The sequence below is a fragment of the Betta splendens genome, chromosome 24, assembly GCF_900634795.4.
Source record: "Betta splendens chromosome 24, fBetSpl5.4, whole genome shotgun sequence".
In the NCBI taxonomy this organism is placed as follows: domain Eukaryota; kingdom Metazoa; phylum Chordata; class Actinopteri; order Anabantiformes; family Osphronemidae; genus Betta; species Betta splendens.
Window position 1 is genome coordinate 8368536 of NC_040901.2, and position 110674 is coordinate 8479209.

Sequence of the window (110674 nt, forward strand, 5' to 3'; positions counted from 1 at the left end):
TTGCAGTAAAGCTCTTCACTTAAGTTAGTTTGACTTTTAACCAGCATTAGTAATATATCTAACTCCATGTACTATAATTTTTACCCTAATATATTTTAAGGTTGAGCCAGGCCCTAAACGTCACAGCCCAGTTTATTCCTGCTGTTTTATTAAACCCGTGTTCATGCTTACTTAGTTGCATGCTGGAGTTTCTTCACTGTCATCCACCCTGCGGTTCCCTGAGACCCCCTGACCTGAAAACAACTATAAATATTTATTTGCGTCGACTTGTCTAAAAATAACTATATTACAATAGAGTGGCCTGGATCGGGTCCAGGAGAGTTGTGCAGCGAGCAGCAGTCAGCATTCAGAGCTCGGCCCGTGTGCGTCCAGAGAGAGAGCGGGCTTATTGATAGCGCTGTGGTCAACAGGAGGAAAAGTCACTGAGCCTGCAAGGCCTCCTTTGGGTCCAAAGGTGTATTTTTGGAATACACAGGTGGAAACAGGGAGCAGTGTGGACCGAGAGTCCAGCGACATCTATAAACATTATGTCCAAGGTTTAATTCTGAAAATAGTAACATTATAAACGGTGTAAGAAAGCAGATCTGCACCAAATTGACTCAGGATGGGGATTTACACCAGCTTTTAACCTTTTACCACTTTTTCTTTAACTATTTGCTGTCACAATAATTATTGTACTGGACAAATAATATCAGACCTCCTTCAACCAGTCAAATACTGAAGCTCTAACCTGCGACTGAACCTCTGTCAGCACTGGTGCTTTAACAGATTTTGTTGGGCTATAAACCTATAAACCTGAAGCATTAATTATCCTGGGACACAACCTTTTCCACATTAAAGCAAATAATTAATCCACTGCATGAAAACATGCCTGATTGTTTTTCCATAAATAAAAAAATCTACATAATGTAATCTACATTAGTTCACCGATGCATTGCACCACATCCTGTAGTGCTTAGCTAAACAGGTGTAACATGCTGTAACATGCAGCTGTGGCAGCATGTGCACATTCGCGTGGTCACCTAGCTCGTGGTCGGCCCGTTCTGAGGCTGGAGCGCCGTCTCCCAGCGAAGCCTGATCTGCCCAGAGACAAACGGCTGCAAGCGCAGTCCCGTGTTCATTCATTGTGCCAACGGTGAGTGCCCCTCAGTATCAAACTGTCTGCCACGCCGACTCAGTATGAGACACCAGCCTCACTCCACAACTTGTGCCTCTCCACCCCAATCCCTCCTTCACCCCCAGAATGCAATAAATGTCCAGCCATCATTTATTTTAATTCACTCCCCTCTTGCACAGATGAAATGGATTCGTAACCTTGTAGGACAAGGACGTGCATGCCGTCTGCCGTCAGTTGCTGAGTTATTCTCCATTCTTCTAGCATAGGGAAAGAGAGAGGGAGCGAGGGAGAACGACGGCAAGAAAGAGGCCCAATGATGAAGAGAAATAGTCTGGCATGCAAATTGCCAGCTGCCATGTCCAATGAGGAGGCCTGGTGGAGACTGTCACCGTAGAAACTCCGGACAGGCTTAACGAGGCTGAGGCTGAGGCAGGGACGGCTTGAAAGGACAGCAGCCGGGGAAGGCTGGAAGGAGAGTCAGAAAAAGAGCCCAACTGTGTGATTTATTTGGTAAATCAAGGCTGGATGAGGGGATCATGGGCAGCGTAATGAGAAAGAGTGTTTAGAAGGTGGCTAATTGGACGTGACTGAGGAGGAGAGATGTGGGAATCGGGCAGCGCGTGCCACTCAGATCGCAGTGGTTGTGTGTCATTAGCACACGATTAGAAGACGACTATAGTGTTAAAACTCAGACTGTTTGATTGTTGACTTACTGATTCTAGTCTAATTGTTCCACTTCTAAAGCTCCAACACACATTCTTAAATCTACTTAAATGTAATAAAGTTGATACATGAATATTTTTCACATTTTAAATTTTTCAATTGTTTACTTGTTTGTCCATTGATTTTTTTGTCTTTGTTCAGAGAGTAAAATAAAAAGGGTTTGTAAATCTCTTTACAGCTGCTCTTGTGTTTTGTTAATAACAGCCAGCTGTGTTTTATGACCAGACATGGCGTTGCCCCCACTAGAGGGTAGTATTTAACTACAAGCAGCATTAACATGTACAGTATTCACGCTGTCTGATACTTCTCCAGTATCTGTTGCCTTTTTGTCCTGAAACGTCAATTAAATCTTTCACACTTTGACTTAACGGGGTTTTGTGAGGCTGCTTTGTTTAGACTTTGTTGTGTCGTAAACAGAACATGTCTCTATTTTCCAACGTTTACACTCACAGTCATGTCCAAACTGTAGCTCCAGGTTTTGGAGGGTTCATATCCACTTTTAAAGATTTTTTTGCTGGTCTCTGAATCTTGCTAATAAACTAAAGTAGTTTTATTTTAATTTAGACTTGACTTGATGAATGTGCTGTGGTATCTCAGTATTTCACTGTTCTTTTAAGTAAATTGTAGGTATTTGGAGATAGTACTGTAATAAGCCTGATGCTTCACCTGCTGCTCATACTATTTACTGGATTTTTTTTTACATGATGTTTTATTATCATAAACAAATCAGCTTTTAGGCTCTGCTTCTTTTTGTATGTATAAAAATGTTGCATACATATTAATATCATAGATATTGTGTCCGCTCGTTTCCCAAATTACACATCAGCCTTTTGAATTTCAATCAGCATTCAATTTCCAAGTACATATTTATTAAATCAGCCTCTCATTGCTCAACATTTTAAAGCCATTAGTTTCTGTTCCTTTCATTGAACGCAGATCCTCTTAGTGATGACATCTCCTTTGTGTCTGCGCCCAAGTCCTTGTGAATGTTTGTGCTGCATCCATTTGATCCCCGCGTCGTCTCTCTCATCTCATGAGTGCAGCCGAATGCACATTTGAAATGGGTTAGGACACAAATGGGATTAATGTTTGCAGGAGTCCCTCCTAAAGCGTTTCCACCTGTAATGTTGTTTGCAGATGCACTAAATGAGATGCCTCGGCGGCGGCGTGTGCGGCGTGTGCGGCGTGTGCGGCGCTGGCGGAGGGGAGCCCTGCGCCGGGCTGCACCGTGACCCTGCAGCTCCCGTTCCACGGCACCGCTCGGCACGAGGCGCGGCGTGTGGGGAAAGAGACAACACGGGAAATGTGATTACACGCCTGCCTAATGTAAGGGAATCTCATTTGTTTGTCGGCTGTTTGATTGTGCCTTTCTGCGCCGGCGAACCCGGGAGGAACGCGGCGCGCGAGGCCGAGCGGACGCTGTTGACACCCAATCGGAGGACGTGCGTTTTGACTTTGAAAACACACAAAAAGTTGTGTCGTGGCTGGGATAAAATCATTTTGATTAACTAGAAATTGACAAAATGACAAAGTGCATACTTTAAATACAGCACAGTCCAGTCAGGCATGTGCAGAAATACACTGTAAATAAATCTGTCAGTAAAAATAAAAGCTGAGACTTGGTCTTGGACAGAACAGACTGTGGCCACAGTGCAGGATTATGACGTAAGCCATCTATTAAAGGGGAAGACTTCCCTAACCAAGATGAATGAGCGATATCGAACTCTGGCATGACAAACGAGGGCTGAAGTGTGGCAAGTGTTTTATGATGGTCTCCAGGGTCCTTATCTCCCATAACCCCTGACCCCCTGACCTCTTAAACCACAAGGGTGATTACAAGTGACCAGCCAGTGGAATAACTGCTGCACCGTGGCCATTACAGTTCTGTTTAACACATCTGGGATCTGCTTCACGCAGAGTTGTGCTGTGTCTTTCATCGATGTTCATGTAAGAGCAAATTGATAAGATAGGCCTAAAATAGTCAAACATACTGTAACAGGAAGTGACTTCTGCTAAGAGTGGACCTGCCGTCAGTCGGTCAGCAGAGCGATGAGCGGAGGTCTCACTCACTGCTCGTCTGCCGCACCTGTCATGTAACCAACTATGATATCTGTTCCCCGTGGGACACATAACTGTGTGACACAGGCATTTTTCAACACAGACTCTTGACAGCGCCGGTAAAACCCCGGGGCAGGCAGCAGCTTATCGAACGCCATAGCTGAGGTGGGAAAGAACCGAGAGCTCGGTGCGTCCTTAGGGTATCATTTTAGAATGGGTTTAACAGATCTACACATCTGGGAAAAGGGCAGCTGTGTCAGATGTCTGCAGTCTTTGATTCCTAGTTTGTTTACAGACAGGATGAATTCGGGGTGAGGGCCGCTAACTGATGTAGACGCGTAGTCCCTCGGACGCTACTGTAACCGGCTACTGGAGATGCGCATCATTTTCCGTAACGCTGCAGCCTGAGATTAGTGCTGGGTCCCAGGGGTCCCGCTCGTCACTCCATTTCCTAAATTGACAGCTGGAGAAACTCTATTCCACCGGACATGATAAACGACGCGGGCGTCGGAGGAGTGCGTCGCCGAAGAGAGAAAGGAGTGATAAATGGGGGAGGTTGGGAGGAATCAGGGCAGATGAAAGTTGTTGGGCACTAAGAAATGACTGACAGCTCATTATGAAAATCTGAGGAGGGAGCCTGTGTTCAGCAGAACCTTCTCTTTTCAACCTCCAGTTGTGCTCATATACTGCATGCAGATATTATTTCAACACCTAAATCATTAAGACTGGACACCGGTTACTGTTTTCCTTGTCCGTACTCACTATAGCCTGTTTGTGACTCGCATGTAGAGTGTGTCCACAGCTAGTAAAGTCACCCATCAGGATATTCTAAGCTCAAAGGAACCCTGGAGATCTCCAGCTTTGCTTTATTGGGTATTTTCCCCCAGTACTTTTACTGGCTTCTTGCAACCTCACTCAATTTAGTTGTTTTAGCCCCCTATGGCCGTGTTGCTGATTTTGAATAAGTGCTCAGGGCAAGAGGGGTCAGCTGCAATTTCAGCCGTAGCTAAACTGGTCTATTCTAATGTGAGATCTGAGGTGACTTTGACTTTTGATTAATGACAGTTCTCCAAAGGACATATCACTAGGAAAACTTTCCACGGCATGGAAATCACTTCCAGTAAAAGTAGAAAGCATCTATATCTTTATGCATACCCACCTCAGCCGTGACTGGCTGCAGTCAATGTGAAATGATACCTAGGTGCGGTTACAGGAGGCAAACACTGAAAGTGTTTGTTATTAAAATATTTGTACTTCTTGGGCCCCAAAGGCCCACTCTGCCTTTTCTCACTTATGCATATTTCCATTATAGTGACATCAAGCAAACAGAGGAATGCTGCTGCTGCCTCTTTCTCTCTCTCTCTCTCGAGTGTTCCTCTCACAGGCTGTGAGAACGGCAGCCCCAGGGAGTATTCGTATCCCATGAGCCCTTGGGGCAGAAGGCCCGAGGACACACTATGAGGATGTATTGAGAGGTGTTCCGGGCGGGGGAAAGAATAATATAGATAAATGTAAAGCAGATTGAACAGAATTGGCCCATTTGGGATTTTAGCGTAGAGATAATGAGAAAAAAGTGGGAGCCGTAACGGAGAAGCTCCGACTGTAAACAGAAGAGCGAGGAGAGCTACACATTGAAAACTGTTTACATGGAATGGATTTTTTATGCACAGGCATTTTCCACCTCAAACCAGCACCAAAATAACATGTGCTTTTAATTTTAATGGCTCGACCCACTACTAGCGCCATTATCCATATAGAAGTAGGGATGAGTGGGCTGTTTTACACATTCGATTACAGCCCTGTAGTTAAATTGTCATTTAAACTAATAAAAGGAAATAAATGAAAATGGTAAACTGTTGCTGCTGTACGTTCTGTGTAGTGTTTGTGATGCAAAACAGAGACTTTAGCAGAAGTAAGACTGTTGGATTGTGGGACAAAGGTCTCTGTGTCTGTACTCTCCTGTATGATCTTATTATCTGTCAGCCAATTTAACAGAGAGGCCTTTGGGGAGTGACAATGGGGCTGTAGGGGAGGAGGAGGGGAGACACACACACACACACACACACACACACACACACACACACACACACACACACACACACACACACACACACCTCTGCTCTAATTCACACTGACCTCTGCGGCCTCTCCACAATGCCTGTTTTCGTATTTGATAGAAAAATCGATAGGCTTGCTGCCAGAGAACAACCTCCACGAAGAATTAAAACAAGGAAAGTGTAGGTAGCGGTCAATCATTTTTCTGTCCACTAAACCACACACACTGATGCAGACATGACTAAATGTCAGTCGCCTTCCACAAACATGCTGTAATCCTAAAATGCGAGAATGAAAAGAAGCATTTGAGAAATTGGCTTTGAAATCAGTCATAGTACTCATCTATTAACTGTAAAAAGCACAAGTGATTAATTTTTAGTCACCTTTTCATATATGCAGTGCTGAAATTTTCAATATATCTGTATCTTTTTTCTGCATCTTTGTGGTGTTTGGCTCATCGGGCTTAAACATCCTTCTAGACAAGCGTGTACTTATTCAAAAATGATTCTGGACACACACACACACACACACACACACACACACACACACACACACACACACACACACACACACACAGAAACGAACACTTCACACACAAACAAAAAAGTGGCCACATAAGTGACTGTGTGGTAACAGTCATTTCTCCAAATGTGGCCGTTGATCCAAGGTCAAGCAGTGTAGACAGACCTGTCTCATGCCAGTCTTGAGGCCATTCTGAACAGATGTTGGCACAGCCAGCTGGACATGGCGACCTTGAGCGAATCGCAAGGGGGTCTTCTTTGGCAGCGTGGGCACCCGACTCTCCCCCTGGCAATGAAGACCCAGTGCAGCAGCATATAGGCAAGTGGTGTGTGTGTGTGTGTGTGTGTGTGTGTGTGTGTGTGTGTGTGTGTGTGTGTGTGTGTGTGTGTGTGTGTGTGTGTGTGTGTGTGTGTGTGTGTGTGTGTGTGTGGTGTGTGTGCACGCGCAGCTACTAAACCAGCATTGTGTGTCATTCAAGCTTCAGTGAAAAGGTACCAGTGAATCAATCACATGCCCTGAGTAACACCGCACTAAATGAAATTCAATGGACTGATTGAGTGAGTGATGGATGATTCACATACATACAGCTAGAATTAAGTGATGGAGAAACACTCAGATGGAGAGTGGAGGAGGTGAGGGTTGGTTAGACCTCTGAGGTCTGGTGTGTGTGTGTGTGTGGGGGGGGGGGAAGAAAACTGTAGACGTAGAGTGAAAAGACTCTGAAAGCTGAGCGCCCAGAGGAGCGGCTGTGTTCAAACTCCACATCTGCCCTCCCAGGATGCAACAGAATTTGTGCGTGTGTGTTTACTGTGTGTGTGTGTGTGTGTGTGTGTGTGTGTGTGTGTGTGTTACCATCTGGGCAGAACATCAGGGGCACGCCTGGACTGCACGGTGAGCCAGTCCACTTTTAATCTGCCCAGCGCCCTCTCCCCACCAAGGAAGGTCACCGCCTCGGCAAGGACAGCACTGTCACCCCTGTAACACCAACAGTGGGGGTCGGGCCTGGCTATCCATAATAGATGGCAGCTGGCTTTAGTGTACGTCTTCACTTTGCCTGGGGCAGCGGTGTTAGCCCATCCTTCATTCCCACTACTCGGCTGAGCTAATGTGCTGTGTTAATGCTTGTGTGAATCAGGAGGAGTGTTCAGCCGTGTGTCTCCCCCGTAGCTACCGTGCGCTTGTGTCATTGCCAAAATAGGACAGAAGGTGCTTCAACAAAGGAAACATCCATCTGAAGGTATCACAGCACGACAACAAGATCAGCCCTCGTGCATTAAGACTCGACTCTGCTACGCAACAGCTTTGGCAGATTTGGGTATTTAAATTAAATCAATCTTTTCTCTGTATAAAGTTTAGTACAAAACACATTAACCACAGGTTTGCAGGCTTCTGTGATAAGTGTCTGGATCAAGCATGATTCTAAGAGCCTGTGTCTTTTTTTTTTTTTTTTTTTTTCAACTTGCCGGGGAGGCCAAAACCATTTTAAATGCAAATGACCTAAATAAGATTAGCGAGGTAGGCAGTCCGCTCCCTGTTAATTATCACATGCACTAGTCAATTAACAACGCTAACGATGGGACACTTAGTGAGCGTTAACCCAATTTGCTGCGGCGACGAGCTGGGTGGACACAGTTGAAAGGGCTAACTTAAGGTGGGATCTGGGGGAGGGCGGCTCCCCCTTTACAGAAGCTTAAAAGTTGGAGCCCTGCAGAAAAACGCGTGTGTGTGTGTGTGTGTGTGTGTGTGTGTGTGTGTGTGTGTGTGTGTGTGTGTGTGTGTGTGTGTGTGGTCTCAGGCTCCATGTGGTCCAAGCGGGACTCATCTGGGCGCAATTAGCCAAGACGTTGCTCTACAGTTAACAGAATTAGCCATGGCAGGTGCTCTGATTTAACACTTGTCACTAGACCTTGGCTGTGAGAGGCATGGGTGAGTGACAGGTTGAAGCGGGGCCTCCATCCTGTGTGGAGGAGTTCTATCAAGTAGTTACTGCTGCTTCCGTCATGATCTGTCACTGTAACTTTGTAAACAGTCTGACCTACTGTAGGGGCAGCACCGGCGTACTGCAGGACTTGACCCAGCGCATGAATCATCATCGCGTCCCTGCCCTGCCCACCCTTTTTCATCTGTGTAACCCGAGCTAGTAGCTCCGGCTGGAAGTGCATCTGTGTGAGCGGCCTATTGATCACTGATCCGGCGCCATCGATCCAAACCTCACCTATTTCCCTCCCGGCTCAAAAGCGCCGTCCCTCTGTGATCTGCTCAGATTCATGGGGGAAAGCCCCTGTTCGCATTCTGACTCCAATATACACATAAGGTAATGAGAATAAATGACTGGCTGCTGGTATTTCTCTTCTTCATGATTGATTTATCCCCTTTGATCAATAATTTTGACTTTAGGTGGGACTCACCTTCTGGCGCTGCAGATAGTGCACTTCTTTGTGTCAATATTAATAATACAAGAATCCTGGCACGATAGCACCTGCATGTTCATCCTGTCAGTTAGTCATAATTTGTCAGCCTGTTAGAAATACGCAACATTATTTTATATTTTAATAAGACGTTCAGCCTTTCTGCCTTTTTCAGTGTAAGAAATGTCTGACAGTAAAAGCCACAACAATATGATGAGCGGATCAATATACACGTAATTTACAAACTGTGGAGCAGATAATCAATGGATGTAAAAGTGTATGAAATATACATTAGAGGGATTCTGCTATAGTGTTGACCTCGGACTTTGACAAATAGTCGGGCCATTCGTTTTTGTCAGTATTGATTATTCAATCCGGAGAGTTCACCAAAATCGTCCGTCTTCCCTCGTCCTTTTCACTCGATCTTCTTCTGAAAGCTGATTTATGATCCGTCGGCGAGATGAGCAGCTGTTGGTTAAAACACCTCGCAGATGAATAAAAATGATTGGAAGTAAAGAGCCTTTAATGTGATCTTTATAAATGACTCGCCCCGACTGAAATGCGCTCCTCTCGGGGTTTTATTCCCGATTTTAGCACTCAGAGAGATTGACTCCCGGAGCGTCTGTGCGTTCGTTTTGCCGCATACGAGCCTTTATCTGACATCCGTTGCATTTTTTAGCTGATTGTGTCTCCACGTAAAGTAAAAAGCTGCCTCTTAAACACGTCAGCGTCCTTATGGTAATAACTAAAATGGTTAATAAACTTTTGTTACTCTTTGTTTCCTTCTTCAAGTCAATTCTCTTTAAGGCCTTTCCCAGGTTTCGTTTCTCGCCTGGTTTAGGATCTCCACTCTGCCTGAACACAGTTATTGCTTGTCATTACAATAACAAATGCACTGGGGCTCCTGATTTAGTGTGGCTCTCTGGCCCCTGATGTATATTAATACCACAACACTGCACCTCTTACCCAGAGTTCATCATTCATCCGGGCAAAAGAGGTGGAATTGAAAAGCAGCCCTTGTTTTTGCTGGAACGTGGATCACAGTCATTTATTGTGTCATGAGACAGGGCGGCCCCCCCGCTCGTCCTTCACCCCCGCTCGCAATGCCAGCTCGTATTAGAACCAAATTCTGTTTATGTGTTATTTGGTGATCCTCGCGGGCGTTAACGCCGGACACAAAAGACAGAGTGGGAGTCCGACCTAGCGTTTCTCCAACATTCATTGTCGTTACTGTCCTTTTTTCTCCACGCTGTTTGCCGTCTTCCATCCAGATTTCGGCGCTCGGTACCAAAATAAAAGAGTCGGATTTGCATTTCATTTCGTTTCATGCATATTTTTAATCACGTCTGTTTCTGGCTCTGCCCAGCGTTCCCATTTAAGTCTGGTGAGATTCTCATTGAGTGAGTGGTGCAGCTCTGGGCTCGGTTAAGTGATGACTGCTGGTGACAGATTGTCCTGGACCACATTGCTAGCACTTCTCCCAGACAGACCGTCCATCCCTTTTTCATCTCTTCCTGAGTGGACGTGAGGGCCGACCCAGAGATACAAGACAAATAACGCTTCTGCCAGGCCATCAGTCTTTGCAGCAACGAGGCAGCTTAGCTTTCAGTTGACTGTAGCCCGTGTAGGACCAGACTCAGCTTCCTCTTTGTGTAACCTGACCCATCCCCACTGTGCTACCAGCAGTCTGGCCAAAATGGTTGCTGAGTGAAGTAAGTACGTTGTCAGTTGCTGTTAAGATGTTAAATGAAATTATAAACAGTTGTAGTGAAAAAATGTTGTAAGCAATAAGTGAAATGAAATATTCAATAAAAGGGTCGTTTCACCTGAGAAGCAGAAAGCGGTAAATGGGTTGTGGGTGTAACGGCGTACGACTACTCCACCTGCCTTTCACTCAGGAGGATGTTGGTGTGAATGTGCTCGTATGAAAGAGGAGCTTCAGTTGAGCGTCGGCTCGTGATTCGTTAACTTCACAGGCGCTCTCGGGGAATCCTGAGGCCACACTCCCCCTGCCGCCGCCCCGGGCAATTATGCTCTTTTGAAATGCAAATGAGCGGCATGTACACGTGTTGGTGTGTGTGTGTGTGCGTGCGTGCGCATCCATGCACGCCTGCGTGTGTGCGTGTCCCCTTAACTTATCTTAAAAGGACCTAAATCCGCTGGCGCCCCGGTGCAGCGGCAGTCAAATACAATAACATCTGAAAGCTCTGCTACCTTGTGCTCGCCGGGTCCATAGAAGGGACCCTCCAAAATGCAGAGCCGACAAAGAACATACCTTCAATTAGCCGAACCATTAACATTTTAGAGGAAGCCTGTGTTGGGGTCCCTTGGGCTCCCTGCACTCCCCTCCAGTCTCCTTTTCATATTCAAATCCATGACATAAAAGTTTCGCTGTATCTAATCCTAAAAATGGGTCTTTTACTATTTTGTGAGGAGATAATGCCTGAAGTTTTTTTCGCAGGTGGAATAATTGCCGGGTTATGGAAGACGGTGTAGTATTGTGTTTAACAATCACCACGGGCCACGGGTGCTGCTGCGAGTGAGAGCAGACAGAGCTCTCAGAAGCGGCACCGAGCCGTATGATATTGTCTTTTCTAATTTAGTGGGCGATTAGTCAATCATACCAAGCCGCATTCATTTAAAGGCGCCCCTCTCTGGGGGTAGCCTCAACGCTTGAGTGGATTTGTGGTCATTATCATGTTGTGCTGCGGTTCGGTCTTCTCCATAAGAGACGCCACTATTGATTTGTTTCATTTTTGCGTCTGGCTGCTGTCACTTAACCGTGGCACGCTGGTGCTGAGCAGGCAGGGGTTGCCCGTCTGCCCGCCTCCTTAGCGCTGCGCGCTACTGTGCGCTAGCGCTAAACTTTGAGTGAACTTAGACGGTCGGGACTCCGTGAAATTCCTCGCAAACACTTGACCCGGGGTCAAGGGAAGTGAGTTCCTCCCAAATTTGCCGCTCATAGGATGCAGACAGGTGTTTGTGGACATTTGAATCTACGTTTTAAGGATAGAAATACATGGGATGAAGTCTTATTGATGCTTCATCTCACACTCACTACAACAGAAAAATTGTCATCATGTCAAATATGAAATACAAAAGGAGTTTTCCTGAATCTAGTGAATTGAGTCATTGGCTCTGAAATGCAAAATTTATGTATTGATTTTCCTCTTGTCTTCCGCCCTGATGCCTTTGAGTAATTGGCTCTTTGCTGCTGAAGTGAACCATCGGGTGTCTCCATCCGTGTCTCTGGCTTGTTGTGTGGACTGAACCGATGGACACCATCGGCTGCTGGAGGAGATGGTGACCGGATGGTGACATATCGGCCTTCCAATGACGAGCTCTGCTTTTTGATGCGCGGGACGTTATGTTTTGAGCTTGACTCATCCGGGCACAGTGCTTTAATTCTGTCACAATGCCCGACTGCCCTCGGAACTCGGAAGACAGCGAGCGCTCTGTATAAAATGTCTGTTTTTAGGACAACGGGCCTTGTGGGCTTTTCGAGACAGATGAAGACAAGCCATTGACTTCGCCCCCCCCAATTCCCAAGATCCAGAATAAATGTTGTCTTCTTTTTTTGGTCCAGAAAAGGACTCGATCCATCACAAAGTTTTTAGGAGCGCTCTGTGCTGCAGTAGATTATCAGCGAAGGTGTTGGATGGAGCGCTGGCTCTGGCGCTCATAATGTTCCTGACACGCATCCTGGCAAAATCGAAGAGCATAGCGAACATCAGACACCAAACGGGTAGAAATTGATTCACATTCCTTTGATGTGGCTTTGTCTCACCCTGCAGACAGAGCTGTGGCAAATTGCTCTGTAAATGTGGCTGCTGAAACCAATACTGTTTTCTTTGCTTTGCTAATTATTAATTACCCATCTCCATGCATATGTGTTTATTCCTAATTGTATTTGATGGATGAGTGGCAGCTTTGACACCTCATTAGACCAGATTAATTGAACGACACAATATTTATGTCTTGGCAATGACCAGTTATCCTACCATCTATCATTGAGATGATCTCTCTGATTGAAAACCACTGGTCCGTGTAATCCTAATTATTTGGAATTAGAAAAGAATTTATAGCTTCTTGTGGCGTTTTTCTGTGATGACGGCAAATTAGAAACATTAAATGCATAACGAGGGAGAAAATTAGAGGAAGATACAATCATAGAATTAATGTGGGTGAATGTCGGAGAAGGGGGAAGGGCGCGTGAAGTGAAGGAGGCGCGTGCCTCGTAGACTTCCTCTCCGCGCTGCCATGTTTTCCTGAGATTTTGGAATAACATTTGTCTCCTTCTCATAATTCTGAAAGGGAATGCCCATAGGATGCGCATTTAGAAGAAGGGTTACTTTTTTCACGTTTAACCAAACCTGTATATTCTCCAACTCCCCAACCGCTCACTTCCAAACATGCTTCCGCAGAACATCCCGATCCATATTCTTGTCTTTTATTAAAAAGTTGGCTGAGTATTCGAAAAGCATTTCCACTGAACTTCATATAACCCTCTTCTAACTTCTGCAAAGCTTCGCCCCTCATGGGAGGAGCACAAACTAAAATCCGGCATTTGAGCTCACAGAGAAGCAACAAGGCCCCGAAGAGTGGAGCTTTTACTATCATATAGTGTAGGAAAGCCTCAAGGAGCAGACTTCTTTCCCAGGTAGTGGGAACTTCCTCCAGCTTATTTTTTCTACTTTTTCAAGTTCCTAACACCATTAGCTGGTTCCCTCGTGGTCTTGAAAGCAGCAGCGCTGATTGAATTAAGCTGTTTTCGTCTTTGAGACCTTTTGACGAGCTTTCTTACACGGAAGTCAGTCACTCCTGTAACCAGCGAGACGCCGCGCGCACGTTTCCTCGTGCCCGTGTGCACGTATTCAAGTGCCCACATGCAATAACAGTGCGCACGACTGCATGCACACCACAAATAAAAACTGACAAACCCCACTATGAAAATCTGCTGACCAGAATGGTTTAATGGGATATAGAGCAAAGGCATCTCTATAATGCCATTTACACATCTTAATCAATTTAACTGGACTTTTTTGATATACTTGGCTCAAAATGCTCTTTCTAGTTTTAAAAATAGGACAAATGGTCTTTTGGAAGCAACTGGGGAGAAGTTTAATCTCATTGAACGGAGCCAAAGCCAGACGTTTAGCTCCACACAGTGTAGAATACAAGATTATACCAGCCTGATATAGCCCTTCCACCAGCCGTTTATTTTTATCCTCTATTAAGGCAGCGATATCCTTAAAGGCTGCCAAAATTATCCTGTAAAAATGCTGACTGGGAAATATGAAAGGTTCCAGGCGGTTCTAGTAAGCAATCTGCGCGCATGGCGGAGCAATGTGACTGCTGTGCTTGCTATACCAACAGGGGTGACCCCGGTTGGATGCAGAGGTGAGACTAAATGAAAGTCATCCCTGGACCTTAGGGGAGCCAAGTCTGGAATAACCAGGCCTCTCTTCGAAATGAGACCCACTGCCAACGGAGGCTGCTTTTACATGAATGTTTGCAGGCAGCGTTCTACTCCTCAGCACGCTGTAAACCGGCTGTACTTCCTCATGCACGCGTGTGACCACTGATACCTAAATTACGCCTTGAAACAATCAGATGAGTGCCGAGCAATTCGTCGGTACTGTCACAGTTGTCGTGCCCACGGTGGTTTATACAGTACCACCCTCTTTGTGTGTTCGATTGGGATGAGCTAAGAGTATAATTTCCTTATCAAACGCACTCCAAGTCAGTTTAACCTGAAAGTTTTGTTCTTGAGTTAAGTGTTCTTAACAGTGTTCAGAGTGAAGCTGGTAATTGAAGAGTTACTAGTGCCCTGTGGGTGTTCTGAGACGTTGAAGTCGGTATGAGCCCAAATCACATCTCCGTGACTTGAATTTCATGAATTTATTTCTAGTTTATTGTTCCAGACATTTTTGGCTTGTGAGAGCATTTATTTTCTGAATAAATGTACCTACATAGACGTTATTATTCTAGTGTTATTATTCAGTGTGTTTGTCCAGCATGCGCTCAAAGCGACCACGTTGGCCAACTTCAGTCGGCGCTAGCTGTTTTAGAAACAGCGGCTCAAACGCTGCGAGCATCTTAACGCTTTAAAGAGCTGATGTCACGAGGACGCTTCTCGCCAGGTGCCTTATTGGAATGAACTTGAGATGAACGTATTGATCCCGTTGTGGATGGCAATGAGACACCCTGGCTTCGGTTTAGAGGTGACTCCACACGGAGCCCTGTGTGTTATGCAAGTGACGCACGCGAGCCATCGAGGATTCGACTGGTGTCAAGGAGCTATTTAAAATTAGAGCGTGGGCACAGAATTGATTTTGTTTATATCTGATGCGATTAAACCCAGTGGGGACCATTTGCCGTGGCTGGGATCACAATAATGGCTTTTACTGGAGAGCAACCCTCCTTGGAAAGAGTTCCTCAAGATAAGTATGTGCCATTTGGCGATTGGCTTGAGCCGAAATGTCTTTTAAATGATAGATGGCGCAATGAGAATAACAATGGAAGAATTGGTGCCATAAGACAAACAGGAATGCAATTAGACCAGTCAAACAGTCTGATCAGCTGATGTCGGTATCGTCTCTTTGTCCAGATATAAAAATATAAACAGCCTCATGTCCTGCAACTGGCAGCACTCAGTTGGGTCCTCATGCGTCCGCTATGAGTACTGTACAATACCTGATTAACACCGCCACTCTTGTAGTTTTGTTTTAGCTGTCCTCGGTTAAATGAGAAATTAAGAGGCACGAGATAGAGGCTAATAGCATTTATTAACCCAGCGTGAACGGGCAGCGGGGCGGCCGCGGCCCTCCTGCCAGCGCCGTCTAGTCCTGGCGGCTCAGTCGGCCCGGCCCAGAGAGGAGTGGAGCACGATTAAGCCCAACCAATGCGCCCAGCTGATTAATGCAGCCCCGTGGCTATAGTAATTATCCCTCTCCACACTCCTGCAGCGGACGAGCCAAACAAGCGCGCGGCGGCGGCGAGAGGGGTGGCGAGCAAATGACAGATTCAAAGTCTGAGCCGCTGGATAAAGACGTGGTTTGGTTGATTTGGATCAAAATGAAGAGGGAGTTGAAGCTTTGACTCCTCCTCTTAGATGTTAACTGTTATTGGTTATGTGCAAGTAAGTTTTAATAGCATACACATATAGAGTAATTGCGATATTTATTTAAATTTATCACGTTTGCTTGTTATTATATGATGCACAGGGTTCGAGAGGACGACACGCTGAGCTTCCTGCTGAGCCAACGGGCTGCATACGCCTCGGCTCAGAGGTCACAGGGTCACACATACAAGACGAGCTCGCCCATGAATCAGAAATTTAATTACATGCGCCCAGTGCGAGGGGAGAGTTTATCCCTCCTCCCAACACAGTGTGTAATTACTACGTATTGACAAATAACGATCGGCTCCTTTTTCACTTTTCAGAGGAAACGTCTTGATTAGCACAGACTTTTTTGGGGTTCGCACATTGTTTGCGTCCACTCTATGATCCCAAATAAAAAATAAATAAATAAACCCAAACCTACTTTCTGTTCATGTGACGCCATAATCCAGCATTCAGTCTCACTTATTGTGAGAAACGCATTGCTGAGAGGCAAAAGCAGCAAATGAGAGCAACGTGATTATGAGACCAGGAACCGCCGTCCTCAAAGTGGGAAGCGGTTCAATCCCAAACAGGCTGTGATGTGCTCAAAGGCACACACACACATGCTTGGCCGTGGAGCTGTTTGCTGCTTTGCTTAAATACAGGTTTAATGATTGGATTACGGTTTCTTGGTTTGGCGATGGCGTGATAGTGGGATTACAGGCTGTGCACTCAATAGATTTCCTGTCAGATGCCATGAAGCCCAGTGTCCCCTCACTGGGTAAAGCCTACTGGCTGAGAGGGAGGGAAGTACAATATGGCACCTTGTGAAGCTGTAACTAACGGAACGAGGAGGAGAAATTCAAAACACAGTTTGATTTAAATAGTAAACTGTTCTGAGGATGAGGACGTCAGTTTTGATTACATGTCTCTATAACCTGAATCCTGGCCCAAAGAAAAACTAAATTAAATATTAGTTTATTTAAATGTTTTTTTAATAATTTCAGACTTCTTTATTCATACATTACATTTTCTTTCTCTTTTTCTCTGTCTTAATAAAAACATAAACATATTATTGATTATGTCTGGATGTCTTAATCAGATCAGCAGGAATATCCAGGTTTTCCTCCACAGGAAAGTACATTAAATGCCAAAATATTGATCAAAAGTTTAATTGAGAAGGCTTGGCCCCTTTATTAAAGCAATCGGCCTCTGCTCCCATGACTCTGATACAGGTTGACATGAAAAGGAGCCGTTCAAATTAATAATTCCTTTTTTATTTAAAAGACGGTTGGGAAACTGAGTCTGTCCCGAGGCCTCTGGCGACACGGCAACGCTGTGATCAATACGAGCGTGTGATGGGTTTTGTATCGATCAGGAAAATGTGGGTTGATGAAGTGGGCTGGAGGACGGGGTGGGGTGGGGTGGGGTGGGCGGTGTGTGTGTGTGTGTGTGTGTGTGTGGGGGGGTCAGGTTTCCTCTGTCGGCTGACGTGGTGAAGAGCCTTTCAAACCTCCGGGTTGAGTCGTCGCTATTATCGTCGCCGTCGAGGTCATTATCGCTCTGGGTTTCTTCCACTCGATTCCCTCTCCTCGCAGCGGGACGGGTGAGATGTGTGGGAAGCAGCTGCCGTAACATTAAAGGAGGGCAGGGTGAGGAAAGTCGGATCTACGGTGGGGGAGGATAAAAGAGCAAAGGGAACAGTTTAGCTCCATAAGCTGGCACTGAGCCGTCTAAAGTGCAGTAAACAGAGTGCTGTAAATCATACTCAGCCAACGTGCTGCTACTTCTGTTGCTTGTCAATTATTACAGACCCTTCTCAGCTCTGCTGCTCGCCCTCTCTCCCTCTCTCTCTCCCTCTCTATCTGTTTATCTCCATCCCTCCATCCGTCCGTCTATCCAGGGGGTCTGCCCATCTCTCGGTGTTTTGCAGCGCTCCCTTGTGAATGACTGGACACCCACTGGCAGCCTGTGGGCCCGTCCCACCCCAGTAACCCCCCGCCTCCACTGGCTGCTCTCAGAACAGTCCTTCCCGACATCGACCAATGGCAGCGGCTCCTCACGCCCCAGGCCACGCCCTTCTGCTCTTAAAGAGCCCCCGCGTCTTCAATGGAGACTCAGTCCCCTCACTGACTTATTCAGCCTGAGTCGCTCTCACCAGAGCTGCTCTCCATCCCGTCTTATCTTTTATTCTCTTTCTCGATCCACCTCAATCCTGGTTTTTACTCTTCTCCTTCTTCCTTTTCTCTCTTTGTCTTTACCTCAGGTTCCTTTTCCTCTCTGTGTCATTACTGAATCCACTCTGTTTCTCAGCGCGTCACGCCACGTCAGACTGGAGTTTTTTTGTTTGTTTGTTTATTTTTATTTTTTATTTGTGTGTTAATCAGGGGAGGGAGGGGAGACGACACTGAGGAGCACCTGACCAGCATTTCATCAAGATATGTGGAGACTTAGGAACTGATCTCCTCCTCCTGCTCCCGTTTCTCCAGCTGTTTGTTTATCTGCTTTTTTTCCCAACACCTGGAATGGTTAACGTGGACTGATGGATGTTTCCGAACTGTGCATCCCTGATCCTCTCTGCTACCACAGCCAGTAGGTGCATCTCGTTTAACTTCTTGTCAGCTTATCTTGTATTACCGTGTGTTACTATTCATTTAATTGGAGACTAAATAGAGAGAACAGCTCGTAAGGAGCAGTTTTTAAATAGTTTCTCTACAAAGTCTGTGTGAAGTAAGCAGTTTGGCGCTTGCTCTGGGCTCCACCTCCCCACGTACAGGACAGCAGAGCTTAGCAGTGTCAGTGAGGCTGCGGCGGTGCAGCCTGCAGGGAGTCCAGGTCGGACCGCTGCCCTGCAGCTGTCTAGCCCCGCATCAGGATTCAGGATTTAACCTCAGCCACAGAGCAGAGCCAGAGGCAGATTAGTGCGGATGATATCCAGACGACGATCCTCTGGCAGCAGACGGCGTCCGACAGCGTCCCGCGGAAAAGGAGAGCGACTGGGCGGTCGATCGGTCTGTGGGAGAGCGGCCGTTGTTAAGAGACGGGGACGAATAAACGCTTGCCGGCGTTTGGTTGAAGCTGTCATTACTTGGTTGCAGTTTGACTTTGTCAGCTGTGTTTAAAGATTAAATGGTTGGATATACAGTAGTCATAGTGCCTTTAGTTCATGAGCACAGGGGTCAAGCAACTTGTGAAGGCGCTCTCACACCTCTTATACTTTGACAAACAAAGTATTGCATGATGTTAAGTTCTCCCCCTGATACATTTAAACAGAAACAAGCAGAAACCAAATCGGCCCCATGCTGCGCTTTATTTCCATCTGTGTAACATTAGGTGTTAAAAGTGGTTTTAGCTGTTACACACCTTTCATTATCACTGCAGTGTATTATAAATGTCACACACCAGTGATTTTAAATTACTGGCAAAAAAGAGAGCAATTACTGTGATGTTTACGGCACCAAACAGCATTGGAGTGAAATGAAGCGTTCACATAATGCACAGAAATGGAATTTAACAAATATTTGAGGTTTTTGTTAAATGGGAAGTTTAACCACAAGCGTTTAGGGAATCTGTCTGTTTTGATCGCTCACGTTAAAGTTACAGACCGCTCATTTCTCTCTCAGATGCTAAAATATAAAGTTTCATGCATTGTCTTTTAGGACACTGACATTCAATATTACAATTCCTGTGAAAAGAAGCCACAAACCTGATCGCTTGTTTTTCGCACAATCATCACTTTTCGCGATCTGTTAAACTCCAGCCAATATGCATCTGTCCAGTTGGAATTTAAGGCCTGATATTTGTATCATATTTTAGAACATTTTGCGTTGAATTTAAAAAAAGACAAACCTATTAACCTCCGTGACCCTGCTCCACATCCTGCGTGTGCACGCTGTGTTGTGAATGTGCCATATACGTAGGAATCCATGAGCTCACATTTACACACGCGTTGTTGTAAAAAGTAAATGTAAATTTGTAAACACTAAAACGGTCTCTGTAGTTCAGTTAAATACTTTTAATTATAAATGTCAACAGTACAAAACAAACCAAAGTGTAATCTGCTTCTACCTAGTTATCACCTTCATGATAATAAACTAAATCTATGTCATTTTAGTTACCAACACATTGTACTTTTAGCGTCACATTAAGATGATCTATGTTCAGCTTTGGAAAAAGCCTTTAACCCCTTGAGGACCTTGAGGACTTTTAACTGGAGGTGAGACGTCTCTCTATCTGGGGACCTCATATAAATGTGTTAAGACTCAGATGATGTACAGGTATCTACTGTCCACATTATTTTTATTATTATTTATAATATTACGTAATTCAAATTACGTTTTGTAGTTCATATATATATTTGTTTTTTAATTTAAATTTAAATTTTCTGTGGCAAAAAAAGGAGTAATACTAGACATGTTTTATTAACTTTTTGATTAAAAACAAAATAAAATACACACAAGGATTATTTTGACGTTGCTTAAATAAGTATAATTTAATTCAGAATAATCTTTTGTGCTGCAAGTGTGGATTAAATTGAGCTGCATGCTTTCCAGTAAGTTGACAACAGAAAAAAATCCTTCTACTTTCTGCTCAAACTGTGAATATGAAAATGTTTAGCCTTTAAGGGACCACTTGACTTAGACACAACTGAATTGTCCAATGTAAAATCAGACTTTCCTAATCGTACAATAGGCTTTTTAGGAAGCGTCACAGTTTTCACAACTGATCTAAAAGTTTGTTCCAGTTTCCCCTCGATGCACCTGCTGCATCCCGTCGTTGCCCTTCACAACCAAGCGTTTACGCACACTTCCACATTCACAAACGCGCACGTCCTGTATGTTGACACACGTGGGTGAGACTGGAGAGGTGCACACTGACCTGGCATCTAATATTAGTGGCGCCATATCCCACAGACACCTGACTGTGAAATGCATCATGATGTCAGGCGGCCTCTGCACTTATTAATATTGTCGAAGAAAATAAATGAACCCTGCAGCAGAATATTCTTACAATAAGGAGAAAATATTTCTACTGAGCGGAGTTTGAGCTGAGTTTTTTGCTGAGCAAAAACCACAAAAAAGGTATTCTGTCCTGGCTATGATCAGTATTTTAAAACTGTTTGATGTGTGTTATCAGTGAGTTCAGGTTAGAGGTACTTTGCATTCAGTAGTGTTGGGTCTAATCCCTGCAGAGTGGCCAGAACATTCAGCTTAGGGTTCACCATCCTGCGCTGCATTAGAACATCTGCTTTTCGAATTGAATTAAATAACACTCTGTAAAACAACTGGTCTCTTCCACGTTTTAAGCCTCATCGCTTGTGAGCGAGTGAAATAAAGTAGGAGGCCAAGAGAAGCAGCCACTGACGGATGGAGGGAGCAGGTGGGACTGTGCTGGGTTGTTCTTCAAATTGTTGTGGGAAGAAGAAGAAAAAAAAAATGCTGCCATCCTCCCTCCCTCCCTCCCACTTTTCTCCACAGCCAGCTCTGACTTTAAGGAAAAATTACCAGTGATAAAAAACAATTCCGAACACCTAAACACTCGCCGCTGCATTCGCTCACACCGCTGTTTCCTAAGTGTTCAGACTGTCATGTTTATTAATGGAGGCGGCTGCCGCTGCATGCGCGGCTGCAGCCGGGCTCCGCGGCGGAGCGGTGCCGTGTGACGGCATAAGAGGGGAAATAACTTCATTACATGTCATGACCCCCTCTTGATATAGATGCATCCTTTAGGCAGCCTGTCAAGGACTCTGAATTCATCAGGATGTAGATGGACGCTTTTTTTTGCAGCCACTCAATCAAAGCGCGAGCGCAGCTCACGTGTGCTCGGCCCGAGCGCACGCTGCTTCACAGATGACTTGAAGGGACAGGTTTGCTTTATTGATGAAGCGAAATTAACACGCTCGCAGAAGAAGGAAAAAATCTGGAAGCAGTGGGTCCAATCACGAGGCGCGACTCGGCCGGCGTGTTTAATTTAATGGGCCTCATCGTAACTTCACGAGGTCTCACACTGTGAACTTAATTCCTCTTCGCCGCGTTCATTTGCATTGTGTCAATTGACCCGGGCGCGTACTGTATCCGCTTGACTCTCACTTGAAATTCAGCCCATGCTCTAATACCATTAGGCAAATGCAAACTTGTGTCATTTACACATTTGGAGAAGAAGAAGAAGCGGAAAAAAGCAGGCGGGGGGAGAAAAGTCAATTTGCGCCGGACAAGAGTCGCTTGTGATTATCAGTGGATGTTATTACTGTGGAGGAGCAGACGTTTGAAGGTTATGTTTCTGGGCAGTAATTGAAATGCAAAATAACATTAGGATCGATGGCCATCTCTGTTTATTTATGAAATCAATATCGTAACTGTCCCTCATGAGTCCGCCTCTGATTCCCAATGACGGCTTAAGTCTCTGCTCGTTTATTCTTTCTCCTCCATAACCTCCTTCTTCTGTCTCTTTTTTAAAAGGCAGTTAGGGGTGTGTTTGACTTTGCAGGGAGAGCAATTTCCTGGAGGTGGTAGATGTGTATGTAGATGGGGGGGGGGGGTTGTACTCCAGGTAAAGAGACATCATCCATGTGGGAAATCTATGCAGTCTCTCCTCGTGGCAGTGACATTGAGGAGGCCATATGCTGAAAGTTCTGTGTGTGTGTGTGTGTGTGTGTGTGTGTGTGTGTGTGTGTGTGTGTGTGTGTGTGTGTGTGTGTGTGTGTGTGTGTGTGTGTGTGTGTGTGAGAGAGAGACTAACACAGGTAAAACATGTCCAACTACGTCCTGTGGTGAAGCTTTAGCTGTCAGATCTAACCGCTAATACGTACGCAGCGTTTTTCACACACACACACACATACACACACACACACGTTTTCGGTGACCTTCATTCGCGCCAGTGCCGCGTTCCACACACATGTTGTTAATACTTAACACTCGGACGACACACGCTACCTCATTTCCCCTCTCGCGCGGCCATTTATTTCCCAGCCACCCCGGCTGCGGACTCGCGGTGTAATCTATGTGTCAGGCAGGAAGGGCCACTCCGTTTAAAGCTGATAGAGTTTGCCCCAAACAAGGACGGCCTATCATAGAAAGATTAATGAACTAATTTCATGCATGGCTCTTTGCCTCTGTCCTTCTGCGCTTCCATGTTCCACTGTGTTCAGCGCCATGATTTACACTGTGTTCTTTGCTACAAGCTTAACCCTCCAGCTCAACAATAACACCCCCCCCCCGCAGTTGGAAAATGCGTGGTAAATATGGAAATCTGGATTTTCTTTAACCCTTCACTCGTCCACTGAATGACAAAAAGGGGACTCTGTGGCTGAGCGTGTTCTTTGCTGACATTTGGTGGCTGGGAAACATGTTCGAGAGTTTAAAGGAGAGGTGAGTGGATTCAGGATTCATGTAGGGAAGCAGGGGATCTGCAGCCCTGCCAGCATGAGGAGAGATGCCAAAATGTTCACACACACACACACACACACACACACACACACTGCTCTAATGGGACATTTTCACACCCATCACACTTTGGCTCCAAAATCAGAATGAACATAAAAGCAGCGGTGGCTGATCTGACATGCGTCTTGGTTGAATTAAGCGCTCCTGGCACTGGGACCGGACTCCTTGCTTCCCCTCGGCGCGGCGCGTGCTGCTCCGTGGCCGTCCGCTCTGAAGGCGTCTGGGCCTCCGAGTGCAGCCGAACAGAGAAGGCAGGTGACCTTCACGTCCGTCTGATGAGTCTTGCTTGTCTGCTCGGTTTGTACCATTTTTCTGCGCGGTGGAGCAAACACCACCCCATTAGATAGTAAGTGCAATGCATTTGTGTGTGTGTGTGTGTGTGTGTGTGTGTGTGTTGCCGGGGGAGCAGGACGGGTTGAGGAGAGTCAGGCTGCGCTTAGAAAACTCTGTCGCTTTATAATAAGGGTGGGAAACCAAATTATAAAACTATGAAGCTATTTCTGTCGGCGCGAATTGGTCGTTCGTGCCATTATTTCATTTCGACAGATTTGAAAGGACCCATTAGAAATTTCCATTAAACCTAACAAAAAACATCTCCCCAGCGTTACTGTGTGCTAAGTGTGGAATGAACTACTTTTTACATATGCCACAGTGTACTATTCCATAGGGATTCCCTCTATCTGGCTGCAGTGATGTATTAACTGTTACCACGCCGCTCTCCAATTCCCTCACATGGGAGAAAATATACCTTCCCACTGACTATAGGTTTATGCTGATTGCTAACAAGATTTAACGTGAGCCCCGTGAATCTTTTATAAGCCGCAGCATTCTCAGAATGAAGGCTAACATAATGTTGTATCGCTCCATCTCACACTATGTTAACAGTCCTGGCTGATTAAAAATGCATAAGGAATGTCTGGGGCCCGTAAGAGGAGGGTGTATTTTTTCATGCCTCATCTGGAACAGGAAGGAAGAGGGGAGGATCAATAGATCTGATCTGGGCCCAGGGGTACAGGCCATCTCCTGCCTCTGCCCTCCCTTCGGCTGCCACCCGTTAGCAGTTGAAAGCGAGGTTTCATGTTGTCAAGACCTCGATGACTTCATGGCTTCATATAAGCACTTGTGCAGAGGCAACGAGCAGAAACTAGGCACCCCCAGGAAGCGTAGAGGAGTCCAGCTGGTCCACATGCTTACGTCCTTCAAAAAAGTTCCAAATAGTTTTGATTTTATAAGAAAAAGATCTTGAACACCCACGTATAATAAATTGGGGGTTCAGCAAATTTTTCAGCTTCCAGCCTCTTGCTTAAATCTGCCGTAACCCAGCACCGTCCACCGTGCAACTCACCAGGACTATTGATTGGGTCATGTATTACCCATGATCCTCCAAATGCTGAGTGTAACACCTCTCTCCGTCCATTAACAGCCTTCTGAAGTTTCATTCATTCATTTCCTCCTGGCAACCAACCAATTGTGGGCATTGTTTGCAAGATGTATGGGGCATCTGTTGACATGGTCGTTAGTTACCCTTTTGCCGGGGAGGAAAAAAGCGACCGTAGTATATCACCTGGCATTCCAACACATTAATGGTTGTGTCCGTAACATAATCTATCAATCTCAGCTCTTTTGCAGCTGATGTATCTCTCGCAGGGTCATGAGGCGCTGATGGGGGAAAGCAAAGATCGGTACATCTTGTCGGGTTTGTTGGTGGCCAAAATTTCCTTGACTTGCAGTTTTCTGATGTATATTTACTTTCGTTTCGGCGTCTTTGCTTCTCGTTTCCCCAATAGAGAAGTCCGTATGAAATATCACCGTCGGCACTGACTACGCCTCTCTGCCCCCCCCCCCCTGTCTGTGCAGGTTGCTCACCAGAATGCCCTCGGAGGACCGACACCTGTCCTCGAGCTGCGGTTCCTACGTCAAAACCGAGCCCTCCAGTCCGTCGTCCTCGCTCGTGGACACCGGCAGCCACCACAGCCCCAGCGGCAACTCGGACGCCAGCGGCGGCTACGTCAACGGCGGCGGGCGCTCGCACGCGCTGGACTCCCCGCCGATGTTCAACCCGGGCATGCTCGGGGGCGGCGCCGCCTGCCTGCGGCGCTACGAGGACTGCTCCGGCGGCATGGCGGACGACTCGCCAATCAAGTGCGAGTACATGCTCAATGCCATTCCCAAGCGGCTGTGCCTGGTGTGTGGTGACATTGCCTCGGGGTACCACTACGGGGTGGCCTCCTGCGAGGCCTGCAAGGCCTTTTTCAAAAGAACGATACAAGGTATTTCCTCCTTTCAACTTTCACAGGCTCAGTAGAGCTGCTCTTCAGTGTCTATGGTGTCAGTTGAACCTCGTGACCCCTTTAACTCCAATGTACTGCACCGAGATGGTTGCGATTGCCATAATATTCGTAGCCATGCGTTTCTCCTTTTAGACTCTTTTTATAGGACTAACACAGCGCAGTGATTATAGTGTCTAACGCAAGCATTAGGCCCAGACTGTAAATCTGTTTTTGTACGTGTTTGTGTGTGGATCGCACATCTGGCATTGACTCTGCCATGTGTGGGAACCGGTCCAGAGTAATCACTTGGATAAAGATAATGCGTCGCAAACGCCGATGCAGGAATTTGATTTTTTTTTTTTTTCGCATCATTTGTGTCTGCGCGGAGCGAGACAGCAGGTTGGTGAGGCCACGGCAACTGAGCAAACCCTTCAGAATGAATAAAACAATGCCAACCTCATTTTTCTACCATTCAACTGTATTATTATAGAATAATATAATAAAAATAATAATTACTGGAAACAATGTAATTCCCTAAACAGTTATTTTTATACAGCAGCTGTTTACAGGTGTTGAACTCAACAAATACAATATAACGGCTTAATTGAGTTTTAATTGTTTCCAATATTTCTTCAGCTGCAGAGCAATCTTGTCACTAATAGTGTAAAAATAGAAGTGTATGCACAGCAACAACAGAGTGTGACTACGCTGACATCCGTCATAAGGGGTGATGAAGAAGGTTTTATTGTTGTCAGCCTCGTTACGCGTTTTGGAGACATTTCTGATTTCAGAAATGTAAGTGATGCTAAAGGAAATTAAAAATCTGCTTTAGTTGTGACAATCAGACTAAATCAACGTGTCAATAGGTGGTGACAGTCGCGTTAATTGGCTCACTGATGTGTGTTGCACAGTTGAAGGCACAAATCACGCAAATAATTATTTCAACAACTTTTTATAGCCGTCCCTGGAAGACGAGTTTGCCAATAGTTATTAGACTGTAAATAGTGTTTCCGTGTGGATTTGTGCGTCTGGCACAAAGCTCCGTCGTCTTCTTTGTCTTCTTCCTTTTCCTCTCGCTCTCCTTTGTGGAGGACGAGCCTGTAATGAACCTAATCTGTCCGTCATTCGTCCTGAGCTGCGGGAGGTTCAGTCAATAACAATCAGTGTTGGGTGACTGTAATTAAGAAGCAGGCATGTCATTGGGAAAGGAGGGTGGGAGGTGTGGATCTGTTCTTTGCCCCCGGGCCCTTCCAGACCTGCACCCAAGGGGGATGAGACGGGGGCCAATTAGAAGCTGAGGCACGTGTTGTCGGGGCAATAACAGAGGACGGGTAGAGATAGACGCAGAGGAGACATCTAAATAAAAGGCAGGGGGACAAGGGACAGGGGACGTGGTCATCCACTGAAAGGAGAGGGAGCTTTAATGGAATGGTAATCAGGAAGGGGGGTCCCGGCCTCGGTAAAGGAGGAGGACAAGGAGAGGTCCGGCTAGAGTGGAGATGAGCGCGTGGATAATAGCATGGCATAATAATATATCAAAATTTAGAGGGAAAATAAGAGAGGTTAAGGAAGGATATTAGAGTGGTTGAAATGTCCTTTGAGAAATAAAGGTGGACACTAGACCTGATTAACTAACAGAGTATGCCGACAGTGAGCTTTTAGAGCGAGGCAATTTAGGACTATTCAGGAGTCCACACACACCGTAAACACACACACGCAGGTCATTGTTGACCCGTCCTGGTTTAAAATGTTTCCTTTAATAATCCTAAAAACGTGAATTGAATGTGACCCTTTGTAACCTGATGGAAACCCTCTGTGTTCTGTTACGGTTTCAAGTTACTGCTCAATATCTTAATGGAGAAGAATGTGATCAAGAAAACTGAGCGAGTTAAAAACAGACCCAGGCTGACTGCGGCAACAGCAACATAACGCACGGCCTGCGATAAAACGCTGGATCTTCCATCGTACCTGAGCTCCGCAGGGTTCTCCGCGTAGAGGAGCGGCAGCGGGCTCTGCCAGCGTCCTGGCACCGGGCCCCGGACCCCTCACAGCGCATGTGACCCTGCTGGCACCGACCATGCAAGGGATCCTGACAAATGTTGGCACCTTCTCCTTGACCAACGGGGGGGGGTTGTGTGTGTGTGTGTGTGTGTGTGTGTGTGTGTGTGTGTGTGTGTGTGTGTGTGTGTGTGTGTGTGTGTGTGTGTGTTGGGCCGATCTGGCAGCGGCGCAACAGACAACACCTGGTTCGCTTTTTTTAGGGACCATTAATGCATCGCTGGACTTATGAGACTTTGTTTAAACGTTCAGTCGAGGGGTTCGGATACTTCGGGGACGAGCGTTTGTCATTGGATTCTTGGGGTCGCATCAACTTTTGATGTGAGCGAGTAATGATCCGGGGAGAAATTGCTAACCGGAACCTGGTGAGGAAGACGGGCAGCAGCTTCACGGCAGCAGATTCAATATGTCTGCATTTCTGGCTGTTTTTGGACCCGAGTGATTAAATTGCATAGGAAATAATTCCATAGCGAGCCAACTGCTGTCGAGACACACTTGAATAATACATTGGGCTTCGCTACATGATATGGGAGCCTGAGATCGGCCAGTCTACCAGCGGCTCGTGGTCTTTTACGGGAGAACATTATGCAGAGCGCTCAGCTGTGCGCCCGTCCCGCAGCCTTTGTGTTGTTGGAGGGCAGCTCTCCCATCATCCTTTAGGTGAAGAAGGATGGGCTGGACGGGGTCGTGGTGAGCCACGCAGAGAGGACACTCTGCATTAATGAAGCTAATTTATCTGGGAATCAAAATGGGGGTGGGACTCCGGCATAGGAAGGTGCTTTTAACATGTCCCATCAAAATGCCGCTAAACCATCCTCTCCTTCAGGAGGTGCCCCCACCCCCGGGGTCACCTTGGGACAGGTGTGTGTGTGCGCACACACACACACACACACACACACACACACACACACACACACACACACACACACACACACACAGAGCTTACCCTTTCATTTTTCCTAGTTTTTGTCATGCTGATCTACACCATCTCCTCTCATGTCTTCCAGGGAACATCGAGTACAGCTGTCCGGCCACCAACGAATGCGAGATCACCAAGAGGAGACGCAAGTCGTGCCAGGCCTGTCGATTCATGAAATGCCTTAAAGTCGGCATGTTGAAGGAAGGTGAGCGCTGCCGCTGTGCTTGTGTGCGGGTTCGCCTGCTATCAAGCAGCTTCGCTAAAATGTGTCCGGCTGCAAGTTTCCATTTTTGCATACTCAGATTCCACCATATTAGATGCAGGAGCTAAACAATAAAAGCGAAAGAGTTAACGCTTCCTGGCGGTTGGGTCAGTAATCAGATATAAGCCTGATGTGGCCACAGGGAGACACTGGTGACATCACAGATTTACTGGCCTCCTCTCACACGGCCAGGCCTCCGTGAGGAAAAAGCTGCTGAGTTGGACCTTCCTACCGAGACCAAACTGAGATGTGTAACAGAATCTTGAAAAGCACAAGCCGTTCCCCCAAGAATTCCCTGTCCCCTGGGCTCAGAGTGTCTCTCTCTCCCGCTCCCTCTCTGTCTGTCTGCCTCCCTTCCCCTCCGCTCGCGCGGCGTATTGATCCACTAAATGCTTTCCGAACATCCCACCTCACTTCCTGCAAGTGTTTCTCCTCCAGTGAGCGACCGCTGGGAGTACAGGGGGAAAATCTAGCTCATGGATTTTCTTTTTTGTGGTTTCCACAGGAAGATCTACCGTACATGTTATTTTAATTATGTGCTGTGGGAAAGTGGGATTTACTTCCTTTCTGCCATTTTTGCACAACTTCCTTTTAAACAAGCACATATTGAATCTCGGAGTAAAATAATATGGGGTCAAATTGTGACTAAAGTGACCAAGTTCAGGCTTCGCCTACTGTGCAACACAGACAAAGAATTAGTTTATAAGCTCAACTTAGAATCATGCGTTTCCTAAAAATAAGTCTCAGTCATACAGTTCGGTGGTGTTCTGCCAGCACCAAACACGTCTGACAATAGACGCCAGCAGTAGTTAAGTGCAATCTGTGCCTCACGTCCACTTCTACTCCAACAGCGTCCCTGCGCGCCGTTCATCTCAGACTGATGGATCCTCAGTTGTGCTGGCGCTTTAAAGCGAAGCTTAAACAGCAGGCTGTTGTTTATGGTGGACGCTCGACGTGGACGAGTTACTTCCGCCGCCTGCGGCTCCTGAGTCGCGTGGCGCGGTTGGTGATTCTCTGAAAGTGATGGCATTCAGTTAAAAGGCAAAGGGATGCTTATTAATATATTAATGTGCCGGTGACCCTCGCACCACGGCAACATGGAGCATGAATGCGACGCACTGGGGGAAATATTTTTGCGTCACACGACGATGAATGGGTTTTTCAGCGTCAGGAAGAAGCCGTGGGAACGTCTGCGATCAATCGTATCTAAAAGTAGCTAAATGTTCGTACCATGACCCTCTAAGCTCCAGTTTAACGTGCCATCCTGAATTATAAAGCACCAGCTGCCAGAACGGGACCACTTCTGCTGGTGAGACTGGGAGGGGGGGGGGGTCTCCCTCCTCCCCCCTCCCTGCAACACCTGGCGCTGACTCCATTTCTCCCAGTTTAGTGGCTTTAGGTGGGTTTCAGTTCCTCCAGGTTCCGATTAATCAGCGTCGGCAGGTGCCGACGAGTAGTTTGATAAAATGTGAGATTCGTGGGGGGGAGCGCGGCGTGCGGCTGATGCTGGGGAGGTCCAGCTCTTCCAGGAAGCCGGGTGAGGAGAAGGAAAGGTCACAGGGCCAGTGGAAAAAACGCTCACGTTATTACAACTTGCGGAAGGTATGGTGTCAGCCACGAGTGCCAGGAGTCGCTGCCCACAGCTAATAGCAGCGCTAACAGCCCACAGCCGTGCTGGAGGAACTTAAATGATGCAAGCAGGTTCCAAATCTATTAGCATCTTTCATTTAGTAAGTATTTTTTGTAATTATCTGTTGTTTTATTCTTTGTTGTTTTATTTAATTTCTTATTATACCGGAAACAGACGACATCCAACCTTTCTGGACATAAGTGACATTTTTGAAAGCTGACGCATTTCCTGCTTTGCTTTGATTCCTCTGGGTTCTAGCCGTAGCTCCGTGCTCGTGGGGATTTTCTGATACTGTAACGTGGTGGATGAATACAAGCTGCCAGACTATTTTGGCAACCTCGGCCGCTGTCTCGCCCTCGCCCCGACCACAGATAGGGATCAGCAGTCTTTCCTGAGCGAACGTGGCAACCAGGGTAACATTACAGCCTTATTTTCCTCCAGCCGCATACGCAAAAGATTAGTAAAGCCCTATCCAATATCACAGACTGTCAGATCCCTTCCCAATCAATAGACTCAGATCAGAAACCAATCTATAGCCTACACTAAGATTACATCATCAAAAAAGAGAGGCACTCTACTGCATGGAGGCCTTTAAAGTCTTCCAATACAGGAGGACAAACACAAACCTGGGTCGTCGCTCGCTAGCGTCTGTGTGCAACAGCACATGTCGGCGGCCTTGTTTTCTCTGTAGGGTGTCAGAGCTGGCGAGCTGCAGCTGAGTGTCAGAGCCCACCCAGATGCCCTGCGCTGGCCTGTCCTCACTGTCTGGCAGGTGACAGATCAGACACGGAGGCCAACACGTGTTCCTCTGAAGAAGCGGGACTCAGTGAGGCGCTGACCTCCACACACATGCATTTACACCCCCCCCCCCCCTTATGTGGGATCAGATTTTGAAGCCGTCTCCCTTTCTCTTTCATCCTCTCCAACACACAACAAATTGTGCAAACACCACAAGCCGAGCGCTTCCTGCACCAGTGCACCAGGGATCCCGACTCTGCCCGGCCGTCTCCGGCTGTGCAGACGCTTTCCATTACACCTGCGTTTGTGGCCTGGGTGGATCTGTAATACACCGCAACACCCCTCGTGGCCGCGCCGGCTCAGAAATATGAAAAGTGTAGTGCAAGTGTGAGAAACGACCCCCTCCTTCCCTGCAGCCCACCCAGACTTGTTAAAATTGCGATGCAGGCTTTGAGCCTCGGCCCTCTGAGGTTGCTCCACAAGGCCAAGGTCCCTGTCCCTTGAAACGGCTGAGCGGCCGCGGAGGAGGGGGCGCGCGCAGCATCCCTCTGATTTTTCCCAGCTAAAATAGGGAGCTCCTAATCTCCCCTTGGCAGCGCTCACCAGCGGGGCAATCCTGACACATTCTCTAGAAAGAAGCGCCTCTGACAGGTGAGCGGCTGGAAATAGCACGAGATGCAGGCGAACGCGGGCGCGATACTCGCTATTATGTGTGAGCCACAGGCACATTCTTGCATCATTTGTTATTGATTCGATGTAATTACACATAAAAAAATCGCAATGTTGGGTTTTAAAATTTGCAACGCTTATATAATGCAACTATGTTATTTATGCATTTTGAATAAATAAGTAAATAATTATTTATTCATTTAACCGAATGATTCTGAGGTACATTAAGACACATGACACAAAATGTAATAAATGTAATTATAGTTGTTTGTGATTTTATGTCTTGATCTTGTTTTTTTGTTATTGTTGTTTATATTAAGAATTTGACCTTGAATTTAAAATATTCCTAACGTGCCCCCAAAACGAGGAGTTTGTTAAAGTGTCAAATAAATAATAAGCCCATGAATGAATAATAAATTTTCATAAGTGCAACACATGGCTGCTTTGAGCAGGAATGTGCTTAAGACTGCATAAGTCAATAGAGATATTGAATGGGAAAGGGAAGCTGGGGGTCAGGTGGCTGTGAAGATTGCTCCTATGCAAACATGGCTCATTGTCTTTTACACACACATGCACCTCTCTCTCTCTCTCCTACTGCCCTTTACCCCATAACCTCACCCTCTGCATCCATATTTTGGCTGCCATACCTTATAAAGGGCCAGCAACTATAAAAAATGGCCCTGGAGGCTTTTAAGATGATCCGTGTGCCGGCCTGGCTCCCATGTCACATGCTCTCACAAACCGGACCCTTCTGGACCCGATTGTCTTGTAGCATGGAAGCTGCTGTGGTTTTGGGCCCGAGGTGTGGAATGCGCTGCTGACGATGACACAACCCCTCCCGCCGCCCCAGCCTTTTTAAAGGGGGCCATGTCCAGCTGTCTTGTTGTGGTCAGATTCTTAGTACTGTGCCGTATCACATGGGGAGGAGATAATCCTGCCCTGGCTGTGCAGCCGGTGCTGAAAGGCACAGAAAGAGAAGTGAGAACGGGTGGGTGCACGGAACCTGCAGCTTATGTTATGTTCTTTTCCAAAACCCTCCCGACCGTCATCGTCGAACTCCTTTCTCCCCCATCTGTCATCCTCGCTGCCCCCCCGCCACGGGTCTGCGCTGTTCGCTGCGCCGCTAAGCTGTAAACTGAAACTGGTTATCGCTGAGCTCTTAATTCTTGTCAGCGTCTATTAATTATGGGCCAGTCGGACGCTCCGGTTCAAACGGCCCCCGCGGATCTTGGAATTCTAACTCCGGCTGTTTGGTCACTTGTCGCCTGTCGCAGCCACATGACCCTGCGGACCCCGGCGGGGGGAACCTGTGTGTGTGTGTTTGTGTGTGTGTGTGTGTGTGTGTGTGTGTGTGTGTGTGTGTGCGTGTGTGTGTGTTTAAGTGTGGCACTGAGGCTCCTGGTAGACAACAATTCACTGTCTCGCACAAGTGCAGGAATTTCAAGTATACACTTGCTTAATATAATGCATTTTTGCGTTACACCAGCTTATTGTTGTGAAAGCCTTTCCTAACGGCCTCCATTGGGCCTGCGTGTGCCATTAAATAGAGAGAAGCAATTGAACTGATTTAATATGTGGAGTACATACGCACGGTCTCCTGAAGCACAATTTATAATTTTGAATTTACCTTAACCAAGATTAATAGTAAAAACAACTACTAAAGCTCCCAAACCCAGTTCCGTGCCGCCTAACTGACTAATTAAAACCGCATCCGCATGTGTTCAAAGAACAAGAAGTCTATTTGCAAGCCTTATTGATTACTTTAAGGCGTACAAATGGAAAGCTGTGTTAGGAGAGAGGCTCTCGATTTAGCTTCAATCTGCCAGGCATAAAATGATCTCACTGTGTTTGCTGGGAAGAATGAACTCCCTCTGGGCACGCTGGGTAATTAGGTTAGTGGATAGTCAGTGTCAGGAAATTGAAAGACCATCCTAATCGGATTCTTTTGTTTCCAGGGGAATCAAAGGAATTTATATGAGTCACTGGGAAATCTCGCACGACTCAATTCCACTTGACCATGTGAAATCTGTTTGCCCTCGTCCGCGAGGCGCTTTCGAATCCGGCGCACGGCATGCATGCGATGCAGCCAGCGTCCGCGGAGATGGCTCTCAAGATAATCCCACAAGTGTCACGTTTGTGTATCGGCTCTCTCGCATCTGTGACAGAGAATATTTAAGCACTCTGCTGCTTTTCATGGATAATAATAATAATTGTTTTATTGTATTTCCTACACGTTCAAACAGCGAAGCCGTGAATTTGTGAAGCATCTGCAATTAAATACAGAGAAGCATTTTTTCCCAATAACTAAATGACAATATAATAGAAATGACTAATTGAGAGTAGTTGTGAAATATGCCTTAATTCGTACATTTGGTGTTTTTGGCAGGTGTTCGTCTGGACCGGGTGAGAGGGGGCAGACAGAAGTACAAGCGGCGGTTGGACGCGGAGAACAGTGCCTACCTCGGCCTCACCATCCCCCCGCCCGCCAAAAAGCCATGTGAGTTGAAGGCCGGGGACGTGGATGATCCCTCTGCACATCACAGTAGACGTCTCCCTATCAAACATGGCTGCTCGGCGGCTGGAGACACCCGCTGAAACGCTGTCCTCCTCTTCTTCGCCGGTCGTCCTCATCCTCTCTCTCTCTCTCTCTCTCTCTCTCTCTCTCTCTCAGTGACAAAGATCGTCTCCCATCTGTTGGTGGTGGAGCCAGAGAAGATCTACGCCATGCCGGACCCCACCATGCCCGACGGAGACATCAAGGCCCTGACCACGCTGTGCGACCTGGCCGACCGCGAGCTGGTGGTCATCATCGGCTGGGCCAAACACATCCCAGGTACAGAGACGGGTTCTGTTCAATAGTTTCAAACAACTCTATGAAGAACACTGGTAATTGTAATGGAACACATTTATTTATTTTAATTTGACTCAATGCTAAATTTCGGGGCAGCTCCACAGGACTTATTGTATGCTGTTGGTGAAAGAAGGCTGTTGAGCTTTAATTTGCTGAAACGATCCCGTATGAGATTAGGGAAGTAGTTCACTGACTGTAACACACACACACACACACACACACACACACACACACACACACACACACACACACACACATACAGGATAATTAACATCTGCTACTCATCTACACCTAAGGGAGAAGCTAGTCCCATATTCTGAAATCTAATCAATAAAGAGCAGCTGAAACCTTTGATTTGACTGGGTGGGGTGGGAGAGTCTGGGGTGTGGGATCCGCCTCTATGTCAATGTATTCCATTTCAATCCCAGACTTAAAGAAACCAATCCTCTTACATACTTAAGGAGACTGTGCTAACATTGATTTATTTAGGGAAACGCTGGCCGACATACTCCGTTTTTATTGATGAATTCTTAAATGAGACTTATTTTTTGTTCTTACATCTTTTTATGCTTCTAAGGGATCAGCCTATTTGCAATTGATGTTATTGGAGGTGTTTTTTTCTAAGGAACAAAAAGGAAAAAAACAAAATTAGCTGTGATAGAAGGGTGGGAGGACACAGGGCTGCAGACTTAAATTCATACATTTGCCATCATAGTTTTCTGGAGCCTTTCTCTGCATGTGCTATTGATCTCGTTTGCTGCGAGGATCTAAATTCCGACCTGACAGAGTTATTAAAGGAGTCTGTGACGCTCCGGGGAGGTTTTACCCGGGGCCACCGGGTCAGCGTGTCATCAAGTAACGATTAAGACAAAAGGGGTCCCTACAGTTTAAGCGTCCACTCCCCCCATTACACTCATAGCCCACTGCGCAAATGGCCTTAACAACGAGGTAATAAGAGTCATTACTGCACATCAATCCATTAATGTAAAAGTTCCTCAGCGTCTGCGCGTGGAGATGCAGCTCAATAGGCTTTTGTCCCAATTCACGTCAGTGTTTTTCTGCTAAACGTGCTACAACTTTAACTAATAATAAGGCTGTTGCGCAGCCGCCGATCGGACGCAGTCGGTGACCGCGCGCAGCACGTGACTGCACACAAACATGCAGGTTTGGGCTCCAAGCGACAGCATTCAGCTCCGTCTCTCTCGTTCTTCACTGCCCCCCCACCCACCCCCCACCCCCCGCTCCTCCTGCTCCTATAAGGCCCTCTAGTCTCATTATTACCTCTGTCTTTTTATTAGGCCCATTAGGGCTCTTAGGAGGCCTGTAATGATGCTAAATGAATAGAGAGTGAAGTGCTGTCTGTTTTAGACCTGGCTCTCAATGACGGCGTCAGGCTTCACTGCCGGCCACTCGGGCTCCTCGTTGTGCTGAAGAGGGATTTGATTACTTATCTGATCTGTACTTGAACTGTACGGCTGCAGAGCTAGAGCAGTTGTGTTTCCTGCAAATATTCCCCAGCACATTGTTCTGTTTGACGACTAATGTTCAGCCTGGTGGTTCTGCGGTTCAGTATGAAGGTGTTGATGTAGGATCAACTGAAATGTAAAATAAATAATAAAGGATTGTAGATAAAAACAACATTTAACTCAATTGATTTTTCTGTAATTTTACAGTCAGTCCTTTTTGTCTTTATAGGACATGTAGTAGGTGATAAGTCTCTCGTGGAGCAGTGGAAGCCTGTGGTTTGCTTTTAGTAGTCAGCCAAGGAGGAAACTACGATTACAGGGACACAGACATTCCCTAGTTTGCTCAATATTGTGTCATGTTTGGTCAAACAGCGGTAAATCAGTAAGGTGAAATATTGATATTTCATCAGGGGGAATCACCCTCCACTGTGACACTTAACTCAGCCACGTCCGGGCGCTGCACCTGAAGCTCTGGGGCGACCCCTGGGGAGCCAGGAAGTCGCTCCATCACTTCAGCAAATTGAGTGTAAAGGGGAAAAAAAACACATGACAGGGAGAAGAAAAGAGTGAGGATGAAAAGGAGGAGGCAGTCGAACCAAACATGTCAGACTACATGTAGTACAAAGAAACAGAGGTTTAATCACCAATGACACTCCTGTGTAAATTCCCTAATTATTTATGAAGCATAAGCTCACAAATTTGGGATGTAAGCTACGGTATGTACATTGTGTGATGCCATAGCGTCGCCTCCCCCAGTCAACGTGTACCGGATGTCCTCCATCAACTGTCTGTTTGTCAGATCCCAGGCTTGGATCGATCCCCCTTTCGCATTTGGTGGACTGATTACAATCTACTAATCAATGACACCCCCAGCTCTCCTTTTCTCTCTGCATCATCCCCCCTCCTCCCCGTCGTTTCTCTATTTGCGTGATAAGGGCCGTCCAAAGGACCTCTTTTAAGTCAACCTGTTCCATTCCCATCCATACGCGCTTGCATTTGAGTAAGCAGAGTGGTGAGTTCAAGGCCCTGGTCAATAGCTCCAATCACCTTCCTATTCACCATAGAGCGCTGAAAGGTATTGTGGCGGTGGAGGCTCTTTCAGGCGTCTGTCTGTGTGATGTGATGTGTGTGAATGTTAGAGGAGACTTTTGAAGGGTCGACCTCCAGATCTGCTACTCAAGGCGCTAAATGGAGCGGAGGATGAATAAGGATAGGTTTTTGTTTTTTACAACCTTACGCCTCCCAGTAATAATGAAATAGTTCCCTCTACGTGAACCACGACACCTTCAGGCCCTGTTCATCCCGATTATTCAACTTGACCTATACAAGGAAAGAAATTAGCTTCATGAGGAGAAAGTGTTGTAAGAATTGGAGTTCTGAGTCGAGTTGTTGTAGTTGTCAACACAATTATTGATGCTGTGTGGTTTTAGAAGGACGGACTGTTGACAGTTGATGCTTGAAGCCGCCCTGACTCATGTTTCAAAGGCCCCCTCGCTTGATTGATTTATATTCTTCTCTTAAGCCTCCACACACAGTGCTCAGCCTCAGTTTCACGTTGGGCTTCTCTGGGGATTGTGCAGCTTTGCATACGCGGCCCACGAACCGCGCGGACGAGCGCCGCCGATAAGTTGATCTTGTGATGTGTCGCGCGCCTGGAAACTCAAAGCGGCCGCGTCTCCCCCCCGTAATCCCGCAGGTTTTTCCACCCTCTCGCTGGCCGACCAGATGAGTCTGCTGCAGAGCGCCTGGATGGAGATCCTGGTGCTGAGCATCGTGTTCCGCTCGCTGCCCTGCGAGGACGAGATCGTGTACGCCGAGGACTACGTGGTGGACGAGGAGCAGGCGAGGGTCTCGGGCCTCCTGGACCTGCACGTCGCCATCCTGCCGCTGGTCCGACGCTACAAGAAGCTGCGCATGGAGAAGGAGGAGTTCGTCACGCTCAAAGCCATTGCTCTCTCCAACTCAGGTATACGAATATCACCTGTTTAAACTTTAGTTAAGATTCCAAACACGCCTGGATGCTTCCTTCTGGCCACATCTCCTTTACTACCCTCCACAAAAGCCAAGGTGCCGCGGGCTTGAAGGGAAGGAGCATCTGTATGTTAAATCTCAAATAAATCGAGATAGTTGGCGTTTAATTAAAGCAAACAAAGAAATGAAGGGAAAAATGTCAAGCGATTGTCTCTATCTCACGGGCCGATCGCGCCCGCAATGAAGGCCGCCTGATAAGCGAGGACGAAAAGGTCAAGAGACGGGTCGTTTACGGCGGCGTGCCTTCTATCGCGCCGCCATCTTTATTTTAATTTCGTGCACACACGTGTGTGTTTGTGTGCAGCTGTCACGTCGCGCCACCGCTTCCCTCCATCTCCATAACAGTAGCTGCCAGCGCGCCGCAGCCGAGGGAGATATATTTAGCATTTCATTAGGAAAACAGGGACTGTCAATAAAATGTGTTAAGTGGAGTGGAATGAGCGTCGGGGAGCGACGGGCCTCGTTTGTTCCAGTGTGAAGATGCTGCGCCCGTATCGACAGTTTGCTTTTCATGAGGCCCGGCCTGTCCCTCACTAATCAATGCCTGTTAGGAGTCTTTTCTCCTGCCTGACTGAAAAATGAAAAATGCTGAGCCCAGAGCTTTAGTCTTGTGATGACAAACTCTCCACGGGAGAGTGGAGAGAGGGCAGGATGAATGGGGATGACGGGAGTGAGGGGGGGGGGGGGGGGGGGTCGATGGAAAGGTAGGGGATAAGAGTGAGAGAAGGAGCCAGGGGTTGAGCGCCGGGCTCAGGAGGAGCGGGAGGGCAACTTCGGCTCGTTTGAACGCGGTCTCGGAGAGCTGGGGCTCCAGGGGGCCGGTGGGTGTGACAGCTGTGGAAATTCATGGCCATTGATTTTGTAATTAGCGGAGTATCGACGGGATTGACGCCAGGCTGCTGACGGATTACATGGAAATTGCTTCTTCAGAGTTAGTTTTGCATTCCAGCCCTGACCTCCTTCAACACACACACACACACATGAAAACACGCCGCTGTCCCCGCACCATCACACACACTGACACACATTTGGAAATGTTATTTTGCCTCTCGCCGTCCTCTCGATCACACACACACACACACACACACACACACACACACACACACACACACACACACACACACACACACACACACACACACACACGCATGCTCACGCCAAACGAGGATCAGATCCGTATTAACATGAAGGTTTCAAATGAAGACTGCTGGAACACATGTGCGGTCCACATAGCCTAGTTAATTTCCCAAGATAGAAACGTAATTTACACAGAAGGCGACTGGTAAAAGAGACTTAATCAGTCAGTTAGGAACATAATTAGCCTTGTACTTTCCTTTTTTCTGCCTCATTTACATGTTCATACACGGTTTTACTTCGCTCCTCAACTTTCATGACACATAGCGGAGCTGATCTAATTCACTCACGCTCCTCCGTCAGCAGCCGGGAGCCTGTTAGATGCACTACGATAAATTATTTATAGTCAAATGAATTCGATTTTGTTGTGCTAAACTGTATCTGTCACTTGATGAATTGTGTGTATGATTCCGGCGCTGATGAGGCCTGACATCAGTCTCTGCAGAGGCGCCGCGCGTCCACTGAATCGCGTTCTCGTCCTTCGGAGGACAGGCCTGTTTTTCCCCAACTTGTAGACTTCTACGCAGAGAGCAGTTTTTAATAAGCCTCAACTGGTTTTATTTTAGAGCCTATACATAAGGGGGCCAACTGCTCTTTCTTATGGAAATGAAGGCCATCTGCTGCCATCATTCAGCTGAACGATATCCTAGTAATGCAGCCATCTGAATTCATTAGCAGGGGGGATGTATGTGGTCCCTGATACCAAAAGAAATGAATCTTTTTCTTGTCCCCCTGTATATTTATACAGGCCTACAGTAGCTCTCCCTCTTTCTCCCTAGAGTCCTGGACACACATAGGCATTTATTTAAGGAGCGTCATTAACCACCAACAAGAGAAAACCTCTCTGCAAAATTGCATATTTGCAGAGGCAAGATGCAGAATTTAAAGGCAAAAACTCCTTTTCAGTTCTAACATTTTCCTTTTTACTGATATTTATATATATATATTTCTTCTTCTGCAGACTCCATGCACATAGAGAACATTGAGGCCGTCCAAAGGCTCCAGGACTCTCTCCACGAGGCCCTGCAGGACTTTGAGGGCTCCCAGCACCCCGAGGACCCCCGGCGGGCGGGCAAGCTGCTAATGACCCTGCCTCTGCTCCGTCAGACCGCCACCAAGGCTGTCCAGCACTTCTACAGCATCAAAATGCAGGGCAAAGTCCCCATGCACAAACTATTCCTGGAGATGTTGGAGGCCAAGGCTTGACATCTGGGCCAGATGTTTGACAGACAGCTGCATCACCCAATGCATGGAGAGGGAGGAAAAAAAACCAAGGCGATGTGCCAAGTGACAATGAAAGGATGAAGACTGGACTGCTACGTCCCAACACTTGTAAATGGTAATTAACATAAAAGGGAACAGGACTTGAAACGGATTTAAAGGGATGAATATCAACCTGAATCATGTGGGATCACGCTAATGTAAATAAAGATGCTGTGTACAGAAATCAGGCAACGGCGGTCTTGTTATAACCAGAGGCCCGTTGCTCTATATCACCTAAAGCTTCTGTGAATTTGTTTCTTATTTTATTTTCATCTCACAATGGAAGTGTGTTAGTCTAAATGTCCTAACGAGCTGTACGGCTATGTAGCCACATTCTGTGTTCTTCTGTCTTCCATTCATTTTTTCTAATCTCAGTTGTTGAAGCAATAGTCTGTAACTGGTCTACATATATTACGTGTACTGTATATTGTGTGAAATTGCACTGGGCTGGGCGGGGATCGTTAGACATATTCTTCTATTTGTCATCAGGGACAGCTGGACCCACTGCGGGCGCGGAAGCTTCCCCATTTCCTCGTGATATATTTACCTCGTGGTAGCCGTGGTCGACTTGGTGCTCACGGAAGGACGGCGGTTGGCCAGTCATCCCAGTTCACAAAGAGTTTGCACTAAGCATCCCTGTAGCGTGGCAATAAGACGGGCTGGTGCTGGCGAGCTCCATCTGGTAGCGCTGAGTTATTGATCGTACGACCCAAAACCCCCCCCTCACTCCACACGTCTCTGGCAACTCAGCATACTGTGAACCAGACAGCTACAGGATATTGTTTTTAATGTGTATAACTCCACAGACATGTAAATACAGATACTCTGTGCAGTCTAATGCAATCTAATGAGGGGCTGAGGCTGTAGGAGATTACATTATACTGTACAGCTTCACCTTCTCTTGTGTTGCTCAAGCAAGTGTCACTATATTGATCATAGCTCCAGAATTAATCCTAGTGTCCTCAGTTGTATGTAGGAGTCTTCATCAGGTTCACACTGATGATCAGTTGAATATACCGTCTCCTACTTTATGCCAGTTGCCAAAAGTGAAGTTTTCCAGCTTCCACCTCATCCGTGGATGAACGCAGGGTAGCAGCCGGGGCTCGTCAGGCGGAGCCGGTGGTCCCCCTCCACCTCCAGCTCCTCCTCCTCAGAATGACCCCACCGCCAAGTTGCTCCTTTGTGCCACTCCCTTGTAAATAGCTTTGGGTGGAGCGTCCACCACGACTCAATGTACAAAACCTGGGAAAGAAGTGTCAGCGCTGAAACCTGACGCGTGTTCAATTCTCCCCCTGATGCTCTGCGATGCGGCAAGATCTACCAAAACAATGCACTAAGTTTCAGACGAGGATGGGCTCCTTTTTTTTAACTGTTAAATGAATATCATGGGTTTAATACTTAATATATTGACACTTGTGTTTCTGAGGATACTTTGAATTACTGTACACTGAACTGCAGCAGCGTTGGTAGCTGGCCTTCAGCGATGGTGCTCCTCATTTGGCACCATTTAGACACTTCTCCACACACAGGCTCTCTGACTTACTGAGGCGCACAGGTTCAAATAATCTCTCTATATATTCCAGAAGTAATAGTAGACTTTTAGAGCGCTACATCTATCTATACGCCGGTTGCCAAATTATTCGGGGAGAGCAATCAGAATAATGTGACACAGTTATCAGCATATTTCTTCCTGCCCTGATGACCTGAGCAGGTTGGATATATAATATATATATATATGACTATAAGCTCTTAGGATTTTAGCGAGACAAAGGACCCTTTAAAGCAGTTCTGTCCATTAGTGCCATTAGCTTCTGCCCAAACAGGACGAGCATACGAAGCCAAGCGACCAGTAACTACCGATGATCCCCAAAGGAACAGATGCTATCGATTCACCGTGATGTAACGCATAGATAATTAGAAACCCCATACAGTAGAGAATCCAATTCCCACAATGCACTTCTTCAAATGTGTAACAGCCGATCTGTCTGTTGAAGTCAGGGGTGTATCACCTTGGTACAGTAGCAAACCAAAGCTTATGGAACATATTCGCAGCATAATATTAACAGTAATGACTTCCATTTATTTTGTCTTCCAACGTACAACTGCTAAATGTGACGACACCTTGTGATGTGTTGAAGGCCAAAAGCTGCACCACGTGGCTCCTCTGTGCACTTTGAAGGCCGATGGCGGCGGACTGTTCCTCCCGAACCGACGCAGGAAAATAATAAGGAAAACGCGAGATTTATTTTCAGTGTTCTAAAAGAGTTCCACCACGTCCAATTAATCCTAATTGTCTCCGAAGCTGAAATTCTCAACAGAAACGGAGCAATTAAATTCCTGCTTTGGTTCCACCTTGGGGACGAGCGACGTTTTATTTCGGCTGACGGCGGGGAGCGTTCGTCTGAACCTCCACAAAGGCGATTTCACGGGTGTCTGTAATAGTTTCATAACAGTGATCACTGGGCTATGCAAGGCAAATATGGCCACCTCTGTTCCCTGTGTTGTAGAGCATCAGACTGACATTTAGCTCTGCTTGGTTTACAGTGTGGACTTACTGTACAGTGCTGTACACTGCAAACGTGTTGTGCATATTTCACTATACTGTATCTGCTGTGCATTGAAATGACTAATTTGGCCGTTTTCATTTGTTGGATTGTGTTGGAGCAACTTCAACACGAATTCAGAGGCCGCCTGATGGGGTGTTCTCTTATTTGTGTTTTGTTTTCTGAGTCTCCGTGTCGTTCCGTCATCAGCACAGCAGGTCGTGTAGTGAGTGAAAGCGTCTAGACCCGATACCTCAATTCATATTTTGAAAATTACACTAGCTTTGGAAGCGGGCCATGGAGCTCCTCCTGGGAATCAGTGGCACAGAAATAAAGTGACATCACTGACTGGGTATTAAAAAAATGGAGATGAACCTGCTGCAACTGGGGAGCACATTCCTCCGAGGAGAAAGCTGCTTATTCGCTGTTCCATTTGCGGACTTCTCTTCTCTCCGTGCACTCTGCGATGACGAGATTTACATAAAACATGGAGGAACCTCCCTGGCCATTGTGGTCCACCGTGTATAAAGGACCCCTCTAAGTGTGTGCACCATAGACGTGATTACCCGAGAGACTTGCTCCCTTCAAAAGCAATATTGTAGCAGTTGTAATGTATGAATCAAGGGGAGTTTGGGTTTATTTTAATTATGGAGTAACTGTGCGCACTCAGTCCTGAGAAAGCAAAAAGCCAACCACAGCTGGGTGTTCGTGAACAGTACTACGTGGCATCTCCTTGTGTTCTGTTTGTTGTGTTCATGCCGACTGTACCCATAAATGTAAATAGGTGCTTTTTTTGGAGTGAAACAGATCTAACGCTGCACTGAATGTACAGTGACAATAAAATCACATGGTTTATGTAATTGCTGCGCGTAATTGTTATTGGGGAATAAGTGTAAAACGTGCTGACAAGTAAATATAGTGACTCATGGGTTCATTTGAGCCACAAATGATTTTCTGAACTATCCTTTAAAGGCGTTTGTAACTAGAAGATCCAGATGTTTTGGGGGTCACCTGAACCACAGCATCGGTTCAATAAACTCCCAACAGGATTCGGACCAGAGCTCTGGTAATCTCCTGAACGCAGGACCGCCTTTACATTTGTTGAGCTAATAGCTGCCTGCACTGCAGCAGCGCGTACAGGAGCAAGACGGAGCCTCGGGGTGTAACGGCATCCTCCCGCCCAGACGTCGCTTGGTTAGCTGTCTGCGCCGCGTCCCGTCTGACCTTGTGGTGGTTAAAACACTGGCTGAATGCACATCTAACACACTCGTTTCCTTTGTGGTGCAATCCTGTGGAAGTCATTCCATTTACTGGGCTTTCAACTTCAGCCAATATGTGGGTGTGGGGGGGGGGGGGGGGGGGGGGGGGGTGCCTTTGTTTAATCAGCCAGCCACAAATCATTCCCCTAAACAAAATCAAGTATGATGTCCAGTGGAAAAAAACCCTCAACAGAAGACTGAATTAAATAAATAGATGGGCTTGTCACTTCTTTATTTTTATTTATTCTCTTGGCGCAGCTTTGGCCGCCACTTCATATTATTGCCTCAAGTAACAACTGTGTATTAACTTGTAGGCCGTTCGGAGTATTAGTATTATCAGCATTTAGTGAGCGTGTAGTCGTTACGCTCTGACAGCGAAGGACTTCAAGCTGTTAAGAAGTGAATTGATCGCCTCAGCTCTGGCGTTTTAGTTTGGTGGAGGAGCCGGGGCACGGCCCGCTGTCCTCAGACTGACTTTCCACCTGCCTCTGCTTAGGCATGGACGTGTGTGTGTGTGTGTGTGTGTGTGTGTGTGTGTGTGTGTGTGTGTGTGTGTGTGTGTGTGTGTGTGTGTATGCACGTGCCCGATTATTCAGCAGCTGAGGTGAGAGTCCACTGAGAATAGGCTGTAAAGTGTCAGTCACGCTTATCCCGAGTGCTGTTCTGTTAGACAATACAACTGGGTGAGAGTAAGTGAAGGGGATAGGAAACCATCAATATGCTCCCTGTGTAAATTGAAGAAGGTCATGATTTATGGCTCCTGGGTTCATCATACACACATGCTGAATTTACGCTTTTTTTTCTCTCCTCGTCTGGCTCAAGGACGGGAAAGGGTGCCTTTCTGAGCGCTCGTCCCCACCGTCGTGCAGCCGGCGGCCGCTTTGTGACGGACAGCGGGCCGCGCTCCTTTCAAAATGAATGGAGCGCCATCTATAGGCGGTGCCGGGTCGCTCAGTGACCTCCCGCGGCGGGGAGAGGGGCCCGGCTACCTGAAAATAGTCCTCCTCCAGCTGCCTCCTTGCTCCTCTCACCACCTCATCAGTCACGCCCGTCTCTCGGCCTCCTCCTCCGCCGAGGCCCCGACGCCGAGGGGGCAGCTGTGGGCTTTCGCCGAGGCCTCGCAGCAGCTGCAGAGCCCCGCATGGCGCCGCATCTGTTCGAGCCTCGCAGCGAAGCGGGCCGGGTCCCGGCTACGGTGCGGCGCCGTCCGCTCTGGTCGCAGCCTATTAACCGGCGAGCAGATGGGAACGAAGCGGCCGCGCGTCGGCCCCGAAAACAGACGCGCGAACGTCAGGCTGTTCAAAATGGGACAGTTTAAATAAGGCCACATGAGGGAAATCAGGACTGAGCTGTGGAATTACTGGAGGTGGCGCGATGAACACTATGAAGTCTTCCCCTGAATCTGTATTATTTACATGGATGATTTATTATGTCTGGGCGCCTCTGATGCTGTTACTTTGCCTTTGCAGGGAGCCAGACGTAACAAATGGAGCGCTCATTAGCATTTGACCTCTACATTATGCTTTGTTTACCTGCCTCTCCTCACCTCTATATCTCCTCAGACAAAATCAGGGCTCGCACAGAAGGCTCGGAGTGTGACACAGTTTTGTTACTGGGCGGTAGAGGTAAGTACCGCATTTGCATTGCAAGATTTCTCAAAGTTGAGCGTGCAGAAACAGCGGCGGGGGAGCGGCGCTGGGCTCCTGGGGGACAGCGGCGCTCCCTGACGCTGCCTTCCAGGCTGCGGAGCCTTGACAGCGGCTGAAATCCCAGGAGGTGGGAAAAGAAGGAGGAAGAGGCACGAACAAAGTTCCACTAAGGCATCACTGGCAAATCCTGCGTGAGGGGGAAACGCGCTTGTGTTTGGTTTGGAAGGTGTTCATCACTAATTGCTTACGGGCATAAATGCCATGAATGACTTAACATTAGATTAGATGTATAGAAATGACAGTGATCAGGTTTCTCTTTGGTTATCTGAGTAATATATAAGACTTCAGGTTTCTGTACGTGGCTCAAAACAAATGCTAAAATGATTTCCTGTGCCTGTTCAACATTCAGCAAACTGCTGCTAACGAATTAAACGAAAAAATGAAATAAATAGCTGGAAAAACTAAAGGAAAAAATAATTACTATTGCAATGATACGCTCTGTGCAATACTGACATTTCCATGTTTCATGGGCAAAGAGGTCACGGGCACAGTTTGTATGAAGAGAATCCTGAGCAACAAGTAACTGCAAACGCACACACACGCACACACTTCCTGTTAACAGACCGGGGGGTGTGGCAGGTATCTGTGTGTGCTGTAGTTAATTGCACAACGGGAAAGTGTTCTCTAATTTATTTCCCGCCTGTCCATACAAGAGTGATCATGAAGCCCCGTTCATTTCACAGAACACAATTTTCATATTTAATGAGCATGACTCCAATACAATTACAGTAATTAGTCAAATCTCACTCACGGCCAATGGAGCTCGCCACCATTATTAGTGGATCTTATTAATGATGTTGCACATGTGGCGCTCGCAGGGTAATTGAGGGCATGTGTGGGTATGGGAACGGGGATGCTGGGGATTGGGAAGCAGAGGTGGTGTCACTCTGTTTTCTGTCTATATCGGGCCTCCGGTTAAACAGAGGTTTGCTTGATATTCACTCTGAGCAGTGATAGACACCATCGGCTGCAGTGGACGGTGATCCAGTTCTCAACATACAGTATAGCAAGTGAACATTCTGTCTGCTACAGACACTCATGATGCCGCGTCTTCTGTTGTTTCACGTCCTATAAACCCGTTAGTGTTGATGTTTACGCTGCAGCGCTAGCTTTAATCAGACACTAGTGACTTAACAGCCTTTTATCCAATTAAGGTCAGTGTCCTCGTCGAAGTTAATGAGTGTGACGCCACAACAGAAAACCCTCCATTAACGCCACATAATTAGCGGAACACAGTGGAATTAGACGGCAGCCACGACGCTACTTTGGTGTTTTTATAATTAAACACTGGAAAAGACAACAATTAAGCCACATCTTAAAAACTAAGCCCCCTTCATGCAGGGAGGACGCGTATTGTTCGCGGGGAGGCTCCCGAGACGAGGGGCCTGCTGTCGTGTGAAGTTGGAGCCTCAGCTGAAAGACGCCGGCGGATGAGAGGGACGGGGTCGCGGCAGCGTGCAGGTGAGGGGGCGTGAGCGTTAGCTCAGCCGGCAGCAGGAAGCGGGGAGCGTTTACTTGGAGCGGGTCTGGAGCCCAGATTAGGGTTCCATATGGTGCGGCGCTGGTGCCATCGCAGCACACGACGAGCGAACGTGCTCCTTGTCTCACGCTGAAGAGCATTTCCTCCGTTCTAAACATAATTAGGTGCATTAGGTGCATTGTGGTTTACATCAGAATCAGTGTTGTTGCAGCAATATGCGTCTTTAATTTCAGATCTAATTTGTATAATTGTATCTAATTTCATCAACTGCCATTGAGCAACTTTAGTCTATTCTAAAATCAGAGACTCCTGATTCTCCTGTGGGTGATGTTGGTTGATGATCACCCAGTGAGACTGTCGCTGGTAGAATTTGCAGTGGAGAATGAACCGATGTTAGAATTGTATGGTATTGTAACCGATTGCATCAGATCTGATTAGAAAAGAGGTTTTATTTAAACACAACAACGAATGAAATGAGCAGTGGAAGTGGCCAGAGTCGGGAATCTTAATGCTCCTAATATGATTTGCTGCTGCTGCTTCATGAGGCTTCTTGTGCTGCCCCCTAGAGGCCATATTTATAATTTTATCAGATTGAGATCATTTTGATAAATAGTACTCGACACCCTGAAGCCGAGCCCGTGCTGGTGCTGAGGGGTTGTTGAGTCCGAACCGACCCGTTTTTCTCCCTGCGACCCACAGTTATTAGTGATGGGCTAATGTGACGTTAATGGCTTTTACTTTTTCACTCCATTAAGAGGCCGCTGTGCTTCAGGAGCCAGGCCGCCTGGTTTATCGGCGCCTCCCGGCAGCGGCGTTGCTAATGGGCCGAAGCGCGTGGCTGTAAAACGGACGGCGACCACGAGCGGCGCCCGTCGCTGGACCGCGAGGCTGCGGGTTCGCGGCACCTGTCATAAGGTCACGACAGGCCAAAAATCTCAACCTGTCGACCTCAAGGAGCCCAGGACCATTTGCTCACAGCATCTGAATCTTTTCTTAAAGAACATTGCCAAGTCTTCATTCAAATTATTGGCAGGTATTGACTAAATGCTCAAAATAAGGCCTCTGAATCGAGCAGTAAAGCCAAGAGCAGGGTCAAATGCTAAATAAGGAGAACGTGGCACCAGAGGCACCCAGGGGAAGCCTTCCCCTCCGTGTCCTCACTCCCTTCCTCCTCTGTCCTTCTCTCCCACCCACCCTCACGCCAAACCTCGGTGACCTAGGCCAAGATCAATAGCGCAGTTTAAAGAGGATGGACTGTGTAAATAGAGACGATGGATCCTGCCAATGAGGATACCTTGACCACTGATGGCCTCTGACTGGTGCGGGAGCTTTTGATCAAGTCCAACATTGATGGCCGTCGATACATTTGGCACAGAGAGGTTTGAAATAAAGACCTCTGCTGCTTAAACGCTTAAATCATATTAGAGGGGGGTTGTTAGAAAGCACATATTGTGCTGTACTTTTGAAAACTTAGCTCTCACCTCTGATCCATTTTTTCTTTGTGCAACAACGTATCTTAAAAGGTCCATTAATATGTCAGCTGTATAGTTTTGCATCTACAAACAATTGATAATGCCGAACCCATACAGGTATCGAGTGAATGGAGCCCCACATCCCTGCAGCATAAATATGAGCTTTATAAGATTTATATGTTTTTTGAATGTGGAGAGGAACCTATTTTACACTTTTGTATAGCCCACGTGCGATACCATCTCATTGTCGTCACACAATCCAAAACAATATTTCCTCAGCGGGAATAAAGCCATTACTCACCTGCATTTACCTCGCATGCATATCCAACATGATGCTTTTGGAAATGCATACTGTTGCATAATGTCATAATCCTGCTTATCTCACGTGGCTGATGCTTCATATTTTTGTATATAAACCGGTCCGTTGCCCCTGTTGCTTATATGCAACAACACAATCTACTGAACCTGGAGCCAGGTGCTGCTTGTATTAATCAAATTGCCCACTTTCCCCCGTGACACGAAGCAAATGGTCATAAATGCTCTTATCGGCCTTTGTAATAGTGTGGACGTTACAATCAGATTCACGGTGGCGTAAACTATTACATTTCATCTTTATCGTATCCAACAATCATTTCTTTTTCATGAGTATCGTTTATAACAGTCGGACAGCTGGTAATAAAATTCAAAGCAGTCTATCGGCCCAAACGATCTCCCACTCTGTTTACTTAGATTTACATATATTTTTGTGGCTTTTGTTTTTCCGCAACAGGCAAACAGGCATGATTAATGTATGGTGGCGCTCCCACTGGGACAAGAGGCTCCCTGCACGGTGGATCTGTGCTCAGGAACTTCCGCGCGTGACTGGGAAGTCTGGACACGCTCCATCCGTGTATTCACCATTATAGCGGAGCCTCGATGTGCAAATGATGCCAAGGCGTCCGTCAGCTGCTGCTTTTATAAGATCCAAAAATAGAAATTTTCAAATTTAAAAAAATATTCCCGTTAAAAAACATTGCAGGACTCGTTACAGTCAAATGAGATCTTTTTTACTTCTGCTTTGTGTATCTTTCTTTAATTTCGAGCACTCTGATTAATCAATTAATATTCCTTTCTCAAGGTCTTTTTAAACCTCGTCATTAATAAAAGCAGACATTCAATTAGCAGCCAAATCTTGATTGCCAATTTTGTCATAACAGTCTCTTTTTCTCTGCCTTTATAATTTTTTTTGGTGGTTCCTTATAGTTGGGACGATGGTGTGGGTAGGCAGAATTAACTAATTTCATTAATCTAATTGTCATCGCTTTCAACCATCCCACTAATAAGTACAAATTAATATGATTAATCAATTTGACGACATAAACTCATTCAATTACAGTTTTTCAAAGGCGAGTGGGTGTGTTGGGGTGATAGGGACGGGCGGCGAGTGAAGGGAGGTGGGAGGCCAGGCAGCTCTGCTCTGTGAGGAGCCCAGCCCACAAAATTGAAGCCAAGTCAGGCAATTAGTCATCGTGAATGATAAATAAACGATGGAGCGTGGAGGGCCGTCCCACTGTAACTACAGTCTTGTTTGATTTGTGGAGATTTGTTGCATCTTTTGCAGGAAAATGACAAAACTATGAGCTGTAGTTGTGTTAAGTGTTGTGTTTTTGACTGTCAGAATAAAAGTCTTTGCTGCAAGAAAAGAAGTTTAATTATTACTTGAGTGCTTGATTTTTACAAAGAAAAAATGAAAGCTTATAACAGATTTAAAATGCTACTAATGAAACTAGCTGCTATTTGCATGTTTTTGCTCCTGTGACATGTCACAATATCTCAAGATATGAAAGGATGCACATTTAAAAGCCAGTGTTTTCAAGGTGATTCCGCTGCTTGGCCTTCGCGGTCTGAACTGCTGGCGACTGGTGAGTGCCGAGGTGTTTACCTGGAGCAGCCGCTGGGATCTGAGCGCGTCTTCCTTTCGGCTCCAGAGCCGCGATGTGCTGGCGAAGCGTTTTGGACGATGCCCTTTAACGTGCCGCTATCTTATCAACACAGCATCAACCACTAATCAAGCCTCTGTCTGATAAGCAGTGTGATGCCGCTTGGGTTTTATATGGAGTATAGCTTATATAGAGGCCCGTCTCTAATTTGTGAAGTGAGGTTTTACAGAGGAGACAATTAGACCGGGCTTCGATTGACGCAAGGAGGCTTGGATGCTGACAGTCAAGAGAAGGCTTTCAGATGTCATACCAATTAATCTATCCAGCCATCAAACAATATTCTGGAAACAAAGTCGGGGGGTGCAATCAATTCGCATCACTTTTCTCCTCACCGGGTTATGGGAAAATTGATTTGTCAAACAAAGCATTTTGGAAGCAGCACATGGACTTGTTTGGGATCCATTAGCCTCCATTGAGCATTTTGTTTAACATAGGATTTTCATCACAGGGAAAATGCAGCGTCCTCAATACTCCAAGCTACGACTTTACAATTTCTGTTTTCTTTGTTCTTCCTTAGAAAGAAGGAAAGTGCTGATGAAGATTGAAAGGCTCCAACTTCCAATATAGGCTGTTGTTTGCTTTAAATACACTCGGTGTGTGGCGCTGTTGGAATGTAAATTGCAGCATTTTAAAGAGAGGCCTTTTACTTATTTAATTGTTTCTCATTTTAATATATGCAATATATAAAATAACAGAAACATGTGTATGTTTATCACATTTAGATTGCATGCATTTACCACCTGCACCCCTCTAATGAAATATTTCCTTTTCAAAGAGAGGATTTTTGCTCAACTCTTGTATTTTGAAAACCCCAGTGTTCCTTTGTCAAAATAGTTCCAATGCAGGCAACAGCAGCCAGTATCAGTGTTATTGTACACTGTGGGGCTACAGTATGCTGCCATCCAATACAGCGTGGCTGCCCTAAGCTGTATTATGAATTCCCTGTGCAGTGTATTGTTCTAACACAGGACTGGATCACATTGTGCCCGTCATGCTGTTTTAGAGGGGAGAACGCTTCCTCTATGGAATTTCTCCCACCCCCATCCCCTGATAATGTATCTCTCCCTAAAGGCTAGGCCTCCGTGACCTTGTCTTATTCATTGAGGGCGTCTTAAGCGAAAGAACTGAATCTTGAATGGGCCATTTCCCCTCTTTTAACACCCCTTTAATGTCATCAGTGAAATATGAAGTCATTAGGCGATATTAAAACACTGCTGACAAACTAATTAACGGGAGACATTAAACAGGGCGGGCTTGATTAATCCGCTTTAACGATTCTTTTTAAGTGGTTCTGGTCAAAATTAATACAGATTTACTGGTGATCTTAAGAAAAAAATACTCTTATGTGTATCAGACCTCAAGGGCAGCCTAAAGTCACTGGTCTTTTACCTCCCGCTGCCCTCCCTCAAATCCTCTCTGTAGCGAAACACAAAGTCCAAACTCCCACTGTTGGTTTCTGAACCTCTGACAACAAACCACTGCAGCTTGAAAAGATGTGCTGAGATTTTATAGGGTGATTGACTAATCTGACAAAGTAAACGGTGTTCTTACAGTAGGAAGCTGCTTAAATATTCTCAACAAATGTTTTTCTCCTGGGTTATTTGTCTTACATCTGCTACCACTACTACTACTACTACTACTACTTCTACTACTACTACTACTACTACTACTACTACTACTACTAATAATAATAATAATAATAATAATAATAATAATAATAATAATAATAATAATAATAATAATAATAATAATAATAATAATAATAATAATAATAATAATAATAATAATAAAATGTATTTTTCGGTACGTGTTTGTAAATGTCTCCCTCTAGTGGTAAATGCACACACGTGCAGTTTGTGTTTTCCCACTGGGAACTTTTATTATCTTATTACTTCTTGTCCTCTTTTATGTCATGCATTGTTTAACTTTTCTGCAAATGAGAAATACAGGAGGGAAAAGGAACTAAGGGTAAGTGGCATGAGGGAGAGGGGTTGAAAGATGTATGTTTGAGGAGTATTTACTGTGCGTGGGACTGGATTAGGTTAGGAGAGTATGGGGGTACGACAGGAGGCAGTAGTGCAACATTAAGGATGCTAGCGGCCGTAAAATCCACGAAGAAGAAGAAGCCGCAGAAGAAGAAACAAGGCCGTGACGCATTTCCTTCAGCCGTGTGCTCTTCTCTCTTCTATGGTAGCATTAACCGGTCTACAACAAATTCTCCAGTGAGATATGTGCAAGTTTATATTGCGCATTTCCGCATGTAGTTAATAACTGGTTTTGGTATTTATTCTTTGCATTTGATGTAGCTTGTTACAGTCTGAAGGTTGAAATGCTATTGGCCTGATGTGAGAAAGCTAACATTAGCTAGCTGTTAGCGTTGTTAGCTGCGGCTCAACAGCACAAAGGCCGTGTAACCGAGCCCCTTTTTAACCATGTATCCATCATGGGGGAATTATAGTGGGCCCCAGCCGCAGACCTATGGAGGGTCTGGGCCACGTAAACAGCCGGCTGCCGGCTACAGCGGACCGGCTGCGGGGTTCGGCGGTTTCGAGGCCTCGCCCAGCGACTTGCTGTTCTCCAGCCTCCAGGAGCAGCACCGCCAGCAGATGCAGCAGCTGCAGATGCTGCACCAGAAACAGCTGCAGTCCGTGCTCCATCACGGCAGCGGCGCCGCTTCATACGGCGGTGGACACTCGGGTGGGTATCCGGGGGCGCCCTGGCATTCAGAAGGAGCAGACGCTGCTGCTGCTGCTGCTGGAGCTCAGCAATATTATAACCAAGACGAGGCAGCGGCTCAATCGTCGAGGGTCCCACCTACTCCCATGCCAGGTCACCAGCAGCCTCTACCACAGCCGCACAGCACCGAATCACAGCCGCTCCCTCCCCCCGAGCTCCCGTTATCAAAGCCCCCGGACAGCAACGAACCCCCCAAACTCATAGAGGCAAACACAAAGGATGTATTCACACCACAAGAAGGAAAACATTTAACTTTGCAGGTATGATATTATCATTGTATAAACTGAAGTCTTGTTATAACACAAGTATCTTTTACGGGGTAAACTGTCAGACATCCACAAGGTTCAGCAGATCAATTAGATTGTAGATTCAATATTTAAAACCTTAATATGAATAAAATGTAAGTCATATAATGGGACTTTAACATTTGTGACCTAAAGTGAAATATTATAAAATTTGTTTCAAAAAGTAAACAACTGATCTTCATGCTTGGTGTAGATAAAAGAATGTAGATATTCCCGTTCTATGCTACGAACTAGACTACCTATATATAATGTCATGGATTTCGAGCGGATTCGCTGACCTGTCTTTGTTTCAAAAAGGAGCAACAGCAGCTATGGTATAAACAGCATCTTGAGAATCTTCAAAAGCTCAAGCAAGAAAAAGCTAAACAGAATCAGAAAGATGGAGACGGCTCTGGACTGCCACTACCCACATGTCAAGCCGTTCCTCCTCCTCCATCAGAACCTCTAAAAAATGCACCTCCTCCACCCCCCCCAAAAGAGGAGCCACCAGCGCCACCTCCGCTACCTGAGGAAATAAGGGTAAGTAGTTATGAAGCATAAATGTGTGTAACAGATCAAACATGTGTTGGTAAATGTCAAACAGAACCAGCTGGTAATAATATTGTCCTAACAGGTTTATTGCAAAAATGTTCTGTATCAGCTTAGTTAGGCAAGGTAGGAGTTTTGTCAACATGTTTGTATGCAAATAAAAATAACAGTTGATTAATAGTATCAATAGTATCATCACTTATTAGGAAACAAAGGGGTATTGCTTGTATTTGTTACTTGGTGTCAAAGTATAGAATACAATACAATACAGTGTAAAATGTAATATCCCACGGCCCCAGAAAAAAATGTCAGATCTGGAGTGAGTGTACCTGAAAATTCATGTTCCATCACACTTAAACTTTTTGTTTAACAAATTTACAGAGTGAAAATTTAGGAAAACTACCTACAGTTACAGATACAGTAAGTCCCACTATTTACCCCGTCCATATATCATCTTCACCATTGTTTCTTTGGATTTTTTTTCCACAATTGCTGTTACCCTCTGTCAGGATTGCAGACAATTAATACTGGATGCAAGTGTAATAATCAGTTGCCCACCCTTAACTCCTTCACTTCATTCTGTTGAGGGGATTTCAATATTTATTATCCTAACGGAGACCTGCAAAAGATCTGGCTGAGGTACTTCTAACAAGCTGCACATCAAGCCTAAAGTGACAGAATAATATATCCTCCCTCCTATTTTATTTCTAAAATGACTATATCTTAATTTTTTTTAACAACTTTCTGTATTTGACAATTTGGCACAATAAGAAATCAGTTTGAGCAGTAATATAAAGACAATGTTGAGGTTCAGTACTGTTAAGCCAAAAGTGTCACATTGATTACTTTCAATAAAATCCGCAATTTCATAACAAACCACCATCAGAATCACTTTATGTATGTTCCAGCCAGACATTGCCTCAATCATCTCTTGTTTGTCTTTTAAGCCGGAAATTCCGCAAGACCCAGAGGAGGCTGCCCGCCTCCAGCAGTTACAGGCTGCAGCAGCACAGTGGCAGCAGGTGCAACAGCAGAGAGCAGGCCTACAATACCAGGCTCTCATGCAACAGCATGAAAAGCTGCAGAAGATCCTGGAACAATATCAACAGCTGATTCAACAACCATCAGACCTTCAGGTTGGCAAATTATAACTTATTATTGTGATTGAATGACAGGTTACTTTCATCACTGTAGAGGTTACCTGTTCAAAAAAGTGTTAAAGAGTTTGTACTACTTGTACTTAGGTTTAAACCAAAAGTGAAGCAGATACCTGCATATATCACCACTGGTTATAATAAGAGTTAATCATATTGTCCTTGTTCTTTATCATAGTCAATGTCTGCTGAAATGCAGCTAAGGCATTATCAAATGCAGCAGCAGCAGTTCACTCCTTTATTCCAAGACTGGGCTCGGACCTTCATCCTATGGTATGAGCAGTTCAAGACCTATCCACACAAAGACCAATTACAGGACTATGAGCACCAATGGAAACAATGGGAAGAACAGATGAATGCCACCAATGCTCATCTTCAGGAAAGGGTTGCCACTCTAACAGCCATGGTGCCATATCCTTCAAGCCAGTATACCAGTGGGATGGTGGGACAGTATGGCCAGTATCCTGGACAAGACATCCAAATGCACCAGCCGTCCCTAAACATTAGTATGCAACATTCTCCAGCTGTTATTGGTCCAGGATCTCAAGGTCCACGGCCCACTGGGTTTGGTCCACCATTGGAATCGCATGCAGGGCCACCTGTGAGAGGTGGTGTACCTGCTGGCATAGGAGTCCAAAATCCTGACCCCCCTACAGTTCAGCCACCTAGCTTCAGCAATGTGAGAGGCCCACGGTGAGTACTGATTGCTTTTGAACCTGTTAAATTCTAGCCATATAAAAACAACAGGACATCCCCACAGTAATAATCTTGTGAACATTAGGGTCTGGACCTTAAGCTGATAATATAACTACCTTGGCCTGTTTTTTAATTTAATAGGATTTAATGTGTTAATAATGTATTTGTTTCATGTTTCCCAGTCCAAACAACCCTAGATTTGACCCACCACGACAAGGTTTTGATGGACCTCCAAGATTTGACCAGCCACAGCAACGCTTTGATGGGCCTCCAAGATTTGACCAGCCACAGCAACGCTTTGATGGGCCTCCAAGGTTTGACCAGCAACAGCAACGCTTTGATGGGCCTCCAAGGTTTGACCAGCCACGCTCACGTTTTGACGGTCCCCCAAGGTTTGACCAGCCACCCCCGCGTTTTGACGGTCCCCCAAGGTTTGACCGGCCACCCCCACGTTTTGATGGTCCCCCAAGGTTTGACCAGCCACCTCCACGTTTTGATGGTCCCCCTCGATTTGACCAACCAAGACACCGCTTTGACGGTCCTCCCAGATTTGGTCAACCTCGATTTGGGCAACAGCCTAGATTTGAACAACCCTCAAGACCGCCAGGCCCCCCACCTCATTTTGAACACTCCCCTGTGCCACTGCAAAAGCCACCACTGGATCTGCAACCTAATGCACAACCAGAAACTAAACCACCTACCAGTATGGATACAAAGAATCTAGAAAATGTATCTGTACTACCACAGTCTGAAAAAGGACGAAGTAAGTCAGAACCAGATGATGGCACTAATGCTGAAGACTTAACAGATGATAACTTGCTTGGAAATGACAGTTTCTTTGTCCAAAATGACCCCATCCCTCAGACTTTACCAACAAATGATAGTGAGAATTTAGAAATTAGTATGTCTCCTGCCAATAGTGAAAAACCTGAAACTCTTAACAAGGCATCTGTGACTACTACTTCTGTGGAACCTAAAATTACTTCTACGGCAAATCCTCACAAACCAGATGAATCGGTGACAAATAACCCTTCTGTTGGGGTTCCAAAACCCCCTGTGATCACACAGGAACTTCAGACCTCTGGGCAAAAACAGTCAAGACCAGAGCCTCAGATGCTTTCTTCTGGTAGGGGACGTGGTCAGCCCCCAGTACCTTGTCAAATTCCAGGGCGTGGACGTGGGCAGAGGGGTCGTGGTGCATTCAGGGGACCAAATACTCTCCCACTTGGGGAGCAAGTGGAAGAAATGTCTTGTGAATACATGCCACCTGAGGAGGACACTGGTATATCGGGAGAACACGAAGAGCATCACTGGCAGGATCCTTCCTATGAGGAATTTGGTGAGGAATCAGAGGTGCCTCCTGAAGAAATTTGGGTGCCAGATGAACATCAATTTCCAACAGAGGAAGAATATTATGAAGAACCAGTTGGAGGACCCTATATGGGAAGAGGAAGGCCCCCAATGATGAGAGGAAGGCCCCCTATGTGTAGAGGTGGCCCACCCATGGGAAGGGGAGGTCCACCCATGGGAAGGGGAGGTCCACCCATGGGAAGGGGAGGTCCACCCATGGGAAGGGGAGGCCCACCCATGGGAAGGGGAGGCCCACCCATGGGAAGGGGTGGTCCACCCATGGGAAGGGGAGGTCCACCTATGGTTAGAGGTGGGCCCCCCATGGTTAGGGGAGGGCCCCCCATGGTTAGGGGAGGGCCCCCCATGGGTAGGGGAGGGCCCCCCATGGGTAGGGGAGGACCTCCCATGGGGAGGGGAGGACCTCCCATGGGAAGAGGAGAGCCTCTAGACAGGCACTGGGAAGAAGATGAATCATTAGACTGCTCAGAGGAAGGGGAACCTTACTGGGGAGAAAGGAGGCCTCCAATGAGAGGAATGAGACCCCCCTTTCCACCTGGCCGAGGTCGTCCACCTCGAGGCCATTCTGGTTTTATGCACCAAGGGCGAGGACACCCTCCTCACCCACCACATGGACCAGTAGATCACGAGTCATTGAGCCATGCAATGGACTCTGATGCTACTGAAATGGACTCTACAAGGCACCCCATGTTTCACGGACGTGATCCTCATAGCCATCCAATGCATTCAGATATGGGAAGAGGCAGGCGTTGTTTGCCACCACCTCCTCCTCATGAATTAATGGATGCCACAGAAGAGCCCTTATATAATGATGGAATGGAAAGAGAGTTGGGGTGGAAGCCACCACATGGAAGAGGCCCACCTTTGCCTCCACAGGAGATGATAGATAGAGGAGGAATAAGAAGGAGACCTGTGGGTCGAGGAATGGCCCGAGGTATGTGGAGACCAGGTCCAACACATGAGGAATATGAAGAGGCCTTTAATGAGGATTTTGTAGAGGATTACAATCACGGGGACGAGAGGTATAACCGGCGGCCGCCACCGGATGACTTTCGCCATGATGCCAAGAACTATGATTCTGAATGGGACCGAGAGCGTGGTCCTCCTGAGAGGGACTTTCCCCCCCACATACCGCCACCTGAGCGCTACAGAGAGGGCCAATGGTTAGAGGAGAGAGAAAGAAGTCGCCCATATCCGTATGAGGAACACAACAGGGGAAGAGGAGAACTTCGAATTCGTGAGTACGGAGATGAGTCACTGCACAGAGAGGAAAAGCCACCTTACCCACCACCGCCATCAGAATGGAATAGGCTTTCAAGACTTCCTCCACCACCAGACAGAGTGTATCCTCCAGACTATGATGATCGCAGGCCTCACTATGAGGAGCGCAGAGAAGAACCTCTACCCCCACTGCCTGCTGCACCAGTCAAAAGCTTGCCTGACAGCTCAGTTGATACACTTCATGGTGTAAGTGGGGCAAATGTACTTGCTCTCTCACAGCGTCAGCATGAGATCATTCTTAAAGCTGCTCAAGAGCTTAAACTTATTAGGTAATTATACACATTTTACATTAATAATATTAAATGCCATATTATACAAGGTACAATTCTTTGTAGATTTTTGATTGCAATGTAGAATTTGTTAAAATTTATTTCCAGATCATATATTTGAAGCAGAAAGAAGTTAGTAGTAGTAAGTTTGTTAATAACAGCTAATTAGATAATGTTACCTACATCACTATATCCTTAAGACTGTTTTAAAAAAATAAATACCTTTTTAACTTCACTGTCATTGTTTCGGGTTCTACAGGGAATTGCAGGAGGGCAAAGCCCCTGGTCCTAGTTCTGAACCTCGACCTCCATCTACAGACGTCTTGACTGAGCTTCCTGCTGGTCTTCTTGGTTTGGAGATCCCAGCAGATGTCAGAAATGTTCTCAAGGTAAATCATATCATACTCTTGCATTAGAGTTTACAGGTGATTCTGTTATCTTTATTATCACTTTCTATAATCACTGTTGCTAAGTAAACAAATAACCGGTAATCAGGTTTTTTAAGAGGGAGAAGAGTGTTGGCGTCCTCATAGTCATAGACTTAGTCATGCCAATTACTGGGATTGCAAAAGCATTGTGTGGATTGAATATGTCTGTCATTTTCAGGGCATGAGTGCAGCAGCACAGACGGCGCCAGCTGAATCTGTGTGGGACAAAAAGCCTTCAGCCATGGATTATCATCCAGGTCTCACAGCTGCACCCAAACCATCAGTGATTCCAAAGACTGTGGAGTATGGGCATGGGCATGGTAATAGTGAAGTGAATTATTGATCACGCAAAACAGATTAAATATTGAGTAGTGTTCAGAGAAGTTAACTCCATGTTTCAGAGCCTGGAGCCACTGTCGAACGGATCTCCTATGGCGAGAGAATTATTTTGAGGCCTGACCCTGTCCTGTCAGACAGGGGTTATGGAAAAGGTGATTTGTAATAATGTATCTTGTGTTCTCTTAAACCCAAACTTGCTTTTAAAATGTTTGAGTTCTTAACCTCACTTGTGATTTTTCTTTTTATCTTTTTTTTTTAGAACCTCTTGGTCCTAGAGATCCCTACAGCAGAGACCCATATTATGATAGACGTCCGGACCCCTACATTGACCGCCGGGATTATAGTAGAGAGCGGGAATTATATAGAGAAAAGCCTCCACCTGACTATGAACGGGAAAGATATGACCGGGAACGCTATGCTCCAAGGGATAGAGATGACAGGTAATGTATGTGTGTTTGGAAACTTTGACTTGAAGACCAGCTCTGTTTGATGTCTTTATTTTTTATGGGGAAGTGGGCTATATATGTAATATTTTTTTCTGTTTTGTCTGTTCTTAAACACAAGCAACCAGTCCATGGTTGATGAAAGGTACCATATCACACTGTGGTATACATTGTGATTAGTCTTCAGTGTGTCCAAATTTGAAATAAGAAACTTAATGAATCTCATCTTTTGTGTAGAGCTCCACCGGTACCACCTCTTCGCTCAGGATACAGAGACAGAGACCAACAACTTCGAGAGAGGGAGCGAAGTGGCAGTCGTGATCGAGATGAACATTATGGCAGACCTGGCTATGATAGACCTCCGTATGAGCGGGTTGGAATTGACCGCAGTATCCCAGAGCGTTATGGCCATAGCTCCTCGCCTTTTGGTATGCTTCGACAACTGACTGGAGAGTTTGTACAATAAATAATATGCAAATTTTAAAAATTGCAAATAACGTGATATAGCAGATAAAAGAAGTTATCCAGAAGACAGAGGCCCTCCACCTGTACCAAATCTACCACCTCCACCGCAGCCACCCCAACGGGTCGAGAAGAAGCCAGAAATGAAGAATATTGATGATATCCTCAAACCACCAGGGAGATTGACTCGCCCCGAAAGGGTAATTTTTACTGTTTCAGTTTTTCTTGAGCCAATAATATCACATTTTTTGTTGCATAATGTACTGGTTGCTCATTTTAATTTGTGTTTTTAAAGATTGTTATTATACTAAGAGGACTTCCAGGAAGTGGCAAAAGCCATGTTGCAAAGCTAATACGGGTGAGTGGAATCACACAAGCAAAGAATAGCATCTCTCTAGAGCCTGTTGATATGTTTTAATAGAAATTATTTTTTATATAACAATATATGTTTCTTTTGTAACATAACAAATTGTGTTGATAATATTAAGGACAAGGAAGTTGACTGTGGCGGTGCTCCACCAAGAGTTCTAGTCTTGGATGACTATTTCATGACTGAAGTCGAGAAAGTTGAGAAAGACCCAGACACAGGAAAGCGAGTCAAAGCTAAGGTGATTTCAAAAACGAGCAAATTACAGAAAAACAATCAAGCATCAACTAATTGACCCATTACAATTAGTATTTTTAAACAAAAATCTGTCTTGCAGGTTCTGGAATATGAGTATGAGCCAGAAATGGAGGACACATACCGAAGCAGTATGCTAAAAACATTTAAGAAAACTCTTGATGACGGCTTTTTCCCCTTCATCATTTTGGACACTATTAACGACAGGGTTAAACACTTTGATCAGTTCTGGAGTGCAGCTAAAACAAAAGGCTTTGAGGTGCGTCAAGTACAAATAATTATTTGAACTGAACTGGAAGTAAACTATAATCCCTCCTGTGTTACCTGGGTTTATGTCCTTCTTACTTTCAGGTTTATTTGGCTGAAATAACTGCAGATACTCAGACCTGTGCAAAGAGAAACGTCCATAGTCGCACACTTAAGGATATAGTAAAGGTCTGTAAGATCAGTACTCTGTGGCTCATACATTTAACTGTGTCTGCTGAAGTCCATACATAAAGCCTGTGCTCTTTCTATGCACAGATGTCCAACAACTGGGAGCCTTCACCACGTCATATGGTGCGTCTAGATGTCCGGTCCTTGCTGCAGGATGCTGCTATAGAGGAGGTGAGTTCATCAAGACTTAATGGTTACATAACAGCACTTGGTGTCTGTCATTAGTTGAGTTAAAATGTGTTTTTGTGGTATTAGGTTGAGATGGAAGACTTTAATCCTGATGATGAGCCCAAGGAACAAAAGAGAGAAGAGGAAGAAGAGGGTGATCTGGTAGGACATGACAAGTTTTGATTTATTGCCACGTAGTTGTCAGAATCATTTGTATGATTATGTATCATTCAAGATTTTCTAGTTATCAGACCAGGTGAGTTTTACGCCAATGAAACTGATTAAATTGTAGAAAGTCTTGCGTTCATTGTTTTTATAGTTTTGTAGTACTGTGATGTAAAAGAGGGTGTTAACACACTCAATCAATTTGATTTACTGGAAAAATTCAATCTTCAGGGAAAATAGTTGCTTAAGTGCCATCAAAAGAAGTCCTAATTTTAGTCTGCTTCCTCTTAATGTAAGTCACATTAAGTAATGCAGTTACATTTAGACATACATTACAGTTTGGGTATATTTCATAAACTTTGTGCATGTTAGTTTGAATTTTGGAAATAAATCTTTTATGAACTTGTGATTTCGCCAACATAAGAAACAAGAACAAAGAAACGATAGTATTAGTAGAAGTTCATGGTGCCTGCCTTACTATAAACTGGCATTCAATTCAAAGAATAACCTTTTTTTTTTCCCCAATCGTATAACAAATAATCATCAGTTCAGTTTTTGTTAATTAGTACACATCTTCAAATGCCCTGAAAGCATCCGTGGTGCTTGGCATTTGTCCCCTACTTTGTTGACCATCGGTTAAATTAAATATTACAAAATACAATTTCTAGTAATTATATACTAAACAGAATGTCTGTTAATCAGTCTTCCATAATGTAAATGTAAGATATATACATTTGTTTTATATACAAATTTTTCTTTTTGTCTTTCTATTTCATAGTAATTTCTTATGGCTTAAGCTTCACTTAATTTTTTTTGTAGTAGTCTTGTTTTTTTAAATTATGTCAGACTTATTTTTTTTTCTATATACTTTTATTTAAAAATGCTCACCTTCATAAATATAATATTAGCAATAGCAAGCAACAATTAAAGCTGACTAATTAAAGTGAGCCATGTCTACAAATCCATTGAGATTTAAGATTTTTTTATTTGATTTTTTAAGCCTTAATTTTGGGGCATTCAATAGTTCGATGCTAAATGCCGAATGTATATATTTATGAACACAGCAGGTTATACACAAAGTTTTTTGATATTTAGTCAATGGAAATGTATCTGGTTGTATTACAAGTGATTTGTGGCTCTGCAGCCTAATCACATCAAGACATTCTATCAAACCTGCCTGGTTTGAATGCTATACCTTTTTTTTTAAGTTTCTTGTCAAAGTTCTTTCATACTATTTTATGACTTAAATAGTTCTGAGATTCTCACTTCAAACTTTCATAATTCTGCATTAGCCGTATTTTGAAGAATGCGGTGGAATGAACAAGCATGAGAAAAATCTGTCAGATTTCATCCCTTCATCCAAGTGTCCGTGTCTGTGTGACACTCCCACAATGAATTAAGCAAAAAGAAAATACTTTTAATTAACACAAAACAACTGCAGTTATGTTGGAAAGATATAAAATAGTGCTTTGAATTAACATTTTATTTTTTTTATTGCTCATGTACAAATGGAGAATTCAAATGTGTGGTTTTATCTGCAAAAAACATTTGAAGCAAAGTCTAATACATGTGTTTACATGCTCCAGAATGTTGACTCAAAATACTCTAACGCAGCGTTAACTGATGATATATAATAATTCTCCATTTATTTTCCTTTATCATAAGGAACATAATTGGGTTTTAGCCACAGCATGATGACTTGACTACTGATGATGTCTTGTCAAACAATTATTAATAAAACTAACAAATAGGGAGAAAGAATTTTGTTTAATCCTTCTAAACCTCAACTGACTTTATCCGGCTGACAAAACTGTCACATCTGAATTGCATCAGCTGAAATCCAATACTAAATCAATTAAAGTTTGTCTAACACTTCAACTCTACTGGTAAGACCATGAAAAAAATAATCTGGTTCCATGTCTGAGTGTGGAGTTGAAATCAGAACACTTGAAAGCTTGGGCCTTAACAGGTTAAATTTGGATGGTTCAGCAGCATTTTGCTCTACTCTATCATTTACCACCATTCTACTTGGCGCTTGCTTGAAGCTATTGAAGCTTTTAATATGATAGACACCATATCAGTAGTAAATATGGTTTTGTAAACGTGTAAAGAATTGTATGGTGTCTGGTAGATGGCAAGATTTTGCCAAAATATAGTGTTTGTTGTTGTTCGTATTGATGTTTTATGACTCTACTGAGCCATTGTTCTCATTGTGCATATATTCTAGCCCAACAACTTGTTTGTAGTTTTAATACTTGAGTCTGTATATTGACCCTAAACAAAACCTGAAAAAATAATACTGGGACTGTGAATTCCAGTTGTGTATTTTGACTCAAATGTTTGTCTCATGTGTTCATAAATTCATTGAGCAGAAGTTTGCAGTTTGAACACTGCATAATTTAGTTTTACTATGCATCTTAAATAGACAGTCATACCTGTTGATTTATCAAATACTTTATATTTTGAATTAGAGTCAAAATCTTTTGTTTTCTTCTTTTTGCAACTATCATGAATCAAAGTCAGAATTTTCTTCAAAAGTAATCTAATGCTTCTGTGGCTTAGAAAGGTGCACATTAGTGTGTAGTGTTTCATAAGTCACAATGAAGTCCAACAACTCGGTAGTTTGTTTTTTTTTAAATGCAAAAGCTGCCGATAGGTCAGTCAAAGCCGCCTTAATGTTCATACAGAACATATGGGCCTTTGAACCGCAAATACTTAAATAGAATTATGGCTAAAGAATGTCAGCTGACTTAAACTCACTAGGAAATCCAAACCATCCTTAGGCAAAAAGAGACAAAACACTGTTTTTGGTCGTATGACACCAGCAAAGGTGTTAAATGATGATTTATTTGCAAAAGGGCACGCATGCAGCTAAAGGTCAGCTTTACTTGTTCAATCTCACTCTAGGTAATGGAACTGCTAACTGCTACAGCTGGAAATTGATGGCGCCCCCTCTCATCTCGCTCACACAAACAGTGTTTATGCACCATTATGGATCTTGTTTGCTCTCCACAGATGCCAATCATTCATGATAATTAAGGAAATGATGCGCAATTGACCTGTATCAGTTGTCGAACACAGCTCTTAAAATAATAAATGTCCTCTTATTACTACTTTTATAATATAGGTGTATATAAGATATAATTTTCTGGTATACATATTCAGACGTATACTATGATGTGTTCATAACATGTTAAATCAATGCTAAAGTTTGTGTCTGCGGACACAATCACAAGTAGCAGAGACGTTTGTGAAGAAATGCATAATGTGTTGATCTGATAGTCTTGTGTTCTAGAGTTGCTTATTTTGTCTTTTGCATGTGACAGTTCAGACTTTATTGTTGAGCGTAACCAAAATCTTAATTCCACTTTCAGCTCTCTCTGTTTGTCTTTTAACCTTTTCTAGCAACCCCCTTTCCCCCACTTATTCACTTATTGCTGTATTTCCTAGATGTTTAACCATTACAGTGTTGTTTTATACAATATAGGGTTACCTTCCAAAAAGCAAATGGGAGATGGACACATCTGAGGCAAAACTCGGTGGGTATTTACATAAGTTTGAAATAAACTTAATCTTCTTCACCATTTCTAGCTTTATTTGTCTGATTTATATCATTTAAGATATGTCTGTTTATAATACATATTACCACCTATTTCATCCATGTTTTGTCTGTTGACTAAAAGGAGCAGCAGATTTGAGTTACAATTGTTACAAATTGTTTTTGAGAGTAAATAACTATCATTCACCCCCAAAATACTGATTAGATTGCAGTTAAGCTAAATAGAGCACTTAATGGATTACTTAAGGTTAAAAAGATGAGGGTACTGCATTTATGCGGCTCCAGAGATGATCTATAGTAATCTTGTATTTACGCAGACAAGCTGGATGGTTTGGGAAGTGGTGGGAAGAGGAAGCGTGAAGGTGAACACATGGCAGGCTTGGAGGACTACCTCCAGCTTCCAGATGACTATGCCACACGCATGTCAGAGCCAGGAAAGAAAAGGGTAATTTCACATTCTGACCAAAAAGTTACACCTTGGTCAAATATTCACATATTGAATCATTCCCAAGTAAAGGTGAATTATTATCACATACTGTTGTATAATTTATCTGCTTTAATCCGTATCCTGCTGCTAACATTGCTCCTCGGTTGTTGTTTTTTGCTTAGGTTCGATGGGCTGATCTTGAGGAGCAAAAAGACGCAGATCGAAAGCGCGCTATTGGTTTTGTGGTGGGTCAAACTGACTGGGAGAAAATAACAGATGAGACTGGTCAGCTGGCCCAAAAAGCTCTCAACCGCACCAAGTATTTCTAAGAAGATAATCTTTCTCCCCATGTGCTCTCATTAGGTACGTATGGTTTTTATTTGTTTTTATATAGATAACTTAGAATAAACTTCTTTGTAGCATAAATGCAATAGATTGAAATTAATCCATAGTTTCTATTAGATGAGAATGCGTTAGAGGCCTTTTCTCCTCACAGGCCTTTGTTGTGGACCAACATTTTTAAATGTGAATGCAGTAATAGAAAATCGAACATATTACAAAATAACATTGTTCTACCTTCATTGTTCTGAAAGATCTGTATTTTCCAAAATAAAGCTGTAAGTAGCACGTGAAATAAAATTGAGTTAATTCCTCTGTTTTCCTCTGTTTTTCATATCAAGTTAAGGTTAAAGTCAACCAATTAGGAATAATTAGGCAAAATATATTTTTAAAAAAATAAATGTAAAGCCATAGTTAGGGACTATACATGATAGTAATGTCTTTGGTTTTTTGGCTAAATTATCATTGTTCTTTTTTTATATATACAACAGGTGTCCAGAATGTGAAACACAGAAGATTATTCATGAGGAAACATTATTTTACTAATAACCCTAAAGTATGGTTTTCTTATTTTTAAGCAGACTTCCTGGCTGCTAACTAGATTGATGATTGCGTGTTTTTGACTTTGTCCCATTTTCCTGAATTACCATGTTTTTTGTTGCTGTTTTGTACCATTCATGCTGTAAACCTGTAGTACTGTTTCTTTCTCAATCCAAACTTGAAAAATAAAATTTCACACACCTATCACTGTAATCTTTCTAGAGTTTTATTTGAACCTTACCCCCAAAATACAAGGCCTTTAGCCCTTGAGGGCAGGAACTTCATCTAAATGTTTGCTTATACCATTTATATAGATGACAATGAAGGGGAAATTATGCTTCTGCCTGGTTTGCGTAAACACGTGGATGGTTTCTTTTAATCTCTTTCCTCCTTATCTGGTTTATTGTCTCATATGATGTGCAAAGAACCACATTTGGGCAGATTGTGCATTGGTTCAACCCACTGTGGGACTTTATATTATTACATCTAACTTTGGAGCAGCATAATTTCACCTTCAGATGTCCAACAGTATGAAAGATAAATGGTTATAAAATATTTAGTTATGCTTAAGTTAACATAAGGAAATTTACAACAGCATCTTATACCATGGCCAATTAAAATGCTAATTTTGCTCTACACTATCAGACCACACATGAAAGAAAGTGATTTAAATGTGAAGGTGTGTTATCACATGGAATCTTTTTATCTTGATCTGATTATTGTAACATGACATCATCCAGCAAGCGGTCATCATCAATGGATGAATGTATAATATAAAAGCTAAATTCCTGCACTTGACCACAAAATGATCGCGATCGAAAATGAAACACTTAAAATATCCAGAATATTTTATTCTACTACTGTACTGTTTGTTGGTCTGTGTGATAACGGCCTTACATTTGTAGAACACCGTGCCCAAACTCCCGTCAGTTAAAGTAGAAATTGTTCACGGCAATGGAGTGTTTATATTGTGTTGTTATTGGTTTTCATGAATGTATATACAGTATTATGATTACTGTTTTTTGGAGGAAGGTGGAACATGGGTCAACATTAGCTTTGGCCCCTTTAATACCCTTAGTCTGAGTCTAAGCGTTTACATGCAACCCATGGTCCTTGCAAGAACATGAAAGAAAACGCTCTCCAAAGATGAGACATCACAAACAGTATAGCAGCAAGTACACTTGGAGCTGTGGGATTCAAGGTTGTAGAGCAGTGAGAGCCCACATTGTAAGTGGTAATCAGACAATTAATTTTAATCTCTGAATCTTGGCTTTTCACACATTTTCCAAGTAATGGCAAATGTTTAATCAGACAACAACAGACGCTACTATACCTACTACGTAATCAAACGCTGATTTCCCATTAAGCTTTTGTTCTTACTGTTATTTTATTACATATTTAACACAATAATATTGCCTTGCAGTTTATCATCAATTCCAGAGTGTTAATGTTAATAGATGGAAATGTAAGCAGGTGTATCCCTTATAATATACATTTGACATTAACAGACTTAAATGAAGGAACCAGAATTTCCACACATCAGATATTTGTCAAACGTCTTACTGGACTCCGCCGGAGAGAGGATGGGCAAACACAGACAGCTGATGAAGATAATGATTGGTTTGCCAGCACAGCCTATGATTTGAAAAGTGGATCCTTTATGGTAAGTATAAATGAAACAAATGTGCATATTGTTTGTCATAAATTATCTATTACATATTTACTTTTTGACGTAAATTATTAAGGTTTATCCAACTGTACAACCGTAAATGTGTGATAAATATTAAAGATTTGCTGTTTCATGGTGTGGACCTTTTTTGTGCTTGTTATAAATGCTTCTTTTAAAACTGTTTTTCACTAAACTTAAACTGTTTTGTGATAATACAAAACATATAACATAGATGAAAAAGCAAAACAATTACTCAGCTGTATGTTTGGCTTTAGACAAAATTAAAATAAAGAAGTGTACTTTCAAGATCTTCTGGTTCTAAGTAAGTCCACACTGTGACAGTAACCACTGTGGCACATGATCATTCTTTCATCCAGTGTGATGACTTTGGAAATCAGCTGGCACGTCACTGTCCAGTTTACATATCACCTTGTAGATTGCCTTCTTCCAGGATGGATCGCGGTCTTTGCCCAGTGAAATGGCAATGTAAAATTCTCTCAGCGTAATCTCTGCAACGTCAAGAAATCTGTCTGGAACCTACGAGGACAAAAAAAAGAGATAGACTTTAGCACTATGAACCTGATTCATCCAAAGTAAAACTGAAACAGACTATTAGTGTTTCCATTGTTGTGTGTCACATAACATGCATATGAAGAGACGTTTGTTCCCTGCAGCTAATGAAGGAAAAACCTGACCGTCCTCTTTACCAATGATAGTTCTTGTTTTTTATACTGTAAAATCTACAATGAGTTAAAGACTTTATCCTCCCAGTTTAATGAAAGCAGTTTAATGAAATTGTGTGTACATTCATGCTTACCAGAAGATGAACCCTTTTTGTTGTAACCATCGTGTTACCATTAAACGTTTTAATGTCACTAGTGAAAATGATGGACCAAAAACCTGTCATTAAGGGTTGAACCCGTGCTTTGGTTTCTCTAACAACTGTACTTTTGAAGAGTCTGGAAAATCAAGCACACGCCTGCCAGTCTGGCTCCACCAGAACATATACTCTTCAGGTTGTGCTGGGGAAACAAGTTTGACTTAAAGATGCAACTCATGCTGCTCTTTTATCGGCATTCACACTTCATTTGATCATCTGCTCCTACACAGTACACTCGTAGATATTGGGTCATAAGAAAAAAAAACCCATTTACCCCCCCCCCCCCCCCCACACACACACACACACACACGCAATTATTCATCCCTCAGGCAAAGTCTTCTTACTAAGTTACTTTTATTCAACCAGCACGTTTTCTGAAGAAAAAAATAAGACAATGTACACCAGGCATCTAAAATTATTACTTATTTGAATAAGGAGTGGCTTCCCAATATTGTATAGAAATGTCGTTATTTGCTGTTAAAGAAATTAAACGCTTTCTTTTAAGCCGACCAGCTTTTTGCATGTCTCCACTAGTATTTTGTTCATTCATCTTTACTGATGAGCTCCAACCCTTTTATGTTGAAGTGTCTCCTAAATAAAAGATGAGTAGTAATTTTTTCCACAATCATACCCTCTTGTACGTCGTCTTATTATTTTCTGAGAGAAGTCCGTGTCATTTCAAGTCAAAAACCTTGCTGGTTGAATAAAAGTAACTTTAGGTCAGAAATTGCTAAGGGCGTGAATAATTTCGGGCTCAACTGTATATAACAGTAGTATGACAGTTATAAAGTTCATGCGTGTGTAACGATCATTCATTTTCATCTCTTTTCCTCTCATTTTTCTACTGGTTCCCAGTTGTCTTGTATTGGACTTCATTATATTGAGTAGAATTGCTGTCAATATAGTGTGATCCAGTACAACAACATTAACTGTGAGCTCAGTGCTAAAGTATGTCATTAAATTATTAACAAGTCATAATGTGAGCTGCATTTGATGGAATAATATCAGCATGGCAGTGCTCGTGTGTTTTCAGTTATTCCAATAAACATTTAAACATGCAAACATTAAGTCTCACTCCTTGGGTAATATGTTCGAATTGAGTTCTGCTTTGCTTCGTTAGGTTTGTCAGACTTTATTCAATGCAGCCTGACGAGGACGAGGCGATTCCTCCTATTAATATTAATTTGGGTTCACAGAGGTTGGACATTGGATGATGGGATAAACCCCAAAAACACTTTTTTTTATTAAACTAAAATATTAACGGCACGTGAAGACTCTTTCTGGGTTAAATTAAGTGAAATAAGAACGAGTTACAGGTACCTTTAAAAAGAATAGGACCATATATTTCACATGATCAACAATGACCTTACTGAGAGATGCAGTATATATGGTACAGAGCAGTGACATTGTTTGAGTTACCTGGAAGTCGTTGGCTTTGTTGTAGTGCACGTTGAGAGCCCTGAAAAGTTCTGATTCTCTCCCCACAGTCAGACCTCGCACGTCGGCCACTCCTTCCATGAGAGCGTGTCGGGCGAACTTCTCCATCTGGATGTAGAAGAACTCCCTGAAGTTACTGAACCACTTGATGAGCTGGGAGGTGATGCAGCGTGTGAACTGAGGAGGCAGGTGAGTGTAAATGATGAAAAATAGGAAAAGATGTTTTAATCAATAAAAAAAGAATATATTTTACTGTCATTTTTACATTGTGTTTGTGTTAATTGCTACATCACAAATCATACAACAATAAAACACGTTGGTATTTGACGCTGGTGTACTTTGATTGAAATATGGTGTGATTTACATTTCTTTAAAAGCATAAAACGGCATCAGCTAAATGCTGTAGGTTTGAGTTTTGCATGTATTTTCCTACCTGCACATCATGGAAACACTTCTTCAGTACCAGTGAGCTCGGGTAGCGAGTGTAGAAAAACATAAGCTTAGCTTTTTTCAGATGGTTCGTGCTCAGCCCTTCCTGGAAGGCACCAGTGGTAAGGATATACACTACACACTACCTACACACAACAATTTATTCTTATTGGTCTTAGATAATATTAGCAAAGCTGTACAAAGGATACATTTAACATGTAGGGGTTAGTCTTCATCAGGTTATCGGGCTCAATCTTGACATGAGGGAGACAAAGCAGCTGACCCACCGACAGTGTGTGATTCTGCAGCCTTCTCACAGACCTGGCGTTGACCTTTGACCTTACTTTGACTGAATTCCAGTGTGTGTTAAACGTTGCTTGACCACCCTCAGAGTGTCTATCTTGTGCGCGTGAGAGAGCATGCTGACGAACAGCGGTCTGATTCTTCTCTGGTGGCTGATCTTCAGGCAGAGCAAAGTCGACGCCAAAGGGAACCGGAGGCTCTGGAGGCAGATGAGCTCTTGAACTGGACTGAGGGATAAACTTGTCAGGTTTCTCCGGTTGTGGCTTTTGTACAACCAGAGACAGCGCTTCGGTTTGAACATCTGGAACCCTCACCACTGCACTCCCATAGCAGGTAAGTCTACAGTTATTACCTTTACATGATGACTGAGGGGATGCATCTCCTACACTGTCCTCATGGGCTAGTGACAGTGGCATGCTTTTGAAAATATAGTCCACGCTCCTGCTGACAGCTTTGGACAGTTCATCCTTCAGAACGTCTGCCATGAGCTTTATTTTTGCAGGTCTGCTTTGAAAGTAGTTCATCATCTTCACACGCTTCCATCCCTGATATATTTCAGAATCTCTGTCTGAATCTCCTAGTGCTTCTTGAGATGTGCCAGAATCGCTGCAGGGGTGGTGGTTTCCTTCTTTAACGCCGTCAGTAGCTTCACTCGCTTGATCCACATTCTGAAACTTTGTTCTGAGCCGTTCAAGCTGCTGATGCTGACTCTCGAGCTGCTCTGTTTGGTCGTGCGTCGCGCTGCAAGGTCCAGTTCGTTGCATGTGTTCCTGATGCGAGGGCAGTTCTTCAGTCCTCCTCGTCACGTCTGTACAGAGCGTAGCAGGACAGCTGCTCATGCCTTTGATGATATTTTCTACTCTAGCCCTCTTCGCGTGATGGCCGTCATTCAGATTCCAGTCATTGTGGCCACAGCTCCTGGATGCAGGAGGTGGGTGTCCTTCTGTGGAGTCCCCGGCTCGGTTGAGCTCCCATTGAGTGGAACAGATCGAACTTGAGCCGGCGCCTCCGCTGTTGTAAAAGGCGTCATCCGGTAGCATGTCATCACTGTAACTGTGAGAAGTTTCATAAACATCTGATGGGTCTGAGTTCGATGGCACATAATCAGCTTGATGAGAGCAGAGATGCACAGCAGGGCAGCCGTCAAGGCACGTGTTGCTGGAGGAAAACATGCCTTTACTCCAAACACTTTGACTTGTGCTTGTTGGGTTACAAAAGAACAAGAATAACAATCATTTTATACACCATGTACATTATTGGAGCATTTTCAGCCAATAAAAGTAAATATTTGTTGAGTTAAACTACAGCCGTATAAATACTTAATGACCTACCTGTTGCCTTGAGAGAGGGACTGAAAGATGCGTCTGGAGGAGACGCTTTCATTATTTGTACTGGTCCCACTCATCGGAACAAGGAGGTGTGGTTAGACACCACCTACCACACAACAGCTTTCAACACGTTGTTTAATTGTAGTTTGGTCTTATTTATAAAGATTTTCATTTCAGTTTTAAAGATGTTTTTTTCTTTATTATTATTATTATTATTATTATTATTATTATTATTATTATTATTATTATTATTATTATTAATGGGCCAGTGTTGTGGATATCATTTAGTTTGAGAGAATTAAAAAACTCGGTTGCAGCTCCAGAACATTTATCTTTATTATATCACAATGATGATGCTGTTGGCTCTAGTTTGCTGCCATTGATGCGGTCCAGCCCCGGCACCAACGCCCCCGTATCGGCCAGACGCACTGGTTCCGCCCGGTCGCACCGCCTCCAGCCCAGGGAGCAGCGACCCGCCGAGCCGCGCTCCCTCCAGTGCCGCTCGTCAACGCCATGCTGTCACGCTGCGTGTACCGGGCGCTCGGCCGCTCTGTGTCAGCGGTGAGCCGGGTAGGTGGAACCGAGACCGGGTCCGACGGGTCCGTGCGCGGACTCCTAACTTCGCTGTTAGCCGTTAGCATTGAAGCTAAGATGTTAGCGTGTGAAGCGGGGCCTCGCCCACGGGGAACACGGGCGGGCCGAGGGGTGGCTCGGGGTGGTCTGGGCCCCGGGAACACGTCAGTGAACCGGGTTCAACTTTTCCACAACGCTGCACTGGACTCGCTTAACGTGAGCCGGCTAGTCAGCAGCAGCTAGCGGGTAGCAGCCTGCTGGATGATGCTTCGAATCACAGAAAAGTGCAGTGAACGTACAGTGAACTACAATTGTTTTTAAACCTAAACGTTTGCCAGCCTAATTGTTCTGTTTTATCTTCTCAGCCCAGTAATGTGTTTGGCCAACAAACCGCAGCAGGTACGTTTACATTTAACCTTCTGATTTTGAGAATGTAACACCAGAGACCAATCTCCTTTATTTATTGCTATGAATAAAACAATGGGTTCCATTGACGTTAGAGCCTCGGGACTCAGATGCATCATTCTAACTTTAGTTGTTTTGCTTTTCTTATTTGTGTCTTTGCTCTTTTCCCCTTGAAGGTGTCTCTGTCTGCAGCCAGCTGTTTTACAGGAATTCCAGATCGTAAGTGCTTTTCTGTTCTGTGGTCTGTCACTAAAACGCCCCTCAGGCATCTGCAGAAGCTTTTCCGGGCAACTGTTTGTTATTGTTGTTAAGTGTTTGGAAGTAATTTTGTGGAATTTCTTTATGATGCATTTCTCAGAAATGAACTTGGTTGTGTTTCTGTTTTGAGGTTTAGATGTGGATGTGAACTTCCTCCATCAGCAAATGTCTTACCTGTCAGATATTTCAAGACGTCTGCTGTTCACGGTATGTACGACAACACTTGCACTAAACATTGTGTGGAACTCAAAATGTCTTAACATACTCTAACTTTTTATTACGACTTGTGCAGGAGTTGAAGTAGTCACGGTCAAAACCCCTGCGTTTGCTGAATCTGTTACAGAAGGAGATGTGAGGTGGGAGAAAGGTAGGTGTTCATACAGTGCAGAAGTATTGTCAGTATTTAACAGGTGTTTTTCTCAAAATTTCTATCATCTTGAAAATGGTTGTCCTTCACTTTCTATGTTTCAGCTGTGGGTGACTCAGTGACAGAAGATGAAGTTGTGTGTGAAATTGAGACAGACAAGGTTTGGACGAAAACAAAGCCTAAATCACCCTTTTTTTTTCATTTCTGTTCACTTCAACACATTCAGACTACATTTTCCTCCTGCAGACCTCTGTACAGGTTCCCGCCCCAGCAGCTGGTGTGATCGAAGAACTGCTGGTACCCGATGGAGGCAGGGTGGAGGGAGGAACACCCCTTTTCAAACTCCGGAAAGGAGGTTAGCTCAGTCAAAATCATCTAAGTCAACTAGAAAAACTGCAATATAAGTAAAGAAGTGGACACTTCATGTTTATTCAGTACATCATAGATTAGTCAGGATTAAATAGAGTACATGTCAGAACTAATTATGCAGTGTTTTTGTGGCTTGTCCTAAACTACATTGGCTCCTGTTTGGCTTCGGTTTTCTCAGCTGCTCCTGTTGCTGCCAAGGCTGCTGCCTCCGTGGCTCCAGAGGCGCCAGCAATGGTGGAAAAAGTCACTCCTCCACCCTCAACACATGCAGCTACAGCCCCCACTGCCAAGCCCCCAGTGCTCCCAGTACCAGAGCAGCCTGTCCAAGCCAAACCTGGTGGAGCCTTTTTCTACCATTTTAAATATCTTATCTATATTCCTAGTTACTCTTGACTGAATAGCATTTGTTCTTCTTCTTTTTTCACCTTTGTGTAGTATCTGCTGTCAAGCCCACTGCTGCTGCACCAGCTCCTTCAACATCAGGAGGCAGAGGAGAACATAGGGTAACACCTGCAGAAGGCTCATTTAATGCTTCCTCTCATGTTTTTGTCTCATCTGTAACATAATGTAGAAAATGATACTGAAGCAAATGATGAGAGATGATTCAGGGATCATTTTCTTGTGCTGGTTTAGGTGAAGATGAACCGTATGAGGCTGAGGATTGCTCAGAGGCTGAAGGAGGCTCAGGACACCTGCGCCATGCTTACTACCTTTAACGAGGTGGACATGAGGTGAATCACAGCAGCTCCTGAAAATGTTCCATCATGCTGTTCTTCTTATATATATTTATAATATTTCAATAAAAGAACTAGCTACATAAGGAGCATGGGCAAACAACAACAACAAAATCAACTCAAGGAGTAGCTTTATTGCAATATTGATTCCTAAATTTCTCCCCAATTGTGTGTTCAGCAACATCCAAGAGATGAGGAAGATTCATAAGGATGCTTTCTTAAAGAAGCACAACATTAAACTGGGTTTCATGTCTGCCTTTGTGAAAGCTGCCGCACATGCTCTGACTGAGCAGCCTCCAGTTAACGCAGGTAGGACAGTCGAGTGGAGCTTCTTACGCCTCAGTTGAGCTTCATGTCCTTATGTCACCAAAATGTTTATTTATTTTTTACATTTTGTAAATCACCAACACGTTTTTCACTGCAGTTATTGATGATACAACCAAAGAGATTGTCTACAGGGACTATGTAGACATTAGTGTTGCTGTGGCAACGCCAAAGGTAAGACTTGCCATCAGAATGCTTATAAAAAAATAAAATTATAACCGCTGGCTGCTACCAATAGCTTACAAACAACCCATGGTTGATATGTTCTTAGGGGCTTGTTGTTCCAGTGATTCGTAATGTTGAGACCATGAACTTTGCCGACATTGAAAAAGCCATTAATGCACTGGGAGAAAAGGTAAATAGCTTCGTACAACCGCATGAAAGACCTATTGTTTGTAGTGCCTTCAGTTGTAAAGAAGAAGAGTGGAAATCCTTTGCTTTATGTCGCTCAGGCTCGTCAAAATGAGCTGGCTGTGGAGGATATGGATGGAGGCACATTCACCATCAGCAACGGTGGCGTGTTTGGCTCCGTGTTTGGCACACCCATCATCAACCCTCCTCAGTCTGCCATCCTCGGCATGCACGGCATCTTTGACCGACCTGTGGCCATCAATGGCAAGGTGAGAAATGTGCCATCTGTTCCATGTGTATCGATGTGACTGTTTACTGATGATGTAATGTACATTTGCTTGATCATAAATGATTAAAAGTCTCTATAAAGTGATAAAAGTGGGTATCTAAAAATGAATCTGCTTTGTGATCTGGCAGGTTGAGGTGCGACCCATGATGTATGTGGCACTGACGTACGACCACCGACTCATCGACGGCAGAGAAGCTGTCACTTTCCTACGCAAGGTCAAAGCAGTGGTGGAGGACCCACAAGTCCTGCTCCTGGACATGTGATCCTTCTACCACATCGTTTAGATTTTATAGTTCGGTTGCACAGAATATCCCCATTGGAAAAAAATACGCACAAAGTTGACCACTGTTCATTGAAACCTCAGGAGAGATACTGGGGTCCTGTTCCATCTGTCATGGGTGGGAATACACACTTTTACCCGTGGAGAGTAATGCTGAAGTATCTGCAACGTGGACTTTGCTCTATGTAAGGCTGTGTTATTAAGTTGTGCCCCTCAGATTGACAGATGAAGCAGCAGCAGATAAACGTTCCCTCCGTCCTGTTCTCAGTTGTGTAATAATCAAACAAAATGGCTTTTCCATGCAACGGGGAGCTGCATTACTTAGCGCCGCTCTCGTTAGCCACTTTTTCCACAGCAGGGCAGGAGCAGCCGCTCAGATGAGTTCAAGATGTTTTATAGGGAACACGGGGCTGAAAGATTTCCTCTTTTTTGTCTGTGTCTGTATTAGCAGAACCAGCAGAGCAGCTCTTTGACTGCGGGAGGGAAATCAGGGCAGTTGTGTTCCTCGTCTCACTCTTCGGCCTCAAAAACTGAAACTGTTCTAAACATTAAACAGCTCAATGTCACACAGTAAATTGACCTAATCTATTGATTTTTTTTACACAAAAATGTCTAGACTATAACTGTGAAGCTTTATTGCTTCAGCCTGTCTTTACATTATTGTACATGGGGTTTTGTATTTGTTGGGAATAAACAAAAAAATGCAATGTCACATCAGCCTTTGAGAATTTTCCTGTTTCCTTAAGTCTCATAAGTTAGAAACAGCAGAACTGAAGCCGAAGCAGGGAACATTATCTTTTCTGACATATGTTGTGCCATGTTCTACGTATATCGTTCCAGATGATCTCGGTGCCAGAGGCTGATCTTCAAAGCCTCATTAGTCATCCTATCGCCGAGCTCTCGACAAGCTCCAAATAAAGGGATCATCTCTGACCAAGTCTTGAGGGTTGCTTGGCCCTTTCTCCTCCTCAACGAACACAGGCTGAAGTGTGTGCAGCTGTGTGTGATGCCCCTTCAGCATTTCTGTTTACTTTAATAATCGCGGAGGACAATAGGTCCTAATGTACGTCTTTGTTTCTCTGCCAGCACCTACACAAATGTCTGAACAACACTGTTTGGAGGAAAAACACAGAATTCATTATGTGAACACAAAAGCCCCAAACATTAGATTAGCATGAGAATACTGGAGGTCCTAATGGGCCAGAATACCGCAAACAATGATACAAGGGATCCTTTAATTTAATTATTTACTTTCATTACAGCTCAAGATTCCATTAGCGCTTTCGAGATCATGTTAATTGGCGGCGTGAGCCAGTGGGTGCATAGATATCTGAAGGGTTCGTTGGCAGCTTTTTGTTTCGTCTTCAAAATTTGGCCAAATCTGTGAATTTCCAATTGGACTGTTCAATAAGATGTGGGTTTTAAGTCTTTGTGTCCATTCACATGAAAGATGGCCCATTAGGATTTGGCAGCTAGCTGTTTGTTTTCATTAAGCCACATCAGAGGGATAATTTACCTAAATTATTCTGCTGTGTTTTCTGTCTTTTAAATAAGGAAGGTACATCAATAATATTATATGAAGAATTGTGCTTTATTTCAGGTTAGAAATTGTATTTGGATTTAGGGTGATATTATTTCTAGCCAAATATGTCCATTGAGTTTTTGCCTCCTTATCTGCTTTTTTAAGGTTTTCGCTGGAAGATCTTTGCATGTCACCCGTAGCTCTGGTATGTGTGCGTAAACTAATTCTGAAAATGTTCTCAATGTTTTCAAAGCAAAATAGACCAAATCCATTACCAGTATTTCAATGTCATCAGCTCTACGGTTGTTTACGCTGATAAAGGTTAGGCCAGAAATTGAAGCCACCACAGGGTGACAGTGTTCACCCGCTGAGTTCAAAGTCATGACACCCTGACAACACAAACACATCGATCAAGGTTAGATAATGTAAGATAATCGTGATGTTTGTGGAACTTGACAGACAAAAAGACAATAACTTTTCAGATTAATGAACAGTTTTGATGTCCTAATCAAAAGATAATGAAAAAATGAATTTGAAACTGTAATATTTACCAATGAACCGTCAGTATCATGTTTATATTTTTCCATCTGTCCCCTGGTGAAACGGTGTCATGTCATTGTCTCATCGCACCTTAATAATCCTTGTCTGCATAAGTAATGCTATGTGCACGTGTACATATTCATGAGTGGTCTCTTGCTGTTACAGGCCCGTTCGTTCTAACAAAGCTGACCAGTGGGACCAAACAACTAGGTTGCATCTGGCCCCATTCGTTCCAGCCTCTCGGCCCTTTGATATGGACGCCAGCTGTCTTTTTCTTCCTCCTCTTGTTCTGTTGTCATACCAGAAGATTATTTTTGGACCGGCAGAATGAGGGAGAGGACCCTGTGGCCCGGCAACAGACACAGCTGGCAGTGCTGAGGTGGGTGCAGCTGGTTGGGGTCAGAGGTTCAAGTATTCACACCAGACAGAATTGGGTTGAGCTAAGAACTACAGTAGGAAGGAGACGAGGGGTCGCTGACGTCACGGGATCGACACCTGTCCACGTCTGTGATGATTTCATGAGACTGAGATGCCAACGTTCTGCTTTTCATCCATTAAGAAACAATATCACACAACTGATTTCAGCTTTTATTCAGTCATGGATCGTCTTGGCAGTGATGTCATCTGCGTGGCGGTGTCTGTGACAGCATAGTGGCTGCATTGCAGAGAGAAAGGGCCATAAAATTCATGTTTGATGTCAAACGGTTTAAACACACATCTGTAAACTCACTAAGTGAGGAAGGCATTTACCCACAACCACAGTCAGACTCAGATTAATCTCAAATCCAGGCAGATTAGTGTGACACAATCTGTCCAGGAATTCATATCTTCTTAGTTTCACCTACATACAGCACGCATCCACAGACTGACCTGTAGTTTATGGTGGCTGTGCAGTCCTTGTCCAGGCTCCTAATCAGCCAGTCCAGCTGTCGCTGATCCACAGCTATGTTGGCTGCCTGCGTCCATACATACTTATTAGACGTGTGTGTGACTATGACATGCGCCGTCTGTGCTCAGCCCGACCTTAACGGCCTTCCTGAAGGCTGAGGTCGAAACCGACATGGTTCCTTCTTCATCCAAAGCCTGGAAGAAATCCAAGATGGTCTCACGTCGCTCCTTGAGGGATTCCTAAACAAAATTACACACAGCTACGAATCAGTTCTGCCTACTAGACATGTTTGTTTGATGATTAACATTAACATTTACAAAATTGTTTCGCTACAGTGCCCATCATCACGCCGACCTGAAAGCTGTGGAGAGCAGAAACATTCCTGAGCACATATCTCATGACGCTGTAGCGGGCCGTCAGCGCAGGATTCGTCCGACGGGCTCCTTCAAGCATCTCTATGAAGGTCTCGCGCACAAACACTGTCTGCACCCACATGTAATCGAGACAAACCAAACAATACTCTCCTTTGTGCCCGTGCTGAGGTTAAATGAGTATTTCTGCACCTACTGAAATGTCGACCTCCTCCATTGCTGATCGCGCGTTGCTCTGAATGGTTCTTAGCAGCGTCAGAGCTCCAGCGTCACTCATTGGGTTGTGAGACAGCTTAAGAAAAGATGTAACTAGGATTTGTACACACACACTCTTTAAACACCCGCGCTCACCTTCAGGATCCTGAGGCCTTCATTGGCGGCCAGGCCCCGACAGAGCAGCGCCACAGCCCCATCGTCCAGGCGGTTGCTGCTGAGGTCCAGCAGAACCAGCGTGCGGTTCAGTTTCAGCGCGTCGCCCAGCGACTCTGCCTCTCGGCGGCCGAAACCGTTCCACGACAGGTGGAGCCGCTTCAAGGTGGCGTTTGCCTGGCGTAACGAGCAGGTGAGCGACAAACCACGCGCGTGTTGGTTTCTATAGGTCACTGTGTGTTTGTTACCTTCAGCCCGTCACTCAGGGCCAACGCTCCACACGTGCGAATGTGATTCCAGCTCAGATTCAAGACTTCCAGTCCGAGGTTTTTGGCTTTAAAGAGGAAGCAAATGTCGCAATACACAAATAACACAAGTGTTCACACACTAATTGTTGGGTTTTGGAACCAAGCGTCAGGTTTTTTAAGGCTGTGTTTTACCTAACATACAACCAAGGTGTTCCCCTTCACAGAGCCTGTTGTGACTGAGGTCCAGCTCTTTGAGCAGGAAGTCGCCCTGTTAGGCCAGAAATCAGCTGTTGAATCACAGCTTGACAACACACGCGTTCAATGCAGTGACCTCTGAACCAACCTCTAAAGCGCCAGCAATGTGTTTAGCAGCGCGATCATCAAAACCATTTGCTAAAGGAAAAAGGGGGAAAGTACTTAAATGACACAGGCTTTAATTACCTGCTGTATCAAACTAATGTTGAGAAGCAAACAACCTGAGAGTTTGATAGATTTGATGTTATTATTGTTCAGTAGCATTTTGGAGATGAGCTGGGCCCCTTCAAGGTGAAGCTGGTTGTTGGAGAGGTTCTATTGAGATATGGTCATGTTTAAAACTATAAAATGTCATAGGTTTCATCTAGTTTAATTGTTTTAAAAAAGATGGGACTGCTGTGAAATAGTTACTAGAATCTGTAAAGGGACATTTGTGTGAAGCATCTTCATCAGGTAGCGAACCCCCTCCGCTCGAAGTGAATTGTCCTCAAGTTCAAGGTTGATGATGTCACTGTAACTCTAACCAGATCAAATGTTAAACACTTGAGTAAAAAAACATGAATGATATTCATGTAAATATGAGACAAACTAAAGGGCACTCATCAATAGGCCCATAGATTACGGGTGGGGTCACATGTGGTATGAAAAGCTTCAGTGTCCATACTTGCAGAACACTGGCCAGAGCTTTGGCCCCTGTCGGTCCCAAACCGCAGTGGTTCAGGTTAAGACCAGCTTCATTCATGTAGGAGAGGAAGGATGAGGTGGAGATGGTGCGTGTCGGTTGGTTATTGGTTGTGTCTGTAAGGATGAAGAGCCACATCGACATGATTTTTATTTTACTACAACACAGAGTTTGTGCAAGCGTCCACCATTTCGTCCCACCTTCTATTTCCAGATCACTGTCCCGCTCTCCAGCCGTGTCCTGCTCCCGGTTCCCCGACCCATCGCTGGCCTGCTGGCCTTTACCAGGCTCCATCACAGCTCAAGATCCGCAGACTCACCTGTAAAGTAAGAAGAGGTGAGACTGTCTGTTAGCTGGCTGTCAAAGTTACTCTTCACAACCATGACATCATTTCTGCACCCAGTTATTTCTCAAAGCTCCTGCTCCAAGTCGCAGTTTGCATTTGTTTTTTCATATTATTAGTAGTATTTGATCAGTAAACTGTCCAGGGTAGAGCCTGAGCTAACAACCGCATGCTGAACGTTAATTAGCGGTTGCTATGGAAACTCCGGTTGTCCAAGAAACCCGTCAATCAAAATAATGACAGATATTGAATAAAGTTACGTTAGACCTGTAAAATGCACAAATTACCCAGTTGGTCCAACAGTAGCTGCGATATCGGACACTCGACTCAAATCACGCAGTTCGCAAACCGTCCACTAGATGAAGCTGTTGGCCGTAAGACGATAGACCAGCGCTTCACACGGCGGACGATCACGCAGTTCACCAAACTGACCGCTAGGCGGAGCTGGAGCCTGGGGTTCAGGCTAGTGAGGTCGCCAGTTCACCTCGGCTGGTAACGGATATATTATTATTAAGATCTAGATGACTTGGCATCGACACGTGTACAGTAATACCCAGCATGCATGGCGGATTCAATTTCCTTAAACAATTATTCATGTAATATATTGTGACTTGGTGTTTTGTTAGAGGAAGTAGAAGAATAAGTGTGATAAGAAAATGCTATGTTCACTTACTGTATTCAGACTTTTAATTGTTATTTTTCAAGAATCTATTTTAGCATTTAATACTAAGCACCATGGTGTTCTGGAAATAACTGAAGTAGAGAAAGCTTTTATTTAAAAAAAAAAAAAAATTATTTATTTGTTTATTATTAAACTTGCAGTCACCATTGCAGATGTAAAACATTTCTCCTGTTGATCTTTGGACAAGTGGAGCTGTAATAATCAAACTCTGAGGAAATAAAAACATAACTGGCCTATTTAAATGAAAGTAAAGCCCTGATTTTGGCAATATGTCTCGGCTGCAACATACAGTTGCACAACTTGTGTCACTGACTGAAATCATCTTCGCAAGAGAAAATTCAAAGTCAGGGGCAAAATGCTGAATGTATGTGAAAAAGCACAAGACAAGTTGCTTCCTGTAGTTAGAAAATAAATTTTAATCTATGCGGGTAACACAGTCATACATAGCAGATACACGTCCAGAACAGACACGGAAATACTGCTCAGCTGCAAAGTTTCTGCTTGTTTTCACAGCTGTTTGACAGCGCAACATGACAGAGACACGCTGGAAAGGTTCGAAAGATAAATCACATCAAGTGATTAACAAGCGATTCCTATATGTTTATGTATACAAAGCAGTATAAAACAAGTACAATAATGGACAGACAACAAGTCCAAAACAACAAATGTGTAAACATTTTGTGTATATGTGCTTCTCATGACGCCAGCGTCACCACAAATCGGATCAACCGGTTACTGCCATCGTCAAGGCAGAGTATAGATATAAACAAGAAAAAAAACTCTACTTCGTCTGTTGTACTTGTACTGAGTACTGTATTCTAAAAAAGGTCTACTCCTGTATATTTTGGCTAGCATACAAAGGAAAACTGCAGAACAGTAAGCCTCATGGCCCTCTGCGCTCAGACTATGCCACACAGCACCAGGGCAGAGCACCATACTGACATTAGTGTGTTTCCTCAGCGATCCTTCCAGTTGTACTCTACTGTTTCCATTGGTCCCTTTATGTCGAGGTGGTTGAAGTAACAACTAGGCACAGTGGGTGTCAACAACAACACGTAATGCAGAGATGAAACAGGGCATTTCCAGTCTTCCAATGGACAGAGCCAGCTCAGGCAGCAGTTCGGAGGAAGCCCTTTAACCCCAGGTCTTTGGGCGAAGCCTCCAAAAGTCTCCAGTTTGGAGCTCAAGTGCTTCTTTTGAAATTTATTGCCAGTTCTGTTTTCATTTTATTGGGCAGCCACAGTGGTGCTAGGTTGGGCATCAGGGAATCCATGACCCCGGCTTCCTGGTTTCACTTGGTGTCAGCGGACAGCTGCTCCAGCAGAGGGTTGGCCTCGCTCTCGGGGGTTTTGACGCTATCAGTCCTCACGATGCAGGTGGGCCGGTGGAGGTTGAGCATCACCATCAGCTGCTGCCTCTCCAGACGTAGCTCCTCGATCTGGGCCTTAAGCTCTGAGTTGACCATCTCTAGACGCTCTGATTCCTGGACAGACATGTGGATTTATTGATTTATTAGACACCTATGATGCAATTTTACACCTCCACGTTTTTATCTCTTCTAACAGTGAAATGAAATCGTGAGTCAGCTACTTGGGTTAAGTTAAGTCAGGCTGCTGCTGGCTGCCAGCCTGCTCTGTTCTGCTTCTGCTCATCAGTTTGCAGTGCTGTGTCATGAACTCACCCTTTGAAGGAAGTCAGTCCGTTCCTTCTTTTTGTTTCGGCATCGCGCCGCTGCTACCTTGTTTTTCTCTCGCCTTCGTTTCCTCCTTTCTTCATCTTCGTCCATCTGTAAAGACAATCTGTTGTTAATACAGGCAACCCATGACTGGACAGAATTAGTTCAAGTGTTTACTGTGTGTTGAAGAACATTTACAATAATAATTCTTAATTCTAAAATAATAATTAAAAATACTTCTTGTTTCACGCATTAGAGGTGGCATTATATTACTTAAACACTTATCACATCATTTAGTTTTTTTCTGCTTTTTTAGACCAACGCCCTCTGTCTTGTTTCTGTCCTCTGACCTTCAACACACATTTCACATCCCCTACTTCTGCTCTATTTCCTCTTTCTCTTCCATCTTACCTCAGTCTTGATGGCCAGCGGCCTCTTCCCCAACCTCCCCAGAAAATGCAGAGGAGACAACATGGTGCCCAGCTGGCGGAAGTCGGCTAACTTGAGCTGATCAGTGAGCGTGGTGGCCGAGATGCCCGCCAGCGGGCCGAGGCTGGGCAGGGAGCCCGCTGCAAGTGAAGGGTCAGGAATCTGTCCCGGCATCATGTCCGACCCGGCCGCCACCGCCGCTGTGGGATGAGAGAAGAAAAAGAGGAAAGGAAGGGGAGATTAGGACAATGTTGCTGAGTATAAAAAGCAGAGTGTACACATAAATACTGCAGTTGTTCATTGTCCACTCAAAATCACAACCAGTTTAATCGATTCATTATTTGGTGCTTGAACCGAACCATCACCTCACAGATGACTCTTGAATCCTAACAAGAAGTATAGGCTTATGCTCTGGATTTATAAATATACAGTATATGTAATAAGGCATTGTTTATTATGACCTGGTACAATTCCTCCTCAAAAAGCTTCATTCACTGTCATCCACTGACAAAGACAGACGGCTGCTGTTTCCAAGAATGCGCTCAGACGTTGACAGCTTTGACAGCTGTGTTATCTTCTTAGTCAGCGGTCGGTGAAAAAACAAACTTCACACTGTCTGCAGCTACACACTCATTTCTGTAGTTTCACGTGTGAAGACGAGCCGCGGATCGCTTTTATGTGATCGCTCTAGCAGGGAGCAGTCCTCTATGCTCACATCTGACAGTTAACTCAGCCTTCCTCCTGGATGTTCATTCAACTCTTGGGGAAGGAGTCAGAGAGTATCAAAGGCATTTGTTTCATAACGGAGCGCGTAACAGTCAGACATTCCACCACCACCCTCTTTCAGCAGTTCTTAGCAGCACGGAGGGCTGATTTGACCACAGCACTTCTTAATGTAATCAAGGAGGAATGAGGGCCTGAAAGGAGAAAAAGGAGAACTTGTGCAGCCCCTGAAGGAAGTGGCTGGAGAATTCAGATGTCTCTCTAACAGTTTAGAAGCTAGTTGGAAAACTTGATGACCAAAGAAGAAACAAATGCAGCTTGAACAGTGTAACATGGGCCAAAGAAACGCTGCGGGAAAAATTCATACATCAAAACAAATAATGTTTTTTGATTAAATGTTAATAGTCCATAGAAGCAGAACCACTACATGGATTTAGTGCTAGTGAACAACTAATACCTCTGTGACTGGGAGTCGCTGGCACATCTAGAGTATCAGCCAGAACCACCGGCCAGACCTGAAGCCGTGAGGAGCTTTAAAAAGATCGATGCTATCAGTGTGACTTCTACATTAACAGCTTAATTCACATTTGCTTCCTGATGCTGGAGCTCGGCAGGTCGAGCGCAGGCTGAACAAAGACCCTCTCATATGGAGCCAACAAAGACATGCATTGTTAGGCGCTCTGGAAAAGAAAAAAAAACACAGCTGACTTTGCTGGAGGGTGACTGGCTGACAGGCGACCGGTAATAGAAGTTATACCTGGTGCCTTTTGTTGCTGAGCTAAAATACTTGTTTCAGTACGAAGGCCATCGAGAAGGTAATAAAGAGTGGGTTATGTAACTCTATTCTAACGTTCTCCACCCTGCTTATGGGCTGGTCACAGAATTTGTACAGCTGGACTGGTGGTTTTTTGTCATGAGACCAAATCAGATCACTTTGACCGAGACAAAATCCTCCAGTGAGGCTTGAAAATGTATCAACTGTAACATCTGCATTATAAGTTAAGAGTTAGTAGTTTCGACTAACAGGTTTGGTGAAAAACAAACTGGACTAAAGCAGTCAACTTAATCTCAGATATTCCTGTAATTAGTGACCTGAATCTTATATAATTATCTTGTCTCTACTCTGGGCCTGTTCTCTGCTACCTGTTTGATTTGTTCACTCCAACGACAAGCCAGTGTCCAACGAGGCGTTTTACTATTTAAATGTGACTGCTCCGTCTTTCTCTCCCTGTCCTCCCTTCCTCTCTCCCACTGCATCTATACTCCCATTTACTCTGCACTTGGCAGCGGCCTGTTGTTTTTGCTAGAGAGGAAAAGAACAAGACAGCCCTACAGAAATATCTCAGACAAAATTCCCTCTCTTTGAATCTCCTGAGAGAGGTTGAGAAATAGAAGGTGCCAAAGCCTTCTCGCTCTTGACAGAGTCTAACAGCAAGGCCGACCATATGGCAGCTAATCCAGGGGTGAATAAGAGCACGCACTGTTAAAAATATGAATCACTGGACTGAAGTGGCTGAACCACTACATTCACTACAATGTCTGATTGAGCTGTGGCCTCTGCAAGTTTACTGCAGCTTAGAATAATCACCAGCAGAGACGGAAATATAAGACAGAGCTTCAAGTTTCACATCAGGGAAGTTTTACCACATTCGCTCAGATTAAACATGAACAGACCTCAATTTGTGACAAAAGGCTATCGTGTGTGTTTTTTACACTGCTCATTGCTGACGACTAACTAAAGTGGAATTCAAAAGATGCAATCCATACTAACCCCCAAGCCCAAGAAAACAGCCACAGGAACTGAAGCGCCCATCAGGAATGACTGAGCAAGAAGCCGTTCGAGGCAGAAAGGAGTGGGAACCTCGAATAGACTCGGATTAGGCTCCATGTTACACAAACATCGTTTTTTAATGGAAGCTAAAACTGGAAAAATGAGTGAATTCAGAAATAATCTCAATTAATGTCTGTTAGACTGAAGTGGACTCTGTTACACACAACATTGCGCCGTTGCTCGCCTCGATTGCTGCAACCGAGACGAGACCTCACCACACGCACGCTTAGAATATAAACTTACATAAACCTCCTGTTTGGCTGCATGACATCAGATGAAAATTACACATTAAAAGCCCTCAGAGGGAGTTCTCCCCGAGGCCTCCAAAATAAAGGTAACGTTATGTGTGAGGTTTACGAGTTATGAAGTGAGATGCCTATCAATTATGGGACATAAAAGTGAGTTACACGCCATTCCAGAGGATTTATAGAGCTGCGACGCAGCGCTGCCTCTTGATGTGCCTCACTTCTGAATTAAATGTGACTTTTAAGTAGAAAGTTCATTTTATGTTTAATTTGTTCCCCTGCCACAACGGCCTGAAAATCCCCCTTACAAATTCAACACCCTGTCAAGCGCTGAGACATGAAACCCCGAAGACGTCTCATCTGTACAGCGCAGGGAAAGTTTTCGCACGGTGTAATTATACACACGGGCATGAGTCAAAGTGATTTTTCAAAAGATGGGTATTTTTCTCGTATCTTCTGTCAGCGGCAGCCTGCAGCCGAGGATTAGTGGTCAGCGTTTGATGATGCAACGCGGCCACTGTGCTTTTGCAGTCGAGCAGAAAGGGCAGGACCGCAGCTTTTAGGCCCGCACCAGCCTCGCACAAAGACACCTACACAGCTCGGTAGCGGAGCGGGCACTGGCGAGAGCCTGGCGAGCCCAAGCCAAGGGCGGGGAGCGGAAATGTCATGTATTGGTTATGAAATACAGGACTCTGACTTGGGGCCAAAACTAATCCAAGTGCATGTGAAGCAGGGACAGCTAGAGGTATGTGTGAAGAGCGTGCATGTGAATGTGCAGGCGGGCTTTTACATGGATTTTTGCTGCTTTCTCTGCTCAGTCTCTGTCCTCAGCTTGACCAAATATGTCTATTCCCGAGTGTCATTCCTGAGAGCAATTAGCAGCCCTGAGGAATTCAGCCCCTGACCAAACACCAGCAGCACGACTGGAAGCCCTATTATCCTCAGCCCCTGTAGAGATGGTGAAGGAGAGACGCAGGGGGTGACAGAGGTTTCAAAGGCTACTCATTATGTTTTTATATACCGTTGCCTTTTAGGAAGGAGCCCGCTAACAGCTAAATTCCAGAACTGTAATTTCAGTGACTGAAAGCAGGAGCCCTAAGTATTTGGCGGCTAATATGCTAGAATTAAAGTTACATTTTTGCACTGCTAGACGACTTAATCTTAAATCACTGGATCACAAAATTACAGGAAACCCTTTCCAGGATAGTTTGACAGCTTTATTAAAGTCTATATTTGTATTTTAAAAGCCATTGTATGACGCACACACAAGCATCATGTAAAAGTATGGCAAAGAAATTCTGCAGCTCTAACATTACACAAGTGCTTCAAATGAACAATGAGCGGCAAGGCTCGGGCCAAGGCACACTCTCAGTCTCTGGCCAAGGTCTCAGCGATCATCATTACCGTCTGCGCTCAGTCAGGCTGTGTGTTGAGTTACAGCCTTTCGCAATCCTCTGAGGAAACCAGGGAATTTGGCACAGATTTTCCACGAGGACAGGACAATCCAAATACAGTATCTGCATGCCTGCAACCCCTCATTATATTTTCATTGGAGTGGACGAGACAAGTTGTAGGCACGAAAACAAAGGACGGACTGTATTAATAGTTGTTGTTCGTATCACATTGTGATCATCTCCGGTTATTAAAGTCAAGGGAGATCATGTGTGGGAGGGGAAGTGATTATTGCGCTAACTAAAAAAAAGGATCTCTTCATTTTAGCTTTCATTTCGCTTTCGGCTTTCTCACGGGCTAAACAGCTGGCGTAGGTAGAAGACAGAACTGTTTCGAAACTCCTCTTGTGAAGATCAGTAAGTCTTCCCAAAGCAACTGAGTGCAGTTATGGACATTTAACCCTGCAGTATTTCCTCTGATGAGCCCCCGAGCTGCAGCAGTGATGGGCTACTTTAATTCTCCCCGACGAGCACCGTTTGAGCGTCTCGTCTGTGCTAAAGTGCAGTGCAAGCAGAGGTTATCTTTTGTTCGTGATGAAATTACACAAGAGAACAGGAAGTTTACCTAATGCCTTTTATTGTAGCCAGGGAATCGAACGTTTTCCAGGGAAATCCAAACACGCAGCACCTGCAGATGTGCACAAAGCTCCAGGTCTGTGGCTGCCTCCGTTCAGGCTTTATTACGTGATCATTGGTTAGAATGCTGCTTGGCCTGCTCTGTGCCCCTCAAACAGCCACACATCTATATTCTGCGTCTGGGTGGTCCTGGTTAAATTCAAATGTCACTATTTTTCTCCGCGTTGCAAGCCAGGATTAGACTTTGCATTGCACAGGGCTTTGACTTGGATCAGACATGGATTACATGAATCAAAATGCAGCAGCTATTTGAAATGTATGGAGTCCACATGTGTAACTAAACCAAGGCGAGTTGCTGTAATCTGACAAAAAAAAATTAGCAAACCAAGAAGAAAATGACATTTAATGTTGTCTGTTGAAGCAATCACTATTTATTATGTAAGTGCGGTTGTCACTGAAATGCCGTTTCATACTTTGTCCTCTGGTATTTCCTCATCTGCCCCACGTCAAGCAGGCGCTTTCTCTGATTAAACAGTATGATCAATTCTTTTGTTGCTCTACATTGCTGCGAGCTTTGGACCAAAGTTCAGCTCAACATTTAGTGACACTTAAGACTGTTTTTTTGTGCTTGTTTTACACTGAAAAGAAAACCGGTGAATCTGGTCGTTATTCTAAAATACCAAACATATCTCGGCTACTCATTTGCACATTTGCTTGTGTGCTTCCACGCTGAACGTCCCGTCAGTCGCGGCACGCGTGGTTTTCACAAACCATGTGGAAATCCTTATGGGGACTACAATGTGATACTCAGCAGTAAATAGCTACTACCCCAGAATTAGTATTAGTATCATTGAGCCTAGATGTTGCATAGTTGGCTCGCTTGCCTGCAATGCGTCTGCTGTCGACTCAGTGTACTGGGGTGCAGCTTGGCAATTCCAGCTCTCCAGAGACGCACTGGAAGGCATTTCTACTTAAAATAAACCCTGTGCGCCCACGTCCAGCCTCTCAGCCCTGTCAGCCCTGCGCTGCTTGTCGGCTCGCCAACCCTTCCCCATTAATCCACTGCAATGTTCCATTTATGCAGAAACCATCCTACGGATGTGCCTGGGCAGGCACTGGGGCATTTAAACCCTCTGCGACACACGCTTGTTTACTTAGACACACGCAAAACACATCAAGACGCAAAGGAAGCACATATATAATGAAGACACAAATAGTTTTGCCGTGTGGCATGCGGCTGTACGAGCGAGCACCGAACCAGCTGGAAAAGCATGCACGGAATATATAGGAAAACTCTGACCCCCTGAACTCACAAGTCACAAATCTACACACTCACCTGATCCAGGCCTCCAGTCGTATGTTTCCCATTCCATGACTGGCCTTTAACCTTCAGGCCAACAAGGTCACGACTGAACAACTGAAGCTACCACTGGTGTAGGTAGAGTTACTGTTACCAGTGTAAATCTATTCAAAGCACTGGAGTGGATGAGACGTTGACAGTAACTGGCTCATCACAGAGCATTAAAACTAAACTTGTTCAAATGCAATAGAAAATCTAAGGGTCTATCTGGAAATACGCTGAAGAACATGTGACGCCTACATGCACACACAACATTTCCTAAAAAATGCAACTGAACATACTGTGATGGGCCAAGACGATCTGACAGACCACACATTCTTGGCTCTGCTCACAGTCTTCATACACACTTCACACTCCATTTGCATCACTAATCCTTCTACTGTAAGTGAACGAGCCACGGCAGAAGCAGAATAAATAAATGTGAATCTGTTAGAGACGCACAAAACTTACTCAGAGAAAACTTGTCAGTCGTCTTCTGTCAATGATGCAACTGTGTTTGGACACTGTGGAAAAGTTCAGAAACAACATTAGTTTTATTATAGTTCATAGCAAAGTATCATTATGAGATCTCAAATGACTTATCTAGATAAATCAACTGCATAACTGTTCATGTCCGTTATTAAATAAAAAATATGGAACTTGATGGTTCCTGTTTCTCGCTTATGTACGGTTTCTGCCTCCTTTCTGTCACGTAGTTTGCAGTGTGCGTGTGCGCGCGCGCGTGCGTGTATTGTTTGCCTGCTAAGCATTTTATTGATTAGTGATTAATAACAACAACAATACAGTAGTGGGTAAACTGATTCAGATAAGAATTGTGATTTCTCACCCCCTACCGTAATTCCCCGTGTAAACACTCATCTATCGTTTGATAAACGTGCTGTTCATTTTTATCTCGTGCAAATTGTCGACCAGTGATAAAATATCGGATCTGATCGGTCAAACAGCATCGCCACAGCTACAACACACTTCAAGCAGACCAGGGTCGTTAGCTTAGCCAACAGTTACTCGTCAAAGGGGGGGTTACATAACTGTCTTCACCGCTAACCGACACTTCTCCTGTTAAGCAACAGCGAAATGAAGAATCCCGACATGGAAATGCCTCTAGTCCGACAGCAGCCAGCGGCTCCGTAAATAACGAGCCGTTAACCGACAGTTGCCACAACAGTTGTAACAACAACGTAACGTTAGTTCACGGCGGCGGCGGCTGCGGCGATAAACTGACTTATGCGCTACAAAGGCGTAAAACTTTACAACCTGGTCCTTTAACGATAAAAAAGATAGGCAGACTCGTTGTATAAGCCGCTGCGAACCGCATTCGCTCACTACGAGCAGCACGAGGGGAAAAGTGCAAAAATGTGCAAATACGCAAAGCCCGAGCCGACGGGAAGCTAACTATTAGCATAAAAGCAGCGGCGCTAGCAAGAGGTTTACCTGTTGTGCGTCCAAAAAAGCCGCAGTGGTGACGGGACGGTGCGTGATTCGGGACTCGGATGTAGGTTTTGGGACTATCTGGAGTCGTTGCATCAGCCCGTTTAAGTACTGCTCACGTCTGAGAGCGCGGAGGAATGCGGAACTGGCGCCCCAGACGTAAGCGCGGATGAAAATACTGTCAGAGGAGGCTGGAGCGAGCGGAGCGCGCCGAGGTCCGCTCGCTCCACCCTTAGCAACCGGAACAACACACACACGGGAGCCGAGGAAAGTTTCAGCTGAGCGCCGCGGGGAGAGGGCAGAGGCGCGGGGAAACACACGCCCACAGCCGCCGAGCAGTCGGTAAACACACGCCGGGCCGTAAACACGGCGCGCGCCGCGGCTCGGTTGTTTCACGCGAGGCGGGGCGAGAAGACGATGAAGCTGCGGCCGCGGTGAAACATAAGTACGCACACGGCGGAGTGTAATCTACATTAAAGATCAGGTGTCATGTAAACTTGCCTCACACTTTGGTGGATTTGATTTATTAACTTGCACATGACTGGTTGAACTTGTCCGTTTATTTAATTAGTATTAAGTTAATTAGGAATGAATAATAATGAGTTAGGCTACTAATCAGCTTCTAAACACTGCGTTTTTTGTGTTTATGGGAAGTTAGTGAAAATATAGATTTAAAATAAAGAACATGTTCAGATGTTTTATTCCATTATTGTTTTAGTGTCCTGACTTCATGTGTGTTACAGCCATCAAATGTAAATTTGTTTATTTAGACGCTTGTTCACAAATTCTGTTAGCTAGTGGAAAGAACAAACTGTTGATTAGATGTTGATTCTATTTTTCCCTGCATTTTGGAAAACTAATAGCACTTCCAGAAATGGAAATTTGTTGACTTGATGCATTTATCTTGTGGTGTACATGCTAGCAAAGAATGCTTACATATAAAACTGATTTTTTTACTAAATATCACTGTTGCTTAAGTAGTGTGTATGTGACCAAGGACCTGATTTTGTTTATACTTAACATGCTCAATGTCTGATCAGTCTATAAATAAGTTATAGTTATAGTTATAGTTAGTTATAGTTATAAGTTATGTAAATATAACAAAGCTCAGTCTGCTTATCAAATGTAATGATTATTAAAAGACCACTATCCATTTAAACAAATCTTATAGTTTGTTAATATAGTAACCAATATCACTGTGAGAAGAGACTATGTCTTACTTTGCTGACACAAATTCACATGAAATGCAGTCAATCACAGTCAATTGTGTAGAATATTTGCACATGCAGCTTTACCTGCTTTTTAAATATGTGTTATTATAATTTAAGTAAAACAATTGACATTGATTTATTTGAGGTACTTAAAAACGTGTCAAAACATAGTTAAAGACTTAGGTCTGAGTTTTTGTAAAGATGTAGACTCTAGAAAGTTTGACTTTATAAAACCTTAAGTCTCTTCCTGATGCTTCCCTCTAGTGTGGTCAGAAGTAACTACGTCCAAACTGACTGCTCTAGAAATCTATATTTTTTAGTGACATGTCTTAAAAACATTCTTTCACTGTGTTTATAAGTATTTATAGTTTTAAATGAGATACTACAAACAATCATAATAACTGCCTCATAGAAATGGGAACAATTTGAAATGGGCGTTAGTAATAACTTGAGGGACACCTGTACTGCCTGTTCTCTGGTTAATTCTCTTTTTTCACATATGTCTCAGGTTTTCATCATGACATTTGTCTGAGGCTGTGGCAGGTTTTATATGATGCTCAACTGTTCCACCTGGAACAAGCAGCTGAGTTATTAAAGGCTCACCAAAGTACCCCCCTCTGTTCCGTTTTTAGATTCTAATTTGGTTCTGCTATGATTTATGTCTCGCGTTCGAGGGGAGGATGCAGGAGACTGTGCGTCACAGTGGTTCTTAACTTAGATGATAAATCTTTGGGCTGGGCAGTGGGGAGGGGTATTTGGGTTTAATAAAGCACAACTGAGTCAAGTAGCAGGTGGTTTTATAAAACAAGCGGGTCCTGAGCCTTGATGCTCGAGACAAAACAGAGATCTTCCCTTTTACGTTAGCGGTGTAGGCTTTCAGCTGAATTCCTCTGAGCCTGCAGAGAAGCAGAAAGAGATGTCACTTGCAACACATGGTGCGGAATTGATGGCACTTTAAGTGTTTACTGGGAAAATATAAATGTACTTTTAAAAATGCAGCAGAGTGCATTTGCAGAGCTTGTTTTAAGATTGTCTTTAGATAAAGCTTTGAGCAGCTACTAAATTCAGAGTTATTATAAGTCATAATTTAGAAACATGAATCACTGTTTTTATTCTGAATTTCCAGTCTTTGCGTTCAAACATAACCTTGAGTGCACTTTCCAGCAGCTGCTCAGATGTTGACTGGAGATGTGGTGATGTTTGCGGTTTTTGGGCTCCTGCACCGTTCTTGCTGTGTGGGTGTCAGAAGTCAAACTAAAAACAATCTCACTGTTTTTGTAGGTTTTTTTTTTCATCCACAACCAAGTCAAATAGTTTCCTCATTTATTCATAAATTCTACAAACAAGGGTTGGTTAATAATATGTTTTTGAAGATACTCATATTTTCTTATCTCCCTGAAACAATAAATTGTGATTTGTGTCATTTCGATGTGATGGGATTTTTCTCTTGGAAATACCCACTGAACCAGACACGTCCAGACCCATCCTGACTCATCATTTACCACAGCTCAGACATTATAGAGAGAAACATTATTTTTACTAGCACTCAATTTAATGTTCTTCCTTCCTTCCTTCCTTCTTTCTAAATATTGTCAGACAGTTGTGGACCATGTCAAAATATGTCTAGTAAGACATTATTATACATAGGATCAATATCCTCTTTTTTGCCACTTTGGCAATCAGATATGTGAATGAACCACAAAATGACACTTCCCATGTTACTACAGGAAGTTTCTTGTATTTGTCATAGTCTGTTTAGTAAACCTCAGTTGTGTGTTATACTTTTTGCTGATCTAGGAATAAATAATAAATCCAGTAAAACATAACAGAAACTTAAATCACTGTAATGTTTGCTTCTCCGGCTTCTGTTCACAGAAATCAGATCAGTCACTGAATGCATCAGCTGTGTGCTGTTGATGATTTTGAACCCTCTTCATTTTTATCTTCCTCGAACAACCGTGTGCTGCGGGCTTCGTGTCACGCCAGCACCCGTCTACCCTCCCCTCCCACTGCTCCTGTTTCCATTTGAGTAAAGCCAGTGCTCTGAGGTACAAATTTACCAGCTTATCCACAGTATCATGCAGTATTACGTTTTATAGAAAAGTACATGTTTACAATGGAAACACAGGTGAGTCATTTGTAATTAAGTCAGCCAGTCGTCACAGAAGTCTTTTTTTTGTTGCATCACTGGAGGTGCTGTCTCCAGTTTCAGCCTGCCTGCGTTGGTTATATGAACACCATCACTGGCTTGAGTGCAAGGCTGCTCTCTCATCCCATTATTCACGCCAGGTGACCGGTGCCTTACCACATGTGACATTCATTTATCCATGTAAATTTAGCACTTCCATGGGAATATCGCAGCAGTCGGGGAACAAAGTGGTCAGGGAGGTGACAGAGGCGGAAACTGTGAGCGCACGACAAATAATAGAAAGATGGAGATCTGTAACCAGGCAATGGAATCACAGCATGTTGATGTCGCTGTGTGATTAAGAAAGCTTCATGAAACACAGGTTTGTTTAAAACTGAATGCTCTATTTTTTATTAATCAGTATAAATGTATAAGTATATCAGCCTTTATACTTAATGCACCTAACTGTTACTTATTTTCACACCTATTATTGTTCCATTCTATACAGTAAGACTGCAGCTTGATGGTTGAGTGTGAACATTTCTCACTGTGATTTTTTTTACAACTCTTACACAGTCGGTGGGGGCGAGAAGCACCACGCTGCCGGACACAGTCTGACGGAACAAGCGGCGCGGACCCACAGTGAGTCAGTAGACATCAGAGCGCTTCACATCACCCGTCAGCTTTCGAAAATAGCCAAGACATCACACAGGACGGCTTGATATTGGTTTGTACAGTGGCCAGCTCATTCAGCGCTTCTAACACCGCCAACTTGTTCCCCTGCTGCCGAGAATGACGGACAACCTGATCCAGAAGTCAGTCCAAGCAGTCGTCCAGCAGTTACGCAGTTTATGCGTGAATAGGAGCTTTTTGCACCCACACATCGTTGAATAATCAGTGGGAACAGCGTTGGTCTGTTGGTCTGCAGTTCCAACCCAGTTGATCCCATCAGGTGTGTCATTGAGCAAGACACTTGACGCTAGCTCCCCTTCATGTGTGACTGCCCACTGCCACCCCAGTCAATGTAAGGGTCAACAGAGAACAGTTTCCCCAAAGAGAATATGTCCTAAGTTGTCTTATGTTGCATCATCCACCCAGGTGCATTTGGGTTTGCTGACACTGGATGATCAGGTTCAGAACCCGGGCTCCTGTGAAGCGCCTCTGCAGGACGAGGAAAATCTTGCCTCCTGCTGCTCGTCCTGCAGCTCCCCCCACCGATGGCCACAGGTACTGCACGTACTCAGCACGGAGAGATGTACGACAGAACGTCCAACGATGCGTTTCTGTCCTGTGGAGCTGAATAAAATGTGACGCTTGTGATGGTTAAGTGCATCCTCTGGAGTGTTTATTGTTGCATGCCTTAATACGCTCCCCCCGGAGACCCGAACCAAATAGCTATTAAACGCCCTGTTTGCTGTTCCCAGAAAAAATGAATGTAATAATGTAGCCTAATAATGTAAAATTACTTATTAGGCCAATTATCATCATGCACGTGATGCGGGCTCCCTAATTGATCAGAGTTTACTGTCAACATCACTCCTGCTCGCTCCTGCCTCGGCTTTTTCCGGTAACACGCTCCGCTCGAGCTCCGAAATATGACACCAGTCGCCATAGCAACAAAACAACCGCAGATACCCAAATTTGGTCAACGGGAAGTGAAACGAAACGGCAATGTCGCGTGACGTCACGCCCAACTCTGCTGCTGCCGCTGCTCCGGAGTCGGGTTCCCTTGAAAACGGTTTAGCCGAGAAAGAGCCATGAATAAATAATTAACCTTCTGTTTCTGCTGCTCGCACTCGTTCTAAACACATTCAGTCCACAGCGGCTCAGCTTTATGTAACCACGAGGCTAAAAATAAGCACAATGACACGTGAACGCACCGAAACAGCTGAATATATCACAGACGTCCAAGAATACTGTAGTAATACTATGTATTATGAGATGACGACTGGACCGTTGGCTTTGACTTATAGATGTTCGCAATTCTATTTAATGAATAAATTAGCCAAACTTAGAAATTGCTGTGACTAGCTGGACATTGCTTTTCATATTCATCATATCGCAAGGTAGTGGCTGTTTTTGTGCGTTCACTCGTCGCGTGATATTCACTAGATGTAGCTTGTGTCGTTTTTAACCTGCACTACTTTAATCAAAGTGCATATTTACGTACTATCACTGGAAGCTTAAAATGGCTCCTTACTGTAATCTACTGTGCATTGAATGACAACAAGAAACGGTGCGTAATATTTATTTCCAACATTTTTTCATCTGATAATTTTTTAAGTAAAAAAATAAAACTATGTCATAAAATACATCTCCATTAAATACATGTCATGATATTTTTTAAATAAGATGTCAAGTCATGTCAGGGGACACCTTACACAAAATGTTACAGCTATACTAAACATTAGTAACGCTTCTATTTTCACTTGTCACAACACAACTCTGTCAACAGTATTACACATACAGTATATTAGTTTACTGAGCAGGAGCTAAGTTCACATCACATGTAGGGGCTTTAAAAACACAGCATACCATCTCTTCTTAGATTATGAATGACTTGTATTTGCATGCATTGTTGATACCAGCACAAAGGCAAAATGCACCAGCAGCATGGAAGAAGTCAACTCTGTTACAGTCACAGAAAACAAGTTGCCTATACAACCTTTGATGTTAAGGTTTACACCACATCAGAACTTACACTACAAAAAGTATGTTATATCATAGCTTGCTGGCTGGTTAGAATACAATTACAGTATTGTTGCATAACCTATTTGCATTCACAAGGCCAGAAGTGTTGGAGAGTTAAGACTATCCTTCATCAACTCGGATGAGCCGAGGTTGCCTTTAAGGCTCTCGCAGCCCTCAGCTAAGGAATCAATCTCTGAGTAATTAAAGGAAAACACTGTGCGGTAATTGCTACAAGCAGGACTGGAAGACATGTCCGGTGTGCTCAAAGATTCAAGGTCATTCGCCACAGACTTGTACAGGGTTTCCCAGTCTGAGAGGCAAAAGGGGCTGCTCAGGTCTATGTCAGGGACGGATGCAGGCATCTCAGAGGCCTCGGCCATCTCCAGGCTGGGCACCAGGTCGTCCAGGTCGTCTCCTTTCAGGTCCTCGAGGACCTCCTCTTCGGCGCTTGAGCACAGGAGAATGTTGGAGTTCCCCAAGATGGCTGCAGCAGGAATGCAAGGGACATTGTCTATGTCTTGACCACTAGGGGCTTCTCCAATTGTCATGTTGCTCTCTGGGGTTTTTCCATTCTCCATGATGGACAGCAGCTGTGGTGAGGCTGGAGGCTCCTGCAGCATTGTGCTAACATCGTTTTCATTACCCTCCTCCCCATCACCATCACCATCACCGGCAGGCAGTTTGCAGGATGGTTGATGGGAGACTAACACCTGCTCCAGTCTCTCCTTCTCCTTCAGAAGGTCGGTTATCTCCGTCTGGAGGGCAGACTTCTCCTCCTCAAGCTTGTCAGTTTCCTGGGATGAGGAGAGACAAAATCAAACATTTAACAACACTATAAGGAGAATATTAAAGCACTGCAGCCCTGAGGTGCCCTGCAGTCATCCCTGCCACACAGCTCCGTTTTCTAGCAACTATGACAAGTCACTATGCTGTGCATATGTTTTCTGTATGATTTCATAAAACGTGACACTTACAGCTTGAAGAGTGTCAATCAGCTCCTTTCTTCTGTTACGACACTTCGCCGCAGCAATTTTGTTTCTCTCCCTCCTGATCCTCCTCCTTTCGTCCTCCTCCTTGGAAGCCTGAAATCAATCAGAAATGGCCAGCGTGAACAGGCGTCCAGCTCAGTGTTGCCATATCAGCAGTTGGCTCCTCAACACCTTTGCACTCGCCAAAAAATTGAGGAGGGGGAGGGGGGGTTGCAGTGGTTGCTGGCAATAATGATCGGGTGTAGGTGCAGGCTGTCTTTCAGTTCAAGCGTTAAAATGCTGCACCACTGGCACGGTCTAGTCAGGCACGTGCACGCGCTTTTTTTTATTTTCGTCCCATTCATAAACAGTGCTGTTCACGTTAGTCAAAAGGTACCTACTCACTGCATCAATTAGGTCCAATCCCTTCAGCTCGTATGCTATAATTTATTTAAACCACTCGCTACGTTAATTTAACAATAAAACAGCGGTGCCCTATTTTTAATTCCTCCCAAAATATCGCGATGCCTCACCTCCAATTAATCTTTCTAATGTTAGGATATTATATCGATGGATGGATTGATGGGTCGTTCATAATCATTCTTAATCATTTATGACATTTCGCCCCCTCCCTCCCCGCTCCGTCTTCCATACCTGGTCTCGCTGCCCTTTCCTGTTGGAGGACTTCGCCTTGTTTGCACCTGCTGGGGAAGACGACTGGTTCGCGCCGCGAGCTCGGGTCTTGGCACGGCCGGACGACGGGGACACGGACGTGATCACTGTCGGCTGCACCATCCACCTCAGATCAGGCGAGGTTGAGATTGCAGTCACAGTCGGAACAAAGGAGTCGGCTGCACTGGTCTCAACAGCCTGGAAACCCCACATCCCAGAGACAAGCCATGCGTACAGTCAGACGCTCATTTAGACCTGACCTTTAAACGGTGCGTCGGTCCGTTGATGGAGGAAAGACTAAATAAGCCCCATCAGCCACCTATCCTGTCCTATCAAGTCCCTGACAACCATTTTCATCATCACCACGAATTGCAACGAAAGGTCACGATCAAGACATGTTTGTCTAAATATTTTCAATGACATAAGAATCAGAATACAAAAAAATAAATATAAAGGATACAAGCGTAATACGTGTGTTTGTATTAAATGATTCACAACGATGGACGTACCCCTGTGAGATAACCCACTGTCTATGGAATTCTCTTGGATTTGTGAGGAATTTAAAGAATGCAATTTATGTTCCTGGTTTACGTCTATCGTCCTGCAGATTTCGGTCAGTGACGATAACTAGGATGTTGAGATGATGAGCTCCGCTTCTACCTTGGCGCCGTCCAGTGATGATGAAAGCGAGTCAGAAGTATGCTGGCTGCACCCAGGGGTGTCCCCGCCAGGCGATGCTGTGCTACAGCTGGATGATGAGTCGAACTCAGTGCAGGAGTCTGGATGCATGTTGTCATCTAAACGCACACAGACGGTAAAGACTATTCTAAATACAAAACTGAAGCTTAACGGTCGACTTATATTCCATTTGCCAGATTCATAAATGGTAACTGTGCAGATAGTGGAGAGGCCCGCCTTTTATAGTGAGCAGGATTTTTATGAATGAAATCTGTGTGGTGAGACCGAACCATTTCGCATAGAGATAGGTGAGAGAAAAAAAGCAAAACAGATGTTTTACAGTTCAACAATGACGTTCACAAAACATCCGAGGAGAAAAACCGAGCGCGTTTTATTTTTGACTCATTTTATTTAGTCGAATATCAAAAAAGAGCGAACATGTGCAAAGAGACACCCCCGCCTGCAAGAGGTGTCCCTCGCCATGAATGAACTACGTCATTTCATGTATGCAGCATCTGCATCACAGCCTATGCATTACATTCTATTTATGTCCATATATGTTCACAAAACGTATTTTACTTTTTTTTAGCAGAAACTGACATATTGATAAATGGGGTGAGGTGCAGCCTCTTTCGGATCCCTTTGAAATAGGCCAGATTACAACAATGCTTTTAGTTTCACTTTACACTGCAATAAATTGTTATACTAGCACCTGCCTATCATTTAGACGAATTTTAGGAAACCTAGCATTAGCTAATTATGCACAAAGCTTCCAGCACGCGTCTATTTACTTATGGACTGTTAAATTAAGTGTTATCTATATATCACACTGCCGTTTCTCTTGTCTCTGCATAAGAAAAGAGCTCCAGCAACAGAACTGTCGCTGTAGTAAGCAGCCAATCGCCGAATGGACCGGTCGAGCCATATATGGTGTTTCCGGGGAAACGGGGGCGCGCTGTGGCGCACGGAGAGCGCGCAGACGGACGTGTGGCAATGTGTGGCCCACTCACTCACAATTACAAAAGAAAAGTGAAACATGCACTAAAAGCGCACTCGTCACGCATTGTACCTGTTAACAGCGTCATTATCTGCGCCCTGACTGACCACTGAGACGCCATGAAGAGGAGTCAAACCTCCGCTCTTGTTCCTCCGTTTTAGCACAATAGACTCGTCACTGCTTTTTATAAGCCTTCCATGTAGATGATATCTGTACAAATAGCACTAATAGACCGATTGCGGGCATGTTCTGCTTTGTTAAAGGGGTTAATCGTGGTTTGAACACCAGTAGTTCGCTTCTGACCAACGTTCGTGTTGATGGGCGTCAATTTACTGGCACAAACCTCCCTAACGCTATTCCCGCATACGCCTAATTCAGCTCCTATAAGAAAATGTTTAAGATAATTGTGCACATCACACATCCGTTGAAGTGAAATGGATAACTGGTGAGCAGAGAATGGGGAGAGGCCCACTATTCCCATTCAGAAGCGCCGCGCTAACGGGTGTTTCCCGGCAGTCACAGCCCCCCTCTGGCTTCATTTACTGGCACTGCATTAGGTGGCCGGGTCTGATCCTATTCACTCGCCACCGGCTCCAGAGCTGAAGGGTTCAGAGGGCGCATAACCGCAGACGCCCCTTTTCACTGCTCAAAGATTTGTTTCATCAAAGAAGTTTGGGTGAAATAGTGCATGGTTTATTTTTAGACCTAGTGACATCAGCGTTAAAAGTTTATGTAAATTTAGGGCTTATTGTCACTTTTTACACACAGTGAGGGAAACGAAAGGCAGTGCAACACTAAACAGATGTGTGTACAAGAGTGGGCACCTGTATTAGTAACAACAACTTAAATACACCATAGTCTAATAATAATAACCACAACAATAATACTAATAGCTCAAATGCAATAACACACATACAAATAATAATACTTATTATTATTAGCAGTTATTATTTCCCCTTTAATAAAGGCATTCTTATTCTTATTTGTCTATATTAAGTGACCTAAATGTTTATTGCATTACTGTAAAACCGTCAAAACATTGTTCAGAATTATCCTCTGACTGGGAAACCGCTGCTCTTGCCAGGCATCAAATAAAAACTCAAACAATCCGCCGGATAATGGGTTGTGTAGTGTCCCGTTTCATTCCGCCGCTCCGCAGACACCGCGCAGAGCAGCGCCCTCTGAGCAGAGACACACAGACACGGCTCTCACTCCGCCGCTGTTTCCGGGAACCAGACACGATGTTCTTCGGCGTCGCTGTTCTCTTTTTTTCCTGGCTGAGTGGCTCGTCTGCAGAACGACACCGATCTTTGTTGCTATGCAAAACGAAGACGTCACTGACAAGAAGAGGTGGAGTGTCGCCGTGGCAACCAGGAATGTTCACCATAACACTGGCCTGGGAAACAAAACAAGGCTCCTTTAACCTATATTGATGCACTTAGACACAATAACACTATTGTTTATACGTTCTAACCAACTATTCTAACTATTTATAGCATATGAGCGCATATAATACCGTTTTAATAACGTTGTAGCCTACAGCCTGCACACGGGAATTACTAAGGACCACTGGAATGCACCAAAACTGAGACTTTATCCACAAGTGTGTACCATAGTTGTTGTTGTTTGTTTTGTGAGTGTTATTCGTCCTTTTAATGTGTTTTTATAAATGCTTAATCTTCTACAAACAAAAAAAACTCCAAACAGAATTATTAAAACTGTCATAGCGATTCTCTATTTGTTCATGTTGACTAAGTTTGTAATATGTGGAAAACGTGTGGATCATTTTGATTAGGGTGAACATATATTTTTAGAACATTGTATATAATCTGACCTAAAATAAATAACATTTAAGAGCAATCGAAAGTCTGCCCACATGATCCATGACTGCTGATTATGCAAATGAACAAATTACCCATCACATGAGGATTCCCTCTTTGACAGTTGTAGGGAAAGACCTGTAAAATAAACTAGTACGCCCTTGAGAAACACTAACTGCTGCCGTGGAGAAGTATGCTTTAGAAACCAGCTATCAGCTTGCTCAGCAACTTTACACACCCTCGCTTAGATTGCATACACAGTGTACAAGCAGTGCCTGAGGGCGTAATACTCACGTAGCAGCTTCTGCTCTGACATGCTTAGATTCTGTTCCTGGTACATATGTTTACGTAGATCTCTTTAGAACTATTCAGAACGTTCAAGACACATTCCATAATTCCCTGGTAACAAGCGTAATATATGTTGGATACACATTTATACATAAATATTTTTTATTAATTTGATCTATTTCGTCGCATAGAGACATCTAACATATTGACCCTGCAGGTGTTTGTATAAATTCTATCTTTATAAAGTGTGTGCTCTGGTTGCATGCTTCACTGATAGCCTAGACGTTTTTAAAATGCTTTAGGTTAGAACAATGTAGGTTAGATTGCTATAGATATATACCATCAACATAGTTTTACTTGTATAAATTAAAATGTTTTAATGCTTTATTGTTGTGGACAGTGTTAAAATCCCCAGCAATTCTTTCGTTTTGATATGTTTGTTTGTTTGTTTGTTTGTTTGACCCGCTTATTTCAGAACAGAAAAAATTGCATGTTCAAATAGATGCACTTTGGTGTGTAGGATGTACCTTTGCTATCCATTATCTCAGCTTTTCACAACAGCGTCTGTGTTTGTTGTCTTACATAACGTCATGTCTCTCGTCCAATCTCGGACGGAGTATTTCCCATCAAGCCCGGCCCCCTTTTTTACAGGATGCACCATATTAGGAAAATTACGTCTTGGGGATCCCGTTTCTGGAATATTCCATTGAAGCTCACTGAAGCTCAGTGTGAATAATGTTATTTTTATCTTTTAACAGCACAAGCGAACGTTCTACGTTCGGCCTTTTGCGCATATATTTATTGCAAGATGATTACTTTCTGTTATGACCGCGTCGCTAGGTCAGTGTTTTGGTGTTTTCTCCCCTCGAAGTCGCGCGAGTTTCGACTCCTCCTTTGACGTCACTGGCTCCACCTTGCAGGCTATAAAACCGCTGTGAGTTCCCAGAGTTGGCAGTGAAACTTTCAGTACCGAAGCAACGATCAGAGGAAAACGCGCCAGCAGAACGTTAGAGTTTCATACAAATCCACTCAAGGACGTGTTTTACCTCAAACTTACACTTCTTCGGCAAAGTTTCTTTGGATCCTCTTAACCGCTTTTCTTTGGAAGCGATGATGTTCACCGGTTTCAACGCGGAGTGCGATTCCTCCTCCCGCTGCAGCACCGCTTCTCCTTCCGTGGACAATCTGGGATACTACCCGTCACCAGCGGGATCTTACTGCAGCATGGGATCTCCCCAGTCTCAGGTATGTCTCCTTGCTCTTTTTTCCAGGCACTTTTACTATGTAATCTAAAGCAGAGCTGTGCCTAAATCAGCCTGTTGATTTGTGCTGCGCGGTGCAAGGCAGCCTTCATTCATTCACCTGGAAACTCCATAGAGAGAGTGTAGCGTCATAGTTGACATCATATGGATATTTTTAAACCACGGAGCTTTATATAGTGCTTCACTCAACGACATACTGCAATCTCTCCTGAAACTATATTTGCTGACAGTCCTCTTGCTTCTCTCCTCCAGGATTTCACAGACCTGAAAGCATCAAGTGCCTCTTTCATCCCCACTGTCACAGCCATTTCAACAAGCCCAGATCTGCAGTGGATGGTCCAGCCTTTGATCTCCTCAGTGGCCCCCTCTCACAGAGCTCACCCCTACAGCTCCAGCCCCAGCCCTGCTTACCCCAGACCAGCCATGAGGTCGGCCGCGTCCAAGGCTCACACCTCTACCAAGAGGGGCAGAATGGAACAGGTAATTATCATTCAATGTTATACTTCACAAAACAAACAGTAACTCCGCCGGTGTAGATCTGGAGCCTCAACTTTTTTTTTTCTTCCTCGATGTGCAGATTTCACCTGAAGAGGAAGAGAAGAGACGTGTTCGCAGAGAGAGAAACAAGCAGGCAGCAGCAAAATGCCGCAACAGGAGGCGAGAGCTGACAGACACACTGCAAGCTGTAAGTATCCCACAGATTTAGCATAAATCACAAGAATGTATTCCTCATCACATCCTGTAGCTGTTACCCAACGTGCAAGTTAATCATTTTGACCGTTTCCCTCTGCCTAACAGGAAACCGATATGCTGGAGGATGAGAAGTCCAGCCTCCAAAATGATATTGCCAATCTTCTGAAGGAGAAGGAAAGGCTGGAGTTCATCCTGGCTGCCCACCAACCCATCTGCAAAATCCCCTCTGAGCTGGACACTGACTTCTCTGTGGCCTCCATCTCTCCTGCTCACTCATGCCTCTCCACTGAAGTGTCTTCTAAGCCACAGGCCACCGTCCCCAAGACAACCATCCTCACTTCCAACCAGCCCACCTTTACCTCAACCTCAAATTCGATCTTCTCCAGCAACAGCTCCGTCCTCCCTACCGCCGCCATCTCTGACAGCACGGTGAAGATGACAGACCTGGAGGACTCCGTCCTGGAGGAGTCCCTGGACCTGCTGACAAAGACTGAGATGGAAACGGCAAGATCAGTGCCAGAGGTCGACCTGTCCAACTCCCTCTACACATCTCAGGACTGGGAGCCCCTCCACGCCTCAGCCAATAACCATGACTTTGAGCCCCTGTGTACACCTGTGGTGACCATCACCCCTGCCTGTACCACCTTCACATCTTCGTTTGTGTTCTCCTTCCCTGAGGCAGAGACCTTCCCCACTTGTGGCGTCGCCCACAGGAGAGGAAGCAGCAGCAACGAGCAGTCCTCTGACTCCCTCAGCTCACCAACCCTGCTGGCCCTTTAAAGACTCTTTCAGTATCATTAATACTTCCTATGAAGCACATTTTCTTTTATGTATGAGGTCAATGTGCAGACCACAGGGCTATGGAATGGCAGCAAATTATTTATTGTTTTATATATATATAGATATATATACATACATATACTTGCCAATTACACCAATGTAGCAAGTTTAAAAGCATGTTTTAACTAATACCACCTAGTCAATTTATTACATGTATGATTTTAAGGTGCTAGAGAACAACGTTGTTGTAGTATTGATGTGTGTTAAGAGCAATAGTTATTCTTGACCCCTTTTGTTTTCTGGTTAATGGAATGTGAGGATAATTGTGAACGTTTTGTGAAACTTAAAAAAAAAACTGACGTGCTTTGTCTTAACCATGGTCTAAGTGGTCTATTATGAAGTTTTCTGTGAAAACATTAGTGGTTTTAATTTATGAAATTTCAATTTATTTTTTTACAAAGAAAATAACAATAACTGTTGTTTGTAAGCGATGTAAATAAACTAGTGATATTTAAATTCAGCTCATTATGTGTGGGTGAATCTGTGGCTCTTCTCTCGCTGGATGTGCATACATACTCATGCACTGTTCATGTACAACTAGTTCTCGGATAAGACGGTGAAATTCAAGAAACAATTAAAAAAGCTAAAATTAGTCTCCATGGGGAATAGCAGTGTTTTCCTGCACCTCCATCGGCTCTATTTATTGTTCCGTCTGTTGCCAAGGTTAACTGTACGTCAGGGTTCCTACGTCAGGGCGTTCTTTCCATTTTTTTAAACTCGTAAGACCGGCGCGATGACGTCGCCACTTCCGTGCCCAAATATAGAGAGCGACGAGAACTCGCTGCTACCAGAAGAAAGCGGCCATGCTGCACCCTTTTCCACTAGATTGCATTAATCGAAGAATCCGTATCTGGGTTTTCTCCACGGAAAAATAACTCGATGTGACTATTGGCATGTTTATAGCAGAGAAATAACGCTGTGCATTTTCCATAGTAGAGCTGATTGTGATCTTCGATACGCGGTATGTCGTACATGCGAGACAACCCCTGTACACATATGGTTACGCAAGGGAAATCGCTAGAGGATCCGAAAGCGACGCTTTAACCGCGACTTGCGTTAGTTAATGTGTTATGTTGTGTTTGAACGTCTCGATTCCACAGTTGTATTATCAGCACTTGCTGTCAACGACGCACGTGTAAAACAGGCTCCTCACGATTAACGCAAAGCAGCGACCACAGTTCGGACTTGACCCACTTAAGTTGGTTTTTGTACATAGATATAACAGATATAAACAGTCGGTCTAATTGTTACCTTGTACACTAAGACTCCTATGTACAAGCAAATATATTGTCGAAAATAAATGTATATTTTAAGGTATAGTCTAGACACCTTGCACAAACATTATAAACCTGTATTTATTGTGATTGTTGTTAATAAAGTGAAGAACAGTCAGAGGGGTGGTTTTTGGTTTTCCTGTTAGTAATATACAATTAACTAATATTCATGGTATTCTGTGTAAGGTGTTTTTCTTAACCAGTCTCTTTATGGATCAATTCTATTAAGATTAAGTAAAAGCTGACCAATACAAGCTCCTGTATGAACACCACACACAACACAGAATCATTGTAATATGAAATAATATGATATGTAGTATGTGCTAAATGCATTTTTCAGTTTTCATACAGTTTATGAAAGTGCTGTGCATCTTTTGTGGCTTTAATAAACAACCATGAGAGCTAATTTGCTAATTTTCACTGTTTTGGTAGTGTTTTTAAGCTTTTCTAAATATGTAATATTTCATATATATACTGCCCTGGTGCTACGCCCTTGTGCTTTTGCTTCACCTTGCTCTTTTACCCATCCATTGCAATTTGACCGACTAACACGATATCGCAAGGACGATTTCTTAATAACCTCAAAAAGGAAGTTTGTGGAGCGCGTGCCTGCGTGAGACTCGCTGGGTGGAAGTTTACTGTTGTACAATAAGTCACTTGCACTGACGTTTGCATCCTTCCAATGAGAACACACCCTTTTAAGCAACTCGTTCCAGATAATAATTACTAGTCTTTATCCTGTGTGGATCTGATCCAGATCCTCATAAATTGCCAATAAACCGTAAATACAATGTGCAATAAACCTAAAGACTAAATTATCTAACGTAGTTTAACCTCCTAGGTCCTTGCAGTATACATTTGAAACGTGGATGGAGGCTGTGATTTTACGAAGCCCCTTTTCTTATCAGCACTGTGTTGTTGCATAACAGCTGAAGTCTGGCTACCTACATGTGTCTGTTTTCCTTTGCACTCGAGCTGTGCCTCTTTTCCCTCAATAAAGCCTGTCTGTGTCGACCATGCAGCAGCTAATAACTCTGTCTATTAATACCGCTTTGCCAGCCCCAGGGAAATGGGGTAGCAGCAGAAATAGCAGGTGCCTATTGCTTCTTTTAACATCAGCATCAACAGCAGTAAAATTAGACCACTATGACGCCAACCTGCGTCGGTGCTGCAACCCAAGGGAGGAACCAGGCGGCGTACGCCTGTTAGAAGGAGAGGAGGCAAGCGAGAGTGAGGCGAGAGTAGGAGGAGGCAAGCAGAAGATGAGGAGTTTGTGAGGGCAGCAGGGAGGGAGACCGTCAGAGATCCCTGCCTGGCTCTAATTGTGAGCTCATTGATGATGTAACAGTCAAAGTCGTGTCTCTGCCTCAACAATTAAAGCTCATTTTGGCGTAGCCCCATATTCACATAAACTTCCTCCCCTGATACCCGGTACAAAGAGGATGTGACAGCTTTAAGAAACCATGAACACTTCACTGTCTTTCCCCCGAGGCTCCTGTCTGATTGTTATTTAGTAGTGCATTTACAATGACACCAACTTCCATATTTTACTGAAGCAAAAGACAAAGCGATATCAACCTTACACCTGTTCCTGTCAGACTGCCTTCATAGTTTCACTGTCTACAGAATGACACAAATGCAAATATTCTATGAAATAAAGTTCCGATGACACAACGTGCGTAGATCTGTGACAAACTGAATGTAGGCTGGAACTGTCTGACTTCTGTGTTCCTATCAGTGAAAGTCTGGTCTTTGTATTTGCACTAAGCGATAACAGGAGCAACTTAAGACAGACAGCAGTTACTGCCTGGGTGTGTACACACTTGCGTCAGCATGGAGGTGCGTTCACGGAAGTTTTAGATTTTGCAATGCAACATATTTATGATGACAAGCTAGGCTGAATCAATGCCAATGAAGTGTTCAAATACCTGTGGGGGCATTTCGGGAGCTCTAACAATAGGCAAACGTGATGAAGAACTTGTGGTTTGAATCATAAATGCTTCGTCACGTGGTTCTCAACTACAACGTCAGAATTTAAAATTGGTTTGTCTTCTAAAATATTAGTAGCGTGGAGGAGTGTGTGACGTGCTATTCTTAGATGTTATTTGAC

At 44.4% G+C, this 110674-nt stretch overlaps 8 protein-coding genes and 1 long non-coding RNA gene across 19 annotated transcripts; 5 read left to right on the forward strand and 4 right to left on the reverse strand.

Annotated features, from left to right (window-relative positions):
• The first annotated feature begins 3020 nt into the window (after positions 1-3020).
• On the forward strand, positions 3021-44124 carry LOC114849832 (steroid hormone receptor ERR2-like). 2 transcript variants are annotated; one of them, XM_041069579.2, is made up of 7 exons: positions 3021-3166; positions 25288-25700; positions 28766-28882; positions 34363-34473; positions 34648-34809; positions 37990-38259; positions 40420-44124. In XM_041069579.2, coding segments are annotated over exons 1-7 (1320 nt in total). In that variant the 5' UTR covers positions 3021-3164; the 3' UTR covers positions 40665-44124. The 2 variants fall into 2 exon arrangements, with proteins under 2 accessions (XP_040925513.1, XP_028997409.1); XM_029141576.3 differs by lacking the exon at positions 3021-3166 and adding an exon at positions 18016-18580.
• Positions 44125-53284: 9160 nt separating this feature from the next.
• Positions 53285-71740, forward strand: ylpm1 (YLP motif containing 1). Of its 7 annotated transcripts, none has more exons than XM_029141764.3 (23): positions 53286-54159; positions 54502-54723; positions 55114-55152; positions 55680-55868; positions 56065-56579; positions 56765-59500; positions 59760-59889; positions 60107-60248; positions 60330-60419; positions 60527-60707; positions 60832-60855; positions 60948-61138; positions 61218-61372; positions 61468-61530; positions 61661-61780; positions 61877-62053; positions 62146-62229; positions 62317-62400; positions 62485-62559; positions 66050-66101; positions 66439-66566; positions 66731-66911; positions 67379-67631. In XM_029141764.3, the coding sequence occupies exons 1-22, from the start codon at positions 53596-53598 to the stop codon at positions 66875-66877; spliced, it is 6108 nt and encodes a 2035-aa protein (XP_028997597.1). In that variant the 5' UTR covers positions 53286-53595; the 3' UTR covers positions 66878-66911; positions 67379-67631. The 7 variants fall into 7 exon arrangements, 6 of the variants coding, with proteins under 6 accessions (XP_028997601.1, XP_028997602.1, XP_028997597.1 ...); XM_029141765.3 differs by having other exon boundaries at positions 61221-61372; XM_029141767.3 differs by lacking the exon at positions 55114-55152.
• Positions 68660-73843, reverse strand: LOC114849944 (prospero homeobox protein 1-like). The gene is made up of 5 exons (XM_029141770.3): positions 73477-73843; positions 72052-73345; positions 71847-71948; positions 71396-71590; positions 68660-69633 (listed from the first exon to the last, which is right to left on the reverse strand). The coding sequence occupies exons 1-5, from the start codon at positions 73548-73550 to the stop codon at positions 69466-69468; spliced, it is 1833 nt and encodes a 610-aa protein (XP_028997603.1). The 5' UTR covers positions 73551-73843; the 3' UTR covers positions 68660-69465.
• On the forward strand, positions 72338-78135 carry LOC114849945 (dihydrolipoyllysine-residue succinyltransferase component of 2-oxoglutarate dehydrogenase complex, mitochondrial-like). 2 transcript variants are annotated; one of them, XM_029141772.3, is made up of 17 exons: positions 72338-72478; positions 73011-73076; positions 73843-74043; positions 74412-74445; positions 74628-74670; positions 74840-74916; positions 75002-75076; positions 75181-75236; positions 75323-75431; positions 75624-75782; positions 75881-75948; positions 76079-76176; positions 76358-76488; positions 76604-76677; positions 76775-76858; positions 76956-77123; positions 77272-78135. In XM_029141772.3, the coding sequence occupies exons 2-17, from the start codon at positions 73068-73070 to the stop codon at positions 77404-77406; spliced, it is 1521 nt and encodes a 506-aa protein (XP_028997605.2). In that variant the 5' UTR covers positions 72338-72478; positions 73011-73067; the 3' UTR covers positions 77407-78135. The 2 variants fall into 2 exon arrangements, with proteins under 2 accessions (XP_028997605.2, XP_040925551.2); XM_041069617.2 differs by having other exon boundaries at positions 74846-74916.
• A 1924-nt stretch (positions 78136-80059) lies between these two features.
• LOC114849946 (leucine-rich repeat-containing protein 74A-like) lies at positions 80060-82618 on the reverse strand. Of its 2 annotated transcripts, XM_029141774.3 has the most exons (13): positions 82500-82618; positions 82282-82415; positions 82029-82136; positions 81839-81932; positions 81706-81755; positions 81555-81630; positions 81363-81448; positions 81097-81291; positions 80942-81037; positions 80729-80857; positions 80509-80613; positions 80356-80441; positions 80060-80140 (listed from the first exon to the last, which is right to left on the reverse strand). In XM_029141774.3, the coding sequence occupies exons 1-13, from the start codon at positions 82591-82593 to the stop codon at positions 80074-80076; spliced, it is 1320 nt and encodes a 439-aa protein (XP_028997607.1). In that variant the 5' UTR covers positions 82594-82618; the 3' UTR covers positions 80060-80073. The 2 variants fall into 2 exon arrangements, with proteins under 2 accessions (XP_028997607.1, XP_028997609.1); XM_029141776.3 differs by lacking the exons at positions 81706-81755; positions 81839-81932; positions 82029-82136.
• LOC114849950 (uncharacterized) lies at positions 81167-97708 on the forward strand. Its single transcript, XR_008693844.1, has 3 exons — positions 81167-81307; positions 82513-82635; positions 96958-97708. It is a non-coding gene; the product is annotated as an uncharacterized LOC114849950 (long non-coding RNA).
• LOC114849949 (jun dimerization protein 2-like) lies at positions 83717-85605 on the reverse strand. Its single transcript, XM_029141781.3, has 3 exons — positions 85411-85605; positions 85006-85110; positions 83717-84807 (listed from the first exon to the last, which is right to left on the reverse strand). The coding sequence occupies exons 1-3, from the start codon at positions 85603-85605 to the stop codon at positions 84616-84618; spliced, it is 492 nt and encodes a 163-aa protein (XP_028997614.1). The 3' UTR covers positions 83717-84615.
• A 905-nt stretch (positions 97709-98613) lies between the features above and the next one.
• Positions 98614-101617, reverse strand: LOC114849947 (protein c-Fos-like). 2 transcript variants are annotated; one of them, XM_029141777.3, is made up of 4 exons: positions 101373-101617; positions 100695-100910; positions 100047-100154; positions 98614-99866 (listed from the first exon to the last, which is right to left on the reverse strand). In XM_029141777.3, the coding sequence occupies exons 1-4, from the start codon at positions 101499-101501 to the stop codon at positions 99162-99164; spliced, it is 1158 nt and encodes a 385-aa protein (XP_028997610.1). In that variant the 5' UTR covers positions 101502-101617; the 3' UTR covers positions 98614-99161. The 2 variants fall into 2 exon arrangements, with proteins under 2 accessions (XP_028997610.1, XP_028997611.1); XM_029141778.2 differs by having other exon boundaries at positions 101222-101526.
• A 3820-nt stretch (positions 101618-105437) lies between these two features.
• On the forward strand, positions 105438-107750 carry LOC114849948 (protein c-Fos-like). Its single transcript, XM_029141780.3, has 4 exons — positions 105438-105740; positions 106010-106237; positions 106335-106442; positions 106556-107750. The coding sequence occupies exons 1-4, from the start codon at positions 105606-105608 to the stop codon at positions 107228-107230; spliced, it is 1146 nt and encodes a 381-aa protein (XP_028997613.1). The 5' UTR covers positions 105438-105605; the 3' UTR covers positions 107231-107750.
• Positions 107751-110674: the final 2924 nt, after the last annotated feature.

Bases quoted from the DNA above. Each gene is read 5' to 3' on its own strand.
- LOC114849946 (XM_029141774.3), bottom strand. From the start codon at position 82,593: ATGGAGCCTGGTAAAGGCCAGCAGGCCAGCGATGGGTCGGGGAACCGG. The intron at 81,292-81,362 runs GTAACAAACACA...TCGTTACGCCAG, and splicing joins CCCTGAGTGACGGGCTGAAG to GCAAACGCCACCTTGAAGCG. The intron at 81,038-81,096 runs GTGAGCGCGGGT...TCTTTTCTTAAG, and splicing joins AAGGCCTCAGGATCCTGAAG to CTGTCTCACAACCCAATGAG.
- ylpm1 (XM_029141764.3), top strand. From the start codon at position 53,596: ATGTATCCATCATGGGGGAATTATAGTGGGCCCCAGCCGCAGACCTAT. The intron at 62,560-66,049 runs GTAGGACATGAC...TATACAATATAG, and splicing joins AGGAAGAAGAGGGTGATCTG to GGTTACCTTCCAAAAAGCAA. The intron at 66,567-66,730 runs GTAATTTCACAT...TTTTTTGCTTAG, and splicing joins CAGAGCCAGGAAAGAAAAGG to GTTCGATGGGCTGATCTTGA.
- LOC114849945 (XM_029141772.3), top strand. The intron at 76,177-76,357 runs GTGAATCACAGC...TTGTGTGTTCAG, and splicing joins TTTAACGAGGTGGACATGAG to CAACATCCAAGAGATGAGGA. The intron at 76,678-76,774 runs GTAAGACTTGCC...ATATGTTCTTAG, and splicing joins TTGCTGTGGCAACGCCAAAG to GGGCTTGTTGTTCCAGTGAT.
- LOC114849832 (XM_029141576.3), top strand. From the start codon at position 18,531: ATGGATGTTTCCGAACTGTGCATCCCTGATCCTCTCTGCTACCACAGC. The intron at 28,883-34,362 runs GTGAGCGCTGCC...TGTTTTTGGCAG, and splicing joins AGTCGGCATGTTGAAGGAAG to GTGTTCGTCTGGACCGGGTG. The intron at 34,810-37,989 runs GTACAGAGACGG...GTAATCCCGCAG, and splicing joins CTGGGCCAAACACATCCCAG to GTTTTTCCACCCTCTCGCTG.
- LOC114849948 (XM_029141780.3), top strand. From the start codon at position 105,606: ATGATGTTCACCGGTTTCAACGCGGAGTGCGATTCCTCCTCCCGCTGC. The intron at 105,741-106,009 runs GTATGTCTCCTT...TCTCTCCTCCAG, and splicing joins TGGGATCTCCCCAGTCTCAG to GATTTCACAGACCTGAAAGC. The intron at 106,238-106,334 runs GTAATTATCATT...CTCGATGTGCAG, and splicing joins AGAGGGGCAGAATGGAACAG to ATTTCACCTGAAGAGGAAGA.
- LOC114849947 (XM_029141777.3), bottom strand. From the start codon at position 101,501: ATGCATCCAGACTCCTGCACTGAGTTCGACTCATCATCCAGCTGTAGC. The intron at 100,155-100,694 runs GTATGGAAGACG...GATTGATTTCAG, and splicing joins GGAAAGGGCAGCGAGACCAG to GCTTCCAAGGAGGAGGACGA. The intron at 99,867-100,046 runs GTAAGTGTCACG...TCCTCATCCCAG, and splicing joins TGATTGACACTCTTCAAGCT to GAAACTGACAAGCTTGAGGA.
- LOC114849949 (XM_029141781.3), bottom strand. From the start codon at position 85,605: ATGATGCCGGGACAGATTCCTGACCCTTCACTTGCAGCGGGCTCCCTG. The intron at 85,111-85,410 runs GTAAGATGGAAG...TTGTCTTTACAG, and splicing joins CGCTGGCCATCAAGACTGAG to ATGGACGAAGATGAAGAAAG. The intron at 84,808-85,005 runs GTGAGTTCATGA...ATGTCTGTCCAG, and splicing joins GGACTGACTTCCTTCAAAGG to GAATCAGAGCGTCTAGAGAT.
- LOC114849944 (XM_029141770.3), bottom strand. From the start codon at position 73,550: ATGAGTGGGACCAGTACAAATAATGAAAGCGTCTCCTCCAGACGCATC. The intron at 73,346-73,476 runs GTAGGTCATTAA...TAACCCAACAAG, and splicing joins TCCCTCTCTCAAGGCAACAG to CACAAGTCAAAGTGTTTGGA. The intron at 71,591-71,846 runs GTAGGAAAATAC...CTGCCTCCTCAG, and splicing joins AGTGTTTCCATGATGTGCAG to TTCACACGCTGCATCACCTC.